The 140,043-nt window shown below is 41.3% G+C and overlaps 1 protein-coding gene across 4 annotated transcripts; it reads right to left on the reverse strand.

Annotated features, from left to right (window-relative positions):
• Window positions 1-15,273: 15,273 nt before the first annotated feature.
• PDZD4 (PDZ domain containing 4) lies at window positions 15,274-106,685 on the reverse strand. 4 transcript variants are annotated; one of them, XM_075184830.1, is made up of 8 exons: window positions 105,963-106,685; window positions 36,693-36,934; window positions 34,571-34,661; window positions 32,350-32,448; window positions 30,302-30,364; window positions 26,149-26,250; window positions 24,723-24,833; window positions 15,274-21,320 (listed from the first exon to the last, which is right to left on the reverse strand). In XM_075184830.1, exons 1-8 carry the CDS (start codon window positions 106,020-106,022, stop codon window positions 19,704-19,706), a joined length of 2,385 nt encoding a protein of 794 aa, XP_075040931.1. In that variant the 5' UTR covers window positions 106,023-106,685; the 3' UTR covers window positions 15,274-19,703. The 4 variants fall into 4 exon arrangements, with proteins under 4 accessions (XP_075040931.1, XP_075040930.1, XP_075040932.1 ...); XM_075184829.1 differs by having other exon boundaries at window positions 36,675-36,934; window positions 105,963-106,682; XM_075184831.1 differs by lacking the exon at window positions 32,350-32,448 and having other exon boundaries at window positions 36,675-36,934; window positions 105,963-106,683.
• Between the last annotated feature and the right edge of the window lie 33,358 nt (window positions 106,686-140,043).

Consider the following 140,043-nt stretch of genomic DNA (forward strand, 5'->3'; position numbering starts at 1 on the left):
TATTGGGGATACAAGAGTTCTGCTTTAACACTGTTGCTGCCTAACAGTCTTGTGGATTTACACAATTTGTAATTACATTGTAAAATTGTTGTGACAGGCTCTATTTTCCTGTTATACTATAATGTCCAATCTTGCTGTAACTCATATTTTGTTTGTCATATACAGGGGCGAACGGAGGACCCCCCGCGATAGCTGCTGCAGCAGCTCCGTTTCTTCAGCGCTGTCCTATACAGCAGCCGCGGCGCTGTCTAAGAAGCGTCCGCGGCGGTGCTGTATACACTACAGCACCGCCGCGGACGCTTCTTTGACAGCGCCGCGGCTGCTGTATAGGACAGTGCAGTTATAGCGGCCACTTAGTTAGCGCATGGGGGGTTTCTGGAGACTCAGAAACCCCCCCTGCGTGCGCCACTGATATACTACGTTCATTGCAGCATAGGTTGTGTGGCACTATTATAAACTTATTTGTATGAATTTCAGATGAATTCAAACAGTGATTATTCAGCTGTTGGTCATGTTTGAAAATCTATAGAACATAAGCTATTGTTGAGATTTAAATATGTGTCGAAGACTAAGCTTTGTAACTTCATAAGTCTGTTGAAATGTTGGCAAGCAAGAAATTACTGGCCTGGGTTCGGTGATAATGGATTCCTTTATCGTTCCAAAATTGAATCATTCCAGTAACGGAACGTCTTACTGTCTGGTTTTTTTTGTGCTATCAAAGCTTCTCTCGACTTATGCCGAAGATACGTAGTGAACCATACAGCTTCCCTCTTTTACATATAATGAATAAATTATGCAAATGATAATCATTGTGTTTTAATCTTCAAAATGGGGTTTCTTGTGCTGAATGCTGTAAGGTCAGAGGTGCTAATCTCTACTGCTTTCCATGATCATTGCTTTATGTTCTATGTGCTTTCTAAAATCAATTAATACTAATGTTCTGGATAATTTTGGCTTGCTAATGAAACACATTAAAAAGAGGTCCTGCTTTTAATGATTGTGTATTCTAGAAATAAACATATGACCAACCGGTCCACCGGATTTGCTTAGTCATATTTTACTCTCCAGATAGATCTGCGAGGAATCAGTAGCAGAAAGAAAGAAGTGATAATGCCACTGTACTGTATAGGCCACTGGTACGGCCTCATCTAGAATACTGTGTTCAGTTCTGGAGGCCATATCTCCAGAAGGATATAAATACATTAGAGAATGTACAACGAGAGGCAACTAAAATAGTGCATGGCCTACAGCACAAAACTTACCTGGAAAGACTAAAAGATCTTAATATGTATAGTTTGGAGCAGAGAAGGGAACGGGGGGGAGGGGGGGCATGATAGAAACTTTCGAATATATCAAGGGTTTTAAGTTAACAAGGTGCAGGAGGGAAATTATTCTTCAAAGGAGGAGAAGTATTAGAACTTGAGGACATGCACTGAGACTGGAGGGAAGTAGGTTCAGAGGAAATTGACTTCACAGAAAGAGTAGTGGATAAGTGGAATAGCCTCCCATCAGAGGTGGTAGAGGCTAATACAGTAGAGCAATTTAAACACGCTTGGGATAGACATAAGGATATCCTTATGAAGAACTAAGGATCAAACAGGGTTTGAGGTTACCATAGGTTAAAATGAGCAGACTAGATGGACCAAGTGATCCTTATCTGCCATCAAATTCTATATTTCTATGTTAAGATACCCATACTTGTTGAAAATATGCAATTTTATACAATGTTGGTTGCAAATTGCAACGTGTAGGGGCTCAAATAAATAAATTCACTAAAAGCAATGCACCAGGAATATAAACCGGGCATTATTCTAGTAAATTTATAGACTACATACTGGCATAGCCCACAATATGGAAGCCTCACTATGCCTAGCGGATAGGTCCACTTTAGAGTATTGACGTTTGTTTTTATCATATAATATTTATGTTAGTTTGTGGTAAGAGAATGGCACTATTTAAGGTAAGACTACAGGCAACAGAATAGCTATACAAGTTCTATATGAATCTACCATTGCTATCTGTGTTTTATAAACAGAATCAAAACTTTGTTATTATTATTTAATTATCCCCCCAAGTATATAGTGAAAGAGCCGCTATCCTTTGCAATGTACTAGAATGCCAGTTGAATCTGTTTCCTCACTGTCCAATGACAGTAGCTCATTTTAAAGGACAATGCAAAAAAAACACGATTTCATACTCTGTGCTTTTGCTTTCAGAGCTGGATTATAGGCTGGGCCCCCACAAACTAATTGGCCCCACTCCAAGCTACGTACCCTCCCATAATGTCTGTGAGACTCCCAAATTTCGGAAAGTAGGACACACTCCTAGACCCCGCATCTCTGAAGTTGCTGGGGCCTTAATGATGCAATTCACATCAACAGGTATCCCTGGGGGAGGGGGGGGGGGTGTACGCTGATGAGTCAAATCAAGTCATCGTGACCCTGCCCCACCGTTGCACAATGACGTGTCATCATGGCCCCAGTGCTTGCCCTTTTGAAGGGCAATTTTGGCCCTACTGCCACGTTGTGCCTGCTACCCTCCCCATGCTATGGCAGAGAGATGTGCGCTGCTTAAAGAGAGCAGTGTTAGCTGACATAAACTACACGCACTGGGCTCCCTACAAATCTTAATCCCTAACTGATTTACATGTGCAAATTGGCTACATGCTACCTACTTACACAAAATATGTCAGTGCTGAAATACTCTGTGCTGTGATTAACATTCTGATTCACAGTTGGTTACATGTTGTTCTATCCTTGCCCTGCTCATCTCTTGCTTGTCCATGTGTACTGGATTTTAAAGAATGAATGTAATAAGTGCTCTGGACCTAGAAAAACTAAAATGTAAAGCTTAGAACTTGTGCAAAGCATTCCATTGTTTGCTGCCACATCATTAGCAATGTCCATGTGTATTTGCAATTGGAGACTATGAGGAAACCATACAAGTGCATACACAGAAACAGGGATCTGCTAGGTTTGGACATACGCGCAGATAGATAAGGCAACCATTGGGTTTGGATAGGGCAGAAAAAACACCTTTTAACAATGTCCCTCTTCTGAACAATGCAAAGTGGCAGTCTGTTCTTGAATTTATGAAATTCCCCAAAGAACCAATTTTCCACAAACCTTGTTTAAATACTTAATGAGTTAAGTTGAATATGTTTCCATTGTTCTGCTCTAAGGAACAATTGAAACAACGGGTGTACGTTTTCTTCTCTGCACTTTGTAAACCTGATGGGGGAGCTGTTAGTCTGTGGAGAGTTAAAATGTGATTCGTTTTTACAAATCTTATGTATTTATGATACGGCTGCTTTAATCAGTGCATATATACATATGTATGAATACAGAGTTTCAGAGATGTCATTTTTTTGCTACTCATAATAAATTATGCTCATATATTATAGTAAATACATTCATATTGACAAGGCTTAGATGACATGTGCATATCTAACTTGCTAGGAATTGTAGTTCAGCAACAGACATTAAGCCACAGATCGTCTGACGCTATGAGGCAAGAGTGCTTCCAATTAGAGTCTGCTATGTAGGGAACCAAGCAATGCCAAAAGTGAAGGGTGGAGGTCATCATCAGCTATTTATATAGCGCTGCTAATTCCGCAGCGCTGTACAGAGAACTCACATCAGTCGCCTGCCCCATTGGGGCTTACAGTCTAAATTCCCTGCCATACACAGACTAAGGTTTAATTTAATAATTGCCAATTAACCTATTAGTATATTTTGGAGTGTGGGAGGAAACCCACGCAAACACGGGGAGAACATACAAACTCCACACAGATAAGGCCATGGTCAGGAATTGAACTCATGACCCCAGAGCTGTGAGGCAGAAGTGCTAACCACTGAGCCACCAGTTATATGCAAGTGTCAAAACCCTGTGAAATAGAGCAAGAATAGCAGAGCAACAGTTTTGGAGCCCTTGGCTGATGTGCAATGATTACAGCACTCCACACCATTTAGAAAATGTTAATGCAGGATATTAAACGCCAAATTCCACCGTAAAGTCAGATAGCAGATAGATGAACATATAGGGCCTGGTGTAGCGTTGGACACAATTTATGTAAAAAATGGAGACGAAAAGTGCATCCAAAAAAAAACAACTCATTTTGCGTCCAGGGGGTAAATGTATGAACGTGTGGGTTCTTCAACACCCGCGTGTTCGGCGATTAAATTTCAAGCGGCGCTGCATTCTAAAGGAAGGTTTCCCTTTACCTTTACAATGCAGCGCCGCTTGAAATTTAATCGCTGAACACGCTGAACACGCGGGTGTTGAAGAACCCGCACGTTCATACATTTACCCCCAGGTCTGAATCAAACACATATGCACCAGTTTATGTCATCATCGTCACCAGTGCGCGTTTTGAACATGCTCTCCAGCGCCTGCAAGAGAAAATCTTCCTGTTGCATATGTGTCTACATTCAAGGCAGACTCGGTTGCATTTATGTGCACACGTCATTAGTGTACATGGTCCATGTTTGCATGCCCCTTTCATCCCCCCGTCCACTGCTCTAATCGCAAGGAGGTAAGGGTAAGATGAGCCTATACACGGGTCTTATACAATTTTTGTGCCCATACCCAGTACCAACATGTCTACTTTATGCAAAAAAGACACATGTCCAATTCTACATCAGGCCCCTTGTTATTACTTTATATGTCATGTGCAGCAAAGGAAAGTAGACATCTTTAACCAGCATTGAACCCTATTATTCTAGCATGTATACATATTATACCCGTAGTACACCATATTAAACAAGCATAGCCCCCGCTTTATACTGATACCAAGAGTGCCCATATAATTGCAGCGGTGACCCATATCCTACCAGTAGTGTCTTATATGATACCAGCAGTGGCCCATACAATTGCCAACCCTTTACCTGAAATAAATCAAGAACCTATAGTGCTTTGTGGGTCATCTAACCCTGCCAGAGAGAGTAGCTATAGCTGGAGCAGCTAATGCAACCAGGGCCATCTTTTCCATTGGGCACGATGGGCAGCTGCCCGGGGGCCCCACGGGCAAGGGGGCCCCATAGGCACGGCTCTTAATGAGAATAAATAATCCTGCAAAAGAAATAAACCTGCAAAAAACACCTTCAAGGGTCACTGAGCAAGTACATCTATCTATCTCTATCTCTATATATCTATATCTATATCTGTATCTGTATACATCTATATATCTATATCTATATCTAGGGGCCCCGGTGCACTGCTTTGCCCGGGGGCCCATAATGTTGTTAAGATGGCCCTGAATGCAACTACTGCAGAGCTGAAGAGCTTAGGTCCTCGAGAGAAACATCTACATTTACTGGACTGTTAGTCTGACAACAATAGTATTCAGCAGCTGCCAATTACAAAATAAATGTATACATAGTTCAGGCATCTGTATTAGATTGATAAATATATAATTAGTATGTTGCAGATTCGGGTAAGGCCACTTCAAAATTTTGCTATGGGACCTAGTCCTTTCTATTTACACCGCTGTTGTGATTAGAGATGGTCAAGCTATTCCAGCCAGTGTGACTTTTGATGGAACTGGCTGTTAACTGAAATTTTAAGCTCCAACTTGGGTGTAGATTTATCAAACCTCTGAAAAAGAAAAAGTGGATGTGTTGCCCATAGCAACCAATCAAATTCTAGGTAGCATTTCCTAGAATGTACTGATCAAGTTACCCCTTGAGGTTCCATCGACAACCCGTAGAAACAAATCTCAGCATCTCTTTGTTTTGTCAATTTAAAAATAACCCACCTTTTCCTTAAAGCCTTCCAGTCTCATGCCTAAACTCCCACCGGTCGGCTACCTCTCTTTCTCATCCCTTCTTCCCTTCTCCCCCTTCCTCCCGTCTCTCCGTCTCATCCATGTGTCTGTCTGTCTTCCCCTCCCTTTAGATTGTTCGCTCCTTTGAGCAGGGCTCTCCTACCTTCTGTTTCCATCACTTTTAACTGCGCTCTCCAGCTACTCAGCTCACCTCCTCTCAGTCCCTCTGCCCTCTGTCTCCTCTTGCTTCTCTCCGCTCCCCTCTGTGACTCTCAACCTGTCATCCGTGCCCACCCTCTTGGGCCATAGTTACCTGCCTATACTCACTTTTCCCCTCCCTCTCTCTCTTTCATGCTGTGCCTGAGCCCCCAGAGTTATAGTGCTTACTGTTACTTGTACTGTGCTGTTTCACCTTGTACTGTGCCATTGTTTGTCCTTGTACGGCGCTACGGATACTTTGTGGCGCCCTATAAATAAAAATTAATAATAATAATAATAACTGAGAAATTTGATAATAAGCAGCATCTAAATTCCTTATTGATTTTAAAGAGGCCGATTCAATTTACCTCCTTATTTTTTTGTAATGCTGCGGTTAAAGTAAAATATATATCCGCATGGGTTTTACTAGGAGGCCGCGGCCGTTTTTTGTTTCTCTGTGTGGTGTTCAATTTAAAACCAGTAAATGCCACCCCTACGCATTAATCCTAGGTGAATGTGAATTTAATGGGAGGGGAGAGGAGGTATAACGCGGTCATCTACACACACACACAAATTAGTATTTTGTAGTTTGCATAGTTAAACAAATTTTTCTTTGCATATTGTAGTTATTAACTACACACACATACACGCATTTATTCAATTTGAAATGATAGATTATTGTTAATACATTTTAGCATTTTTTTACATGCTTTATAATGCTTGTTTTGTCTTCCTTTGCAATTTTTTAATGAAACCATTCAATTATCTGATTTTTAACAATAACATTTTGATTTCAAAACTTTTCTTTGCTGTCTTATTTTTAACCCAGCCTGTAGAGGTGCGAGACAATATTGCCGATGGCAGTAGAATACTGTGTTCAGTTCTAGAAGCCATGGGGTAAATGTATGAACATGCGGGTTCTTCAACACCCGCGTGTTCAGCGATTAAATTTCAAGCGGCGCTGCATTGTAAAGGGAAGTTTCCCTTTAGAATGCAGCGCCACTTGAAATTTAATCGCCGAACACACTGAACACGCGGGTGTTGAAGAACCCGCATGTTCATACATTTACCCCCATATCTCCAGAAGGATATAAATACATTAGCGGATGTACAACGAGAGGCAACTAAAATAGTGCATGGCCTACAGCACAAAACTTACCTGGAAAGACTAAAAGATCTTAATGTGTATAGTTTGGAGCAGAGAAGGGAAAGAAAGAACATGATAGAAACTTTGAAATATATCAAGAGTTTTAACAAGGTACAGGAGGGAAATATTCTTCAAGGGAGGAGAAGTATTAGAACACGAGGACATGTACTGACGCTGGAGGGAAGCAGGTTCAGAGGAAATTTGAGGAAAAATTACTTCACAGAAAGAGTAGTGGATAAGTGGAATACCCTCCCATCAGAGGTGGTAGAGGCTAATACAGTAGAGCAATTTAAACACGCTTGGGATAGACATAAGGATATCCTTACGAAGAACTAAGGATCAAATAGGGTTTGAGGTTATCATAGGTTAAAAATGAGCAAACTCGATGGACCAAGAGATTCTTATCTGCCGTCAAATTCTATATTTCTATGTTTCTAAAGTTTAACTGTAACCTCTGCATACAGCTATGTTTGTGTCTAAGACACCATTATCGGTGTGCAAATTTGCTGAACTACCATTGCGACAGCCCATGCAACTGTACTGGAGCCTGGAGGTGAGGGGGAGCCCTGGGATGTGTGGACTTTTCACTCTGGAGGAATGCGCAGTGGAGCCAGTTTAGGCCCTCTGTTGTACTGTGAAATGCGTCGTCCCCTGAGTATGCTCAGAAGAGCAGTATGGAGGCCACTGGAGCAGTAAATATGTATTGCTGCCTACCTCCACCCAAAATATTGTGTTTTGGGACCTAGTGACTGCTAGCTATGTCTCCGAGTGTACCTGTAGAAAAGCCAGAATTAGGATACCCATACTTGTTGAAACTATGTAATTTCACGTGTTAAAATAGAACTGAATTGCCCCCTAAACCTTTTGTCTATACTTTCATACGGGGCTCAACATCAGCAATTAAATTGCTGGTTAAATAATCGCGTTTCAAAATATGCCAAAAATAGCGTTAAAATCGGGTAACACTATGTTAAAATAAGTCAGGCTGTCAATTGAGTTGGCCCCATAGAAAGATAGTATAACTTACCATCAAAACACTTTCCTTTAAAATAAGTACAATTTTAACAGCGACAGATCAGTGAGTACGTAGGATCTGGTCTATAAAAATGTATCACATACAAATGTTTTTTCTGTTTGATGCAGTGTGAGGAATGACGCAATAAATCATTAAACACAGTATGGTGGTAATTGGCCTGTTGAGGATGTAGACACATGAAACAGGCTGAAAACACACAGCCCTGTTCTTCTAAGTGAACCAAGCTTTGTAGTTGCTGACTTTAGAACCATTCAAATCCCTGCTAATTTGTGAAGAAAATATATGTATGTAAAAACGTTACCGCTGGGAAGTAACATATGAATTTAAATGTATAGTAAGTATAACTTGCAGGAAAGCAATTCAATACTGATTGAAATCTAAATAGGATTTAATTGGATGGAAGGGTTTGAAGCAGCGAGGGATAATGGAGTGGGGTTGCAGAAGGGTCTTTCTGCAACGATGGTTATTTACAGCAATGTGCACCTGTTTTCAGCCTGACTCCCTCGCAAATTACATGAGCTTTGCTGAAATAAAGTGCTATGTGTGTTCTGATCTTTATGCCATCGCACAATGTTCGTCTTTTAGTAAGGATTTTTTTGGAACTGGTTTGATTCTGTTCATTAATTTGCATATATCATAGAATGCATATTTGCTGCGGGGCCCAGAGGCAGTAGTACCGCTACTGCCCACTATTATCCCCCCATTGTCATTCTCATTATTATATTCCCCAATATCATTCTATTATAATGTTACCACAAACACAGTGAAGCTGAAACAGGGTTTGTGAATAAATTCTCCAAACTACACAGTACTTTCTTCAAAGGAAGTTTGCAAGTCTGTCATTCATACTCTTCTGGCTCAGAATGATATAAGATAGAGAAACATCACCCTCCTAAAATGACAACTTGCTTCAAAAGAATGACAGTGAGCATGATGAAGATATTTAGTTATATGGGGTATTTGACATGCCTCTATATAATCAATTAATATATCTGATGTTTTTCTTGTAGAGATGCTCACTGACCCCTGTGAACTGGTTTTGGCTTTGGTTTTGGATCTGGATTAGATTCGTGTTTTGGTTTTGGTTTTGGCAAAACCGCCCTCAAGTGTTTTGGTTTTGGATTTTTTAGAAAAAATCCTAAAACATACTAAAATCACATAATTTTGCTCTTTTTTTGTTCCTACATTATTATTATTATTAACCTCAATAACACTAATTTCAAGTCATTTGCAGTCAATTTTGACCACCTCACAGATCACAATATTATTTTCATACACCTTCAGACAAATACTGCAGCGACCTGGCTGGATGGTAAGCGACAGAGCAATGACACAAACACACGGCAGTTCCTACAACATCTAGGACACATTGGCACACAGCAGTGGCAGAAAAGAAAAATGGGGTCCGCCCTCCCTCCCACCCACCGTTATTTTGGATCGCGAGATCCGATATCCGACAATGTCACGATGACGTTTAGCCTGATTGTCAAATCCGAAAAAGCGCGAAGGTACCGAGCCGGCTTGGCTCGGTACTCAGATCTGCTAAGTTCGGGTATATTCGGTTCTCGGGAAACCGAGCCTGAGCATGTCTAGTTTCTTATAATTAATCTGGGCGTCTGACATGTCTCTTGCACTGTATTTATTTATCCAATGTGTTTCTTAGAACTGGATTGGGTATCTAATGTGCTTCTACAAATAATTGGTGGAATCTGATGTGTCATAAATAGAATTGTGTATCTGATTAAATATTAACGTTGCACTAACCTAATGTTTCTTTAGCTATTTGTGTTGTGTGCAGGAAAATAAATGTAAAAATAGTTCAATGTTCATGTCCTGTCTTTGAGTACACTGATGTAGTAGAGATTAATGGGTAGATTTAATAAAACTTCTAACAAGGAATAGTGGAGGTGTTGCCCATAGCATCCTATCAGATTCTAGCTATCATTTATGTGGAAAATGATAGCTAACATCTGATTGGTTACTATGGGCAACACCTCCACTTTTCCTTTTTAGTAAATCTACCCCTACGATCATTTACAAACTAGTAAAAAAAAAACCAGGTTGTTGTCACAATTGTTCACAGGGGGCCTGATTCACCAAGTGGTGTAAGCGGGGGTGTTGTGCATATCATCCGCAAAATCACTATGCGCATGCCCAGGACCGGACAATACGCCACAGAACGCATCCACGTTCAATTCATCTTCGAACGTAAAGGACATTTACTACAGTTTTCGATTTCAGGGAGGGAACAGGACGGTTAAGGGGCGTTTGGCCGTCGTCAATGCACAGTAAGGGTGTGCCAAACTCGAGCACACTCATCTTATTCTGATTTAAGCTCTGGGCATCTCTCAGCTACTTGTCTTTTAGTCGTATCTCTTGCTCCAGCTACAGGTCTAGTCTAAGGGCCACTTACTAATGATGACAGCTGTGTATCTATGCTATAACAGGTGTATGCAAACAGTAGCAACTGTAAAAATAAATTATCAATCATAATAAAGTTATTTCATGGGGAAGGGCTTTATTTTTTTAAAATATTTTTAGTGTTTTGTCATTAATGCCAATATTATCAACAGGTGACATTAATTATTTTGTTCTCCCTGTGTGTTCTTTTGAGGTATTGGAGGTTTCCTGCAGCGTCCTGTGTAGTAGAGTAGAACTACACCCACATTCATCAGTGCACATATCTTCAGATCCTCTCCTTGTTGAATTTGGACCTGAATTACGTGTGTTCTGAAGCAAACGCACACTGCGCTCTGTGGGCCTGAGTCATTAAGGAAAGTAAGGCAAAAAAAAGAAGTAAATGTTCTCCGGGACAAACCATGTTACAAAGCAAGGGGTGCAAATTAGTTTCTTATTTTGCACATAAGAAAATACTGGGTGTTTTTTTTAATCTAGCACACAAATACTTAATAGCTTTATTTTTACCCTGAAATTTAAAGTTGATCTAGGACATGCCCTACCCCAACTATAAATCTGCAATCACATTTTAAATTTACCACCCCCTCCAATGCAACATGGTTTTGCCCAGGGCCAAAGTTACTCCTTTTTTATGCTTTGCTCTCCTTAATGACTGAAGCCCTGTATGCGCGCCTTGAGGAATCAGGCCCAGCGCGTCTAGAAATGTGCATTCCTGCAAAAGTGCTTCTAGAAACAGTAAAATGTATCTCATTGAAGGTAAACGGATGAGGTGAGTTCCGGGACCTCTGACCAGCTATGCTTTTTAGCAGATAGGAAAAGGCTGTCAAACTACCCAAAAAACTGGTAAGCCTACTCCATCCTCATCAGTTCATTTTAATAATTCGATCCTGCAAAATGAGTGTAATGCCAAAGAAAACCAGCGGTCAGATAGCTGGTAAGGGCAGAAGAATGTATCCAGATGCCCAAGACGGCCAGTGGCACCCTGATGGCCATGTAGCACAATCCCTCACAGGTGAAGGTCAGTCATGGCGACCAGCGGTTTATTGTCTTAAAATGTCTGCAATGACTGAGTTCATCTTTCATGTCTCCACTTCCCACTGTCTCTCCTCATACCAACCTACCACACCATCTGCCAGTGGCTGGCTTATTATTGTTGGCTGATTACGCTTCTGCCGTACAGTACACCCCACACACTCCACAAGCTACAACTGTTATTCCATTGTCTTATGTACCTCTTAGATTGTATGATCATTTGGGCAAGACCATCTTTACCTTCTGTTTCGTATCTTAAATAATGTATTTTTATCATGATTCCCTAAATGTGTAGCGCTGTGTAATATGTCAACACTATAAATAAAGGATAATAATAATAATAATAATAATAACAACAACACCATCTGCTGAACTTCTCCCATCACTCTGTGTATTTTCCTCTCCCACCCACCTTCCTACCCTCTATGTTTAAGAAGAAAGAAAGATGCTTCTGCCTATGTTTGGGAAGTGGCTTGGATCTGACAGGGGGAAGTCCTGGAGAAGGTTTTGGAAAGACAAAAAGAACAACGGTGGTGCTTCAAATGGGCCGTTTAACTGTTGTTTTTATACAAAATGAGCATAAATATGTGTGGCCTTAGTGTGCATTTAATTTTAGTGTTAACAATTTTTAAGGGGACACTATTTTTCCTGGAAGACCCCAAGCTAGAGAAATATAGGTCCTAACTCACTGTTCTACAACTGCCTCCCACCCACTGTATTCTACCCTATGCCACTTTCGAACAACTGCAGACAGCCAGACCCAACTTCAGACAGCCAGACCCAAATGCAGACAGCCAGACCCAAATACAGACAGCCAGACCCAACTGCAGACAGCCAGACCCAACTGCAGACAGCCAGACCCAACTACAGACAGCCAGTCCCAAATACCGACAGCCAGTCCCAACTCCAGACAGCCAGTCCCAACTGCAGACAGCTAGACCCAACTGCAGACAGCCAGTCCCAACTGCAGACAGCTAGACCCAACTGCAGACAGCCAGTCCCAACTGCAGACAGCCAGTCCCAACTGCAGACAGCCAGACCCAACTACAGAAAACCAGACCCAACTACAGAAAACCAGACCCAACTGCAGACAGCCAGACCCAACTACAGACAGCCACCCCCAACTACAGAAAGTCAGACCCAACTGAGACCAACCAGACCCAACTACAGCCAGCCAGTCCCAACTACAGACAGCTAGACCCAACTGCAGACAGCTAGACCCAACTGCAGACAGCCAGTCCCAACTGCAGACAGCCAGTCCCAACTGCAGACAGCCAGACCCAACTACAGAAAACCAGACCCAACTACAGAAAACCAGACCCAACTGCAGACAGCCAGACCCAACTACAGACAGCCACCCCCAACTACAGACAGCCAGTCCCAACTACAGAAAGCCAGTCCCAACTACAGAAAGTCAGACCCAACTGAGACCAACCAGACCCAACTACAGCCAGCCAGTCCCAACTGCAGACAGCTAGACCCAACTGCAGACAGCCAGTCCCAACTGCAGACAGCCAGTCCCAACTGCAGACAGCCAGTCCCAACTGCAGACAGCCAGACCCAACTACAGACAGCCACCCCCAACTACAGACAGCCAGTCCCAACTACAGACAGTCAGACCCAACTGAGACCAACCAGACCCAACTACAGACAGCCAGACCCAACTACAGACAGCCAGACCCAACTACAGAAAACCAGACCCAACTACAGAAAACCAGACCCAACTACAGACAACCAGACCCAACTACTGTCAGACCCAACTACAGACAACCCAAGATGGAAAGCATCTTATTTAGCACCCCCACAAGCTAACATAAAACTCAAACAGAACGCATTAAATATCGATCAGTCTGGGCACATACACACCACATCCAAATAACCAGCGCCTTTTCAATAAATGGTCAAACAAGGATCGCTATTAATCTGTATTAGTGAAAGCGCCAAAAAAATGTGTTTTTGCTGTGTTGTACTATTGTCATGTGCAAACACGTTTCACTAGTTTTGGGATACATTGGTAAGTTACCGCAACTGCGTTACAACGGGATCATGAACTCTCTAAGGGGATCGTTGAAAAGAGCCCACCGATGTCCTAAAGTTATTCTTCACACAAAATTACACAGGATCAAAGCAATCAACAATATCAGAACAACTACCTGTAAGTTAGACATACCCTATGCTCCTCTCGCTCCCTCCCACAATTCCTTCTTTATTCTCAGTTCTTTTCAATTACTTACAATAGATTAGATGTGAGAGTGTGAATACCTTTTGTCATAAGAAGGCGCTTAGTGTATTAATTATAGTGGAGGGCCCTTAGGCTCCTTGCAGTTTACCTCACTATAACCCTTATGGCTGCACGTCCCTCTGGACACAGCCTCACAAGTGGTACATGGTAATAAACAGTCGTGTACAGCGGTGTAGAAGCAGTTTATGGTATCAGAGTAATAACAACTGAACAAAAAAGCAGCCGAGTTTTCCTTAGATGACCCTGATGCTTGAAAGCTAAAAGTATTGTTTGACGCTTGTATTAATTTATTTCTGCTGATTTATGTTGAACTGCTAGCCTTAGCCAGATGACGAGCATTAGAAACCAAAGCCTGCTCTGTACGAGGACTGATTGTTTCAATCTGCATATTTTTCCTCTAATTTAAAATTACATAATGATGATTTTGTGTATTTCCGTCTTTTTAGTGAAATATATATATATATATATATATATATATATATATATATATATATATATATATATATATCTTCTAGTAAATTTGAAATCTATTTGATATATTCCAGAATTGCTCCCTACTGGAGAAATGTGATTGTTGAGGCTTTGTCTTGAACATGTGGCATGCAGTTCCTCTGTTCCACCAGAGGGGATGCTGTTTTGGAATTTGTGTATCTCACCTGTGGACTTTTTACCTGTGTGGGGTTCCTCTCCTTTCTCACCTGATTATCTGCCTCCCTGCTTTATATTCCTGCCCCTTGCTCTGTTCATGGCTGTGGTCACTGTTTGTGCCTATGTGCAGATTGGTGTTCTAATCTCCAGCTTGATCCAGCCTTTTGTTCCAGTGTCCCACTAGTGTATTCCTGTTTTCCTACATCTCCTCAGATTCCTGATCATGGCTGCTTGTTATTTGATTGGATTATTTCCCCATTGCACCTTCTAGCTATTATCCATGTAATCCTGCCACTCTATATTATGAGTTCAAGTTGAGTTTACCTGCACTTCAGCAATTTTTGCTCATACCTCCCAACCGTCCTGATTTTGGCGGGACAGTGCCGAATCGCGGACCTCAAAAGGGGCATGACTTCTGTGGAAATGGGCGGACTTTCATCCAAAAATGGGTGTTTTGGGGGAAATTGGTTGGATCGGGTGCAGGGCTTATTATGTGTCTGCTTCTATGTTATTGTGGCTGTTATTATTTTTAATCCATAACCGGGACTGTTTGCTGTGTACTATGATTTGCTACACTCCAGCCTAAGGGCCCTGCAATATTGCCGTCATGTGTGTTAATTTTATTAAACTTCACTATTATTTCATCTAATTTTGATTCCTGCTTTAACTGCTTCAGTAAACACACAGTGTGATTCATATTGTACCCATAATAATGGTTCATTGATGATAATTTGGAAAAATTTAGTAAACAAACAAATAATAAAAAAAAAGGCATCACACAGTTTCCCTCCTATTAGAAACGTAACAGTTTATTAAGATTCTCGACCCAGTAGCAGAGAAGATGAGACACAGTAACAATGGTGATTTAAAGAATGTCAAACATGTAACCCACAAGAAAAATCAAACACTAGACTTTCAGTCACCATCTACTCACTGAGCCTGAGAGCTGGACCGGGAAGGCCCCACTGCAATGAAGGATGCTGAGCAAGAAGGCCGTCTACGGGAGTGCTGGTTTTTGATAGGACTGTTTGCTATTCCCCAATCCCTTTTTTTTTTTCCGTATTTTGCTGGCTGAATTTACAATTATGGTTTTACCTTATGCAATAGGAGAAACTCATAGTACAATCAATCATAGGAGTAAATTTACTATGCTTGTGTTGTTCGATCTATACCTGCTACTTACCTGTACAACTGGGGACACCTACTTAAATCCGTCTTCTCTCCCTCAGCCAGTTCACCAATTTGCTGTCAGACAACCCAAGCGAACGCGGACAGGCCACTAAAACCGCAAAGGGATCTACTCTTCCAATCTTAAATGGTGTTCAGTAGCGTGTACAGCTAGGGTGATATTATAAAATGTTTAACCAAATATGTCTGCGGTTTAGGTTTATGAATTTCACATAAGATCTGCTCCTGTTAGTTCTAGTATGAGTTCTTGATATTGGGCCTCATTCATTAAAGAAAGTTAAGCAACAAATTGAGTAAGTTTTGTTACTCAAATTTTCTGGACAAAACCATGTTACAATGCAAGTCGTGCAAATTAGTTTATTATTTTGCACATTGATTAACTACTGGCTGTTTTTTCATGTAGCATACAAATACTTGTACACTGAAATTTAAAGTTGATCTAGTACATGACTTACCCCAAATATAAATCTGCCATCACATTTAAAATTAACCTCCCCCTCCAATGCAACATGGTTTTGCCTTACTTACTTATTTTTGCTTAACCTTCCTTAATGAATCAGGCCCTAAGGGACCAATGTATACAAATATCTTTGTTATAGAACGTTATCTAGTTTCTATGGTGGTGCTGCTTAGACTGCTATCAGAGCTCATCAATTAAGAGAGATCCCATTCATTGTAATGTTTTCCCCATATTCCCTTTCTCTTCACGTCCCTCCCTGACCTAGTGGCAAGGCATACTGTTGACACCATTGTGGCATAATCAGCGAGCAGGCAAAGAGATGGCAGATACAACCCCCTGAGTTTATTACCTGTACAGAGAGATTACACAAAACAATGGGGGTATATTTATCAAAGGGAGGAAAGCCCTAAATCCAGCAAGAAACTGGAGCTCTCCATACTTATCAAAGCCCCGGCCGGTGAGTACTAATGCCCGTCCTCCTATCACTAAGGCCATGTCAGGATGGCGATAGCATTCTCTCTACACCCAAGAAAAAATACTTTATTATTGAAATAAAGCATTTTTTATAAACTAAATTTAAGAAAACATTTTTTTTTCTATTTTTTCTAAAAAAAAAATAATTTTTTTAACTTATTTAAATTGTTTTGGAAAAGTGGAGCTGGAAGCCCACCTTCCACTGTGATAAATAGATCCCTAAGTGTTGTATATACTTTCTACAAATAAGGAAATACATTTTTTTTAAGGATATTTGAGATTTTGTCTATTTGAGTCTAATTTTCATAGGTCAGTGCGTCAGCCAATTCTCAAGGTATTTGGGAGAAAATAGACACAGCTCATATTTCAATTCTTTAAAGGAGAACATCAAGCAGAATTCATTTTTTATTCCATTTGACTATTGGTCTCTCCACAAGGCAGTCGTGACCTCTGCTACCTGCAGAGGACGTAGTACAAAACTGCCCCTCAATGTTTGCTATACCTCCGTAGGACCCCGCTCTGCTCTCCTAAACATGCTTGGGGATCATTTGGGCTTTCAGTTCTGGAAATGGGGTTTCACTGGGCATGTGCTGACCCCCGCATATGCTCCGAGCGTGGGCAGGCATATCGGTTGGAAAGGCCGAACCCCCTCACCTCCAGGTCCCATAGCTTCCGCACCCCCTGTGATGGCTACAGTTCCGCTACCTGTATTCTCCTCTCATAATTGCCCAGAGAATTCTGAATGTAAGCATGACTATAGGTAGGTTTTCACAAGCTGTTTAGTGAGCTAACTTGGGTCCTGGAATAAGTGTTGCTGTTAATTATCTTGCAAAAGGCAAGAGTTGCAAGGGAGGGACTCCTAGGCAGCATGGTGGCTCAGAGGTTAACACTTCTGCCTCACAGCACTGGGGTCATGAGTTCGATTTCGGACCCAGGCCTTATCTGTGTGGAGTTTGTATGTTCTCCCTGTGCTTTTTGTGTGGTTTCCTCCAGGTGCTCTGGTTTCCTCCCACAGTCCAAAAACATAATAGTAGGTTAATTGGCTGCTAACAAATTGACCCTAGTCTGTGTGTGGGGTGTAATACGAGTTATCAGTGCTGTAAACACCGATACTGTTTACTCCTACATAATTATTGCGATAATGAACAGAGCGCCATAGAAAAAATTACTACTTACCAGTAAAAAGACACAGAGGAAATCCGATGAGAGGACATCGCAACACTTCCAAATGACGTCAGTTGCGTGCGCAACTTTGTTTTTTGTTTTGTTTTTAAAGCGGCAACGCACGGACTATGGTTATATTAATTTTATTCCTAACCCTAACTCCTAACCCTAACCCGTAATCCTAACTCCTAACCCTCACCCTAACCCCTAACGTAACGGTAATACTCACCTGGGTCAGTGCGTTGCAGCTTTAAAAGCCAAAATTTCCAAGTCGCGCACGCAACTGACGTCATTTGGAAGTGTTGCGATGTCCTGTTATCGGATTACCTCTGTGTCTCTTTACTGGTAAGTAGTAATTTTTTCTATGTCGCTCTGTTCATTATCGGAATAATTATGTAGGAGTAAACAGTGTCGGTGTTTACAGCACCGATAACTTCATTGCCACCGTGTGTGTATGTTAGGGAATTTAGACTGTACGCTCCAATGGGGCAGGGACTGATGTCAATGACAAATACATCTGTACGGCACTGCGGAATTGGTGGCGCTATATAAATAAATGGTTATGATGAGGTTCTACAGTGTTAGTTGTATAAAGGGGATGCCAAGAGTTATCTTTTCAGCAGCCAGATTGAGATTTACTCTTTTTCGGCACTCCCAGCCTGATAGGGTTTGTCTACACCCCTCTGTATCACATTACTAGGGGTTTGTATTTAGTTACTATTTTAATACTTTTTGGATGTCACTAGTCAAGACTGCAGACCTGGGGCACTTGGGCTTAAAACCCATTGTAAACTTTAGACATACAATGATTTGTTCTTGTAATGGGCTTTTAATGTTTTCTTTTCGTGTTTACAGCAATGTCTCATTCAATCGATTCAAGCGCTATAAAGCTTTCCAGCTAGAATGTGACAAGCCCCTTGAGTTTTCATGTCGTGTTTAGTACCAGTGACTTGGAGGACACAAAACTGAAGGTGGTAAAATCAAGGACATATTTTAAGGTTTCTCACACTTCAAGAGCTATCTAGGTTATTCCTGATTTTAAGAAAAAAACCAAAACTAAAATGGACCAAGAAAATCCAGCAAATATACTTCCACCTCATGCTTCTATTGTAACAAATACACGTCTTTCCTTTCTCCCAGGCTCATACATTCAAAGTCAAACAGAATAGTGAAAACCTAACAATAAATAGGATCAAACAGAGGTCACAATCACATTGGAAACAACAGACAGGTTAAATTCTCTAAGACATAAGTCTGCACAAAGCCATCCTTGTAATGTGCAGATATGTCCACAAGATAAAAGGCAGATTCTTTATCCAAATCTCACAACCACCTCTGTGCTATTAGTGTCCTTCAAAATTTTGTACGTTGCTGGTTATTATAGCTGTCCATGTGCTCTTTAGCCACTGGATGGCAGTGTTTAGTTTGTTTTGTATTTCCGCGCCCATATTTCTCAACAAAGCCTTGTGAAAGGACCACACCTTTAGAGAGAAACAGCACAGAAGTTATATCGGCAAAGGCTGTTCCATTCATCCTCAAAGCCAAAAAAAAAACCTTTCCAAGTACAGTAGCTATAGGAAACAAACTTGTGCTCCATTTTTATTCCATCTAGGATAAGTTTGACTGTAGATTGTGACATCCAACAGTCTTTACAGATCAGTCTTGCTTAACAACTGCTACAGTCAAAACCAAGAACTTGAAGCTTGAAGCTGTGAAAACTACAAGCAAGAACTGGTTTGAAAGTTAACCCTGTGTTTTAAATACCTCTCAGATATTCTGAAAGACAGAAGAAAGGAAACAAAAAGCATATGGGAAGTAAGAGAATATTGTAATCAAGTAAAAGAAGGCATATCTAGAAATGGTGTGGCACAAAGACAGAAAATAGATAAGTTTTCATTTGGCAAAGAGATTGGTAGGCATGCCAGCTGCCGCTCAGACTGTGGTAACGGAAAGCAGGGGATTGTAAACCCGTTTGCCATCAGCTGATCGTGTGCCATGGGCCAACATTTCCTGGATGGTGATCCAGTTATCCAAGATCTTCTTGTTGCGCTTCTTCATAGTCTTCCGGTGGCTAAGGGCAATAATGCTCATCTCACCCTTGCCCTCGGCACCTTGCTGTTGTTGTTGCTCTCGCAAGCAGTCTAACCTGCTCTGCATCATGAATTCCCTTCTCTTCCTTTGCTCCCGAGCTCGCATTAGATGCCGCTTTCTATCTTCCTTGCTCCAATAACGCCCCATCTTCATCTCGCTCACAGCGTCGTCATCGGTGGTCATCCCGCTGCGCTCCTCTTTGATTTTCATAGCTCTTGCTTTTAGTAGGCGGTCTCTAACAGGACGTTTAGTCACATAACGTGTGCCATCACTCCTCACTTTTACCTTCCATTCCATTCTTGGTTCTGGTTGAGAGTGGTTGACCTGTGTAGCCCCCATAGCCTTTCCGCATGTAGGGTCTACATCCAGTTCATCAAGACTTCTTGGTTGGGCCAGCTGGAGGCAGCTTCGGTAACGTTCCCCTGCATGGGAATGATGGCGTCTGCTGAGGTATGGGCTATGCTCGCGGCTCCCCCGTTCTAACTCATTCGCATGTTTTGTTGCTCTTCTTAATCTATCCTCTGTCGTATGCCGCCCATCCCGGCATAGAGAGCGAAATTTGGATGGCACAGGCTCTGGACTACCAGGGTATGGAGGCACATTTTTGCAATGCCCTCTGTTCATGTTAGCATTAGAGGAGATCCCTTCTGCTGCTTGGCAAAATGCACCAGAAGGTTCATTAATTCTCCTCAAAGGACTGTCCAGTGGTAAAGGTGGTTCCATCATAAGTGGAGTGCTCCGACAGCTCTCGCCAGTGTTATATGCACTGGTACTGTCTTTGTCTGACCTTTCTGGCAGCTCGGTGATATCTGGAAGTTTTGTGGAGATATCATTGTTTGCACCGCCCCCACCCACAAACTCATAGAGACTGTCCTCTTCTTCCAGAAGCCAAGCTTTCATGCAACGTTCTCGCAATTGCTGCATCTTTTGTGCTCGTAGAACATTGCGGAATTTGAACTCCAGATGCCGCAATTCCTCCTCCAGCACCGCCATCTCCCGTAAGACACTCTCATTGCGATTTACGTCTAGCCCACCTTGTCGTGAAGCATAAAGGAAGGCAGGTCCATTTCCATTCTCCAGATGGCAGGTGATTTCCAGTAGTTCTCGGTACCGCTCGTACTCCTCATCTGTTAGCCCTGCAACTGGTGGGAGAACCTCATTGTAAGGTGCTGACCCATCTGCTGCAAGCAGGGAGTCCAGACTGTGATGGAATTCACGGCACTGGAGAGGATGCTGGGAGTCTGCACGCAAGAAGCGTAGACGACGTTGACTACCTGGTGTATTTGCACTGCTTGTTTGATCATCTCCCAAAATGTCGTGTTCAGAACTTTCATCATTGCGAGTGCTCTCATCTGTCCTTCCAACTCCACTGTCCAGTTCCTGACTACGGCTTAAACCTGCAGGGTGAGGGAAAGGTCGTGGAGACTTGGGGCTGGCTTCAGCTTCCTCATTCTCAACCTAAAAGTAGAAAATAATATAACATAAGAAACATAAAACAGAACATAAGTAAAGGAATTATAAAATTAATAGATTTAAGAGTGGTCTACAGCTGGTTATTATATTGCACAGATCACAGATGATGGAGAGCTAAACATGTTCAAGATTAAACGTCTTTTCTGTTTTGGTCACCCTTCCTCAAAAAACCCTTCTTTCAGTGGTCAGGAAATTACTGGATCAATGTAAAGGAGGAGGTGCCACGATTGTGCCATATTTTTTAGATTATAAAGTGGATGGTTTATCGGATAATCTTTTCAATATTTAGGGAAACTGTACCCATTCCTTCTCAATCAGACAAACTGCAAGTGAAAGCTATCAGGATGAAAATCTCCTAGCGCAGTATAGAGCTATATGAATGTAATCAAAGGATAAAACATACGTACAAGAATCATAAAGTCAAAGTCCAAATGCAGCTCTCCCGATTAACCACTTGTAGCCCATTATGCCCCAAAAGGAAGTTTGTAAGTTCCCTTCGGTAAAACCAGGGAAAGAGGAGAGGTGTCTGGATTAATTCTCAGATTTATCTGAGTTTAGAGTAGATTATGTGAGGCGTCCCATACTCCACGCGTTTCGCCTTTAAGACATTGTCAAAGCCATCCCTTAGGCTGAAGAATTTTCCGACCAACGTGCTATCTACGACTTTCCCTTCAACCGAAGGTCGATCACTCGGACAATTAATGCGTACACACTAGTCACGTTTTAGGCTATTAACGAAAGACCGACAGTCAGGGAAGCGACTTTTCACTGCCATATTGTCATGAACAAAGATTAAAAATTTGTACACACTGAAACGACTATGTAACGACATCCCCAAGGAATTTAAATAAGGGGCAGAGCATGTTCAATAGTAACCACCCCAAACCTCATAAAAAAGGCAACGCGTTTTCTTCATACATTCACTAGCACGTGTACATTGTACGTTCGTTCTCAAACGCACATAGAAAAAATATTTTTACTAATATGGATACTTTGGAAGAACAAAAAGCAACTGCTCTTTTTCTGCTCACTGTGGCAAGAAGACTGCAAGTACAGACCCGAAGGGAAAAAAAGGAGAAAGAATAGATCTTGTTGGACCAAAGAGTACTTCAAGAGGGGAGACTCATTCTCTGCATGTCCCTGCATATTTAACCTTTTTGTTAATGTGTATTGAGTGTACAATCAAGTGACACATAGCTATAATTAAGGATGCAGACATAACATATACACATATATATATAAAACTTTGTTTGTTATAAGACTACACTGACAAAGGCTTATAATTAAACTGACAGACATATGCTATACGCATTAATGTAATAGACACCTGCTATTGCTTTACCGCTAAAAGCACCTAATTACAAAATGAGAGACACGCAGACACTATACCACGTGGGACTGGTACAGCCATCAGAAAATAACATACACATGCCCCCGAAGGAGTCGCGGAACTTGGCACTTGGCATGGATCTATAGGAAATGACACACTACATGATCGGTTGGTGATTGATTGTAAAATTTTAAACAGTACGACCAACCAAATGAGCCGACAATTGGCACTTTGGCATGACTTTAGACCTTTGTGTCACTATACACACTAACCCGGCTTCCGACCGGACAGTCGTATGTCGGCTGATTTGCCCGATTTTTGGACGAAAATGTTTCAGTGTGTACCTAGCCTTAGTTTATATATTGTACCTATTGGATAATCCACTTAATAACCAACATCTGAAAAATACTACACAATCTGGGCGCCTCCTCTTCTTTGTTTTTTCAATATTATCATATTGTCTGATTTCCCTTGGCTTACCTAGCAGTTCTCTTTGACAGTGGCTAATTTTATAAACGGTCCCTGCCTTCGTTGTATTAAAATGTTCCAATTTTTTCCATATATTTCAGTTTTGATCCAAAGAGTAACAAGTCTTCTTCATAGTTTTAGGCATAAAAACATAGGGGTATATTTACTAAACTGCAGGTTTGAAAATGTTGAGATGTTGCTTATAGCAACCAATCAGATGCAAGTTATCGTCTATTTGGTACATTCTACAAAATGACAGCTTCATTCTGATTGGTTGCTATAGGCAACATCTCCACTTTCTCCAACCCGCAGTTTAGTAAATCTAGCCCTTACAGAGATTGATGCCAGATAAAAACCACATAGCACAATTATTTATGTCCTATGGCCTCCAGAACTGAACAGTAGTCTTACTAATGACCCATATAAAGACATCATCTCTCTCTACTACTAATTCCCCTTCCTATGCAACCTAGCATTCAATTGCGTCATTGCCAACCATAAAGTTGCCTAAAATAGTGACTCTGAGATCCTCATCACTAGTTGCCATCTTTGTGCTGTTGTTGTGCATGTTCCCGCTTTGACCAAACAATGCCAAAATCCAATCTTTACTTTGGAGTAATTATGGAGATGTGAGAATCTAGCGTTGTACATATCTACTGGGGTTACAAAAAGTGTGGTATATAAGGTTTGGTATTAGAAGCTTTCATCTGGCTTTTTGGAAGTCCCTGTTTAGAGACCCCAAAATGTAATCCAAAAGATTTTAGTATATGTGTGGTATCTGTGTGGGTCATTTATTAACTTTACAATTTACTAGGCAAGTGCAAATGTGCAGTAACCCATAGCAACCAGGCATCTGCCTTCAACAGGACTCATTTTAACACAGCAACCAATCAGTAATTAGCTGTTATCAGTTTAGTGAAAGTTAGATAATGAAAGCAAGAGTCCAATTGGTTGCTGTGTTCAATGCAAATATTGCACCCACATGCAATGAAAGCAAATGATCTCCACTGTTTGACGTGCACTAGGACTGATCAAAGCTGCTGGGTGACTAGTTGCTATAGTTTATTGCAAATGTGATCTTTAATAAATATTCATTTGCTAACACCTACAGCATATAGAACCAACATTGAACATGTTTAATACATGGCTAAAGGGGACTTTCATTATTGCTGCTAATTATAAATCATTACATATATAAGTGACAGGGCTAGTATAGATGGGCTTGAAAGGAGCAATAATAAAGCACCACTAATTCCGCATCGCTGTACAGAGAACACACTCGATTAGTCCTTGCCCCAATAGAGCTTACAGTCTAAATTCCCTAACACACAGAATAGGGACAATTTTTGATAGCAGTCAATTAACCTACTAGTATGTTTTTAGATGTGGGAAGAAACCAGAGCGCCTGGAGGAAACCCACGCAAACAAGGGGAGAACATACAAACTCCACACAGATAAGGCCATGGTCAGGAATCAAACTCAAGACCCCAGTGCTGTGAGGCAGCAGTGCTAACCACTAGACCACTGTGCTGCCCATGGATAAGTTGGAACGATGGTACCACAATAGTGTTTTGGTGCTAGCGCTGTACCTGTTGCTGTGGTGGGGAGTTCAGCCTCTGTGCTTGCAGTTCCTCCTCATTTTCAGATACTAAATCATCCAAGAAGTCCTCTCTGTCACTATCTTTCCATCTCCTGCCCATCTAGGAGGAACCAGAGGAGAATCCTGTCATGGTTCTCTCACACAGGGTTATGTCAGTATGTATTTAAGTATATGATACTGGTGTCCATCACTTATAGTCAGAGGCTTCATTTAAAGATTATATTAATAGAATTCTTTTTTGGACTGTTAATTTTACTATGGTTTGCAGACCAGCAAGTGGTCCTCAAATTGGAATAACAGCGCAACATCAATGGTTGATATTGGATTGGATTTTAGCTGTGATACCTTTTAAATGAAGCCCATTCTGCATATAAACTGGTTTTACTTAGCGGATACATTTTATATATACTATTATATCAATTATAAGTCCCTTTGAAATATCCTGCAATGTTTGCCAGTATGTGGCGCTACACAAGCAATGTTGTATTTAAACACTAGGAGATATTTATGAAAGCTGGTGAAAGGGAAGAACATGAGTCAGTCTGGATCACATATGAGAAGGAAAAAGCTAGTTTGAAGGCCTATTATGTTTAACTCGCACAAGGCTTGATTTTAGAGTTAAACTTAAAGGTGCCCCATTTGCGTATGAGCAAATATGCATCCGCCAAGTTTGTAAGTCAGTATTTTCAGTTACACGAATCTTAAGGAACCTGCAATCTAACATATAGATGTGTGCAGACCAAAGATGTGACTATCATCATCATCAATTTCAAAACTTGCTCTTGGCTTATAGAGGTGCAAACTTTAGATCTTGTAGAGTGTAACTCAAGATAAAGTGAATCTCAAAGGAGGAAGCGTTTAATTTGCATTTGTGGTCCTCTACTGTGCAGTTCTTGCAGGTTGAGGCCACTGATCCGTCTCTCCAAGCACAAGGGGCCACAAGTGCAAGGTACATGAGACTGTAAAGATGGATGCAAGTTGTGCACACGCACTTTGATGCATCCTCACTGCAATCTCATGTAGGATCCATGCCTGCAATATAACAGATGGATGCAGCAGCTGTGAATCCTGCCCCTTCAGCACTTATTACTCCACCACTGTATCAAATCCTCTATTGAAAGCAATTTCATGCATCCTCTACTGTAAATTATAAGGATATTAGACGTCAGTGAGCAGTTCCTTGGCCATGTACAAGCGCCAATTCCATTTGCTAATTGCTTTGTACATGTCACAGACATCCAAGGTGACTTCTAATCTACATAGTAATAACAATCCATAAATATTTGTTCCTTCTAAGTGTTCCTCACCGTTTATACAGAAATTGTTTACAGCAGTTTATGTATATATAAGCATCACTTGGGTATTATACACATATTATATGTACCTGTATATAGATGAAACAATTATAATCTCACCTCTGTCTCTGGACGAGCAACTAGTAAGGAGATGTTAGTGCTCTCTTCCTGTGTCAAGATTGCCACGGCCTCTTCCCTATTTTGTACATCCATGCCATTAATCTGAAAAACAGGGACAAGATGAGTATATCCATCTCACTAATTACTGTTTGGGAATGCTCATTAAGAGCACCTTCACGTCAGAGTTGGAGTTTCATAACGCTGGTGCAATCAACAAAAATAGACAGGGTACTGCCCCAACTTTACTACTTACTATATTTTGGCAAATGTGTTATTTTATTCTCTACGTTAGGCCAGGGGTGTGATGTCCCAATTCCCATTACACCTGAATGGACGAAGGCAGTTTTCCTGTAGGGTGTGCTGTGTTTGTATACGGCCCTGCACTCTCCGTTGTCTCCCTCTCAGTTCAGAGCTTCTAATTTGAATATAAAACTTTTACTAATTGCTTATTTGCAAGTTTTTGGGATACCAGTGAGGGAAGAACTCTGTCCAATTAGAGTAATTCTGCAACAAGGTAAGCTCAATTAAGGAGCAGGTTTGTAAAATGTGTTTAATGCTTAGTACTTGTGCTGTTTAAGCAAGCACTGCAAATCTGTTATCAGGCCCATATTTATGCAAAAGGCACACTGGCCCAGGCCTAAGGTCACAGACTGGCCCTCGTTTACTCCTTTTATCACATTGTTTTCTTTGCTGGTTCTATGTTTTATTTTGTTATTTTTTTAGTTTGTTTCTTACTTATACCTATATGTATCCCTATCCCAACATTTGCAGTGTACTATTTGGATAAAATGGCATGGCCACTTCAGGCTGAGAACGTGGTCAGGTCATGGTAGGGAGTGTCTTGTCCACCAGGGGGCATACCTATCTATTCTGATGCACCAGGATGCCCCCAGCAACCCCTTCTCTTTACTAGAAACACCTGCAGGACACATTCCCCAGCAGCCCCAAAAATCAGGATGGCAGGGCAGTCCCCTAGAATCATGGCTGTCTCGCCAAATTCAGTACTGTGTGTATCTGTGCTTCTGCCTGTAGATTCATGTTCTATACATATGGCATGTGATCAGGCTAGTGTCATGGAGTAGTGCAGGTGTGTGTGTGTGTGTGTGTGTACTTGCATTCATATGCTTGTGGGGGCCTTGACCTGTTCACACACCAACACTGTGGGGGACTGAGTCGTAGTGGGGACAAAAATTGAGGTTCCCACAAAGCTTCTCACGGCTAATTAATGCAGGGGACCTTGCTGATATGCTCAGCATAAAAATGTCCCTGCGAGTCACATTTGTTGGAACAAAAGTGTGCGTGTGTCCAATGTGGAGGGGAGAAAGTGTGTGTGCATCCCACCGCTAGAGGCCAGTATTCCGTCCAAATGTATAGCAGGAGCAGGAAAAGGAAATGACTGCATCCTGCCGGCACTTTGTACACCAAGCGGGTAAGGACACAGTCGAATCTGTCTGCTGCTGAAGGTAAAGCGGGGACAGTGAAGCATGACAGAGCCCACCGGTAGCTTCGACTATAGCCCAGAGAGCAGTGGAGATGAGTATGCCACTGACACTTCGGAGGAGAGTGGTTCAGACACCAGCGGTGATGCCCTGTTGCCCACCAGCGCAGCAAAGTGCATGTACCAAGAGATGAGTTCTATGTACGACCATTCTCGACCTTCTGCTAGCCGTGCTTTAAACACAGAGGGTCGGAGAGACGACGCGGTGTCTGTCCAAACGATATCCAGAAACTGATGGCTCCGGGGCGTATAACAAAAAGCAGTACTTTCTGTACCGTGAGAAGCCCCACTTAAAAATTGTCCGGCACATGTAGCATGTTCACCGCAATGAGACTGAAGTAGCCTGGGCCCTGAAATTCCCCAAGTACTCAAAAGAAAGGTGCATGCAAATGGCACATCTTCGCAATAGGGGCAACTTTGCACACAACGCTAAGGCAATGAGGGCAGGCCATGGCGTTCTGGTCCCATGCAAACTTGACAAATGCTGAAGGCTTCATGCACTGTGCAGCCTGCCAGGGCTTATTGCAAGGAAATACCTGTGGCGACACATGAAGAGATGTAAGCTATACCGAAGGGGCAACCAACTCACACCTGGCAAGAACAGAGTCCAGTCACTGTGTGCCTTTGCTCAGCCCGTTCACCTGACATCAGTGATGTCTTTTGGAAGCTATTGAGTGACATGGCCCAAGATGAAGTCTTACTCGAGGTCAAAAATGATCGATGCATCACGCAGATGGGACAGCATCTGTTCAACCGGGTCAGATCAGATGTTGGCAGGCACGAGTACATTCGTCAGAAGCTTAGAGAAATGGGCAGGCTACTGCTACAGGTCGGAAGAGCTACCTCTTTGGAGAGGATGGAAGACTTTACCGCCCCATCAAACTTTCTGCACGTAGTAGACACTGTGAAGCTGATAGCTGGCTATGACGAGGAGACAGGTACATTTAAGACACCCTCGCTGGCATGGCCTGCAAAAAGATAGTGAGCATTGTGGAGTGCCGAGCCATGATGGAGGGCTGCACTGCTGCGGTTGGAAACACACAAAATTTCAGGAAGCTATATGAGGTGAGATGGAACAAGTTGATCTCATCGGCTGCCTTGAAAACTCTTAAGGAGTCCAAGTGGAACATGCCTCAGCTCTTACCTTTCACGGAAGAAATGAAAAAGATGCACTTGTACCTTTATGAGAAGCAGCAAACCTACTGAAGTGGGCTATCCACCGAGCCTACGGTTAACCACTGGGAACTACTTGCAAAAGTCACCCTGGCACAGGTGATCTTGTTCAATCGAAGAAGGGAAGGGGAAGTTTCAAAAATGTTGCTGACTACCTTCTCCTCAAGGGATACCTCGGATCTCCACGAAGATGTGCTTAGCGGTTTCCGAGGTTGAGAGGAAGCTCTGCCGGCACTTGATGCGCATTGATATCTGAGGAAACTGAGGGAGAAAAGTCCCCATCCTGCTGACACCAGCCATGCAAGCTGCAATGGAACTTCTCACAGAAAAGTGTGACAAATGTGGATGGATAGCCAAAATGACTAGATGTTCGCCAGACTAGCTGCCTTGTCACACTTCAGAGGCTACGATTGCATAAGACTGTTTCACCGAGAGTGTGTGGCCAAGCATCCCCACACGCTGTCTTCCACGTAGCTTCAAAAGCACATTGCCACTCTCTCGAAGGTCCTCAAACTAAATGACACAGAACTGGATCAGTTGGCAGACTTTCTTGGGTGCGACATCAGGGTGCACCAGCAGTATTACCACCTCCTGAAAGGTACCCTCCAACTCGCCAAGATCAGCAAACTGTTAATGGCTCTTGAGAGTGGCAGACTGGCTGAATTCAAAGGCAAGAATTTGGACGAGATGCACATTGATCCAGATGGTAAGTGGAAAATCTGGTGTCTGATGTGTGCTTTTGACTTTTACCTCAGTCATTTACATATCTGTTTCTTTTCAGAACCGGTCCAGCTACAGAGTGACATGTCGGATGAAGAGCAAATCCCCATGACAGAGGGACAAGTGGCCAAGCGTTTAGTCAACACTTCCACGTCAGAAGAGAGGCGGTGTATGGACTTGGCAACATGGGACCAGTGCCCAGCCATGGTTTCTACAGGTAGGTGTAGCACACAGTTTTTCTAGGCAGAAGCACTTTGCCTTCTCTGTATTTTACGGAGCCTTAATGGACCACTTTATTTCCTTTCAGGTTGCAAAGTAGAGCAGAGGAAATCCTGGGAAAGAGAGGAGGTCCAGGCTGTGATGAGGTTTATGTGTTGCGTGCCTCATGACTAACCGTGTCAAAGTGTAAATCTCATGTGGTAACTCTGGTGACAAACTGCTCCTACACATACCCCTATGATTGTTCTGTCGACAGGGCATTAGGAAAGGGGTGTCCCTACACGCCATTTTCCAGACATGGGTGCTCATGATGCAATAAAAACAAGTATGTGCGTGTTTGTGTGTGTTTGTGTAATAAGCAAGCTATAGGGGACAAAGGCTGAACTGTCTATTGCCATGCTATTGGGATAGACCACATCCTGAAATTAAAGATGGTGTTGGCTGTTATTAAACATTAGCTATAAAACACAAGCTGGCCAACTGCGGTCTCAAATGATAATGCATCATTATACATTATTACTCCTGTTGTAGCTCCCTTATTACCTGTAAAATTCTATCGCCTTCCCTGATGCGCCCATCTATTGCTGCAATGCTGTTTGGGTTCACCTGTTAGAAAGAAAAGGATCATAAATATGTTATCTTATGTTCAACTTCTCACTGTTTTTTAGCCGCATAGCTGCAGTTTTTATCTATTATTATTAGCGTTTAGTTATATGGTGCAACTAGGTTCTACAGCACCATACATGGCAGTAGTACAAACAAGGTAGACATAGTGCATATAAACAAACAACAGATAAGAAAAACGTAGTAGAAATAAGTAGAACTGAAAAAACAGGTAACATAATTCAAGTCATAAGGCAATTCCCAGGCAATTACAAGGATGGTAAGGGTAACGGCAGGTGACAAGACAGGGGTAGGAAGCAAGTGGGGAAGAGAGAGGCTACAAAAGAAAGAAGGAACCTACTTGGGAAAATTATAATCTAGTGGAAGAACGAGGGGGTGACATGTGGAGGGGATGACGGAAGGGGTACGGTGGGGAGGGTTTAGACAGTGGTCTGATAGTCTAAATGGGTGAATCTTGAGGGAATGTTTGAATCATTGGAGGCTAGGGGAGAGTCTGACGGAGTAGGTTCCAGAGATGGGGAGTAGAACGGGAAAAATCTTGGATGCGGGAGTGAGAAGTAATCAGAGGGAGGAGAGGCGGCAGTCATTGGCCGAGCAGAGGGGTTGGGAGTGAGATGGAGTTGGAAATGTATGGGGAAGTGGAGTGGGCAAAAGCTTTCTAGATGAGGGTGAGGAGTTTGAATTGGATTCCAGTGGAGGGATTGGCAGAGGGGGAGGTAGAAACAGAGCAGTGTCAGAAAAAGATCAACCTTGCTGAAGCATTAAGCAGAGATTTAGGAGAAGAGAAGAGGGTGAAGGGGAGGCCAGATAGGAGAAGATTGCAATAATCAAGGCAAGAGATAATGACAGTGGATTCATGTTTTTGGTGACATCTAAGGAGAGGAAGGATCAAGTCCTGGCGATGTTCCAGAGATGGAAGCAACAAGAGTGGGAGAGGGCTTAGATGTGTGTAGTGAATAAGAGAGAGAAATCAAAATTGATGCCCAAGCAGCGGGCTTGAAGAATTGTGGAGATCATGGTGTTGTCAACAGTGAGGAAGGGGTGGTAAATTATGATTGATAGTAGACAATGAGCTTGGTTTTGGTCACATTTGGTTTGAGAAAGCAATGTGACATCCGGGAGAGCTGGTTGAGAGACAGTTGGAAATCCATGAGAGGAGGGAGAGGACAGGTAGAGCTGGGTTTCAATGGCATATAACTAGTACTATAGATGGAAGGAGCTGATTAGTTTGCCAAAAGAAAATGTGTAGAATAAGAACAGCAGAGGGCTAAGGATGGAGCCTTGTGAGACCCCATTTAGAAGTGAAAGAAGGAACTTGAGGTAGAGATGGAGAAGGATTGGTTCAAGAAATAAGGGGTGAACCAAGTGCGGACAGTTTTGTAAAGGCCAAGGGAGAGATAGGTGTGCAGTAGAAGAGGATAGTCCACAGTGCAAAAGTTGCAGAGAGGTCTGGGAGGATAAATGCAGACAAATTGCTCATTGGTACCTGCAGAGATAAAACGGTGTAGACAGTAGAAACTCATAGTAAGTTTAGGAGTAGAGATGAGTGAAAGTTGCAGAACTGTTCCATGAAATATTTGCCTCGTTCCCCATTTGTTTGCAAAATTTTGCATTATTTCAGGCGAAATTTGGTCTCAAGCGTTTGCAACCTGACTTCAGTCACACCACACTGAAGAATGAATTGACTGTTACAGATCTATACATTCTGAAAAACGTGAATTAACAAACATAGTGCATCAAAGATGGAACGGCAAAATTGTATCGCCAGAACTTTGTGCCGATGCGAAACCGCCTCTACCACCGTGAAACTCAATTACAGCAACATTTTGCCAAACAGTAAATTACTAATTGATAATACAGTAAAAAGACTGTACGAAAAAGGTGAGGCAAAAATAACTAGTCCAACAGAGTATATGTGAGATTAGTGTCAATAATAGAACTAGGAGTAGGATTCAAAAGCCTCGTACCTCTCCCACATAAATCCCCAGGTCTTCTTCATCATCAGTGCGGTAACAAACCGTTAGCCCAAGTTTATCTTGATGACTGGATTTACATAGCTCCACTTCCTGAAGGAGAGAGAGGAAAGAGGACAGTCATGAATTATAGTGGGACAGAGATTGTGCTGCAGCATACGTGACGGGGTCCTAAGGATAGTAAGGGGTGATGTAATGGAATGAGGGGTTGGAGAAGCATAGGTAAGAAATAGAGTTCTAATGGGGCTGAAAAATATAAACGTTATTCCAGCATGGTGGCACCTCAGGATTATGTCAGAAAACAAAGTGACATTCAGATTTATGAATTTAAAGCGGCAATGGCAGGACCTGGCGCCTAACACTAATCCTTAGATTTGTCCAGTTGCCGGGTCCTAGTCTGAATGTCACTCTGTTGTCTGACGTAAAACTGAAGTGGCAGCATGCTGTATGTTCGCAATTTGCACCAGTTTGCAGGTGAGTGTGTTTGGAAATCTCGTCTGTTTTAATGTAAGTCAAGATTTAAACATACTTGCCTACTTTCTCATAGCACTTTCCGGGAGAGGGGCGTGATTTGAGGGCGGGAGTGGGCGGGGTGTGGCCAAACGCGTCATTTTGGCCCCGCCCCCGTGACAGAATGCCATTTTGCCGCGGTGGGCGGGGCCAAAATGACGCAATTCACATCATTTTGGCGTGCCAGTAGTGGGATGCGGGAGATTTGCCAGCTCTCTCGGGAGTCCGTGAGACCAACCCGAATTTCGGGAGTCTCCCGGACATTCCGAGAGAGTTGGCAAGTATGGATTAAAATTATGTCACCGATATAGTAATCGCAATTTGTTTGTCTATGTACTCATTGTCGGTTACGTAGTAGTCGGAATCACAAGTACCACCGATATAAATATACACCTTCCTTTAAGCACAACAATAAAATCCAATCAGATGACACGGGCCGGGACCTGGGTTTTATAAAGTGTTAAATAGGGCATTTGCCTTGGGCCTTCCAGGACCGGGGGTAACCATTGCATAAGAGAAGCTATAAATAATATCTATATGAGATAATAATTTTTTCCAAAGAGGTAGTCCCAATAAAAAGCGAGGTGTATGACCAAGTTGATCTAAAAATGTTATGGGTCAATAAACAGATACGTGGTACCAACGGTGGGCTGGCATATTTTAGCCCGGGGGCAAGACTTGACTCTATAGCAGCCTATTAGGAAACTTTTAAAGGAACAAAAATGCAGGTGGCCCAATGATCCAGCCTAAGGAACCTCACTATGGGACCAGCCTGGGGGGCAGATGCCTCCCAGCCCAACCTGCCCTTGTGTGATACAAACAAGAAGTATGAGAGCCCACTAGTAAAATCTTTATCCTGGGCTCATGGGACAAAGAATTCTAGTAAGATCAGTCTTCCCAGTTATGGGAGTCCTATACAGGACAGGTAACAAAAGTAGAATAGTAGAAAAACTTTTATATATTTTATGACATAGTTAAAGCAATCGTTTATTGAAAATACACATATATCTCAAAGAGAACACTTAGGACTAGATTTACTAAACTGCGGGTTTGGAAAAGTGGAGATGTTGCCTATGGCAACCAATCAGATTCTAGCTTTTATTTATTTAGTGCATTGTACAAAATGACAGCTAGAATCTGATTGGTTGCTATAGGCAACATCTCCACTTTTTCAAACCCGCAGTTTAGTAAATATACCGCTTAGAATCTGCAAACAATTATCTGCAGACCATGAAGGCTAAGAGACTGATAAAAGTATAGATTTTTTTAAAATTAAGGTGGACAAAAAATACTATGGTTAGAGATTGGCATTTAAGCATCTGCTGCTGTGCATTTTAAATATAACTTGATTGTATTGTGAATGCACATTGTAACTAACCAAGGATAAAAAAAAGTTTGCAACATTTTGGCTCTCAGTGACGGACAACACCACAAAATAGGAACAATAGAAGCATACCCAGTTGTACGTTTTAAATTACAGCAGATATGAATGTTGGGAACATCACTGAGTTTATTTGGAATGGCCACCAACACTTTTGTGGGGGAAAAGGATTTTTGGGTAGAGTTTAAAGGGAATATGGACAAGAAAGGGAGGCAAAACAAGAGGGAGAGAATAGTAACAATTCTTGAGATAAATATATTGGGCTTTATGACATTGTGCAATGTGCACATATGGGCTGTAAATACAACAGCAACTGCAACACACCTCATACTCCAGTTCATCAGTGCGTTCTCCTTCAGGCTGTACTCCATCCATATACTCAGCTTGCTCATAGAACTCATTCCCAATGGGAGGTCTACAAGGGAGAAAAAAGTCAACATTATAAACATCAGCTGTCTCTTACCCTGCTGCACTCTCAAATAATCCGAAACTGTAAGGGGGTCATGTGTGAGTCTCAAGGACCTTAGAGGTGGGAGAGAATTTAGTCCTTTTGCTGGAAGGAAAAGGCTGTGTCCCCCTCGTAAAACAGGAGCACCACTGTACATGCACCATCTAAACACCTTTATCTTGTTTAAATCCGTCCCACAGAATAAATTCTTGCTTTCGAACTTCAGTGCAAAAATATGGTTCCCTCGTACACCTAATCCGCCCTTAGAAGGGTTGGAAAAATCAAGAGAGCTCCTTATTATCTCCCTAACAAACGTTTGTACTCCCCCCCCACACAACGCTGTCCTTTTTGACCACAAATCCATGCATTCTCAAAAAAGCTAGGTGCATTTATGTAAATGTAACGTCACAAAAGAACATTTCTGCTGCAGTTTTAGAGTTTCGTAAAGGGTTGTGTATGAGATTATATGGGATAGTATACAGGATAACGAATATGCATCCCCATTGACAGCATTGTCACGAGGATGCATCATCATCATCATTTATTTATATTGCGACTGCAAATTCCGTAGCACTTTACAATTGGGAACAAACATTAATAAGACAATACTGGGTAATACATACAAACAGAGAGGTAAGAGGGCCCTGCTCGCAAGCGTACAAATGCATGTACATGGCTGCCTTTGAGTCAATGTTTAAGGCATAATGGGGCGTAAGAGTTAGACATGCCAGTTTACATAGAGTATCTTGCATGGAATTGCTTTGCACATGCCAAGAAACTGTCCACACACACATATGTGCCTATGCAGTTTTGCACGATTTTGATACTTACGCTCGCCTGCGCCGGGGGAGGTTAGATGGGAGCGATGGGTGTTCCAATATAAGCCAAGTACAGTAAAGGGGGTCTCTTTTTGCTATAGGGCAGGTACAAATGTTCACTGATGATGATGACTTGTAAACCAGGTGCATATGCTGCTGATGTGGACCTGTACACACCTCGAGATGTGTACAACTCTGCTATGGGTGGAAAAATGTTATTTTTCCAAGTAATTTACACCCATTTTGCCAACAGATCTACATCAACCTCTATGATATGGGCATGTAGCTAGGTGGCCTGTTTTGGGCTTAGCAGTGTAGGTTACGATTGTAAGTGCTACAGGCGCAACCTCACCAAATTTTTACAGCTCTTCCCATTTCAGTGGGTACAATATCTAGTACTACACAGGCGTTGTGACTTATTATGCAGGCAGCACGTTGCCTTAGTCTCTCTTGGTCTGTGTCTATATTAGGGAATTTAGACTGTAAGCTCCACTGGGGCAGGGACTGATGTGAGTGAGTTCTCTGTACAGTGCTGCGGAATTAGTGGTGCTATATAAAGAGCAGATGATGATTATGCCCAAAAAAAGCAATTTGTATCCCACGTGTTTATGACCCTTTGTCACAACAGCTCCTCTGCTATATTTATTTTTTTAGTAAATAAAATAAACTTAACATGGGGCAGCATGGAGGCTAAGTGGCTAGCACTTCTGCCTTACAGTACTGGGGTCATGAGTTCAATTCCCGACCATGGCCTTATCTGTGAGGAGTTTGTATGTTCTCCCCGTATTTGCGCAGGTTTCTTCCGGGTGCTCCGGTTTCCTCCTACACTCCAAAAACATACTGGTAGGTTAATTGGCTGCTAACAAAATTGACCCTGGTCTGTGTCTGTGTGTGTGTGTGTATGTGTGTGTTAGGGAATTTAGACTGTAAGCTCCAATGGGGGCAGGGACTGATGTGAATGAGTTCTCTGTACAGCGCTGCGGAATCAGTGGTGCTATATAAATAAATGGTAATAATAATAATAATAACACCAATAATGCCCTCAGAATAATCCTGCACTAGACATTTGCCTATTTACCTATATGGTAACTGCAGTTTCTATCATCCTAAATATTCCAGTGCACAGTGTTATTCACTCATTAGTAGTAGAGTCTCTACTCACAGCTCTGAGAGTACATACGGTTCTAGGACAACTATGGCAGGGCTGGGGGGTCTCGGTCTTCCCAAGGTCATGATGTGCTCAAAGGTGATATCCGTCTGCGTTCCACTGTCCACAAATTGAAGGTCATGGGAGGAAATGGCCAGAGCTCCCTTCATACGTGGGCTGCGCCTCAGCACTTGGATCAGGAGAGGGTCTTTAGTGGTGCGTAACGTCTCAAATGTCTGCTCCTGGGAGAGTCGCGAAAGGTCTTTTCCATTCACCTGTGAAACAGCAGAAAATGTACATTTCATGTTCTCTGCGGTCTCAGTGCAAGTTACATAGAAACAGGAATTTTTAACAATTTCAGTCCTCTCTCTAGTCAGATTTTTGTGTCTCAGGCCTTATACCCAATCTAAGTCTAACATGAATGCGTTTAGCTCACAGCGGTTAACAAATGTAAGAACTTGAGGTTCGGGTGACAGATGGAGGCCTCGTGGGATTTGCTTTGAATGTAGAAAAGAAGCAGGCAACGCATGAAAACCGCAAACACAACACTCAAACTAATGTATGAAAACACTAGTCACATGTATTTTTATGCTAGTAGGTAAAAAAAACCAACAACACATATGTCCATTTCGTCCTCCCTTTTTTATGTTATTTTTTTTGGGGGGTGGGGGCATTTGTTTGTTCTGAATATTTTCTACCTAAGTCTTAACAATAGCTGTATTTTTATCCCATGCATTTTTGAATTCTTTTACTATACGAGTCCCCACCCATGGATCGGTCACCCTGTCTCTAGGAAAGGGTGATAGATCATTAATTGTGGATAATTAATTCTGTATTCTACTTAAAGATTCTTGTGTCCCACATCATGTTACATTTTGAGAACTGCTCACTATAGTCCATTCCACTATTTTCTCTAAGTCGGTCTCATATCTTCTGGGATATCAACCCCGTTATAAATCTTTGTTTTATCTGTAATAAGACATACCTTTCCTTATAGACCTTATATAGACCACAAGTATTATCACTAATGAAAACGTACAACAAACCAGGACTCACTACTGGCTCCTGCGGTATTCTACTGGTTACTAGCGGTATTCTACTGGTTATTAGCGGTATTCATCTGGTTACTAGTGGTATTCTACTGGTAACTAGTGGTATTCTACTGGTTATTAGCGGTATTCATCTGGTTACTAGTGGTATTCTACTGGTAACTAGTGGTATTCTACTGGTTATTAGCGGTATTCATCTAGTTACTAGTGGTATTCAACTGGTTACTAGCGGTATTCTACTGGTTACTAGTGGTGTTCTACTGGTTACTAGCGGTATTCTACTGGTTACTAGTGGTGTTCTACTGGTTACTAGCGGTATTCTACTGGTTACTAGCGGTATTCTACTGGTTACTAGTGGTATTCAACTGGTTACTAGTGGTGTTCTACTGGATACTAGCGGTATTCAACTGGTTACTAGTGGTGTTCTACTGGTTACTAGCGGTATTCTACTGGTTACTAGCGGTATTCTACTGGTTACTAGCGGCATTCTACTGGTTACTAGCGGTATTCTACTGGTTACTAGCGGTATTCTACTGGTTACTAGTGGTATTCAACTGGTTACTAGCGGTATTCAACTGTTTACTAGCGGTATTCTACTGGTTACTAGTGGTATTCAACTGGTTACTAGCGGCATTCTACTGGTTACTAGCGGTATTCAACTGGTTACTAGTGGTATTCTACTGGTTACTAGTGGTATTCAACTGGTTGCTAGTGGTATTCAACTGTTTACTAGCGGTATTCAACTGGTTACTAGCGGTATTCTACTGGTTACTAGTGGTATTCAACTGGTTACTAGTGGCATTCTACTGGTTACTAGTGGTATTAAACTGGTTACTAGCGGTATTCTACTGGTTACTAGCGATATTCAACTGGTTACTAGCGGTATTCTACTGGTTACTAGCAGTATTCTACTGGTTACTAGCGGTATTCTACTGGTTACTAGCAATATTCAACTGGTTACTAGCGGTATTCTACTGGTTACTAGCCCTTCTAGGCTTACACCATGGACTACAACACTCTATCTTTAGCCAAACCTTTCTCTATTCTGCTATTTTTGAGTCAAATCCAAGGATTTTCAGTTGCAGAATTCATTTATTGTGGGGTACTGTATCAAATGCTTGGCTGAAATATAAGTAAGCTATATCCACTGATCCACCATGATCTATGACTTTCGTTATCAAGTCGAGTAAATCCACTGGGTTCGTTTGACATGACCTCCCAACAGCAAATCCATGGTGCTTTAGAGCTCATCATTTCTTTGAGTCTCACTATTGATGTGCAACCCCCACGCCTTTTTTGTGCAGTGAAACTATTTTTTGCCATTCTCCAGTCATTTAGAATTATATATGTCAGCAGCATTGATTGGTTAAACAGTTTGCATAATGGTGCTGCACTATTCCTAGTCCTATTCATACACTTGAATGTGTACCATCTAGTTTTCATTTTGAGAGTTCAATTACTACCTCTTCTGCAGTGTGCGTGGCTATTGAACAGTAGAGTATATCTTTTTCCTCTAGTATAGGTGACCGCCATTGAATTTTCAACAGTAAATACAAAGCAAAAAATAGTTGTTTAGGCAGTGTACAATATCTTTATCTCCTTCCTTGTATATCACATCCCTAACTATGTGCTTGAGAGATGCCCCAAGCAAGCTATCCTCAATGTCACTACTCCTGGCTGAACTTTGATTGACATCGCTTCATCTACTCCCTTAATAAACTATCCAATTCCTCATCTTGCCCTAGTGGTCTATACATTTTCAAAAAAAACCTCTCTCTGCCCAGTTTTTAGAGTAACTCAGATACTCTCTGGCCTGAGAAACTCGTGGCTCTCCAATGGTTGTGAGACTACAAGTTCCAGCATACCCTGCCGGTTATCGGCTGGCAAAGCATGCTGGGGCTTGTAGTTTCACAAGACCTGGAGAGCCACAGGTTGTCCAAGTGTGCCCTATCCTATCTGCAGTGCCTTATGTTAAAGAGAGTGACTGTTGAAGACTAATGGGAATCAAACAAATGTAAGTGAACATTCTATTGGGAATGATTGTTGTGATTTTATTTGAAGGGAGAGAGAACAGTAAAACATGGACATAAACAAATGTTCCAGTTTACTAAAGGCCACAATGTTTAAAAAAAAAAGAAAAATCGCTGTTTTACAAAAGGCCACATTAAAAATCGCTTCCCCATTTTGTGCATGTGCAAAACATGAAACTTATCATGCTGCGGTTTATCTGTTTGAAAACCCATCAGAGTAAAGAGGTGGTTGTAAGCGACAAGATAGCGTAAACTGCATAAATAAATACCGAATGTAAAAAAAACAAAACTTTCCTCCCTTTCTGTAACAGCCCGTGCTATGCAGAATCAGCCTGGTCCTCCGACAGCCAGCCCGGTTACCTAGTGATGCCCGGCACAATGCCAAGTAGCACTATGTCCCTTTGTGGTACCCCAGACCTTTGGGTATGAGGGTAAAAATATTAAAATATAGAGCCCGTTCTTGTGGCACTACAAGTGACAGCATGCACTGGAAATGTCTCTGCAAACTAGAAGTGAGGCAGTGCTGGCGGAGAGGTGGAAAAATCTCAAGGGGTGTACTGTGCAAAAGAGTAAAATTTAAACCAAAGTCCTGTTTTGTATGACAGTATCCATCGCCCCAGATGCATTCCACCGCCAGTAACATCTTCTGAACTAAACACGAAGGCATTTATGGAAAAGTTCATGGCATGACAGGTAGGTTCATTTTGATTGATTTTTATTTGGATGCGATCTTCAGAGAAAACTTCCACCACTCTGTAGCCAACACAAAGTCTTGTTGAGAGCAGTGGGGAACTACCATTGGTACAGCAGGTGGGTGCCGCGGAACCCATGCAGATAATGGACCCTACTGCGCGGGGCACTAGCGAGATTTGGGCCCCAGTTCCCTCCTCCCTGCACCAGGGCCCACAGCTCGATAGTTCCGCCTCTGGTTGAGAGAAATGGCTAATCAGTCACAGCTTCTAATGTATTTGAGATTCTATAGTATGAGAAATATTGGTAGCTCAAATGCATGAAAACCACTGTTTCCAATAATATTTATTTTATATATCCGGTAGTAGATAGATAACCATTATCAACTAATGGTAACCATTCTCCACTATCATGAATTGACTTTTTTTCCCCCATTAGTACTTTTCCAGGATTGCATATTACCCAGCTTGTAATTTGTGTTTAGGTTGGGGATATTACTATTATCCAGGGTTCTGCCTCTTGGCTATAAACTACAATCTGCTTCATATTCTGTTAAAATGGTTGTTATTCTTCCCTTCACCCCCTCATCTGTCTCCCATGCACTAGATGCAGATGTTGCTTTACGCCCCCCCCCCCCTCCCATTCCATACACCACCCAGCACTCTGCCATTAGCCTGTGACTCTATCAGACACCGATCAATGGCGTTCTTGCTCACTGTGTCTTATTGATACACAGCAGCCGTTGTCATGGAAACTGGGCCTTTGCTGAAGGAACGAAACACAGTTGGGAGGCAACAGAGAGGATTTTTGTGTGTGTGTGTGTGTGGGGGATGGGGGCATTGGGGATATACGGGACAAGGTTTGTGGCGGACATCGGAATGATGGGGGGGCCAGGGGCATTCTGCTTGTGTAATTATTAGAAGAAACTGTGTAACAGTGACAGCTTCAGGACACTGGGAAGAGAAACAGTGACAGGGAGAGTTAATGAGCGCGCAGGAGAGCAGGGAAGAAAGACAAAAGAGATTGAAAGGCAGACAGCAAGGACACGGGGAGAGAGGAGGCAGAACATTAAGGAAGATGTGAGATTATAATGCAATAATAGGGTTCCTAGAAAGTGACAGCAATCGCATCCACGTCTGCTCTGTCTTTTATATTTCACCTCGGTTTGTCTGGAAGACACTTAGATTTTCTTAGGTCAAGGTTCTGTAACATTAAAGGGCTCACCGTGTATGCTCCGTAAACCTTACATCAACCTTATAATTCTAAACCTTTGCATGCAAATAAACACACGGAGACTTGTATAAGTTATTAAAAATTGCCAGAAATTTTATTATGATTTTAATTTTAACTAGACCTATGGTGGCGGAGAAAGGGCACTGCGAAACAACTCTCAAGCTGACAAACACTATCACGTGTGGACTGGCGCAAACCGCCGTACGTCCACCACCACGGGGAACAAATCCCAACATAACTTTTGCGCTGAGTTGGCGTCAGAGTGACTGCCCCCTTTAAAACTCACTCTGCCCTCCCTCACCGAGTCGAACAGGGACCCTCCTCACCGAAGGGCCAAAAAGGGAGTTACTGGTGCCTCAACGGGGGGCAGTGACCTACGACAACTACCAGTGCGCCCACAAATCAGCCGCTGAACGCAGTGCCTTCCTACCGCAACATAACCGAAAATACTACACAAAGGAGTGGGCGGGTGGGATCTTGTGCTGTGGAATGAACCAGAACAGGAAGTGCAGCCTCCTATATCAATCAAGGTCCCTCCCACTGGATTACACATTGGTCGGGCCAACCCATGTTAACACCTTCAGGTATTTGTACAGCTTACTACAAACCCTGTCGCCCTTTAAGTGCATTCGTCCTATTCAGCCTCATTTGTCATACTTTGCAGTCTGGTCATAGCCGTGCAGGTCTTTGAAAGACGGGGTACAGTGGGGGTCATACGGTCTATATAATGCAGACTCATTCAAGGTTTCCCATTTAAATATTTGGTGTAATGAGGTATATTTGCATACCTCTCAGCATTTCAGGTGGAAACCGGGAGAACCTAAGATTTGCTATAAAAAGATCTTTTTTTCTCCATTCATAGAGAAGCAAGACCTAGTTGCCAACCTATTAAAATAGATTCCAGAGGCAATTAGCTGCTGAGCCTGTACAACTAGGCATATCAAGCTTTATACTGTGGAGGTGACACCACAGTCCCCATCTTGTCCCGTTTACTAAATTTGATAATGACATACTTTTTTGCATTTTAAATAACCCTCTTCTACAAAAGGCAAGAAAATAAAATTAGATGGTAAAAAAAAAAATGCATCTAATGTGATGCAAAAAAGAACATTTAGGGGGAAATTCAATTGTCGGCGATGTGTCATGTGCAGATATCGCACCGCACACAGTACAAATCCCCGCCGCAAAGTGTCTCACAAACGTTCCGGAGACACATTGCGGCTAATTGAATTCCCTCTTCCTCCCTTATCGTACATTTGGTCAGTATTGAAAAATAAGGACAAATCTTTTAATCTTGGGACTTTCCCTGGAGGTAACGGATGTTTGGCAACTATAGCGAAACACTTAGACATTGGATATAGGATAGATAAAACACAGGTTCTTACACAAAGCACTAAAGCACATAATACACAACACATGATAATATACATGGATTATTAATACTATTATATATTGATATTTTGATCATACTTGCCAACTTTTCCTCATTGGCTTCAGGGAGATCCTGGGGGAGGTGGGCGTGCGGCTGGTGGCTTGATGAATCGCATCATTTTGGCCCCGCCCCCTAAACGGTTGTCACAATTTTGGCCAATTACAGCAGGGAGTGGGACTACGATGACTCAATATTTGCGTCATTAAGCCCCGCCTCCCCGTCACTTATCTATTGCAGGGACGAGAACCGGTAGGTTGCCCTGCTCTCCCGGGAGGTCTTCCAGAAATGCGGGAGTCTCCCGGACATTCCAGGAGAGTAGGCAACTATGCGTTAAAGAAAAGCAGCTAATGAATCTCTAGAGACTGAAGTGTCTTTTACATTTCTGTCTCCATTACTGAAGTCATGTTGTCTTACCTGTCAGTCTTTGATTAAATCTTGGTCTCCATGAAAATGGCCACCTCCATAGGCATCAATATATGGACATAGAACACAATTTCTGAACTGTGTCATCATGCCACAGATGGAAAGCCAACAACGTCTTGTACTGGCTCAGCATCAGGGAGAATGCCAGACTCTTCAGGGAGTGAGGGAGATCGCCCCTATTTCAGGGAGTCTCCCTGATATTCAGGGAGAGTTGGCAAGTATCCTTTTGATCCATATAGAACAATATATCAGAACCAAAAAAGAGGGACCATTTGGAAGGAAGGGGCTCAGGTGAATGTGAAGATGGATCGCCATTCCAATAAAAGCTACGTTACTACTACAATTGCTGTTGAACTAGAATCAGTGTGACATAGTAGTACAGTATGTTTCTAGGCTGGCAGAAAATACTGGGATTTACCGTTTACCTAAAGTCACCTTTGAATGGATGACTTAATTACAATGAAAATTTTTATTTACGACCCGCATCTCTTTATGTGTTACAGTCCCATAACTGTACTATGATTCATTTATACAGCACTCCCGTCCCATGTAAAGGGGAGTGTATCAATGACAAATTAAATGCAAATAGCAGTAGAGGGGTTTATTGAAGGTGTAACCACATGGTAAGGAATATAGAAGGACACCATAAGATTACCACTGTTTCAGATCAGACTATAAACACATGCTGTGCGGTATTTACGGTACAGACACTTTTCTGTAAGGGTGGTAACTGAATTGTGTGATTGACAATGTTGAATCCTATAATCTAGGGATAAATGTGGACGTCAACTGAGCAAAATTCACAAGCAGCAAGGACTGGACAATTCTTCCCCTACATTGCAGTGTTCCCAAGACATTTAGATAATATGCTATTTTATAACATTAAGGCTCGATACCCACTAGTGTCAAAATACATGTTTTTACCTGTGTTTTACACATTATTTTACTGACTCAAATAATTAACTACAAGGCATTGCACATATTATACATGGTCCCCTTAATTACCTGTAATGTAAACATCTGTCATATAGCTATACTGCCTTTTCTTAACTAATCTTTCTGCTTTCCTGAAATATAATGCTTATGTGACTTATTTATTTCCTGTACCCCTAGAAAAGGCTGTCTTGCCTGTGTGCATTGACAGAAATCGACCAGTATATGTCCTTGGCTCTATATTGTATATAATTGATGCTTTCACTTTGCTTTGAGCTCATTGTCCGAGTATGGACTGTATATGTTGGAGGGAGGATTTGTTAATTATGTTCCCAAAGAGCTTCCAATCTCAAGGTACTCTAAGGATTTAAAGAGCATCAGGAAAAGATAAGCAGAGAGTAAGTCGGTGTGGTGGGAGGAGCTGCAGTCATTAGTGCTCTTCAGCTATATTAAAGCTTCATTGATAAGAGGCCTAGGGCTGGGGGGAGATAGAGGAAAGCGGAAACACAGATGTCTGCCAGTGATAGAAATGGAGATGCTTGTGATGGAGACTGCTGGGTAAGTAGAAATATATATATATATATATATATATATATATATATATATTTATATTTATTTTTTTGGTTTTTATTTCTTTATATTTTTTTTCAAAGTGGACCATGGACCAACATAGCCCAAAATTCTGTTGCAGATATGTCCATATGAACAAGCCCTTATACTACCCCTCAGTGTCATAGGGTAGTGTCCTATTGCTTGTAAATCGCATTGCCCTATACATGACATAAGCTACCTCCAGCTGTTTTGGTAAAGCTGTCTCAGGATGGTGTTAACAGAACAACACATCAAAAAAAATAAATAATATAATAATTTTTTAATGTATTTAAGTTTTAAAACAAATAAAATCTGTTTTTATACTTTATTTCAGTTTTCTTTTATATTAGTGGAACTAAATGCCCAACCCAAGTGAACTTCTACCACTTGGTTTGGGCAAGTGAGTAAGGTTTCACTGCCTCTGCTATATATTTTTTTGATAAATACAAGAGATAAGTGATTTTTTTATTTTTCTGATTGACCATTCAGAAATCCAACCTATCGCTGTGATGGGGCTGGTAATATATATATATATATAGACCACTTAGGGGGTGAATGTATCAAGTTGAGAGTTCCGTCGGGTTTGAAAAGTGGAGATGTTACCTATAGCAACCAATCAGATTGTAGCTGTCATTTTGTAGAATGTACTAAATAAATGATAACTAGGATCTGATTTACCCTAATAGTCTTAATGGCTGTAGTGTACTAGACAGTGCTGCCTCTTCATAACACCCCCAAAGCTGGCTTAAGCAATAGCAAAAAAATCTACATGACGACGATTTTAAGAGATATATTATCATGATAATGACATAGATAACAATAAATAAAAAAAATGTAGAAAATATATATAGGGCTGGTGGGCCCCATACAGCTGTACTCTCTGTATCCAGCCAGATGGCCATCTCCAGCCAGATGGCGGCTCTGGCTTGAGATATCAGCCCCCGCTCTTTCTCTCTCCTCACTTTTCTCTTTTACCATCCCTGGAGACTGCGAGTACACCCTAAAGCAGCGTTGTGGTGACATTACATCATAGTTACCAACATTGGCAACTTGCGTCCCGGGAGGTCCGGGAGGCAGGTGGGTGTGTGGGGGCGGGGCTTGAAGAATTGTGTCGTTAGCCCTCAAAGCCGGCATAACTTTTTTCGGCCAATAAAAATAGGGGGTGGGGCCACAATGACGCACACACAGTGCCACAAAGCACCGCCCCCCTCCGTTTAAATTTGCAGAGCCGGCCGGGAATCGGGAGAATTGCCAGCTCTCCCGGGAGTCTGGGAGACCGACCCGGATTTCGGGAGTCTTCCTGACATTCCGGGAGAGTTGGCAAGTATGCATTACATGATGGGATAACCCGCAGCTCGGCCCAGTCAATACAGTAATAAAAAATAGCCATATCGCCTTACCACTGTGATATTACTATAATACTAATATATTGCCGATCTGTAACACCGCCATCACTTAAAGCCAAGTATATTTGCTATCTAAAGGATCATGGCAGAAAAAGTCCACAGAGCAACATGTAATGACTGATACAGATAAATAACAGGGACAACTATTAGGAGTTACCCCAGTCCAGGAGGCACGAGGCTGTCCAGAGAAGCAGACAAACTGAATCCAGTGATCAAGCAGAGATCAGGTAAAGCAGAATTATATGTCACCCCCCTTATAACACTAACTCGCTTCAACACCAGTTTTAGGCTGTGTGAGTTGGAGGTATAAAGCAGAAGCACCATAAAAACTACATAACATTAAAATAAGTTGCATGTATGATCTCTACTTCATACACAGGTACATGTGATACTACGGTCTTCCTGCAGAAGTGTGAAATGAGGCTCTATTGACTACACTGTTGCTTTGGGAACTCTGTTGCTTTCATTATCTAACTCTCAGACAGAGCTCCCGAGAGGATTTCTAGGCTCTAATGCAGTTGCATCTTATGCCACCCCCCCCCCCCCAGGCTTCTAGGCCGTGTACGCAGTCCCTTCAAAAGCTTTTCCACTTGTCCAGGCCAAGGAGTGTGACTGCACAGGCCAATAGCTTCTGAGTTACTCTCCCTTGCCCACAATATGGCTCTGAAGGGGCCGGAGCACCAACTGCTCTCACCTTAACACCACTGCCAGGCCCCCTCACCCCTCTTGAAGCCCCTACTCTCATATCTGTGAAGGGGCTATTCCTGTCAAAAATGGGAGTGTGGTCTGACCTTTATAAACTTTATAACTAAAGTGACATATACTTAAAGCTACATACCTCCCAAAAATTCTGATTGGGAAGTGGTGAGCGCGTGACAATGAGGGCATGACCTTATGACCTTGTCACAATTCAGTGCCGCGCACCAGTAGCAGGAGTGGCTCATTCAGTGGCAGTGACCAGGTTACATCTCCCAACATCCTGACCATAGGGGACAAAGTTATGCAACTCAGAGGCATTAACAATATACATATGGAGACAAGCCCATCAGCATGTATTCATTTATTCTGCATTCTAGTTAGGAAAAGAGCTTGAAAACAAAACGAGGTGTGAAAATGATCAGAATGTGCAAAGCTGTTCACAAATTTTACAGACAACACAATAGATAACAATTCCACACTGAACCATTTGCTGCAAGTCTGTTTGCTGTATATTAAAATTGTCTCGGTTATAAATAGTCTTAGGGCTAGATTTACTAAGCTGCGGGTTTGAAAAAGTGGGGATGTTGCCTATAGCAACCAATCAGATTCTAGCTGTCATTTTGTAGAATGTACTAAATAAATGAAAGCTAGAATCTGATTGGTTGCTATAGGCAACATCCCCACTTTTTCAAACCCGCAGCTTAGTAAATCTAGCCCTTAGAAACACAAGCAATCACATCTAATTGGATGTCCACCTTAGGGAGTGTATTACACAACACCCCACCCCCCTTGTATGACTAGCAGGACAGCAGGGGTCCTCAGCTGGAACTCCTGCCCTTACTATATACAGCCCCGTGAACATTGCATTATTAATGCATTGGGTGTTAAAGATTTTGCAATGTGGCAGGCCTGTGTGACAGCATATGTGGATAGCCACTGCACCCAATAGTGGAGGGGGATGTTGTACTTTCTCAAAGTGGACATTTCTTTATTATTATTATTAATAATAATAATAATAATAGCCACTCAACATTATTTCTATGTATTTATGTAGTGATTTGTAATAACATTAGGATTCTAGCAAGCCTTGCTCGCCTCAGGAGTGACCCATTATGTTACTATTTTACTATGCATTCTACATACTTGCCAACTCTCCCGGGTTGGTCTCACGGACTCCCGGGAGAGCAGGCAAGTCTCCCACATCCTGAACCTGCCTAGCCTAAATGACACGATTTGCAGCGAATCAAGGCATTTTGGCCCCGCCCCCGTGACAAAACGGCACCTTCGTCGCGGGGGCAGGGCCAAAATGACGTGTTTTGCCGCCTCATCCCTCTCCCGCCCTCTAGTCACGCCCCTCTCCCGGAATACATTGCCGAAAGTTGGCAAGTATGGCATTCTATGAAATTAGAATGAGTGCCTTTATTTTTCCTTTATGTTTCCGTAGACTCCGTTTCCTTTATGTTTCTGTAGACTTGCTAGACCTTACATAGCTGTCTCTATACATATGCGCATGTATACATACCCTGTTCTTGTCACATGGTGCAATACTTTCAGTCATAGCCATATTGATACGAAGTCAAGATTGGCCATTGCCCTGGTCCCACCTGGTAGACTTTTCAAATATTGGATTCTGCATAGGAGAAGGCCTATAAGAGCTTCTACCTAAGGCCTGAGAATGTTTAGAGACACTTTGTTTTAAAGAAGAATATCTTCCATTTTGTGTAAATTTAATGCATAACAATTAATGATAAGTACAACTATAATCTAGTTAATCTAGTCCTGGTTAGTGTGTATAATGACCCGATGGTTGAAAGTCATTCCAAAGTGTCGATTGTCGGCTCATTTGGTTGGTCGTACTGTTTAATATTTTCCGACCAATCACCGAGCGATCATGCAGTGTGTATGCACTCATGCTCATGATCTCCATAGAGTTTACAGAATTGTGCTCTTTTCAGCCAATGCTAGAAATGAATGTCCTGGTGAATAAATGTAGAGAGTGCTGTAGAATTTGTTTGTTCTAATACAGAATGTTTCGTTTCAGAGTCACAGAAGCGAACGAAATTCGTTAGCACATGTGGATAGCTATAACAAGGCATTTTAATCAGCGATTATTGTGCTGTCATTCTCTGAAGACTAGAGGACCAGATGAAGAGCACAGATCTGAAGGTAAATCGTGTCTGTGTGTACGCATGAATTGCCAGACTGATCGGGACTTCAGTCATAGGTACAATCGTTTGAGATAACAGGTCGGTCGGAAAATTCTTCAGTGTGTAGCCTAAATCTAAAACCTAAAACTATCCAACAATAAGAGAGCTCTTATTTTGCTTACCCTTATGCTACAAATCATTTTATAGTACAATTTGCACCAGTGATAAAGTGAAGTTAATTCATGTTTTGTTTTTTTTTTACTCTTGGGGGTATATTTACTAAACTGCGGGTTTGAAAAAAGTGGAGATGTTGCCTAGAGCAACCAATCAGATTTTAGCTGTCATTTTGCAGAATGTACTAAATAAATGCTACCTAGAATCTGATTGGTCATCAGCCATCTCCACTTTTTCAAACCTGCAGTTTAGTAAATATATCCATTGTGCTTTACATGGGGATTGTCTATATAATATTTACCCAGGGCCAAATATTGTCTTAAACCGCTTTAATTTGCCTCCCCTGACCCCCTTCTCTCTTCTAGAATTTGTGTTGTGGTCCAGAAAAACATCCAACTTTGTGTTTGAGCAGAAGTCTATAGTTTATTCCAGCATTCCTCACAAAATCACTTTTGATTGCCAGGATGTAAAATGTAAACGCCCAACACAGTTTAAGGACACGGCACCCTCAAGCTACATCGTTAATCTTAATATGTTAATTTTTGTCCTCACTGCCACTCAAAATGTCCAGTTGAGTGATAGGCGAGGAAGATGGGCACTGCGTGCCTAAGTGCTTGCTCTTCTGTATTTTCTGCTTCAGTCCTTTTCAAGCCCATATGTATTGCAAAATAGGGTATAATATTTGCAATGCATTGTGGTCCTCACTCTATTTTATGAGGAGCGACCTCTCTAATGATACATTTTGAGGTAATTTGTTCTTTATATAATGACACTGTGCACTATGTAAGTGTTAAAAACAAATGAATCAGTGTTTTCTACGCTTCCTTTGCTCAGGAAACCCAACGCGCCCTGTATGCAAATGAGGTGACTCAACTTGAGAGTCGTGCTTTGTATTTCTCTATGCTCACTCCCAGACAGCCTCATTCCTACGTCATAGCTGCCATGATTCTCTCTTGAATAATGGAGGGAGCATAGAAAATATATATAATTATATATATATTTATTTATTTATTTTTTAAAAAAAAGATGGACCCATTGTGAAGTCGCTATATTTCTGCAACCACGAACTGTCCATGAATGAAACGCTTACCAATTGAAAAGGCGGGGCATAGAGTTTCAAATTCTTACCACTACATGCCTCTCCCAGCACACCAACGGCCCCTAGCCGCAGTCGTTCACAAGATGGCGACACCGCAACAAAAGGTGTTTTGCGTTCCGCAGCTCAACAAAACTGAATCCGTAATTGCTGTGCATGTTGCGTTTCAACGGCATTTTGGCATTGATCTGCCAATGCCAAAGAGCATTCGTCCTTGGATCCGACACTTTGAAGAAACAGGCTGTTTATGTAAGGGGAAGAGCGCAGGGCGACGACGCACTTCACAGAAAAAGGTGAGGAGAATTCAAGTGAGTTTCCTGTATAGCCCGCGCAAGTCCACTCGTCGTGCCGGGCGGGAACTTGTGATCCCTCATACGACTATATGGCGACTGCAGATTGGGCGTTGTTTAAATGACACACTGCCTCAACGTTGGATAGGTCGCACAGGACTCCAAGGGGTAAATGTATCAAGCTGAGAGTTTTCCAGCGGGTTTGAAAAGTGGAGATGTTGCCTATAGCAACCAATCAGATTCTAGCTGTGATTTTGTAGAATGTACTAAATAAATGGTAGCTAGAATCTGATTGGTTTTTCAAACCCGCCGGAAAACTCTCAACTTGATACATTTACCTCCAAGACTTGGCGCTACACACTTGAACCCTAATATCCCCAGACATTACACCCTTCAACTTTTTCTTGTGAGGATACATCAAACACTGTGTTTTCGTGCCACCATCAGCAACTAATCTGAATGACCTCACGGCTGCGGTAAATCACGGCTGCGGTAAATTCAGTGGAAGACACTCTGAGAGGCGTTTGGGACAAATTCAACTGTCGTCTCGGTGTTGTTCATACAGCAGGCGGAGGGCACATAAAGCATTTCTAAAATGGTTAGTAAAATTTGATAACTCATTAAACCGTTTGTAACCTTTTGTGTAATTGTAACATGTTGCCATCAAGAAATATATTGTTTTTAAATTGAGTCCATCTTTTTGAAACACCCTGTATGCAACATATACACTGGTCAGCCACAACATTAAAACCATCTGCCTAATATTGTGCCACCAAAACAGCATTGACCTGGCGAGGCATGGACTCCACGAGACCTCTGAAGGTGTCCTGTGGTATCTGGCACATCCCACAGATGCTCGATCCTATTGAGATCTGAGGAATTCGGAGGCCAAGTTCACACCGTGAACTCTTTATCATGTTCCTCAAACCATTCCTGAACAATCTTTGCAGTGTGGCAGGACGTATCATCGTGCTTAAAGAGGACACTGCTATCAGGGAATACTGTTGTGATGAAATGGTGTACTTGGTTTGCAACAATGTTTAGTTAGGTGGTACGTGTCAATGTAACATCCACATGAATGCCAGGACCCAAGATCTCCCAGCAGAACATTGCCCAGAGCATCACATGGCCTATGCTGGCTTGCCTTATTCCCATAATGCATCCTGGTGACATCTCTTCATACACACGCACCCGGCTGTCCATATGATGTAAAAGAAAATGTGATTCATCAGACCAGGCCACCTTCTTCCATTGCTCTACAGTCCAGGTCTAGCACTCATGTGCCCATTGTAGGCACTTTCAGCGGTGGACGGAGGTTAGCATGGACGCTCTGACCAGTGTACGGCTGCGTTCTGACACTTTTCTATCATAGCCAGCATTAACTTTTTCACCCATGACCCTGTCGCCAGTTCACCACTTGTTCTCCCTTGCACCACTCTTGGTAGGTACTAACTACTACATATCGGGAACACTCCACAACACCTGCCGTTTTAGAGATTGTCTGACCCAGTCGTCTGGCTATCACAATTTGGCCCTTGTTAAAGACGCTCACATCCTTACGCTTGCCCATTTATCCTGCTTCCAACACATCAACTTCAACAACTTTGAAACTTGACTGGGGCCATTGTAATGAAATAATCAAGGTTATTCTCTTTACTTGTCAGTGGTTTTAATGTTGTGGTTGATGGGTGTAAATAACAATTTACCAATACAAACAAGAAAACAGAACCTTCCTAGGATATGATCATCCAAGATATTTCTGGACAAATGCTACATGTTAGGTATAGGGCGGCACTGTCATGTAAGATTGAAGTGCTTTTATTGCTTAACCCCTGCAGTCCTGGCTATTACCTGTAGGACCTGACCTGTTTTCATAGTCTTGTGCCATTGTTTCTGGAATTTACTTTTTCATTCCATAATCCAACCAAGTAAATGTTATATTTATCAGGGGGGAAATATATCAATTTCTTTTGGCAACATGGATAGCTTTTTATTTTCTATTCAATAGCGAAGAAAAAAATTGTTCTAAAGTGATGATAAGCTCAGTCAGCATATGATGATTGTGCAGTGTGGCTTGTGTCATTACAGCTATCAGGTATTCACATGCTGCATGTGGCAATCTAACTGGGGAATTGTTTAAGGGTGATATGGGAGCAGAAATTCCCATTTACTTGCATGATATGATGATTGAACACAGCCTCACTTTAGGATGCCTCAGTTTTCCAGTGAGATATTGCATTTAGGTGCAACATTTAGTTTAACCCATAGCAACCAAACTACCTTGCATAGAAACACAGAAACCTAGAATTTGATGGCAGATAAGAACCACTTGGCCTATCTAGTCTGCCTATTTTTTATTAACCTATGGTAACCTCAAGCGCTATTTGGTCCTTTAATCTTTGTAAGGATATCCTTATGTCTATCCCAAGCATGTTTAAATTTCTCTACTGTATTAGCTCCTACCACCTCTGATGGCGGCTATTCCATGCATCCACTACCCTTTCTGTGAGGTAATTTTTCCTCAGATTTCCTCTGAACCTACTTCCCTTCAGTCTCCGTGCATGTCCTTGTGTTCTAATACTTCTCTTCCTTTGAAGAATGTTTCCATCCTGTACCTTGTTAAAACCCTTGATATATTTGAAAGTTTCTATCATGTCTCCACGTTCCAGTCATGGCACCAAACTATACATATTAAGATCTTTTAGTCTGTCCAGGTTGGACAGTGGTCCCTAACTCCACTTCAAGCCCATAAACTAACCAGGGGGTATATTTACTAAACTGCGGGTTTGGAGAAGTGGAGATGTTGCCTATAGCAACCAATCAGATTCTAGCTGTCATTTTGTAGAATGCACTAAATAAATGAAAGCTAGAATCTGATTGGTTGCTATAGGCAACATCTCCACTTTTCCAAACCCGCAGTTTAGTAAATCTAGCCCCAGGTGTTAAGGATATCTGAGCCTGAGTACAGGTGACTTGATTATTGCCGCAGTCATTTTTGATTTAACTACCTGTGCTTAAACATGGATATCCTTAACATCTGGACTGTTGGAAAAACTTGAGAATTGGAATTGGAAATCAATGCGCTAGACAGGTAAAAAATAATTGCTATGTTTCAGTGCAAATGTCGCACCTTAATGTAATGTAATGTTAGTAAATCAGCCCTACTGAGTCTCCGTCATTGGGGGAATTCAATTTACCGCGGAATCCTTGTGCCGTGTGCTCCTGCGGGGACTTTTGGTTAATACGGTACTAAAATGTTGGCTTATTTTTGCTCACACCTCTATGAGGCAAGATTTCAGGCACTTTACATAAAACTGAATCTCCCCTATTAAAGTTAATTTATGAAAGTGCAAAACATGTGCCTTCTCCATGACAAATGCCATATCCGGGTGCTCAAATGCACCCGATTTTATACAGCACATAGATTTTGCACATGGTAATTTTAAAGGCTCACTAAATTTGACATTTTCAGAGCCATGGGGGGAAACACATGGATCAGTGCACTGCAGCTCTCTTAGAAAGTAAAGCATTAGCTCCCTACTCCACTGCAGTCTGCTGATTCTCTTCCCACATCTTTAGGACAGTTTCCTGATGGGATCACGTAAAGGACAAAAAAGCTGAGAATGCAATCATCCGAGTTACTGTCACATTACTGCCCAGTGTGTAAATTCAAGAAACTAGAAAGTGCATTTCTGCCTAGCAACTCCCAAAAATCTCTCACTCAACTCTGAATGGTTGAGAAGCACCTTTCTGGTAACATGGCCAGCTGCTACAGAGGAGGAAGTACAGCACGGTGGGGGTAGACAAATTTAGTTAAAAATAAGCACACCCTCCTCATCTGGTGGGATTGTCCAATAATTTGTGACTTTTTTCACCCTGGAAGTTGTCCTCCAGGCCACTGGAGTATGGGCCCTTGGGGATCCCCTAACCATCTTACTCAACTAACCAATTCCTGGTCTCAGCAAACCCACCGACTGCCTACTTGCACTCGTATGTCAGGCCTCTAAACTGATCATTGCTCGAGCCTGGAAACAGTTCGCCCCCCCCCCCCTCCCCCGAGCTGCACAATCGTATATGGTATAATGGTATATCTCCTCCATAGAGTACATTACTGCTCTTCTAAGCAACACTTTACCCAAATACCAATTAGTATGGACACCATAGTTCCACACTCACAACACTCTGTCCCTGGTAATGCTTAATTAAGACACTATCCCCCTACCCCAAATCCCTCCCTCACCCACCTTCAACCCAAGACCCCTTCACACAAAACGTAAACCCTTTTTTCAGCTCCATGAATTTTCTCCCCACTCCCACATCTGCTCGTCCCCTCGACCGTTAGAGTGTACATGTTACTGTAACATGTATACCTGTTATGTTTCATAGCTTGTATTTTGTCACTGGATTGCTCTTTTTCTCTTTTTATAATGTTTATGGTACGGTTTGAAAATAAAAAGTAAAAAAAAAAAAAAAAATCATGCCTGTTAGTTAATTTATATTATTCAGCTCGGCAATGCACACATACAGTATATTAATTTCAAATAGTGGCTTTATTTGCTTTTTAACGTAATGAAGGGGTAGTCCTAGGCAGGACTTGAAACGATATTCCACTATTTCCACCATTAGCATGTAACGTCATACTTAGGTCAGCAGAAAGCCGTGCTCCGGAGATACAACCCTAAAGGTCAGGAGGAAGGTAGGAGGTGGCTGAGAACCAAATGGCACAAAGAAACCCACAGAATTGGAGCATAGATATTGGTACCTGCACAGAGATATGTGCTAGCTAAAGGGGAATACCCTCAGGACACCTGTAAGTGAGATTACTAGAGAGTGAGGAGGTGAGATACAGCCAAGAGCTGCTGTGATTGTTTAGCATAGCCCAGAGGTTCCCAAAGTGTGCGCCGCGGCTCCCAGTGGTGCCGCGGCGCTGTGACAGTGGTGCCACGGCCAAGAAAAGAAAGAAAAAACCTCACCAATCCGGCGGCGCCCGGGACCCAGTATCCCAGAGGGGGCAGAGGGAGGATGCAGAAGGGGCAGAGTGAGGAGATGCAGAGGGGGCAGAGTGAGGGGATGCAGAGTGCGTGCATGCAGAGGGGGCAGAGTGTGTGTATGCAGAGGGGGCAGAGTGTGTGCATGCAGAGGGGGCAGAGTGTGTGCATGCAGAGGGGGCAGAGTGTGTGGATGCAGAGGGAGCAGAGTGTGTGGATGCAGAGGGGGCAGAGTGTGTGCATGCGGGGGGGGCAGAGTGTGTGGATGCAGAGGGAGCAGAGTGTGTGGATGCAGAGGGGGCAGAGTGTGTGCATGCGGGGGGGCAGAGTGTGTGGAGATGAAGTAGGGCACAGAGTGTGTGGAGACGAAGGAGGGCACAGAGTGTGGAGACGAAGGGGGGCACAGAGTGTGTGGAGACGAAGGGGGGCACAGAGTGTGTGGAGACGAAGGAGGGCACAGAGTGTGTGGAGATGAAGGAGGGCACAGAGTACGTGGAGATAAAGGAGGGCACAGAGTATGTGGATGCAGGGGCACAGAGTGTGTGGAGACGAAGGAGGGCACAGAGTGTGTGGAGATGAAGGAGGGTACAGAGTGTGTGGTGATGAAGGAAGGCACAGAGTACGTGGAGATGAAGGAGGGCACAGAGTATGTGGATGCAGGGGCACAGAGTGTGTGGAGACGAAGGAGGGTACAGAGTGTGTGGTGATGAAGGAGGGCACAGAGTGCGTGGAGATGAAGGAGGGCACAGAGTACATGGAGATGAAGGAGGGCACAGAGTATGTGGATGCAGGGGCACAGAGTGTGTGGAGATGAAGGAGGGCACAGTGTGTGGATGAAGGAGGGCACAGTGTGAGTTAGCTGTAAATTATTCTTTAACAGAAATATAATTGAAAAATATATGTATAAAAATATTCTTTTCCCTTGGATTTATGTGTATTATTTCTGCATACAACTAAATAAGTATTTCTGTCCTGACCTAAATACTTATTACGTTTTTTTGACCCAACTACTTAAAAAACGGGACTGCTCAGTAATTATTTTGGAGGGGTGCCTTGAAAAAATTATGGAGACTCTAAGGGTGCCGCGAACTGCAAAAGTTTGGGAACCACTGCCATAGCCTGACAGAGAGAAAGAGAGAGAGACAGAGAGAGAGAGCAGGCTGACCACCCAGAGAGCAGGAAAGATGCAGAAATTCTGTGCAATGCTGAGAGGCATCTGGGAGATTAGGGGAATTAAACTTGTTTTATGGTGAACCGCTCTATCTGCGTCTGTCTGGAGCTATGGTCCACTGGAGGAGAGCACAAGGGAGGAGGTGGCTAGTGTCAGAGCACACATCCCCCACAATGCACACAGTGACATTGGTTACAAGCATTTCCAGTACAATCCCACAAAAGTAGGTGCACATTGGTTTTCCAAATGTGGACAGGTGTCTATGAATGCACAAGGCAGGCACGATAAGTGCATTAGTACACAGTGAAAATCTATGGACTCCTGCATGCTTTGAACTTTGGTAAGTGACCCTTATTGATCATAGTCCAGCCTCAGGCTCTGCCTCTTAACATTTTTATGGCTTACTTCAGTTATAGCCCGCTCTCTGGTTGTAAGCCTTCTCTCCCGTTACACTGTCCTGCGGCTGAAGTCTTCTGCTTATCCTGATATCCTCTTCTGTGACTGATCCTGTCTTCACCCACAGGGTAGCATCAAGCAAGCTTAAAAACTCAAGTATTTCAGACTCGATATGCAGCTTGTGGCAGGAATCAGACATGTACATAGATAATAATTGGCAGGTTTATAAGTGGCAGGGGACTTTAGTTGAAATGCTGCATTTGCTTCTGCTAGAAATATGTGGCATAGTTCTGCTTGTGTGACACTAGCCTTATTGTGGATAATAGCCTGTTGGATACAGAGTACCACTCAGGGGCAAACGCAGGATTTGTAGAGGGGGATTTCCAACCCACGCCCCAATGCATGGGGGTGTGGCTATAATTTTAGACAGTGCTTGGCTGCTCTCCAACTCTTCCTATCCCTATAATATACATGGGCAATGCTGCGTGTACTACTGTTAGGTGCAGAACTATGTGAAGCGGGTTCAGGGTCCAGCCACCTCAATTATACAGTGCCCCAGGCTTGGATGGGGGGTTTCCAGGCACTAGGAACCCCCCCCCCCCCTCGCTTTACCTATTCCACTATAGGTAAGCGGAGACCCTCCACAGTTTTTTTATAGGCAGCAAAAGGAAGCAGGCTATATGGACTATGATCCCAAACATGATGGGAAGGTGAATGGTCGGAGGGTACCAAGAGGATTCTACTGAGGTGGTAGCCTTTTGGTATACTATGTGGAGAGTTTCTTAATACTATTCTGTCATATAGTATTAGTGATAAAGTCAAAGCATTAGGTGATGTTATGTCTTACGGATATTAGTGATAGTGGATAATGGGAAGGTAGCTGAATGTCATTATTTTAGTGAAAGAAACAAATTATTGGACTATTAATATACGAATTGTAAGTCAGATAAGTCAATATGAAAGCTTTTAATCCAGTCTTGAAACATATAGGAAATTCCAGCATGTTTTTACAAGGAGGAAGGATGGACGAGGGGTAATTCGTTAACAGATAACTATACTCACAATGGGCCTGATTCATCAAGGAGAGCAAAGCGTAAAAAAAGGAGTAACTTTGCACCTGGGCAAAACCATGTTGCATTGGAGGGGGAGTTAAATTTACAATGTGATGACAGATCTATAGCTGGGGAAGGGCATGTCCTAGATCAGCTTTAAATTTCAGTGTAAAACTAAAGCTATCAAGCAATTGTGTGCTACATGAAAAAACAGCCAGTATTATGCCATCTTATATGCAAAATAATAAGCTAATTTGCAGCCCTTGCATTGTAACATGGTTTTGTCCAGGAGAAAACTTACTCCTTTCTTTGCTTTACTTTCCTTAATAGCTCAGGCCCAATATGTTTTCATTTTTACATTTTGGTAATTATAGAGTATGACGACAAATCACAGTATCTGGTGAATCTACTCAGTTTAAGTACTGTTTGTTCCCAATTGTAAAGCGCTATGGAATCTGCTGCCGCTATATAAATAAATGTTGATGACGATGATGATCTTTTAGATAAATATAATATTGAATAATAAATGAATATAAGAAAAGAAGATAACAGTGCTTAAAGTTTGGGTCAAGTTGCTCTTGTGTCCATTAATAGTGTTACTTTTTAAACAATATGACATTGAAAAGAAAATATACCATCAGTTTTGTTTTAGTTTCAAACATTTCACAAATGGCATTCTTTTATTCTGGCAAAATCTTATATTTAGATATTTTTGCAGAGATTAGCTACCATTCCTCATTACCCCTAAAGCCCTGTATCATTGAGTTGGGTGGTGTTGTGTAGCACTCGCCATCGTGTGACTTGTTATTTTTGAACTCATTCTTTTCATTTAACCGCTAAATAGAATGATAAATCTACTTCAAGGTGAAAGAATATATCAGTGGCATTTTGTAGCTGAGTCAGGTTATATTTATATTAAACGTATAATTTATTTTGTCTATAAATAGCTAGAGGCTGCTCATTAATGAATAACTCACCATTAAGCAGAGATTCAGAGCATTGTTGACTGTCTATTTTCCCCACCACATAGGCCTCTTTTTCTCTTATTCAGTCTTACTAATTTTATCCAGACATTGGATAAATTAACATTTGTAACATTTACATTAACATTTACATGCACAATGGCTGCTGAATGCATGAATTATGATTATAATTCGATGCAGAGCTTTTTTTTTTTATCATAGGTAGTGAAAGGGAGGAAGCCCCTGGGATCATCACCCCAAAAAGGTTATTACAATATGCAGGTATCATTGTTTATTTCTTGATAAGCAACTACTGTCATTCTAGAATGAGAGGGCATCAAATACTTTTACATTTAGAAGCATCACTTTACAATGAATAAAGGAATGTCCTACATATAGACATGGTCACTTAGCATCTCTTTCTACAGTCACTGTGAAGAGCATAAGGTAGCAAAGAAGAAATGTCCTGCACACACACATGAACACTGATGGGTCAACTTTAAATTTCAGCGTACAAATAAAGCTATCAAGTATTTGTGTGCTACATGAAAAACAGCCAGTATTTAACTTATGCGCAAAATAATAAACTAATTTTCACTCCTTGCATTGTAACATGGTTTTGTCCAGGTGAAAACTTACTCAATTTTTTGCCTTACTTTCCTTAATGAATCAGGCCTTTTTTGTCATTTTAGTTAGTTGCCCCTTAAATGTTGCAGCTTAACCTTGTGTTGTAATAGTACATTCATTTCTTGTCCAAGTATCCACGTTATTTATATGGTAGATCACTAATTTAAGGAGGACATGGTTGAATTACATTTGTAATCTCAGTATCTATGTGCTTTTGTACTGTTTCTTCTTCTCTGTGTGGCTAATATCTCAGTTGCCTTCTCTCCCGGAATGTCCGGGAGACTCCCGGGAGAGCAGAGCAGCCTCCCGGATCCCGGACAGTTTGCTAAGCTAAATGGAGGGGGCGGGGCTTAGTGACACGGTTCAGTCTTATTGACACGATTTAGGGGCCAAGCGTAGTTACGAGATTCTCTGAGCTCCGCCCCCACACGCCCACCTGCCCCCTTGGACCTCCCGGCAGACCAATTGACAAAGTAGGCATGGTTAATATTAGTCACATGATGCGAACGTCACGGGGAGGACTGCAACATATCAAATTGAATAGGACTATTATGCAATTGGTGTGTTTTTCCACCTGCAGGACAATATAAACAGAACTGCACTTGTGTAAACTTATTCACAATTCTTAGATTTACTGTAAAACTACCTTTAAGAATCAAAGGTCACAATCAGCACATCCACTTCCTACTACCCACCTCTGCTAAAGCCTTGTCTATACAGTATAATATACGTGACTGCATTTTCCGAGCACACCGTGTCATAACCCCACCATACTAATCTAGCTCAGAGATCTGTTCTCTCACTGACAATCAATTGCTCTATTCAAGACTAACCTTCAGTCTAATGAGCTAGTTCTCCCAGTCACCAAGATACCGGCAGAGTCTTCCTAATTACAAGAGGACCTTCCTTACCCTCAATAAATTAAAATCTACCATCATCAGCATCATTGCTATAGGGTACATATTGGATAATTCCCATTCCACCGTAATAAATAACATACCCAAGTGGTTTATCCGTTCTAGCAAATGCAATGCAATCAACACCTTCCTTGCAAAATAATTTTCAAGAGACGACCTGAATCTTTCTCCCAACAAGCGAGATGCCAGAACAGTCTATCTACTGTACTGTCATTGCTAACTACAATACAGGGACACATTTCTGAACAGCCCCTAATTGCAGAAAAAAAAGCCAATAAGTAATTAAAGAATTACCATACATAACATGTATGGAAAGCCACGTTAGTTACATTTAACAACCACCCTTTATATGAATAAACTGAAAAGGTTGCACACACGCAACTTAAACGCAGAATAGACTTCTTAATAAATTATGTAAGTTATATTACTTGTCCTTCTGTCATTAAGCTGTCAAATTATGGTTTCATTTCTTTCACCAAATAGGCTCACTAAACTGATTCATCAAGCATTGTGTCTTCAGATCGGCTCCTTGTTGAATTCGGATCTGCGAAAACCTGATTTACGTGTGTTCTAAAACAAACATGCATTGTATATGTCAGTATATGTCTCAGTATGTTCTCTGTGTACTGTTTTATTTTCGATAGGAATGACAAAATCTTGCCCACACTATCATATAAAAGATACAACAATGCTTAATCTGTGCTTCTTCTTAGAAAAAAATAATGAATTAACTTGTGGAATGGTATCTGGGTATCAGTTGTTGAAGGAAGGATCCATTTACACATTTTCTGGGAAATTCATTAAGGATTAACATAATATTAGTTTGTTACACAGATCAACCAATCTGTCCTTGAACTGCAGCCAACACATCATTATTCCCTAACAGACATGGAGAGTGAAGAACAGCATTTACCATACAGGGGATCTGTTGGCTGCAACTTCCTAGCCAGGTATAATTCTAAATCCAGGTATATATTCTAAATAATAAATCTGTCTGCCTACCTATCATTATGTCTGTCTAACTATTGACTATAATGAAAATATATTAATATACATTTTATTTTATGTAAATATATTGGGCCTGATTCATTAAGGGAAGTAAAGCAAACAAATTAGTTACTTTGCACATTGGCAACACCATGTTGCATTGGAGGGTGAGGCAAACTTAAAACATGATGGCAGATTTATAGTTGGGGTAGGGCATCTCCTAGATTAACTTAAAATTTCAGTGTACAAATAAAGCTATCAAGTATTTGTGTGCTACGTGAAAAAGCAGCCAGTGTTTAACTTATATGCAAAATAATAAACTAATTTGCACCCCTTGCATTGTAACATGGTTTTATCCAAGAGAAAACGTACAAATTTTTTTGCGTATAATTTTCTTATTAAATCAGGCCCATTATGTTTCTCAATGTTGTCTCATTTTAAGTTATTTAACAACAATACAGGAAGACATTAGAAACTTCTGCCTTACAGCACTGGGGTTATGGGTTCGATTCCCGACCATGGCCTTATCTGTGTGGAGTTTGTATGTTCTCCCGGTGTTTGCGTGGGTTTCCTCCATGTGCTCCAGTTTCCTCCCACACTCCCAAAAAAAAACCATACTGCTAGGTTAATTGGTTGCTTACAAATTGACACTAGTCTGTGTGTCTGTCTGTCTGTGTGTGTGTATTTTAGGGAATTTAGACTATAAGCTCCAATGGGGCAGGGACTGGACTGATGTGAGTGAGTTCTCTGTACAGCGCTGCGAAATTAGTGGCGCTATATAAATAAATGGTGATGATGATGGTGTAGAGAACCTACCAGTGGGTAGCTTAAAAAGTAGATCCAGGGTCACCTTTCTTACTAACCTATTAAAAGCCCCAATATGAAAATAGCTCTCTTCCTTCAATAACAAAGGAGTTTCATCTTCCTCAAACTAGGATAAAAGAAGCATTCAGCGCTGGACTCACCGCTAGGGGATTGGACATACAGCAGGATGAAAGGACAGCACTTTAGAAAGTATCGGTGTAATTTATAAGCCTCTGTGAAATGAAGGGCCTTATATCCAGGGAATAGCCTATCCCACTGTCCTTAGCCCAATTATTTTCTTTTAATTTATAATTTATTAATGGAAATCCCTTCTAGTAAAACATTTCTACTCATATTCTCTGTACACTGAGTTCCTCAGAGACGTAGGCTGAAACGAGAGGAGGACTATTAACTTAACACTTTAAGAAGGCTGCTTGATGCTCAGCCTCTAAACATGATGACCGTGAACTTGCACATATGCTATGTACGCATTGCCCCGTGCATGAAACCAGGGGGTATATTTACTAAGCTGTGGGTTTGAAAAAGTGGAGATGTTGCCTATAGCAACCAATCAGATTCGAGCTGTCATTTTGCAGAATGCACTAAACAAATAATAACTAGAATCTGATTGGTTGCTATAGGCAACATCTCCACTTTTTCAAACCCGCAGCTTAGTAAATCTAGCCCCAGGTGTCTGTCTAAGGTTATAAACAGGAGGGCTGGCAAACTTTAGCCCAGGGGCAAGAGTTCACTCAGCAGCCTAGTAGGAACATTTTAAAGGATAAAAATTGCAGGTGGGCTAGTGACCCAGCCCAAGGTAGCCCACTATGGGACTGGCCCGGGGAGCAATTACCCCCCTGTTCCCCCCCCAGCCCACGGTAACACACAGACAAGGCATACCCCTATGTGGAGGATGGTAAGAAGCTTCAAACCGTGCATACAATACATTATTTAGTATCTCTATACTCAGAACTAGTTAATTTGTGGTTAGATTAGTTGCTTTAATAAACAGAATCACGGAAAGCATGTTTTTTTACAATAATTCTTACTGTTTTTCCTTATACAATATAAAATCATAATATATTTAATTCAATACACTACCGAACTCAAAGTACCCATAGGACTACTCTCCAAATAAAAAAACCAATAGCAATTATATTTTATATTTAACAACACAAAAGTCACAGTAAGAAAAAAAAAAAAAGGGGGTTTTCTAAAGATACTCAAGCAAACCTAAAATTTAAACATGTCATGGAACGGAGGGTATTATCTGTGTGGAGTTTGTATGTTCTCCCCGTGGTTGCGTTGGTTTCCTCCGGGTGCTCCGGTTTCCTCCCACACTCCGAAATAAAAACATACTGGTAGGTTAATTGGCTGCTAACATTTTAACACTAGTCTGTGTGTGTGTGTGTGCGTGCGTGCGTGTGTGTGTGTGTTAGGGAATTTAGACTGTAAGCTCCAATGGGGCAGGGACTGATGTGAACGACAAATAAACTCTGTACAGCGCTGCAGATTTGGTTGCACTATATAAATAAATACTGATGATGATGAAACATCTTAGGTCTCCAAATGGTTAAGCCGTCTTCTCTTAATGCTCTGTCCTGAGTGCTGAATTTACCTACTCTCCATGGTCCTGAACAGAATTACGCTTTATTTGTAAATACATTTGGTTCAATGAATCTTTGAAATCAAGGCATCTAAGATTTTGCCATCAATGTTTTCTTTATATCACAATGAGTTTTCTACCCATAAAATCTATCATCTCTGGCTCGACTGAATTGTTGCATTCTTTGGCGGATGTCAAAGTGTCGCTCATAGTCGAAACATCCGTTGTCTAAATAAAATCAGAACAATTCATTAGCAGGTACTTCCCTCAAACACAGATTTTTTTTCTGACAAATACCAGAAGAGACGCTAAGTTGGTCTCCATTGTCTCCTTGTGCCTGAGGCAACAAAAAATAGATTGTAAATGGTTCATTGTACAAGGAAAAAATGTATTTACAATGCAGAGAACATAGTGACAAAAAACACAACAGAAGAAATATTACTCCAATGTGTCCATCATGCAGACAGAATTGCTTAGATAAGGTGAATAAACATGTTTTATTATCTATCTGTACGGAAGTTAAGATCAATACTCCCAGACCATAACTCCACAGAGGTTATACTTTGTGACCTTTTCCAAGTTATGTCCTTCATTATACAAAATTAGATTTTGGCCCCGTTTTGGGATTAATTACAGCTGGTTTTTACAGGGTTTAACCTACATGATAGATAATATCATGTACTATGTTTAATTCTAGTGGGATTCTTTCCTCAAGCACTGATTAGTTTCAGATGTTTGATGAATTATCCTACAGTAACAGATCATGAAGTCGTGTTATTTCACAAGAGAGAATAGGACAATTTCTTTAATAATTAAGATGTAAGAATGAACAGTCAGTTGTCTTTCCCTGGCAAACAGAATTTGGATTGGGGTGAAGGACAATCAAACATAGGGGACAGAGAGCAACAGCAGTAAATGATAAATGGACAGAGGCAAATGAATGAAGTGATCTGGGCAGTTAGATATTCAAGCCGTAGGTTTGGATGTATGAAGTGTTTCACATACAGGTGCATCTGACACTAAAATCTTCTTGGATCAGTGTGACAGAAGCCTTCTATCCAGACTCTGTGTTGCTTCTTTAAGTCCTGATCACCCAATAGGCTGATCAGGCCGCAGCCTGGGGTGCTGGATCCTGGGAGGGTCGGCACAGATGAAATGTAATAATTTTTTACCACCCCATATCTGATTGCTGTTAGGTGCCTGTTAGTGCGGCTATGGTTCTCAGTTTGGTCCCGTGAGATAAGGACTGAGAACTCCCACACTGATAGACAGATAACAGCAATCAGATTTGCTGCCCGGCTGTCCGTGATGAAGATGAAGACCGCTGTGCTGAAACGTCAGCAGGTAAGTGAATCTGGATAACTGGGGGGGCGGGGGTCAATTAAATGTCTGGGCGGGTTGATTAAATGGCTGGGGGGAAGCAGTGAAATGGTTGAGGGGGAGGTTGATTAAAAAGGCTTAATGGGGCTAATGAAACAGCTGAAGGGGGCAGATAAAGTGCCTGAAGGGGGCTGATAAATTGCCTGAAGGGGGCTGATGAATTGCCTGAAGGGGGCTGATGAATTGCCTGAAGAGGGCTTATAAAGTGTGCCTGAACGGGGCTGATAAATTGCCTGAAGGGGGCTGATAAGGTGCCTGAAAGGGGCTGGTAAAGTGCCTGAATGGTCATAGTAGAGTGTTGTGTTTGAACTAAATAACCTAATAGTTCAGGGTTTGTTAACATTTTGCATAATAATACAACTTTTGCATATTTTCAAAACAGAACTCCAACTTTCTAGAAGCCAGCAAGACGACAAAGCTGTAAGATCAGGTAAGAACGCACTGCACAGGCTGTCAAAATTGGAATGCTGGAGAATACTTTTGAATAATCATGTTCAAGAGCATTATTATATGCCTGAATATTTGCCTTATATGATATGCTGAACATCAACAAATAGCACACAATGTGCATTAATTGCTTGTTGTGCATGTGCATATGATATTTTGGAGGTGGGTGCAATGGGTGTATTTGCCTAGGACGGCTGGACCCCATAACCAGGCCCTGGTCTTCCTGCTTGTCTTCATCCCATCCCCACCACACTTCATGCCTCTAGTATAATCATATGAGGGTAAAGGCATTGGCTCTCACAATACAAGCCTACTCGATTCCTGAAATACTCTGTGCTGCCAGGATAATTATGATGATCTGATCCCCTTCCACTGTAAAACTGTATAAGCAGGAAATAAAATCTGAGAACAAAACCCTTAGTTAAACCCACCAGAACCCTTTAATGACTAGGATTACATGATTATGAAATGTGTCCATTTCAATGGTTATTTCTTAATGTGCCCCAACATTTACTTGGATTTTTCTCAAGAATATATTAATGGTTAATATATGTACTTTACACAAGCTATATGACCAGAAACAAGGACATAATGACATTTTTTTTAAGATACACTGTGACAGATATAGTGGGACTAAAGGGAGATAGATTTGTTGGATTTGAGAAAAAAATGTGGGGGTTGGGACCTCTTTTATGGGTTTGATCAATATTCAACATTTTTGTGTAATATATGATTTGTACAAAATGTGTCCATGACATGCAGAGTGGATAGGGAGTCATTTATTGGGAGACAGGCATATTTTAAACTGTACTTTTAAACTATGTTATTCATTTTTATTTTGATTTGTTTGATTTGTTTTACAAAATATTTTTAGTTGTTTTTTGATGATGATGATGATGGTGAGGTTGTGCTACATACCAGTGCAATAGAACTTAGATCTAAGTTGTTCGGTTATTGGGTTACACAAGGCAATGCCTTAAATATTGTTAAAATGTAACTTTTTAATGGAAATAATTTGACATCTTATATGCCTGAAGTCACTCCTCCTCCTGTGACCTGGCCCTCTGACATAACGGAGGGCTCTGAATGTTCCTGGCAGATAAAGATGAGTGAGCTGTCAGTAGTCCAACACTGTCTGGAAACTACACTTTCCAGCATACCCAAGGAGCAAGCACAAAGGAAATTATAACAGAGAATGCTAAAGGAGAAGTGCCTGATGTCAAAGAGAGAGAAGAAAGAGAGAAGCAAGGGAGTGTATCAGCAAATGAGGTAGATGGACCCATTGCCCAGTCCAGCACCATGAGGAGCTGCAGAAGCTTCAGATGCAGTGCAGACACAGCTATTGAGCCTGCCAGGGGAGAAGCATATATCTTTGAGAGTAAGTAGAGTGTAAGAAATTGCTGCAGAGAAAAGGAAGGTTTTCACTGCAGAGAGAAACTGTAGGACATGAAAACACACAGAGAAAGTTGCACACTTAACAGAGAGAGCTGCCAACCTTGCAGAGCGGGCTTCCTTCCCTGTCCATAGGGCTGTTATTCTATCAGTAAAGAGCTACCGGATTGCTAGACCAAGCTGCCAGGTCATTTGAAGGAACTACCGACTTTTCATTATCAGAGAATAAGCTGCCAGGGGTCCTGTACAAGCTACCAGAGAAACAGAGGAAGTCCAGGTCTAGCCCAGAGAAACAGAGGAAGTCCAGGTCCAGCCTAGAGAAAGAGAGGAAGTCCAGGTCCAGCCTAGAGGAGCAGAGGAAGTCCAGGTCCATAAGGGGCACTCATGAATGGAAATAAACAACATATATATTTGCATTATATTGATATGTTGGTGATGTTAAAATCACTCTTTATTGTGTATAAATTTAGAACGTACTTCTAATAGCGAAATATTTAAAACTTGTAATTGGAAACATACATTGATAGATACATAAATCAGTTAAAATAGACAATATTTTATTGTCTAGCCGCGAAGCTACTCTGATATTTTTGTGTGATAATTAATAAATATTTTCATACAACCGCATTCACGGTATAACATTCAACTCCAATTGGATACTGACACTAAATATGTATCTCCTATATATAATCTGGAAATTAGCACCCCTAATAGTGGGCTATTAATAGGTTAAATCTGACGGGGATTAATTTCCCTCTCATAAATCCTAAAGCCCTTTTAATGAAACGGTATTGCTACAAATAGAAAGTGTGCCTCAATTATCAGATGTAATGCTATTAGGGAGAGTCCAGAGTTTTTCCAGTTGTTTGTCCTGTCTCATTTCCACTGTCCCATGCTCCACACCACAACTATATTGCCATTCAGAGAAGAGAGTCACTGGAGAAACAATTAGGTCTTTGGTATGTGTTTAAAGAGCTCTCCGGGTTTCCAGAACTGTTCAGCATCTGTGTCAAGAATGGGTAACCTTCCAAATACCGCACTGCACCACTCCAGGAGCCTATTACCAGTATTGCAGCCTATTTGAGTCAGAGGTTTAGCTTTGAACTGCTTTACACTGCCGGGACTAGTCCTCCCCTCATCTCTAACATTTAATAGTGCTTATTGTCCAAGTCACTTCTAAGCACCATTTTCCATTGCATTTATTATTCAAAAGACACTATTTCATGGTCTTTGATACATCTGAAGTTGCTACATGCAATGGATATACTACCCACTTCATTGTGTTCCACATAACTACCAGTATTGGGACTACAATTCCCATCCTCACATCTTCATCAAAGTGAGAGTTGTTTTCTTCCACCTTGTTAACTATAAAAAGATTTATAAATATTCGTCAACATTGTTATTTTCTTCATTATTAATATAAAAGGTTACCAATAATACATTTTGCTCCCTATTTTACTAGATTCAGGGCCCTAGCTCAGAAGTTCCCAAACTTTTTCAGTTTGTGGCACCCTTAGAGTCTCCATAATTTTTCAAGGCAACCGTAATAAGTATTTAGGTCAGGACAGAAAAACTTTTTTAGTTGTATGCAAAAATAATACACATAAATCCAAGGGAAAATAATATTTTTATATATTTTTTTGAATTATATTTCTGTCAAAGAATAATTTACAGCTAACTCACACTGTGCCCTCCTTCATCTCCACACACTCTGTGCCCTCCTTCATCTCCACACACTCTGTGCCCACCTTCATCGCCACACACTCTGTGCCTGCCTTCATATCCACACACTCTGTGCCCTTCTTTATCTCCACACACTCTGTGCCCGCCTTCATCTCCACACACTCTGTGCCCGCCTTCATCTCCACACACTCTGTGCCTGCCTTCATCTCCACACACTCTGTGCCCGCCTTCATCTCCACACACTCTGTGCCTGCCTTCATCTCCACACACTCTGTGCCTGCCTTCATATCCACACACTCTGTGCCCCCTCTGCATCCCCTCACACTGCCCCCTATCTCTGCATCCCGGGAGCCTGGAATAGAAGAAACAAACAAAAAAAAAGCAAAAAAACTTACCAATCCGGCGGTGCCCGGGACCTAGCATCCTCCTCTCTCCTGCCGCTTGTCACTTTGGGAACCGCTGCCCTAGCTGTTTCCATTGCATCTGTGTATCCTATATTCAAATTCTTGCATCAGAGTGTGCTCCCGCAGGTGTAAGTATGACCCCTCCATTAAAGCAACATTAGCCCATGACTTTGGTAAAGAGTGTAACTTTGATACAAAGTAGTATTGATACACTGCCCCATTCCAGATGCCTACAGTAGAGCAAAAACCCTGCTTAATTCACAGATATTCTAACAGTGAGCCTGCAAATTCCCACTGTTTACTATTATCCAACTATTTCCCTGTTATTAGTGGGTAAATGTATTAAGTGCCGATTTCTGCAAGTCCCTGGAAATCGGCTACTTTGCAGAGGAAATTTAATGTGGTGATGGCTTGTAAAGGCAAGTTTGTCTTTACAAGCCATCGCCGCTTAAAATTTCCCCTGCAAAGTCGCCGATTTCCGGCTACTTGTAGAAATTGGCACTTAATACATTTACCCCTAGGTGTCAGTTATCTCAATTATCTTCAGATATTGTTATTGTTTTCTTATTGTCATTATTCTTACTGTATATCATTGTTAAGTTAATCTTCATCGCTGGTAGTCATTTACTCTGGCTTCCAGAATGCAGACACACCTTGGTGTCGTAAACATAGCGATGACTATAAGGGTAACCAGCACTATATCTAGACTTACCATATAACAGACAGGCACTATTTCCCCCATGCTTTATCACCGGCACATGTAAAATGCGACTTTCACAAATGTCTCCAGGATGAAATGACGTCACTTCTAATGGCCAGAGTGAAATTGTCATTTTTTTAAAGCATCAGGGGCCGGACCCGCTGCCTGTATAGTGAAGTCTAAGCAGTGGATCCGTCCATTGCCACTCTAAAAATGGCAATTTCACTCTGGCCATGACAACTGACGTCATTTCTTCCTGGAGACATTTCTAAAAGTCGCATTTTACATGTGTTGGTAATTAAGCATGGGGGAAATAGTGCCTGTCTCTTACATGGAAAGTCTAGGTTTAGTTCTCGTCGCTCTTATAGTCATCAATATTTTTACATCACTGTAAGGTGTGTTGGCATTCTGCCAGCCGAAAAAACCTACCACACCCACCTTCATCTACCAATACATTGTACTCATTGAATTTTCTTCATCTTGCGACTACATTAATTTCCATCTTTCCACCTACATTAGAGATTAAACTTGCTATACGTCACCCACTGCTTATCAGGTCACAGGCATCTAGTTAAAATAAACATGCCAATTGGTGTTGTCAACTTTACCAGGAGTGTGAGTGTGAGTTGCCACAAGTCACTTATAGAGTTAGTCAGGAGTTGCTCGAGTCAACCTCTTGCGGACGCTGCCAGGATCTACCTCCCGGAGGGAGTAAATGACTCAGGTGGAGGCGCTGTGTTTGAGAATTTGAGAAAAGCTAAACCCTAACTATCATCATCATCAATTTATATAGTGCCACTGATTCCGCAGCGCTGTTCAGAGAACTCATTCACATCAGTCCCTGCCCCATTGGAGCTTACAGTCTATATTCCCTAACATACACACACACACACACGGAGACCAGGGTCAATTTAATAGCAGAAAATTAATCTACTAGTATGTTTTTGGAGTGTGGGAGAAAACCGGAGCATCCGGAGGAAACCCACGCAAACACGGGGAGAACATACAAACTCCACACAGATAAGGCCATGGTCGGGAATTGAACTCATGACCCCAGTGCTGTGAGGCAGAAGTGCTAACCACTTAGCCACCGTGCTGTCCATGAGGTTTACCACACCTCCCCCTCCAGGTGCATTAATCTAACCGGCGGCACAGGGGCTACAAATGTAATAAATTAAAGTCTGGATAAAAAAGTAAGCAGTTGAGTACAGGGAATCCAAGTGTCAGCCAGTGAAGAATTTGGGACACTCTGGTCACAATATACATCCATTTACTAAAAAAAATTAAAAGCTAGTAAAAGCATCTATATGGGGATGGGAATGGGATGCACTGGTTCCAATGACCACATACCCACCATCATTTGCACTTGCGGCCAGCAGTGTTTGCAATGCAGCACATTTTTTTCCCAACGGTGCCTGCTCCATTTACCGCAAGTGACTGCATTGGAGTCCAAGGACTGTCTTCCGCTGACCCCATGACCTCAAAGGCAAGCTCTGGACACCATATCAAATGTGATCACGTCCACATTCTATGTCACTAGTGTTTATCACAACACCAGTGGGTAAGGGCCCTTAGGGATCTGTTTATCAAGCTGTGGATTCTTGCATGCAGTCACTAATTTCATGTTTCATTGCTGCATACAAACATTCAGGGTTTGCTCATAATTAGTATGCAAAAATACTTAAATATGCAACGATATCCAATGTGTGGTGCTTCTAATTAAATGCAAATGAGTTGCACTTATGTGAAGTATATTAAGCTATAAAGCGTTCATATCATTGAGATCAATTTAGCTGGTAGGAATATACCCATTGAAAATAAAATAACAGCTGCCTTGTTGTGGTCTATGTCTAATTGTGTAGATGGAGACACTGTTTGCTCTCCGTAGTTTCATACATTTCCAAAATGTATCATTTCCTGAATATTTTATATTGTATTTTTAAGAACAATTAGCACTTCAGTTGTTGCTACAAGTATCCCTAAAGCAGAAGTCCATTGTTTGTTTGTTAATTCATATTCTCCTATAATAAAGTGATCTGCAAATAAAATGATTAATGTACCTGCGGTCTTAACCCCCAACATTCACTCTTATCAGTTTCTTTGCAGCGTTAAAGGTTAATTGCTTAGCAGAGTGCATCATCTATGTTGCTTCAAAGTAACAAAAAACAACAGTAGTTGTGGCTACCGGTCCAGGCTCATTTGATAAAAATAAACAAAATTCTCCAGCTCACAAGTAAATACGTTAAAAAAAAATAAAAAAATCTATGCTTACAAAAAGACACAGTTACTGCCTGTGTTTGTCTGTACCAGTGTAAAACTGTATAAATCTATATAATAATGTGAGGTATTTGTCCATATATTGGGCAGCACGGTGGCTAAGTGGTTAGCACTTCTGCCTTACAGCACTGGGGTCATGAGTTCAATTCCCAACCATGGCCTTATTTGTGTGGAGTTTGTGTGTTTGCGTGGGTTTCCTGCGGGTGCTCCGGTTTCCTCCCACACGCCAAAAACATACTAGTAGGTTAATTGGCTGCTATCAAAATTGATCCTAGTCTCTTTGTGTGTGTCTGTTAGGGAATTTAGACTGTAAGCTCCAATGGGGCAGGGACTGATGTGAGTGAGTTCTCTGTACAGTGCTGCGGAATCAGTGATGATGATGATGATACATTGGCTTAACCTGTTCAACTCAATTCCAACGATTCTCAATTCTTATAAGTCCTCCACCTACGTCTACGTGTTAAATAACTTGATTTTGTTCCACTGGAGTATAATCTAAACAAAAAGAAATTATATATGGTGCAGAGATCCCTTGTTCAAAGGATATATTAAAGAGGTGATGCAGGAAATTGGGCAATTTATATGGGAGTGTAAGCACTAAACATGGGGTTTCGAGTGGGGTGGTAGCAAAGAGCAACATACAATGGGGGAGTAGTAACAAAAACAGAATGCATAGCAGGGGATGTACAGCATAGTGTACTAATGGGACCTTTAATACAAACCACGGCAAGATAAACTAAATCATACTTGCAAACTTTTAGGATCTCCAACACAGGTGAGGATCCCAGAGGGGACATCCTGGTGCCACGAGCGTGGACATGGCCGGGTGGGTTACATCGTTAGATCCCTGACCCACCACTGCTCAAATGCTGCAATTTGTGGGATAATGGTGGGATACAGTCGGGAGTGGGGCTAGGATGACCGGATTCATGAATCGCGTTATTTGGCCCCACCCACACCCGCTTCACAAGGGTAGTGGGCTAGATGCGGGAGGTAACACTGACCTCCCTAGAAATTCATGAGCCTCCCAGACATTCCGAGAGAGTAGTCAACTATGAACTAAACATAGTGGGGTAATATAAGAGTGAGCTGGGGAAACAGAACATTTTTTACCCTTTTTTGGATTATTGTCAGTAAATCTACTGACACCAACCATGATAAACAGGAACTCATTGAAGAGACAGGTGGTCATTTAGATAGTTCATAGAGTGTAAGCTGGTCACACAAGGACCTATCTGGATGATCCGCCTGATTGCTTAACAACAGGATCCACTTCCAATGTCGCTAATACATCATAGCCAACATATGGCAGTGACAGGTTACTAATATTCTAATTGAGGAGAAATAAAAATCAAGATATTTATCCTTTTTTTTCTCTTTCTTTTACAGATTTACAGAAGCCCTGGACCTGTACACCAATATCTATTACAGTTATTCTGTAAACACCGATCTCTTGAGACATGAACACAGAGATCATAATGAACACACAAACGTGGATCGGAATGAACACACAAGACACAGAGCGCACATATTATTAACAACACAGACATGCAAATTCCGTTCTCCCACTACTCTTCCCTGACATTACTCTCCTCCGGCAGCTCCAGCTGCAAGCATGTAATCCATTTAGGACACTTTAGGAAACGAAGATAATCTGTAATGAGATTTAATAGCTGTGTTTGATTGTTTGCTTTTCTTTTACAATAAAGAGCTTCCCAACCCCCCACCCTGTGCCTGGCTCGCTCAGATCTGCATGAGCGTGTACAGTGTAACAGAGCAGCGCAGGATGGCAGGTACATGATCGTGTAAGAATGCCACCTTAAAGCGGCAATGCTCCCTAGAACTAAATATTGTCTTTCAAATGTTACTGCATTCAAGGACACATTCTGATGACATTGAATATTGTGTTTTTTTAAACCCCTCCCCCAAGACCGTGCATGTTTGTTGAATCTGCTATCAGATATACAGGTGTATTAATTAAAGCAAACACGAATCTATGAGGACATCTGAAAAACCTGTCCTGTTGGGGGAGAGAGATACCTAAAACTTGCCTTAAAATCTGTTTTAACTAGAGACGCTCAGGCTCGGTTCCTTGAGAACCGAACACACCCAAACTTAGAGGATCCAAGTCGGCTTGGTCCTTTCGCACGCCCTCGGAATTGAAAATGAGGCAAAACGTCATCGTTACATCATCGGATCTCGCAAGTTTTGGATTCCTTTTTAACATCCAACATTACGGTGCGTGGGAGGGAGGGCGGACCCCATTTTTTGTTTTCTGCCACTGCTGTGTGCCAATGTGTCCTAGATGTGCTAGGAACTGACGTGTGTTTGTGCCATTGCTCTGTCGCTTACCATCCAGCCAGGTCGCTGCAGTATTTGCCCAAAAGTGAATGAAAATAATATTGTGACCTGTGAGGTGGTCAAAATTGACTGCAAATGACTTGAAATTAGTGTTATTGAGGTTAATAATAACGAAGGAACAAAAAAAGAGCAAAATTATATGATCTTAGCATATTTTAGGATTTTTTCTAAAAAATACAAAAACGTGAAGCTAATCCAGATCTAAATCCAAAACCAAAACCAGTCCACGGGGGTCAGTGAGCATCTCTAGTTTTAACTGTACAATCATATGTGTTTCTAAAGCTGGCTCTTGTTTCAATTTGAATAATATATGTTGGTTGAGATGCAGAGATGGATTCAGGGGAGAAATATGTGGGGGGGGGGGGGGGGGGGGTTTCCTAGCCACCGAGAGTAGAGTTAGAGTTAAACATGTTGCGGACCTGTGGTTTATGCAGCGGTCATCAAAAAGACCTTTGAATTTTCTGCTTCATTATTCACACTACAGTACAGAGGTTCAAGACACGTGTCACATACTGGGCTTGGAAGAGAAATGAGTATAGGATTTCAGCTTTTTTCAGTGCTATGATATGAATCCCTCTCATAGCCAAGAGGCTTATCCTGTGATATTATTGTCTTAGTAACACTAATATATATATATATATATATATATATATATATATATATATATATATATATATATATATATATATTACACGTATAGATAAACATACATACATACGTACATGAGATGCTGTGGATTTGCCTTGGGATTAACCAGCACCTTCCAGCTGTTTCTCTGAACTACCTTGAAAGACATGCAAAAAAAAAAAAAAAATGTATTTCTCTATTCCCCGGATATTTCTGTATCCTGCAGTGAGACTTATAGCAGCTTCAGTAGACCTGCATAAACAACCGCTCCATGATCGCAGGGGAAGAATAGAGTTGGATGATATGGGAGATTACTGCGCTGCAAGTCAGGAGTATCGAAGAAAGTAATAAAAGTACTCAGTAGGATTATAATACATTTCGATAATGACATCACTGAACAAATATAAATATCTATAGATTGTAAGCTTTCGAGCAGGGTTCTCTTACCTCTCTGTCTGTATGTATTACCCAGTATTGTCTTATTAATGTTCGTTCCCAATTGTAAAGCGCTACGGAATTTGCTGGCGCTATATAAATAAATGTTGATGATGATGATGATGATATCTAGTACTTCCAAAGAGAAAAGCTTAGTGAATGCCACAATAAGGAATCACTAACAGATTGGTGCTGTGACCTCTTTGCTGTATGAGGAATGTTTCTGCTATAATATTATGCCTACAATATGCATGCTATGAGAAACAGTTTAGTGTATAGTAGCTTCATGACATTTCCAGGGACTTAAACCGCTTTTCACCTAGTTCACAAGCACATATCGTTATACCTGACAACGCCTTTATAAAATCCATGCAGCAGCTATTTGCATTTAAATAATCAATGCAGATGTCATTTTCTTGTACCTTTTTTTTGCAATAGTGTTGTACAAGGAGTAAGAGCTAAAACAATGAGCTGAGGCTGAGACAATAGGCAAGGGCTGGGACAATAAGCAGGGGCTGGGACAATAAGCAGGGGCTGGGACAATAAGCAGGGGCTGGGACAATAAGCAGGGGCTGTGACAATAAGCAGAAGCTGGGACAATAGGCAAGGGCTGGGACAATAAGCAGGGGCTGGGACAATAGGCAGGGGCTGGGACAATAAGCAGGGGCTGGGACAATAAGCAGGGGCTGGGACAATAAGCAGAGGCTGTGACAATAAGCAGAAGCTGGGACAATAGGCAAGGGCTGGGACAATAAGCAGGGGCTGGGACAATAGGCAGGGGCTGGGACAACAGGCAGGGGCTGGGATAATAGGCAGGGGCTGGGATAATAGGCAGGGGTTGTGAGAATTGGTCAGCGGTTGAAACAATGACCCGGGGTTGAGACAATAAGCAGGGGCTGGGGCAATAGACATGATTGGGACAATAGGCAGGGGCTGGGACAATAGGCAGGGGCTGGGACAATAGGCAAGGGCTGTGACAATAGGCAAGGGCTGGGACAATAAGCAGGGTCTGGGACAATAAGCAGGGTCTGGGACAACAGGCAGGGGCTGGGACAATAGGCAGGGGCTGGGACAATAGGCAGGGGCTGGGACAATAGGCAGGGGCTGGGATAATAGGCAGGGGCTGGGATAATAGGCAGGGGCTGGGACAATAAGCAGGGGCTGGGACAATAGGCAGGGGTTGAGAGAATTGGTCAGCGGTTGGAACAGTGACCTGGGGTTGAGACAATAAGCAGGGGCTGGGACAATAAGCAGGGGCTGGGACAATAGGCAGGGGCTGGGACAATAGGCAGGGGCTGGGATAATAGACAGGGTTTGAGACAATAGGCAGGGGTTGTGAGAATTGGTCAGCGGTTGGAACAATGACCCGGGGGTTGAGACAATAAGCAGGGGCTGGGACAAAAGACATGGGTTCGGACAATAGAAAGGGCCTGGGACAATAGACATGGGTTGGGACAATAGACAGGGGCTGGGACAATGTGTATCACAAATGAAGATCATAAGATTCAGCTATCAAACTGTTAATTTGAAAAAATAATGGTGCTTGTGTTAGGCTTCTGTGATGTTGCACTGCCTGCACCCGTGGACTGTAAAAACATTTAGACTTTTAGTGTGTAGAGTGAGAGCATCCTGAAGTAATCCAGTGAACTCTTTTGTTCTTAGTTGGTGTGGGGGTTTTGAGAAAGTGAAGGTTATTCATTAACAAAGTGTGAATGTGCAGTAACCCATAACAACCAATCAGACTTTGCTTTATATATGCAAATCAGACTGTGAAAACTGATTGGTCAGTAATTTCTTTCTATGGGTTATTATAAACTGACATGTTTACACTTTGTTTATCTAATAAATAAACCTGAGTATAGAATACACTCTACGGGCAGAAATGGTCCTATTCAGTGTCAAGTTGGTATGAAACATTACAATGATATAGAATTTATTTGCGTCCAGCAGGAAAATGTTAAAACTCTGCCCACGGCTCTGAGATTGGCTTCATGAAGCAAAATTCTCTAATCGCTCTGCTGTTCCAGATATTTTGCAACAGCTGTGCCAGTCTCAGTGGTAGAGAAGTGGAAACAAACATTGGCCCAAATCAATAATGTCTTTTATGCTCCGAGGTTGTCTTAAACCCTTCACTTATAGATAATTGATGGGCTTATGAAAACCATATCATATACCCCTCATCCACACTCCATCTCTTATTTCTTATATCTGTAAATTCCCCCCCCCCCCCCCCCTCCAGTCTTTAGTTTATTAGGACAGAGCTGGCAGGTAGGATGTTTGCCCGTAGAGTGTTGTCTTGCCCTGAAGCTTGCTTTTGCAATGAGCCATGTAGCCTGTGCCGTGCACCAGAGATCAGACAAATAAACAGGAACCTGCAGAACGAAAAACTAATTTACTGCTATCTATTGTTTGAGGAATCCTCTCTCTCCCCAGGAGCCAAGAGCATCTTCCCAGTATTGTCTACTCCAAAATGAATATGGATCTCAATCACCTCTCATTTTAACCTCTATGTTGCCAGAAAGATTCTATTTCTTCCACCTTCTTGTTTCTCCTGTCATTAACTCATCCTGATTGCATCTTGTGTTTCTTTCCCATCTCAGTCTCATTTTTCCCCCTGCAAGCTAAATACCTTACACAGCAAAATCGCTTGCTGAATAGATGTGTAGGTTCAAGGCTTCTGTCAGTCACAACTGTGTGTCTTCAGATTGTGCTTTGCTATTCAGCCGCAGACAAGGTCTTTGCATTTCACAAGTCTCCAAAATTCTTTTGGTGAAAAATGAGGCTTCTTAATCCTGTTTTTTTGTGCAGTGCACACATTCCTATGCGGTGCCCCATCCACAATTATTATTTAATTATTTCCTTCACTATCAAGTTTCCAATTAGAGGGGTAGGATTAGAATGTTTAATTAACAACCATGCAAAAAGGCAACACATATGTCGTTTTGTAATGTCACATAACTATTATTGCACGGAGGCGCCTATTTTTACAGCAGGGGTTACTTTTGATGTTAGGAGCAGGGTAGATTGGGATACTCCTAGTTAAATGAAAGCTGGGCCCAGGAATGTTCCTCGAATTGCTCCCACATGCCCAAAATTTTGTTTTTCAAGACAAATTATTTAAATGAGATTATGGCGGTGGAGATGGCATAATGAGTGGGGTGTTTGCTGGTTAGGAGGTGGTGTATTCACTTGCCACCTGCACATGGGCTGTTTTTTATGGGTGCTCAGAAGGCGCCAGTAATCTGGAGTATTACTATACTTTCAATGAATGATTTACTTTTAAAGGTGCATGGAGAAAGGAAAGTGCTTTAATATGCACAAAAAAACTAATATCACAAAAATATTCAAGCACGCATGCAACAAATGTAACTAAGACAGTCCTGATGGCCACTTACTGTCCTGATGTTTAATGTAAGACAGGGGCAGATTCAATTATATAGGGGCAGATTTAATTCTATAAAACATGTAGTGTCTCGGAACAGCCGCGAGACCTTACGCTGCAATTTTTTTTAGGGGAAATAACCCCATAGAGGTGTGAGCAAAAGTAAGCGTTACTTTTTACCATCTAAACGATGCTCTCAGAAGCATTGTGGCCATTTGAATCTGCCCCATAGAGTGGAATTAACAATATTTTAGGAAAATAATGAAAAAGGATTCTTTTAATAAATGGGGGAGTCCTAAAGTGGTTTTAGGACAGACTCTTCGATGACATTTTCCTCTTTACATCATGTGCATTTCCATCTGACTCACAATCTGGCAAAAGTGGTAGAAGAATGATTTTACAGTGTCCAAAAGCTAATTGTGAGTGAGCACAAAGATGGTACATATAATGAGAGTGATGAGACATCAGACCTGTATTTATTTGTTTAAATAGAAATGTATTGCATGATTGCATTTTGCAGATTCATAAGGCCTTTTAATGGCAGACAAGTGTGTACTACTGAGAGGAACAAACTTCCTGCTATAGGGAATGTAGAGGCTGCCAGCACTGTGACAGATCAGCTATCACGGGCATTGTATGATGTCATCACGTTCAATGCCCTATGACATCATTGTATTCTCTGCATGCTGTTAAGGATAGAGATGCAAGTAGGAGATACAGTAAGCAGCAGTGCACTCACTAGACCCTTCTCCATTACATTCTAGACAGCAACAGGAACATCTAAGCTTATTTGATCAATTATAACTCTGGTGCAGATAGCTAAGACAACAGCTCTATGTCTTTCACTTAGAGCCCCTGGGCCTGAGTCATTAAGGAAAGTAAGGCAAAAAATGGAGTAAATGTTCTCTGGGACAAACCATGTTACAATGCAAGGGGTGCAAATTAGTTTATTATTTTGCACATAAGTTAAATACTGGCTGTTTTTTATTATGTAGAACACAAATACTTGATAGCTCTATTTTTACACTGAAATTTAAACTTGATCTAGGACATGCCCTAACCAACAGGGCCATCTTAACAACATTATGGGCCCCCGGGCAAACCAGTGCACCGGGGCCCCTATAGATATAGATATAGATATATAGATGTATACAGATACAGATATAGATATAGATATAGATATATAGAGATAGATAGATGTACTTGCTCAGTGACCCTTGTAGGGTTTTTTTGCAGGTTTTTTCTTTTGCAGGATTATTTATTCTCATTAAGAGCTGTGCCTATGGGGCCCCCTTGCCCGTGGGGCCCCCGGGCAGCTGCCCATCGTGCCCAATGGAAAAGATGGCCCTGCTAACCAACTATAAATCTGACCCCACATTTGCAATTTACCTCCCCCTCCAATGCAACATGGTTTTGCCAAGGTGCAAAGTTACTCCTTGTTCATGCTTTACTCTACATAATGACCTCCCTTGCTTTGGAAAAAGTCAAGCAGCATTGAAAGTGATCAGCAGAGGACCTGGCCATCTGTGAGTGCCGGGACACTGCTGAATAGAGGGAATGCTGTTTGGGAATTTAGTACAGGGGTTATAAGTGAAAACCCCTTTAATAATGAGAGTGATAAAACATCAGACCTGTATTTATTACATGTGCCACATTTGTGTGCTCAGAAAATACAGTTTCCTGCAGAAGTACGACTGAAAGGGGAATAATATGTCCCATTAAAATATCTTTTATCAATCACTCATCAATTGCTGTATAAGGAATTCAATATCCTGGACACACCGACCAGTGTAATCTTGATCGTTCCAAGCAATTGCAAAAAAATAGGCACATGACATCACAAAAAAACATTTGCACTGTAGTTTGTGTAAACTAGCAATCAGTCTCTGCCTGTCTTGATCGGTAAGAATAAACTATCTCTAGTTATAAAGCTCTGAAGCTTCCCATATACAGTGTTCACCCCCAAGAGACTAGATCAAATCCAATTTGGTCAAACACTTGTGCAGCCAATTTTGACAGCTCTAGCCATTAAACCCTCGGTTAATATGATAATGACGTCCATTTAGTGGATTCGGATGATGGTCACGTCCAACTGGATTGTGGTCATTATCCGACCACATTTTATTTCACTCCTGAGCAATATTTGTTATACCAGTCAGCTATTGATCAGTATTCATCATCATCATCATGATCTATTTATTTATATAGTGCCACTATTTCCACATCGCTGTACAGAGAACTCACTCACATCAGTCCCTGCCCCATTGGAGCTTACAGTCTAAATCCTCTAACATACACACACAGACAGACAGACAGAGACTAGGGTCAGTTTTGATAGCAGTATTTCCACAAGCACAGCAATGTATTGCCAGTTTCTTATAAAATGACCCAACAGATTATCCAAAACCACTGTGCTTAAGAGAAGTATAAATACTGAAGTTTATCTGTCAAATATGTAACTACGTTTTCTGAACAAAAGTTGCAACAATCTATTCAATGCACAAATACACAATCACAATAAAAAAGTAAGTTCAAATAACCATATGAAACTATATTATATACATGGTATCAATACTCAATATGCCTTTGCATACAATGCTAACTGTCTATTTTTTGAGCATATGGAACATACAAAAACTTTGGGTTTCTTTGACACACAAATACTGAGCAAGGCCTTATGTACAAATGATTTTACTCAAAAATGACAGGTTCTCTTTAAGGAACGCAGGGAAAGCAAATGTACACTTGTTCTGTGTTTGAAAAACTATTATAATTATATATAGACACATACGAACCTTAGGAATCTATTTGGTGGGCACAAAGATGTCTTGAAGTTAGTGATGGTATTCAACAATACAGATCTATATAATAGCCACAAAAGATGTACAATAGGGAAGGAAAAATGAACAGGGACATGGAAATTTGAGTCTAAAAGAGTGACTGATGGAAATACATTGCTACAATGTAATATGCTGCAGAATATAATATTGTATAGCACACTACTATGACTTTCTTGTGAGAGTATTTACATGAATTATTTTTGCACTGAGCACTATAGACAGTGTCCTAATGGTGATATAGAGTATCAGCCATAGCCAGTGCTGGACAGGATTATAAAGTGCTCACTTATAAACTGAGTCATAGGGACAACTACTGATTTTAAAAGAATATGTGTAGCATAGTACTTTTATATATTTAACACAGAACAATATAGTAATGATATAATTGATTATGAAGTGGTCTTGGGACTTTAAAATCAAATATGGTTTTCCCTCTCCTTCATCATTAGGAGTTATAGCAGGTGTGACTGAAACACAATTCCATGCAGAAGCTGGGTTGTGAGTCACAGTCTGAGCCAGTGGAAGTGAAAGTTTGGGCTGCCCTGGATGTCTCTCTGACACTATACCTCAGGTGCTGCACCACCTACCATCTGCAGGGAGAGGGGAGGGGAGGGGAGGCAGAGGAGGGGGACGTCATACCAGTGACAGGCTGGAAGTGTGGCACTGCGCTGTAACATCTTACCAGCCTATCACTAGCACAGGGGAGCAACAGCAGGAAACAGAGAACAACCTGTAGCCAATAAGATCATTGGAATGTTTACAGTAGACAAGAGAATTTCAGTAGATGAAGATGCTCATCTTGAGGGAAGCAGTGACCTGTCCACTGGTGTGTTTGTGTTACTGAGGGCATTGCTGTGTCTGTCCTAATTGTAGGAGGGACATTCATCTAAGCAGAAAGTCACAGACTGAAAGATAGATAGTGTAAAGTGTCATGGGCCAAGGGACTACCTCAACCTAGATGTTTGGACCAGAAAGGTAGATCACTAATCCATCATATACCATTAAATATTATGGCAAGTACTGATATATTTAAGGGGCTCTTCTTACCCCCATGCACAAGCATGGAGGGTCCTAGCTTATTACCAGGATACCCTCCATTACAGGGCCTTTACATAAGAGGGCTTATAGACAATTGTTTCCACTGTCCTCTGGCAACCATTCTATGCAAAACACAATTATACACCTAGGCAGGATGTTTATAAACATAATATTAATTTAAATACACAGTTGCCTCACTACAATTATTAATCTATTATGGGCAATTAAAGAGTTTTCACTACTACAAGATAAGGAGGAGACCCTTATCAGAGCCTCAGAAGCTCCTGGGTCACTTGCATGCGTCAGCTTCTGCATTTCCTCAGCAAACTCTGCAACACTGCCCGCGAGTCCTCAGATGCCCTTCTGACACAAAGTGGTGACCTTGCCAGTGTTTGTCCATATTGACAGCTGCGCATCATGAGACAGTCACATGATCAGCGCTCTAGAGCTGCTACTAACCATGTGCTGGGTCTCATTCCTTATTGCAGGCTGGAAGGAGTAGAATCCCATTCCCGGACCTGATTCCCACTAGACTCACTGGCTCTGTGTGTTGCTTGGTCTTTTCTACACTCCTTGCTGGGATGACCAGGTCCTTCCCATTTGGCACCTTGCTCCAGGAAAAAGGAGGCGATGAGGTAGTGACCTTCTTGGGAGCATGAGGCCGTGGTCATCTGGCATTGTCGCTGCTGTTGATGCATATGAGGTCGCGGATATGAATCTTGTGGCCCTTTTACAACAATAAAAGGGTTTTGTGGACACCTGGGGTTTGAGAAGTATGCCCAAATCTAGTGGGAAGTGGTTCCATGTGGGCTTAAGCTTTATTAGATATGTCTTGTAACCCCACCCTGCACATAAGGAGAATGGTCCCCAAAACACAGAGTAGGGCAGCACGGTGGCTCAGTGGTTAGTACTTCTGCTGCACAGCACTGGGGTCATGAGTTCAATTCCCAACCATGCCCTTATCTGTGTGGAGTTTGTATGTTCTCCCCATGTTTACGTGGGATTCCTCCGGGTGCTCTGGTTTCCTCATACACTCCAAAAACAGACTAGTAGGTTAATTGGCTGCTATCAAATTGACCCTAGTCTCTCTTGGTCTGTGTGTGTATGATAGTGAACTTAGGCTGTAAGCTCCAATGGGGCAGTGACGTGATGTGAGGGAGTTCTCTGTATAGCGCTGCAGATCTAGTGGCGCTATATAAATAGATGATGACGTGAGGCTCCTTATACGGGAAGATTATGGTGTGAAATGGACCTCTATATTAGACAAAAGACATGCATGGAACTTTTAGTATAACTACAGTGGACTTGTGTTAATTTACATCCCACAAACAGTAACTCTTGCACCATATAAACTACTTAGATCTTAATGTATTCTGTTGTCTAAATGCTTTGGCAGCCTCCTGTCTCTACTTGCCAACATCCCTGGAGAGAATATCAGCAGGGCTCCTTGCAATCCAACACCTTCCAGCTACGTGCTACATCAGTTACATCTATTTCAACTTCCTTTTCTGTTATTTCTGAATGTTCTCCACCACCAGCCTGTCTTCAGTAACAACAGACACCCGGCGTTGCCTTTACCTCTGGCTACACTTTAGATTGGAAGATTTCCAGGACAGGGATTCCCTGTCATGTTGCTGCCATTCATTCACATTTACGCTTATTACCTTTGCAATTCTTTTGAATTTTGTCGAGATTATATCTGTATGTTCCTGGCACAAGAAGACTGATGCTTCCAACTTGTTACTGGGAAGTAAAGAGGTTTTGTCAGAAGCAATTACGGAAGCTAAAGCTTGAACTTTATGGTATAGATCAATGTTGGCTAACCTGTGACACTCCAGGTGTTGTGAAACTACAAGTCCCAGCACACCCTCCCAGCAATAAGCTGCTATATATTGGCAAAGCATGCTGGGACTTGTAGTTTCACAACACCTGGAGTGTCACAGGTTAGCCAACACTGGTATAGATGCTATTAAAGTCTAGACTACCTCAACTTTGTTGTTTGGGCCGCAAAGGGAGATCACTTGCTGAACATATGCTATTAAATCTTATATGGCAGTTTCAGGATGGCCAGGTATTGTGGATTTGCATGTATACACCTCCTAACATTTAGAAAAAGCAGAAGAAGATGAGGCCCACTCACAAAGCTGCCCAAACCACTCCCTTGATATGTCAAACCACACCCGCATGAGTGTACGCTCCATCTCGGTAAACGATGTTGTTGCAATTCTGCAGTGTGGATATACTAGAGATGCTCAGGCTCGGTTACCCAAGAACCGAACATACCTGAACTTAGCAGATCCGAGTACCGAGCTGAGTTGGCTCGGTACTTTGGCGCTTTTTCGGATTTGAGAACGAGGCAAAATGTAATCGTTACGTCGTCGGATCTTGCGAATTTTGGATTCCTTTTTAAGATCCAACATAACGGTGAGTGGGAGGGCCCAAGGAGAATTCCGTCTTGCACCAATTTTCTTTTCTGCCACTGCTGTGTGCCAATATGTCCTAGATGTGCTAGGAACTGCCGTGTGTTCGTGTCATTGCTCTGTCACTTACCATCCACCCAGGTCGCTGAAGTATTTGTCCGAAAGTGTATGAAAATAATATTGTGACCTGTGAGGTGGTCAAAACTGAATACAAATGACTTGAAATTAGTGTTATTGAGGCTAATAAAAATGTAGGAACAAAAAAAAGAGCAAAATTATGTGAATTTAGCACATCTTTTTTCTAAAAAAAATCCAAAACCAAAACCAAGTCACAATCTTTTCAGCCGATGGTTATGACAGATGAAGAGCACAGATCTAGAAGCTAAATCATGTGAAACAAGTGTAATGTGTACACCTAGATCAGCATGTTGATCGGGACTTTCAGTCGTTGGTAAAATTGCTAACGATATCACATTGGAAGAAATTTTCTGTAGTGCGAACCCAGCCTTATACATAGCTAAAAAGCACAGATCGGCGTTGTAATTAAAAAGCAATGTATTTAGTACATGTTAAAGGAAGGCACATACTAGACAAACCCAAAAAAGTTCATTGACCTGAAGGTGGAATAAATTATATCAAATCTCCAGTGATATTTTAAAATATTTAACTTATAACAACAGTTTTGGAGGGATAAAGAATCCATAGATACAATGTATACTTTGCTTTGTTTTATGTTTAATTGGTTCCCATTGCTACAGTAAATTCACTGCATGAGTTATCTAATTTAGACTATTCCCATAATGCTCAGGCCCACTATTTGGGACAATGAATCCCGTGAGCTTTAGGACATTAGCCTCAGAACATGTGGGATAATTACTGGCAACATTAAAATACAATGCCTTGTAATATTTCATATGACATCCATGCTGTTTCCATCATCATCTGTAACCACTGATTCTCCAGGCATAAGAGCCTGGAGAAAGTTGCTGGTTAGTGTACGGCTGTGAACAGAGCAGACTGTATGGCTGCAGTAACTTGTCCAACCAGCAGTGCTAGCAAAGAAAAGTCAAGCAGTTCTTATACCTAAAATATCAGCAGCTACTGAATAAGATGTAAGTGCGCCCTGCGTGCAAGCTGACAATCTATGGGATGGTTAAGAAGATCTTTCACACTTAGAGCCTGATTCATTAAGAGATGCATACTGAGCACAATGGGCGTGATTCATTAAGGAAAATAAAGCCAAAAAAAACACTGGGCAAAACCATGTTGCATTGGAGGGGGAGGTAAATTTAAAATATGATGGCAGATTTATAGTTGGGGTAGGGCATGTCCTAGCTCAACTTTACATTTCAGGGTAAAAATGAAGCTATCAAGTATTTGTGTGCTACATAAAAAAACAGCCAGTATTTAAGTGCAAAATAGTAAACTAATTGGCACCCCTTGCATTGTAACATGGTTTTGTCCAGCAGAAAACTTACTCTTTTTGACCTACTTTGAATCAGGCCCTATGTGCGTTTGTTTTAAAATGCACATAAATCGGGTGTGCATATGCCCAAATTCGACAAGGAGCGGATCTGAAGATACGTGTGGTGTTGAATACAGGTCTAGGGGGTAAGTTTATCAAGCAGCTGGTTTGAAGAAGTGGAGATGTTGCCTATAGCAACCGATCAGAGTCTAGCTGTCATTTTGTAGAATGTACTAAATAAATGATAACTTGAATCTGATTGGTTGCTATAGGCAACATCTCCACTTTTTCAAACCCGCAGTTTAGTAAATATACCCCTAAGTGTTGATTGTATTGTGTAGAGGGGTAGTAAACGGCAAAAAGCCTAAAAAATTTAAGAGGGTGATTCAGGAATTTGATAAATTTGCTTTAAGAGTTGAGCTTATAGGAACACTTGAAGGTTTGGAGGTTGGGGGAAGTCATGTTGCACAAGGAAAGAGATTCCACAGAGTGGGGGCAGCTCAAGAAAAGTCCTGTAACTGGGAATGAGAGCTAATAATGAGCAGGACTGGATTGTCCAATAGGCTTACTAAGCTGCAGCCTAGGGTGCAAGACATTTTGGGGGCACACATTTTTTGGGGGTGCAAAATTTTAACAGGGAGAGGGAGATGTATAAATGGAAATAAATTGTAAAATTTAAGATAATAGTCCCTCTCCAAAGTAAAAAGAAAACATGAAAGAAAAATGTAGTAAGGTTTTAATCTTGACGTATTCCCATTATAAAGGCTGAAGACAATAAGTCATCCTTGGGCAGGCACTTGAGGATAAGAGAATAAGAGAGACAAGGCTGGGGACAGGCGCAGACATGACAGCCCCCCCCCCCCCACCTTACCGCACTCATTCATGTCTCCGTTCTGCTGTACACTTCTGACTTTAATGAAAATGAAACGAGTGACCCTTTTAAAGAGCCAAGTACAGCCGAGTTTTGAAAACACGGGGAACATAAACATTGGTGTGTGTGGTGGGTCTGAAGGTTTGATGGCTTTTAAATTATTAGTTTTATCTACCACGTATTAGCCTGGCGTAGTAGGCGAGGAGACAGGCCCTGGTAATGAGGGAGGATGCAAGGCGCAGATTGTGGGCAAAGCAAAAAGGTCAAATTGGGAGATATTTTGAGACGAGTCAAGAGGTGCAATTTTGTTAATGGCCTTGTAGGCTAGTAGAAGTGTTTTATAATGGTTTCGGTAAAGTACCAGCGACCAATGTAGATGGTGACAGAGAGGTGCAGCGGTAGAAAAACGTTTTACAAGGAAAATTAATCTATTTCCCCTTCAGCTCTCCTTTGCATTATTCCCAACCTACATATGGTACCTATAAATTAAATGTATATCTATTAAACACTCAGCAACGCTTGGGCTGGGCAGCTAGATTATTACCAGCATGACTTGGCTTGTTAGTAGATGACCGCACGCAGACAGACCCGATTAGTGGTCATCTACAGTCTTCTATGCTCAGATTATTTTTTCGGGAATTTCAGTCATTAACAGGCCACACATGCTGAAAATGAACAACCAGGCAGAGTAATGGAACGGTCTGTATTTATATGGTAGATTGCTGTCACATGTGAACCGCTGAAGACTCTAATATTTTGCACCATCCGCATAGTCTTTAGCACATCAAAGTGTTCCCTCAACGTATTTTGGGCTCTGCAGGCAATCTCTCTCTCCCCCCTCATCTTCTATCCTGGTTGTTCTCTTCACCAAGTCACAGTGACTAATGAGTTCAATATCCTTGGCTCAGCAGCTGTCACCCTCCACCCTATTACCATGGTAGAAATGCATCATGTGATGACTGGGGTCAGGTGTTAAGTCCTCTCCTGTGGGTCTCTGGATGCCTTCACATACAATACTCCCGCTCATAGCTCCACACACACTATACCAAAGCACAGACATCAGCAAAAATGAGAAGCACAACATAACCTTACTGTTCCATACACTGAGGCTGCTGAGCAGGTGTCTCACAATTTGTGAGCAGTATAGAAAATGATCCACAGCTGTGGATCTATTCCATGTTTTCTATATGCTATACTGTCATGAAGCTCGCCATTTGTGAGTACCTGATCGCTATGCGCATTTAGGGAGCTAAAATAAACATAATTACGCTACGCCGTACTGAACTTTTGAGAAACTTGCATTCATTCAATAGAGATTTCAATAGTATGTTATGTGATTTATCTGGGGGGGGTTTCAAATATAGTATCTATGTAATTATAAATGAGGTGAATGAGGTGTATGAATTATTTAATGTTTCAGTTTAGTACAGCCCACAAAATGGCTTTCTATTCTGTGCTATGTAATAAGTTTGCACTAAAAGTAATGTAAACTGGATCACACACAGGGGTATAATTACTAAACTGCAGTGGAGATGTTGCCTATAGCAACCAATCAGATTCTAGCTGTCATTTTGTATAATGTACTAAATAAATGCTAGCTAGAATCTGATTGGTTGCTATAGGCAACATCTCCACTTTTTTAAACCCGCAATTAACTAAATATACCCCACAGACTATAGGCACACACAAATTACCATAAAACACAATTTAGTATAAAAATATTGCAAAGCTGCGACTATACTAACAGTATTTGTTGCTCTACAAATTGCAATTAAGTTCTGCTAATTACATTTACATGCAGATTCATGCAGCTAAATGTAATGTTGCCACATGTATTTCGTTTAGGTTAGGGCTGCAGTACCAGACGCTACACATAACAAAATGTGACAATTTCATGTAAATTCATGTGATTTGTCACACGTGACAGATCCCACACTGAAATTGGCATCATGGTACGGCTTTGTCAGACTGGCGCACGGCCGTCTAATAGTTGCATGTGTGGTGGATCTCACAGGGGACCCTACTTGACAGGTGATGTAACCTGACAGAAGTAATTTGTTGCTTTGCAAACATCATCAGTGCAGCTCCGTACTATCCTTTGGAAATCAATCAAGGAATGTGTCCATACAAATCTATATTTAGATCCTAAAAACGGACAGTAAGGAAATAATTTACAGCATTTTTTTCCTGCTGACTCCATAGAACCGTAGCAGTGGCCCAAAATCAGGAACATGATGTCACAAAGCAGGAACTAATGTCTTTTCTCTTCGCCACTTAAATGATCTCCAATGGATTGTGTCTGTGCTAAATTAAATAATTGATGTTGAAAATATATTATACATTAATTAACATTAATGTGTGTACTGCAACTGAAAAATAAGTAGGAGGTATGCATAGTGTACAAAGGGGGATAGGTCATGTTTACAAAATGGACAGTATAGCGTTAGCCCAGGAAACACATTTGCCAGAATCTCTAATGTGCCTGAAAATTTTAGTGGTCCGGACTGGGCTCCCACACTCTTATTAACAAGGGATGCTCATCGTTAATCAGCCTCTCTTTAAAATAATTACAGGCTGCACCCATCGTGGACTGCGTACCTGGCACCAAGCGCTGTGCTTGGTCAGCGCCAACATATAAACCATACTTGCCAACTTTTTCTGGTGCCCTTCCAGGAGTTCCCAGAGGGGTAAGGGCGGAGGGGGCAAGGCTTAGAAAAGGCATCATTTTAGCCCCCATGACGTAATTTCGCAAACGTGTCATTTTACAGTGGACCAAAATGTCGCCATTCCCTAAGAATCACGTCATTGTGGCACTAATTCTGTCCACTTCACTAGGAAGTGAGCAGAGGCGGGAGGTTGCCCTACTCTCCCCGCAGCCCGGGAGACCTACCTGGACTTCGGGAGTCTCCCAGACATTCTGCAAGAGTTGGCAAATATAAAAACACAACCACAAGCTGGCCAGTGAATAATTGAGGCCTGTGTGACATCACTAGGCTGGATATTGGCTTCTGAAATAAAAACCTTTTGCAGTGTGTTAATCTGCTTTGTGTACCAGGCACAGAGCTGTCTAGTACTTTTACTATAATTATCTGGACCCTCACTTTCCTAACCAGATCAAAAAAAAAAAAACATTGTGGCTTTTCTATTCATCATACTGTAGTTATGCTTGCTCTCTGCTTCTATTTGGGGAATGCCCTCTCTCTCTCTCTGGAAGGTGATCAGTCTTTGGATAACCTTTAAAAGAACTCTACAAGATTCAACACACTCCAAGCTCCCAAGATATTGCTCAGAACCATTTCCTACTGTTTGGTTCACACAGAACTATTTTCACCTTGCCAAAATTGCGGGAGAAAAATCTCATTAGCATTTTTGCTGTTTTTAAAGTGTTTATTACATGTTTAAATGTATTTAAACTCCCTGCATTCCATTCTGTTTCCGTTGCAAAAGGAAAAAAAAAATGAGATGATCACGCTACCTTATTAAATGATCCCTCGAGGTTAATTGCTTTTTACAGTCAATAACATACAGGGCAACGTATTAAAACCATAAATCACATCTGTAAATTGCATACGTGAACAAAAACCTTCCAACATATACAGTCACCAATAATCCATAATCAAATCCACACTAAAGGGCGCTGGGGTAATTAGCTTAGTAACATAAGTGATTGTATAATCTAGAGCAAGATATTTATTGCAAATATAAAGTTCAGCTTTGCAAATAAAGCTGACTCTGCTTGCAATAAATGAAAATAAATACAATTTTATTCAAACTCGCCGAAATAATTTTAAGGTCACTATCTAAACTGACAAGATGTTGTAATTTGACTCGATACAGAGAATTGTTGATTTTGTAGCCATTAGGCTATGGTATTGATTTTTAATATTATTTATTGATTTCCATATAGAATGTACAATGCACACGGAATTGTTCAGCAACAGTTTATCTTCCCAATTGAGCTTACAATATAATTGTTGGTGCCTGGGACAAAGGGAGAATTAGAGGTGGTTTGCACCACGGTCTCCCAATACATTTTGTAGTGACAGGCAATCAGTCAGTATCCTTACATGCTGATGTTTCATTTTTCCTCTCTCGCCACTGTAGTCTGCTTTGCAACAGGACCAGTGGAACTCGGAATGTTCGTTGTATCTGAGCTGTCGCTAGAGTACGGGACTACTTGACTTAGGATGGCAAGGGTGGTGAGTTCTATGGATACAGCATACTCATAGATTCATCCTAGTGTGTTGTATATGTGTTGGTACGTGGGCTGATTTTTATTTTAAACTCATCTGATAAAGGAAACACTCCACTAGTGAGGGCCAGAAGGCAGACTCAATAATTCATGACAGATATTTCTATTTGTGAGGATCTCCCAGACATAACATCTTGGCTGGCAGGAGATATCTGGCAGTCCGTTACTTGCTACAATCTTCAGCAGAAGCTCATAAAAAAATAAAAAGCCATATTACGAAGCACAAACAAGAGGTGGCTCTCATTATTAAGAAGGGTGAAGAGGAGGATACCCCAGGCCTCCCATATGTGTTCAGCCTGCAGTTTCACAATCAAAATAATAAAAGTATGGCCAAGTTGAAGTCAATAGATTAATAAAATAGTTTGCCTCGGGAGGATATCAGGTTCTGTTACTCATATCCTCTCTATATTGCACCGATCAGCAATAAAAACAGTTCTGAAAATAGACCTGGATATGTATTACACAAACTTATCTCTTTAAATGCATCACCACTATGACAAAGATATAACAATCACAGTGTGGTAGTTATACAGATGCTTAAAGGAGTTTTTTTATCCCACACCTGAGAACTTAAATATTGACATTAATTAATTTATTTTCTAATTTATTGTATTTTTTTTACATTAGTGCCCATTACCCCACCACCTCTAAACCTAATTTTCAACATATTAGCCAAAGCTCTCAGCTTCCTGTGAATGGGAGTGACTGAAAAGCAATCTGTCTCTCTCACAGTTGTTGTGTCGCATGATCTACCACCCACAATGTAACATTTGTAGGGACAGGATAGTTGTCAAAACAAAATAAGGGAGCAGTAGATAGCAAAGGTCCACACATCAGCCTCTGAACAGTGAGCCACAGGCTCAGTTAAAAATCTACTGGACTATTTTCTTTAACGCTTCATCTGTGCAGACCTTCTTCAGGGAATGGTCTAATGACCAGCTGCCATTCATGAGTTGCCAGCAACTAAGGCTTGTTTCAGGACTAGCTTCCTGTGAACAGCACATTGCCAGTTTATAAAACTTGACTCTGAACCAGCACCCTATAACCAGAACCTTTGTGGCTGCATTCCGTAGTCTAACTGTTGGCTTGCAGATGGCTACCTCTCTAGCTCTTGATCCCTTACTCTCAGATGGCTACCTCTCTGGCTCCTGTACCTTGGCTCTTCGATGACTATCTTCTCTGGCTATGGACCCCTAGCTATTGTTTGGAGGGTGGGGGGCAGCACAGTGGCCTAGTGGTTAGTACTTCTGCCTTCGATTCCCGACCATGGCCTTATCTGTGTGAAGTTTGTATGTTCTCCCTGTGTTTACATGGGTTTCCTCTGGGTGCTCTGGTTTCCTCCCACACTTCAAAAAACAAACTGGTAGGTTAATTGACTGCTAACAAAATTGACCTAGTCTCTCTCTCTCTCTCTGTCTTTCTGTGTTTGTCTTTGTATGTTAGGAAATTTAGACTGTAAGCTCCAATGGGGCAGGGACTGATGTGAGTGAGTTCTCTGCACAGCGCTGCGGAATTAGTGGCGCTATATAAATAACTGATGATGATGATGATGATAACTTGCTATTAATTGAGTCCTGAGACTGACAATCTATACTTGAAGATACCATACACCTTTTCTCACTTAGGTGGGGGAACTCAATTCAGCGGGAGGTCCCATAGGAACGTTACTCACTGTGTGGCTGCGCACACTACCAATTGTTACAGTAGAGAAAATTCCACTCATTTTTGCTCACTGCGCTATAAAATACGATCAAAAGTGAGCAGAGATTTCAACCTGTACAACTCCGTGGAGTGTTATCGCGCAAGGCTCCTGCAGGACTTGGTGCTGAATTCAATTCCCCCCTAAGACTGTTCCTGCCATTGGAACCCACCCATCAGTATTTGCCATACAAAGACCATCATTTCTGACAGATCTATTTAAGACCTAGTAATTAGGATGGGGAAAATAAAATCATCTACAAAGCTTTAAATGTATAAAGACAATGAGGCAGTTGAAAAGATGTCAAAAATCAGTCTGATATACATTGTAATCCAAAAGCAGGGTTAAATGTAAAATTAGTAGAGGATGGCTCAGAGGTAGGTACCTATAGGTAGGTATAGGTAAGAAACTTTGGGAAACAAATATGGACTTGAGCGGGAAACAATACTATAGCAAAGGTGACAACAATGAAAGATATTCAAATGTGGACTAAAGTTTAAAGCCATAACAGGTAAGACATACAAAGGATCAGATACATGAGCCTATGAATTTAAGGGAGAATGAAAGAGAAGGTCCAGGGCTAAAATGCAGAGTTAAAGTCATACACTGGAGCAGGACATACAGGTAAAACAGAAGGCCAATGACACACATAAAACAATTAAACAGGCAGAGAAAAGGCAAAACCCAAATATGCAAAATAGGGCTACAGGTAGAGCCTGGGGGCCTAATACTAGGGATTATGCCCCAATGAACCAAATAATGATGGTTTAAATAAAGATCGTGTCATGGGGATTGGCTTGGAGTGAGCAACAGCTGGAGATGATTAAAGGCCAGACTCCCAGCTGTAAAACCGTAAAAGCAAAAAAACAAAATAATCACAGAAGCAGCCCAAATGGCACCAATGCTAAACTGGAGAGGGCAGAATTTAAAAGTCCTGATTTTAAATACCAGTAGACTGCGACACAAGTAGAGTGTGCGGACTCCAACCAGTTCTCCCAAAAAATGTATTATTATTTTAAGCAAGTTTATTCCATGCAGATGTCATCAAAGGACAGGTCTCAATACCATGATCATCATTTATTTATATAGCGCCCCTGATTCCGCAGCGCTGTACAGAGAACTCATTCACATCAGTCCCTGCCCCATTGGGGCTTACAGTCTAATTCCCTAACATACACACAGACACAGACAGAGAGACAGACAGACAGACAGACTAGGATCAATTTAATAGCAGCCAATTAACCTACCCGTATATTTTTGGAGTGTTGGAGGAAACCGGAGCACCCGGAGGAAACCCATGCAAACACAGGGAGAACATACAAACTCCTCACAGTTAAAGCCATGGTCGGGAATTCAACTCATGGCCCCTGTGCTGTGAGGCAGAAGTGCTAACCACTGAGCCACCGTGCTGCCCATCAATAGAAGTACATGTCCTTTGTCTTTATTTTGCCCTTCAGCATTGCACTATTGCTGCAATAACTTCATCTGCAAAATAAATTCACTCAACCACACTTAATGCCTACCCAATCTACCTCTCACCCAAGCCATGGTGTATGTTACATATCACACTATGGGGCATATTCAATTAGCTTTTTGATTCACGGTAACGCGCGTTGCCGCGAAAAGTGCGCGTTCTTGCGGGTATTACGGTACCGCATTAACGCGGATTTTCGTTCGCAACCCTATGGGCTGCGAACGAAAATCCACGTTATTGCGGTACCGTGTATTACGTTTCGCGGCTGTTCCGGCGCGTTACCGCGAATCCAAAAGCTAATTGAATATGCCCCTATATGTTACCATCACTAACACACTACAGTAGACGTACATATATTTATAGTTCCTCTTGTGGTGAATGAAGCCTACCGTTAACCCATGGGCTGCCAAATGACATCTTCCTATGAATGATTCATCCCCCAGATCATTTATGACATGAAAAACTGCTCTGAATCACATAATGAATTGGTTGTCAAGGTGTTGATGTAGAGATGGTTGTTTTTAGCTGAAACCTGTTTTCTCTGCCACTGCATTTTGTTGAAAGGAAATTGCTTGGACTTTCTGTGATTTGCTGCCCCTGATTTTTCCATAAGGCGCCTGCTATTTCTGGCAAAATGAGTTAGAATACATAAAAACAGATATTAACCTGCAAAGGGCAGCGGGTGTGCGGCAGTTGTGTAGCTTAGAATGCAGAGCTCTGTGTCACTGTAGAGAGGGAGGGAATGGTGGGAAGACAGAAGAGTCGGAGGAGAGGAGAGGAAAGAAATGGATGGGGTAAGGCACTAGCTGGTTTGTAACCAAATAATGGAGACGTTATGGGGAAAGAGTGCAAAGAGTACGGGAGGGGTGGGAGTGAGTGGGTAGTGGAAAAACAGTGACAAAGAGATTTTTACTGCTAATGAAGACACCTCGACAAACAAAAGCATTGTATATTCTGTGATTTAACGCTGCTTTATTGGCCACAGTTAATTACTGAAACAATTAACCTCGGAATAGCATGATCACACTGAAGTTAGCTTGAATAATAAGCCCATACCAAGAACACAGACTTCAGGAGGGGACAGAGTAGTGCTTTGTAGCATGCTTAGTTTATGTAAGTTAATTAAGCTTTCTAATCTAAGGTATAGGAGCTGAATTCCCTATATTGTGTTCTTTTCATGTAAAACTGAAAATCATATGACAACAATGCATGAACAACAGGCTGGCAAGTTAGACTCTTATGGGGTATATTTACTAAACTGTGGGTCTGAAAAAGTGGAGATGTTGCCTATAGCAACCAGCAAAATACAATTATACCCAATCCAACGATGGCGCAACAATGGTACAATCAGATTCTAGCTGTCGTTTTGTAGAATGAAATAAATAAATGACAGCTAGAATCTGATTGGTTGTTATAGGCAACATCTCCACTTTTTTAAACCCGCAGTTTAGTAAATATACCCCTAAGAGAGAATTTTTTCACAAATGTCCACTTGTAAGCTTAATTTCTAAAATGTACTCTTTAAAGCTGCAGGAGAAGCTAGGAAAATTTTCTCGTAAAATGCCCCCGGCCCTAGCTGGAGGTCCGGACCTGCATCATGTAGCCCTTTTTTCCCAGGTCTCCACCATTTCTCTCACAGCCTGACCTAAAACCAAGGTGATGGGGTGAGGATGCAAGTAGGAGTGCAAATCAGGGGCCACATCAAGAGATTGCGGTTGCGATTGGTCCTCCTGCTCACACCTCTCCTCCACCTCCCAGGAAAAATGGCAGCTCACAGGGCTCTGGCTAGGGGGTGGCATGTAGGAAAAACCTGCATTGTAGTATAGTTTTAAGCCCTTCATGATATTTATCCTGTCACGTGAGAGGCAGAATAAACTCACATATGAATATCACATTGCTGTTATTTTTAATTAGGCCATGTAAAGCTTCCTTTAAGTAGTATATTAGGACAATTATATATTTATGGCCATTATATAGGGGACATGGCAATAATTGACATTTTAAAGGTTTGTCCCATGTTTACCTTCATACAATTAACATGGCTATGATAATTTACCCCAAAAGTTAATAACTAGTTCTCTCTCTTATTGATCTGTCAGTCATTTTTAGATAAAGACTTTAAATGCATGAGAACAAAATTCTGCTAGTTGCCTATTTTGTTGCATAGACTGTGGTAGAGTGTTGCTGTTTTTTTAGGTGTCACATTTCTTCTTGGTTGATATTGTTGAGAATTGCATTGTAACAGTTTCTCGAACTCGAGGGTAGGACTGTTTATCATATCCAGGGTATACTCAGCCTGTGGACATTGCTTTAACGACATTTCTATTCTGCACGGGAGCCTTGAGGCCCTATAGGTTGCGGCTCAGGTATCATGTGATAATTCAGAGCCTATCAGTGAGCTAGCAGACTTTCCTCCAGTTTGAAAGTTTTTCAGGTGCACGGTGAACATGCTCCGGCCAGTAGAGGGGATGTTTACTCTCTCACTAATACTCATGAATATTTCATATCTGCCGAGAAGATGGATGACGTGCAGAAAACTGACTTTAGAAGAAAATTTACAGCAGTACCTCATTGTAACTATAACATGTTTATTTTATTTATATTTATTTGTGATCATTTATCTGTTTAATATGTCGTCCATATTAATGGCATCATCACAATACAATAAATATCATCAAATAAATGTGTCTTAATGAAATAAAATTACACACCCTATATACATTTTGCTTGCCACTGAAACATATTTGTAATATATCGCTGGCGTCGATCCCTTCTGAACACTGCATTGAAATGTTGATCTGTCGTGAAAACATCTGTTTAAAAGTATCGAGGCATGAGCCCAAATGACTCCATCAAATGACCCGACCCTCTGGTTGACCTACGATTGACGCACGTGTGATCAATTTGAGATATCAATACGTTTTGGCCTGTTGGGGGTCATTGAGAAGTGATTTGGAATTCACTGCTTTTCAAAGACATTTTAATTGATTTCTGAGAATGAGTTACTGGTGTTTCCAAGTGGGAATCATTTAATACTGTACTTGGTTGATGATTATTCAGTTAATTGAGTGATTATTTTCTTATTAATATGGTGATCAGCTGTAATAAATATGTTTATTAGCAGCTGTCGGAAAAGGAAGGGAGCAGTGTTGTGGGAAATGGTTTTATTTCTTTGTTTTGATTGACACTGTTTATGTGTATTAAACATTGCATGTGCCTTTCCGACTGAGCCTTTTACTTTTATATGTTTTCCATTTCTACAGTAAATACTGTATGTTAATTTGTAAATAAAGATATTAGTTTGTTAGTTAATCATCATCATCATTTATTTATATAGCACCATCAATTCCGCAGCGCTGTACAGAGAATATGTGTCACTCACATCAGTCCCTGTCCCACTGGAGCTTACAGTCTAAATTCGCTAACACATGCACACTAGTGTTAATTTTGTCAGCAGACAAGTAACCTACTAATATGTTTTTGGAGTGTGGGAGGAAACTCACGCAAACACGGGGAGAACATACAAACTCCACACAGATAAGGCCATGGTTGGGAATCACACTCATGACCCCATTGCTGTGAGGCAGAAGTGCTAACCATTGAGCCACCATGACTCCTTTGTCTGTTTGTGATACCACATAAACCATAAAACACCCTTAGGGATTAAAGGGCTAACCCCACTCTGCCAATTATCCAATCCTCTCACTTGTGTCTGCTGACCTGTTCCACTGGAGTCTCTAGTTGGAAATTAATTTCACCTTAGTTGAGTAATGGAACTGTCCCACTCAAGCTAAAGGATAGATGCTTGAACTCACCTAACTCCTTCCAAAACAAAATTTTCTACTGGAGATCGATAAGATCAATGACATCATAAAATCTTGCACTAAGCAGTGGAGAGGATCTCCTGCTAGGACTGTCACAGGATGTCTCTCTGACCATTAGAGCACGCCCCTCCGACCGTTAGAGCACGCCCCTCCGACCATTAGAGCACGCCCCTCCGACCGTTAGAGACATTGTAGGATCTAACCCCTTATCCTTTTGTAAATAAGTCTATCTACAAGTTTGGGCAGTGTTTATTTTAATTCATGGCAATATTTATTGCTGAATTTTTGGATGACATAAAATAAATCAACCCTAGGAGTATATGTTCACTGGATTGATACGAAAAAAGATAATTTCCTTTTACATTCTTAATTTACAAGGCAGAAAACACAGAGTTACTAAGCCAAACCGCATGGCAATAGTTTCATAACACTCGTCGCATGCTGAACCCCCCCCTAGGCCCACCACGCACAACTACACACAGTATGTAAGGTGGAGGAACCAATACAGCTCCACAGAAGCCCATTTTCTCATTGTCCTAATAAGCCATGTTGCTTCATTTGTCTTAAATAAACTCAGTCGATCCTTATTTTTTATTGCAAAGGATATTTTAATTTTTTTAGGTGAATGTGAGGCTTGATGCACTTGCCTATGAGGATTGATATTTCTAGAACCCAGAGCAGAGAACTTCTTTAAAATTTAATATTCCACTTTTATATCAACACGTGTTATTCACAAAAAATAATTCATATATTTTATCCTTTGCACAGAACCACAAAAAATAAATATCATACATTGCTGCCATACCCCCATGAGAGAAAAATAATTATCACAAATTTTGCATGCTAGACTCAGAGCTGGCTCCAGGTAGAGATAATTGTGGCAGTTGCCTAAAGTCCCGAAGTGTGAAATGCCTCAGTTGGCAAATCAATGAGTTAGAAAAATGATCTCCTTAATAGTTCTCTGTGAGTCAACAAGTAATATTTAATTTACAACTTCTTCCCACCCAACATATTATAACAAGCACAAGCAAGGTGGCCCTATACATCTGGTCTTTCCTTCTATTTTATTATGTTTTTAAATAAATTTATTTTAGTGTATTTCTGTTTACATTCTTAACATAAGGGTGTATATTTACTAAACTGCAGGTTTGAAAAAAAGTGGAGATGTTGCCTATAGCAACCAATCAGATTCTAGTTATTATTTATTTAGTACATTCTACAAAATGACAGCTAAAATCTGATTGGTTGCTGTAGGCAACATCTCCACTTTTTCAAACCCGCACTTTAGTAAATATACCTGAAGGATTCTCTAGGATTTGCATCCACTAGAATTAGATAATTAGAACAACCTTTTAACTTGTATGATAACTCACTTGCACATTTTATTCTGTTCAGGTTATATATATATATATATATATATATATATATATATATATATATATATATATATATAATTATATTTTTTTTAATTTATGTATATATAATTATAGACATTGATAGGAGTGCTTTTAATTTTATGCTTTTATTGCGTTTAATGTCTCACGATGTTGCTACCTGTATATTTCACACCTCGTGATTTGTGACTTGTGTACACAACACTGATTGTGCTGTTATCTGTGCAGGCTCTCTCTTTGTCATTTACTACCAGGAATCCTCACTCACATCATGTCACCTCTGACAGTCAGTTATATGTAAGTGTTCTATCAGCACTTAACCCGGCCTGTCAAAACAATGCCTTCCGTGTTCAGATGGGGGGAGAGTTCTCTCTGTGTTGTGTGTGTGTGTGTATACCGTTGTAACAGAATGTATGTGTAACCCGCTGGTCCATGGCCAAAGGATTCCCTGTGTGCTCTAAAATCTAGTAACAAATATCTGTTAAAAAACAATGTTCAATAAATAGCTGTTACTGAACATTTCTGAAGAATTAAACTAATAAGTGGTCCGACTGTGTTCAGATTACACCAAGAAGGCAGATTATCTAGAAAAACCACCTTAAAATATCACACAGCCGGCAGTGATTTAGGGGTAATACAATTAACAGCCAGAGCACACCTCTTAATTAAAGAATTAAGTTATTGTTTTACAGATAAAACAGCAACAGCAGTGTGTTCCCAGCAGTCTATTTGGTGGGTTAACCTTTTATGTTCTACAGGATTTTTAGGTGTTGCTAAGCAAAATATTAGTGGAGAGTTTGGATAGCAGATCTATTGTTGAAGCATTTCAGCACTGCGGACAGCTCCCTGGATACTGCACTGTGATTTTCTCTTAAGGCTGTAGAAAAAAACTGCTGAAAGCTTAGGAGCTGAAATGTGTATAAGATCAATAAACACAGTATAGCATCCACACAGCCATGAATTATTAGTCATACATACATGCCTAATCTTTTCATTAGAGGTCTTCCATTGCTTGATTAAAACCTGAGATAAACATTTCTCAGTGGTTTACGCTGCACAATGAAATCACCACAATACTTTTACTTATCAATAACAATGTATTTTTAAAGACTTCAACTTGCATTGCATTTTGCATTGATTCTATTTATATGGTCGTTATTTTGCAATAATATATGTAGAGTATTCAAACAGCCATTAATTATAGTGTTCCTTAGGCCTTTTGTTTGATTGTTATTGCTGAAATGATCTATCAAACAAGGACTATGATATGTTTCTAATATACTGTAACTTATATGCAAGGTAAATGTCCCATTTCTAAGATCTTTCTGCACAATGACAACAGTGCAAATGTTTGTTTCATTCTATAAATGTTAAGAAAAAAAAAAGATCTTGTCCCTTGATATATTTATATGCAATGAATGGAGAGATGTGAAATGGGAAATATTTTTGAGCTTCTTATATAAAGGGGCTGAGAATATAATATGTGACTGAGGAATACAATAGGAATGGCTTAGGGTTATTCCTATAGCCCATGTTTTTGTCTACTAAAAGTTATGCCACATAGGTGTTTTATTGAGGTGATGAAATTTCACCTGTTTCGTGTTTGTATATATTTCAAACATGAAAAAGTGGAGATGTTGCCTATAGCAACCAATCAGAATCTAGTTATCATTTACTTAGTACATTCTACAAAATGACAGCTAGAATCTGATTGGTTGCTATAGGCAACATCTCCACTTTTCCAAACCCGCAGTTTAGTAAATTTACCCCTGGGACTCCCTTCATATGTGGAATTTGGTGAGACCTTTAAAATCATCTCTTTCTTCATTTTAGTTGAAAATTAAAGTAAATTCGATGTAGAACATTTCCTTTAAATCTAGACTCTAAAGAAAATAACCGTTAAATGTTGTAAATTTCCAGTGGTAAAATCAGAATTAGAGTGAGCAATTTAGAATGCTACAGAGTGTTCCCCTGTGGCCCAGGTCATTACAGTCACCTATCTCTCACGGAGCAGTAAACAGGAAACACTGGCATAACTTCCTGTTTGCACCCTGCTGGGACAGAAACCTCTGTGTGACATGTGCTTAACACAACTAAATTCCATGCAAAATATGTAATTAACATATTATTTCACATTGCTAATAAATCTGTTTACAATGTAGGAGGATCCCATGAGAGAGGCTCCAAGGGCACAAACTGCGTGTTTATCACTTAGACCTTGATTCTAACACATTGTTTCCAACTCATATGCTTAAGGACAGTTTATTGGTTATGGCTTATGAATGTAGCAAAATATCAATTAAAAGCAGTTTATTGATTGGAAGTAAAAGTTATGTCATATCTATCTATCTCCTATCTATATATCACATATCTATCTCATATCTATGTCATATCTATCTATGCCATATCTATCTATCTATGTCATATCTATCTATCTATGTCATATCTATCTATCTATCTCATATATATCGTTCTATCTATCTCCTATCTATGTCCTATCTATATATCACATATCTATCTCCTATCTATGTCATATCTATCTATCTATGTCATATCTCTCTATCTATGTCATATCTATCTATCGATGTCATATCTATCTATCTATCTCATATCTATCTATCTATCTCCTATCTATGTCCTATCTATATATCACATATCTATCTCCTATCTATGTCATATCTATCTATCTATCTCATATCTACCTATCTATCTATCTATCTATCTATCAATCTATCTATCAATCAATCATCTATCCATCCATCCAGAGGCGGAACTAGCGGGCTGTGGGCCCTGGTGCAGGGAAGCATGGAGGAGGGATCCGGGGCCCACAGCCCGCTAGTTCATAGTGCAGTGGGCCCCATTATCTCCATGGACCCTGGTCCACCTGCTGCATCAATGGTAGTTCCACCACTGTATCTATCTATCTATCTATCTATCTATCTTGTCTATCTATCTATCTTGTCTATCTCATATCTATCCATCTATCTATCTATCTTGTCTATCTGGTTATTTTATTGTTGTTAGAATGGTGTGTATGAAGCAGGGCATTAGTAATCCAGCAAGGTAACCATACTCTGTCACACTTCATACATGCTCTCCAGTTTCCCTCTCATCTTCCTCACAAGTTCCCTGATCCAGCTTTCTATTCCAGTCACACAGTGCTCCGGGACTGGAATCACAAGATTCATTATTATGGGCTGTTACCAGAGGAATCTCAGAGAAGATTTAAGGTGGCTTTAACTGGATAATAAAATCCTTTCCTTACTGACACTAAAAACCTCCCCAGCAGGAGCAGGGACAGACAGAGAAAGGGAAAGGAAACAACAGAACAGAAAGGGCAAACCAACGCAAACACACACAAAGGGGTATATATACTAAACTGCGGGATAGAAAGTGGAGATGTTGCCTATAGCAACCAATCAGATTCTAGTTATTATTTATTCAGTACATTCTACAAAATGACAACTAGAATCTGATTGGTTGCCATAGGCAACATCTCCACTTTTCCAAACCTGCACTTTAGTAAATATACCCCAAAGAGTATAAATATAGTCAAAGAGGAACAATGAAGAAAATAAAATAAAAAAATCAACGAGGTGTTGTAAATTAAGAAGGCAGGGGATGGAAAGTGGATGGAGGAACTATCAACAAAATGGTTATATTGTCAAACAATGGCTAATTGAGCAATTGGGTGTGGGATAAGGCTGAAGTGAAAGGAACACACAGTGAATAGATACTTGACATATTTGGGGCATGGAGAAGAAAGGTCAGATAAAGAAAATGAGAATTGAGGGACAATAGATAGTGGATATCTCTGAGTTCCCTGCAGAGGATGGCAGTCCACTGACACTCGTTTAATGCCAGATAAACAGTAAGTCCACCTCTACTTAAATAGGCAGGATCCAATACAGCATTTAGGTATAGACATTACATTGTGATCTACAGACAGATGCAAAAGGTGTTTGTGATGTGTTGCAAATAGGAGGTCAAGATCTCAGGTGAATGAAAAACATTCACTCATTGTTAGCAGATGAATAAGGGAGTTGGGTGGAATTAAAATAATATTAGCTAAAACACCTGAACTTAAACCAAAGTGTATATATTGAGTACTGGGTATACTAGAGTATATCTTTATTTGGTTAAGTCTGTGTAAATAACAGCCTTATCAAAGCAGGGATATAGCCTCATAGAGACAGAAGATATTATTGCAGTTTCTATTCCAATCTCAGACCACCCACTAAATTAATTAACCAATCATTTACCCTCTCTCCCCCATCCTTTAATAATACCACCACATTCATACCCAATCATTAATACACCCATGCACACATACTTACGCCTACATAGATAGATTCTAACGAAACATACAAACATGCGTGAACATGTGCCAAGGCTGCATTTACCATAATATATATTTAGTCATAATATAGATCGATTTTATACCAGAATAAGTATTGAAGAGGTTAAAACATTTTCACACGGGGAGCATGGAGCACACAGAGCTATATGAATGTCAGCTAGGGCTATATAGACGTATATATATAATGTCTGTGAGAACACGGATACATGTCTAAGATAAAAAAAAATATGCGTGTTTGGCAAAACCAAAACACACATCTGTACGAGAGTCCAACAGTGTGGGAAGGTGAGTGGTTGTGTGTGACACGTGAGTGTTTTTTTGTCGCACGTGTATGTATGTTTGCATGTGTAAGGATGTATGTGGGTACATGCAAGTGAAAATAAAGACTTAGACACTAAAGGTCTGTGACATTATCTACACATGTTCATAGGCTAGAATTTGAGGTGCATGTTGTTGATTTCCAATGTATGCTACCTACACTCATCTTACACCTCTTTATTAACTTCATCACATTGATAGGGATATACTAGGCATGCATCTAATGTCCCCAATTAACACTCTTCATGCTGTTGTTACCACACCCATCTACCAACACCTGTTTATTTGTATATTTTTTAATTTTTATATATTTTTTATTTGTTTTTATTTCCTTTCAATTTTTTTCTACTTAATCCCAGTGTTCTTTCTTCTTCCCTTCACCATGCTCACATTCCTCCTGCACACCCTTTACCTCTACCACCCGCATTCCTTTCCCTCTAATGCTTCTACCATCCTTGTTCGTGACCCTCTCCTCTCCACCAATGCTGCATCCATCGCTCCCCCCTTCTACATTAACCCTTCTCATGCTTTTTCTGTTAAAAGGTATTTCTTACCTGCAGCATTACTTTGTAATGCTCCTCTGGTTTCCGAACCACACACATATTACATCCCATGTTAGCTTGGAGAAGGTGCAGGTCTGTGATGGAAGGGGGCTGGTCACCCCCAATCTTGTCTGGTTTCCAGTCAGAGGTGTGCAGTCAATTCCCCTTCTATTGGGTCCAAATCTAATAGCAGTATAGAAGGGGACTCAGATCAAAAGTATAAAAAAGCTTTAATTATCCATCCAGAGGGGCCAGGTAATCCATGGGGGCAGAGAATGACAAAGAGGGGGGAGGCTTAACATTGGGAGGATGAGACCAGCAGCTGCCCCCCACATCTTCCAAAAATGGGGTGCCACTTCTCCTCCCCTCCCCCCCTATGAAGTAGACCTTTCTCCAGGGCTGCCTTCCACTGCTACCCAGGATAATGGGGTACCAGGACATATATACTTATAGGAAATCAGACTCCTTCTTAAATGGTTAGAGTGCTGATCCTCAGTGAGGTCGGCAAATGTTGGATCCTCATTCTCCTCCAAAGCATACACGAATGGCACTGAAGGTACCTGTGCTTAATCAGACTGCTGCAGAACGCACACACTGTGTGTATCTCTGAGCATCAGCATTGCTGGAAAGGAGGGAGGGAGAGCTGAGTAGGGAAGGTGGGGGGGAGAGTGAGAGGGAGGGAGAGCGGGAAAGGTAGCTAATAAATATGGATGGTCTTTGGTGTAACACTCAGAGCCAATCTGTTAGACAGGCACGAAAACTGCTGAGAGTATTTCATCAGCAGCGCAGAGCTCTGGGTATGTAAGACATGGAGGGAGGGGGGGCAGAGTGAACAGCAGGAGCTACAGGATGAAGGAATGTAGGGGGGAGAGGTAGGGAAGAGTTAGTCTTAATGATAACCAGGGACAAAAGTTAGACTTGTTTCTTTTATTTATACAATGCATTAGGAAGGGGAGAAAAGGAAACACCACAGAGCAAACATCAAAACCTCTCTGTAATCAGATGAGCAAGGTTTTCCTGATAAACCTACATTTGGCATTTAACTCTTTGTCATCTAAACACGCCTACATTCTGCTCTGATAATTGCTTATTCAGAAAGGTCAAAATTGGTGCATTAATGGGGCCTATTGTGTATCTAGCCATTACCAGCACTTGTTCAATCTGTTTACTGTAACCCTTCCAGTCTGTATATTAATGTGGCCTCTCAGTCAGTGAGACAATCAATGACCTTGACAGACTATCACATAGGGGTAAATGTACCAAGAAGAGAGTTTTTCAGCAGGTTTGAAAAACCAATCAGATTCTAGTTATCATTTATTTAGCACATTCTACGAAATGATAGGTAGAATCTGATTGGTTGCTATAGGCAACATCTCCACTTTTCAATCCTGCTGGAAAACTCTTAACTTGATACATTTACCCCATAGTGTCAAACCATCCTGGTCAGCGTATGGCAGCATCCTGCAAGTGACACTGTGACTTTACCAAGGTCTATTAGGGAACCATGTACCTACCGTACTTGTATAGAACTGCAAATAGAGACATGTGGACTATGCAGAGCCAGTTTGCACAGGGTAAGGGGAAGATCTAGGCCAGGCTTGTCCAACCTGCGGCCCTCCAGATGTTGTGAAACTACAAGTCCCAGCATGCTTTGCCAGTAGACAACCAGTTGATAGCTGGAAGGGCATGCTGGGACTTGTAGTTTCACAACATCTGGAGGGCCGCAGGTTGGACAGGCCTGATCTAGGCCATTCCAGTGCCTTTATCACTGCTGTGGGATAGGTGGGATTAGGCACCTAAAACAAGGTTTTATTTTGTAGGAGGTGCTATTTCATCTAGCTGTCAGGGGTGAAGATGGCACAAGGCTTTCCAGATTTTGCATACACCGCAGGGGATTTAAGGAAGGCTGAATGACCTGAAAATTACACCACCTCAAAGGTGGCAGAAATCAGTACATTTCAATAACTGCTAACTAAGGGCCTGATTCATTAAGGGAAGTTAAGAAAAAAAAAATAATGGGTAAGTAGTCTCCTGGACAAAACCATGTTACAATGCAAGGGGTGAAAATTATTTTTTTATTTTGCACATAAGTGAAATACTGACTGTTTTTTCATGTAGCACACAAATACTTGATAGCTTATTTGTACACTGACATTTAAAGTTGATATTTGTGTGCTACATGAAAAAAAGACAGTATTTAACTTATGTGCAAAACAGAAAACTAATTTGCACCCCTTGCATTGTAACATGGTTTTGTCCAGGAGACTACTTACCCATTTTTTTTTCTTAACTTCCCTTAATGAATCAGACCCTATGTCCTTTGCTGCAAGTTGGTGTATTGGACCAGGTTATACACAGCCATAGAAGTGCACATAGGTTCAGAGATATACAGGTGTAGGCAATCAGTTGTGACTGAACCAGCTGGCAGGATGACATTCTAATTACTGATAGATTTCAGCTGGTGTCTTGGCTTTCCATGCCTTTTTGCACCTCCCTTTCTTCATGTGTTCAATACTTTTTCCCTGTGTCATTTCACATTATTACACAAAACTTAATTTATGGACATCTATGGTTTGATTTCTTTGCATGTGTGGATTGCAAGAGTTGTTGCTGACATTTGGTGTAAATTTCATTACAATAGCCACATTAAATATATATTTACTGAGAAAAATGTTCATGTGCTCAATAGTTATTTCACCTGCATATATAGCGCATTTCACACAATTTCTTCCCCAACAGAATGCAGTTGCAGTTTTATTATTTTTCTAACCAGAAAAATAAACACCTAGTGGTAGGTTTAGCAAACCTTCTAAAAAGTAAATGTGAAGGTGTTGCCCATAGCAACCAATCAGATTCTAGCTATCATTTTCTGGAATGTACTACATAAATGGTACCTAGAATCTGATAGGTTGTTACGATTTTGATAGATTTTCAGTGTTCTCTGTGATGATTGGTGGAACAATATATGCAGCAAATCCTGAGTACCATGGCAAAATTGGCTAATAAAAAATGTCATGTGTGAGTGATCAGCTGTATTTGGTAAACTGGTTGACAAGTTGAATCCATACTGTTGCACATGTCTGTGGTTATAATGTGATATATGGTAATATCAAATCATACTGTTAGTGAGGTTTGAGAAAACAATGAATTGTGATCTCACTAACCAGAGGCATATTTGACCCTTTCTCTTGTAAATAAATTAACCTTTACAATAAAATAACATTATGATTAATAATAGACTAATATGGACTTAGTCTATGACAGGGTCAGTTAGACCTTTTCTCTTGATCCTTTTGCATTATTTAGTAACACTCTGCAGGATGCTCCAAGTTAAATGATGTCCTGCGGATCTCTTCTCTGGATGGATGTCTGTATTTGCCTTTCTGTATGGGGGCTGTGCTGTGATGTTTAGTTAATGTACCGTGCAAACATCTTTATTCTGTACAATGAAGTGTGGAATGTCTCATTCTCCTACACTCCTTTCTTTAAAATCATCATTACCATAACTCGCCATCCTTTCTGTAAACGTCTTTCCACCTCTGGTTTGTTGGTAGTGACCGGGCTTAACCGTATTTTAAGCCCGGCTTGTTCGTGCTGATCTCTGCTTTCTGAAATTATTCAACAACCAGCAGCTACATGCAATTCACTTTGATTTATTTAGTGCAGTGTTTGCTAACCTGTGACACTCCAGGTGTTGTGAAACTACAAGTCACAGCATGCTTTGCTAATATATGGCAGCTTATTGCTGGAATTTTATGCTGGGACTTGTAGTTTCACAACACCTGGAGTGTCACAGGTTAGCCAACACTGATCTAGTGCTATTTAGCTATGAAAGCAAAATGTTTTGCTGGTTGCTATGCGCTAATGCAAATTTGCCTTTCGTTAAAAACCCCTCACTGTCTCTTTAAACTACTACCCCCATCATGTTATGTCCTGCTAAACTGATATGCTCTAAACATGTTCCAGTTGGTTGACTACAGTCTTAAAATGAAGCTGTTTCAAGACATAAGACCGGCCAAGAGTTTGACTCTAACCTGGCCAAGTGCCAGCTCTGTTCTCTGTCGTAATCTTCCCTTGTGGCCTCTAAGTGCCTATGTGTAGCATGGCATGCCTGGCACAGAGGAATCTGTTGCTGCCTGTGATGTCGGCATGGTGCATAGAGCAGCTGGTACGAAGATGTTTATGCTCAATGCTGTATGAGCCGATTAATCTCTCATTTAATATCACATTGTGCATTTCAGGAACACAGTTTATTTCATATATATAGGTAATGATGTTAGATTAATCAATAAAAAAATATAAACAGTTGCATGCAGCGACTGTAATCAGATAGATGCATAAGAGGTTCTGTTTTAATCTATAGACAGTGATTGTTCTTGTAACCTTTTGACATTTTACAGAACTTGTCAATATGAATGATTATGTCCCCCCCGCACTAGAGATAGAGTATGTATTACTGGTACATGTTTCGTAAACTCCAAACATGATTATGTGCTTTACCTGATCCTGATCCTGACACCTGATCCTAGTGTGACGTGGTTATGTTCAAATGACATGATCACACCCCCCCTCCCCCCCGATGGCAGCCAATCGATTGTGTTGTTTATCTAAAAAATACGTATTCTGTTTGTAACTCATATAAATGTGCTGTTTTCAATTTTGTACAACTCCTGTTTGTCTACAGATATGTAAATAAAGTTTTTTGGTTTTTTTTAGTAATTATTCCATATTATTACCATTTTTAACTATTATATGTGTAGTACTAGCCTGTGACTTATGTATTTTTTAACTTTTCTACACAGAGTGACTGCTCTTTATATATGTCTCCCATTATTACGTAATCTAATTACTACCAACCCCCACAGCTCATTTTTTATATACGCAATCTCAGTACCTCTTGTTGCTTCTTACTTCCCAATAATTATTTCTTGTAGACAGTACCCTTGTAGAGCTAGAGGTCTCTACAGAGTCAACCTACAGGCATTTGAAAGCTTGGGAAAAACTCCAGGCGTCTGTATTGCCGTTGGCGCAATCAATAACTTGAAGGCAGTGAGTACAGGAAACGTGAGGGGTGATGCGATTAATGAGATGGATCCGATACACTCAAAGTCTGGGTCAAGCATCTCACTCTCGCAGACTTAACCAGGATTTGTGGGGTTTAAGCCAAGTAACACTGTATGGTCAGTTCTGAGCCATTGGGAACTATGAAGGAAGTGTTGTTGCATTTGCTAAAAACAAAGATATCTGCCTACTCTATCAACTTAATTAAAAGAGCACATCTATACATAATTTTAATGCATTCTGTTATCCGGGCGCAACACATTTCTGAGAATAGTATGATTCATAGTTTAGGGAATAGTAAGATTCATTTCTGAATATGCAAAAGCTCAATGCAAATGCTGTTTAGTGACACTACCACATATGTTTACCCTTAGTACAATCCAGGAAGAATGAGTGTCTGAGGGCACTGTAAGCTCCTTTTATAAGAATGTGTGACATTTGTTGATGCTTGCGGATTGGCTTCTGTACATTCTGTGGTCTGTGATTGGCCTGATTCTCCAGTGGGCGTTATTTATTAAGCAAAACTGAGCAGTGCTGAAGACAGCTCCCTCCACCAGTTCTACCCTGGTCCTGGACTGATAATTTAAATAAAAAGATTAATACAATTTGCTTGACTTATTTTAGTCACAGTGGAGTATAAAAAAGCAAAGTTACCATTCTAAATACATGGCCTAGCTTTGCTAACTCTTTAACTCAGCATTTGATTTTTAGAAATGTACAATATTGTTCAGTGTGAGGTGAGGACTCCACAGGATAAAGGGTACTGCAAATCTAGTCATGGGCAGCAGGTGGCTCTAGGGCAGGCTTGGCTAACCTGTGGCACTCCAGGTGTTGTGAAACCACAAGTCCCAGCATGCTTTGCCAACATATAGCAGCTTATTGCTGGAAGGTGTTATGTGCGTATTGTCGCTAACCAATAACGATTGTCGAACCTCGATTTGTGTTTCCAACGCACAAAGATTTATTCGCAAATAGTAGAATAATATGCTCAAGCGAAGTGATAATAAATACAGCCGTTACTTATCACAGGCGCTCTGGATCCAGTGTGCAGCATTCAATCCTGAAGTCTGGGGACAAGATGTCTGAACACTAGATGTGAAGCTGCTGCTTATATACACATAAAAATACAGTAACACAATGAAGATGGTATAGCTTGCATCTATTGGTCCAGGTCTCAGGAAGGTCCAAGGGGTTGTCAATCATTGGCTAGTTCATCCTAAGGAATCCAAAGGAGGTGGTCACCTCTCCAGGGGGTATGCTCGGCTCTTCCCGCCAAGATTCCTTAGTCTTAAGTAGTTCATAATTCCCTATCATTCATAACTTGTGTATGCACTCTGCGATTCCCTCGCAGAGTGAACCAAACATTAGGATATGTAAAGAGGTTTATTATGATACCACTCATGATATGATTCCTTCAACCTGTTCCGTGTATTTCACTAATATGCATGTAACTCTAATATAACATATAAATACTACTATATCTCGACATTACTGACTATGTGTTGCAACTACCATTAATGTGTACTATTTTATTAGTATGCGTGTTTGTGCGAATGTATGGTAAAAGACCAATTACTGTTGCTGCCACGTGTTGTGGATGCGTACGCCCTTTCACGCCGTAGCGTGCCCTTGTAAGTCGTAGCGTACCGTACGCATCTTTTTAGACAAAGACAACCATGTTTGCTCGACTTTAATTGAAATGACTTTATCCAATTTGCTGACTTCGACAGCGGGTATGCTGGGACTTGTAGTTTCACAACACCTGGAGTGCCACAGATTAGCCAAGCCTGCTCTAGGGTCTCATGCGGCCCTCCGCGCCTTCACCTACTGCCCCCAGTTAATTCCTGTTTTATCGTCAGATTTGTTTGTTGCAGCTTGTAGCACTTGTTTGAAATGTCTGCTCTAGAATGTAAGCTTTTGCGGACAGGGTCCTCTTTACCTATTGTCCCACGTCTGTCTATTGTCTGACTCCCTCGTACGTCCCGTCACATCTTTTGCCGTGTGAGTACCCCTAGTATTACATACACTCATCTGTGCTACTTATATCTACTACCTCATCTATATGTTGCTTGCTTCTGTATCTGGCCCTTCGGAATCTGTGGCACCTTATAAATAAGTAAATAATAATATGTTATTGCAGATAAGTGTTAAATGCATTGTTTTAACTTATTACTGAGATTAAGGGTAATGTACGGCTCTTTTGAAGATCACAAACAGTTTATGAAATATTTTATTACTAAAAATGCACATGGCTTGCATGACAATCGACATCCAATATTTTTCTTTACTTTGTTGAGTTGACTGTGTTACTTTTAGCAAATGTTAACCAGGATATACCTTTAAGTGTGCTTGTTAACGAATATGTGATTCCATGCAAAACTTTATACTATTGTAGTGAAGAAGGTCAGGCTGGTCTTTTTTCGTTATTGTGTATGTAATATATTTAGTTACATCTATATTTTTCAATAGTCAGTAAGAGCAAACAAAGCAAGCTGTTCCGTTGTTCTGGAAATAGCTTTGCATTCATCGTATACTCATGGAGACTCTTATTAACATGATGCAATGATAGCAACTCAGTGAATGCTATAAAGTGTCAGTGATTAACTCCATGAGGTTTCATTTCCTTTTTATTATACTCCTTTTGAAATAACTTTGTTATATACAGTAGGCAATGAAAAGAGAAAACAGTGAGAGAAAAACATTTTAAGAGTGCATACCGTTTTCTTGGCTTGCTGTTTAGTTGGTGGACAAGGGCATTCATTTGCTGTTAAGCTGGTGGACAAGGGCATTCATAGGCTCACTGTGTTACAAAAGTGTTACATGTAATAAAGTCAGACTGATACACGTACCTTAGATAGAGGTCCCCATAGCTTGAAGGGGACACTACTGTGTGCACTCCAGCTTGGCGTGCCTTTACTGTAGCTTAATTGCATGCATACGTCTGTCCCCCCCTCAATTCTGCCAAGGATTTTGTAGCCTGTCGTAAGTGTCCTTTGCGTTCGAGGATGAATTGCATGTATTTGCATTCTCTGGCATATAAGGCCTGATTCATTAAGGAAAGTTAAGCAAAAGTAAGTAAGTAAGGCAAGACCATGTTGCATTGGAGGGGACGTAAATTTAGGATGTGATGGCAGATTTATAGTTTGGGTAGGGCATGTCCTAGATCAACTTAAAATTTCAGTGCACAAGTAAGCTATCAAGTATTTGTGTGCTACATGAAAAAACAGACAGTATTTAACTAATGTGTAAAATAATAAACTTATTTCCACCCCTTGCATTGTAACATGGTTTTGTCCAGAAAACTTGAGTAAGAAAACTTAACTCAATTTTTTTGCTTACCTTTCCTTAATGAATTAGGCCCATAGTCCGTTTCTGGGCATGCTCAGAGTGGTTTAATGCAAAATACAGCACTTATCGGCATTTACGTTCCTTAATGAATCCGACCCAATATGGCCATTGCTCTCTCAGATTTAGCATTTTGATATGTGTTTTTTTTCTTGTGCTTTTACTAGTGTTTTAGAGATGATTGTATGTATTCAAGCACATTGAAAAGTGGCTGGCGCAAGGAAATGGCACAAGTAGCATTACCAAAGCTCACTGCAGCGCAAGTTCAATGTATGTAAGGAAGGGATGGAACAGATATAAGGGTCAGTTATTTAGTACAGGGAGGATTTTACATTTAAATATATTATTTTAGTTTATTTTTATTATTTTCATCTATAGTGGTCTTAAACAAAGCTACTGTTGTAAATCAGTGGAAGACTCACTTTTGAGGATGAACTATCCTATCTGGCATAACTGTCAAAGTATTTACATGAAGAGAGCTGCAGATAGGTTCAACTATATGCTCACAGGTTGATAACTGTTAAAGAAATGTCATACAACAGAGTCTATAGAGGAATGGTGGGGACCAAAGCTTCAGAGGCACTTAGACACCCGTGAGACAGTCCTTCTATATGGGATCTTAAAGGAATGAACTAGATGTTTATTCGTCCAACCAGCTAACCAATCATGTGCTACATGCCCTAAGCTGGGACCCACCCCATCCCTTTCACATCTCTCATAGCCCAGTTGCTGTCAAATAAATAGGTATTTTAACCCTTTAAATGAAATGCCCAAATTTAGACAGCCTCTAACTTTAAGTATTGTCCCCTCCACATAGTAGTCAGGTGTATATGTCTCAACAGGGTCCAAACCCAGTCCTCAGGGCTCCCCAACAGTGCAGGTTTTCCATATCTCCTTGCTGGAGCACAGGTGTATTCATTACTGACTGACACATGTAACAGATCCACAGGTGGTCCTAATTATGTCAGATGGGATCCAGAAAACCTGCACTGTTGGGGAGCCCTGAGGCCTGGGTTTGGGAAACCCTGGTCTATCTTTTCTGACTGTAATATGCATGACTGACAGTTTAGAATGGTGGGAATTTCAAGCAGTGTTTTGGAATGTGGAAGTGATCATCCTTGTTAGTTGTCAGATGTAGTTCGGTGAGTTGTGTTTGAAATCACAGGTAGAAAACGTCAAGAGACAGCGGAACCCACACATGGCTAATATATGGGGAGGGCAGGGGGCAATACTCAAGGTATATCAATGTCCAAAGCTATAAATAACCTTTTAATCCAACATCTAGGGGTAAATGTATCAGGCTGAGAGTTTTCCGGCAGGTTTGAAAAAAAAATCAGATTCTAGCTATCATTTATTTAGTACATTCTACAAAATCATAGATAGAATCTGACTGTGGGCAGCATGGTGGCTCAGTGGTTAGCACTTCTGCCTCACAACACTGGGGTCATGAGTTCAATTCTCGACCATGATCTTATCTTTGTGGAGTTTGTATGTTCTCCCTGTGTTTGCGTGGGTTTCCTCCGGGTGCTTCGGTTTCCTCCCACACTCCAAAAAACAGACTGATAGGTTAATTGGCTGCTATTAAATTGCCTTTAGTCTCTCTTGGTCTGTGTGTGTGTGTATGTTAGGGGATTTAGATTGTAAGCTCCAATGGGGCAGGGACTGATGTGAGTGAGTTCTCTGTATAGCGCTGCGGAATTAGTGGCGCTATATAAATAAATATAAGATGATGATTGGTTGCTATTGGCAACATCTCCACTTTTCATAGCCGATACATTTACCCCCTAGTGTTCTTAGATCTGACCATTAGAAAGAATTGCAACCACCAAGGAAAAAATAGACTGTAAGATTGACTGAGCAGGAAACTATGCTGAAAATGTACGTGTACAGCCAAGCCTAAGAAATAATGTTTGTACTGTTTAAAATATTAGTTAATAATGTGACCCCAAACATTAAAGTAAGAATATGTGAGCTGATCATTCGCAATATTACATATTAACTTATCTGTTAGACTTTAAGAAAATCAGCTTGTTTGTTAAGCATTTGTACATGTGGCTTGAAAGTGTTGTTCTGTCAGAGCCAGGGGCTGAATTAGACAGTGGTACCTTTTTAGTATGGATTATGAGCATCTTGAATGTGTTTTAGCTCTTTGTAAAATAAGCATTACCATTGGGCGGCTAGATGACTCTTTTCCATAGCAACTCCATTGTGACATCACAGAGCTTTCGTCTACCCAGAGGGGAGGTGGGAGTAAGAAATGTGTATAGTACTAGAATAGATGGTACGTTAGACACTGACCTGCTCTAGCTAGTGACACACAGCTCCTAGACACAGCAAGGTATCTTTGGGAAAAGATTTCCAGTCTATAGTTTATTGTATTTTCAGCTCTTATCCAACTACAACTCTGTGCTTCTAAAGGAACTGCAAAAACAGAAATGGTTATTATTATTTATAAGATATTTCACTTGTGGATTCAAAACACTTCTTTTAAATACTCACTTTTCTGGGCGTCTATGCATACATGTGATAGTGATAAACCAGTAATATACATCGGTATGCGTCAGTTGTACAATCTCATCTGTTGCTGGCCGGTGGCTCCAATAGCGTCGCTAACAAAAGTGCCAATGTGCCTATTTGTTTGCCTAGTGCATACATGGGTTCACGTCCTCATCCCGGTTTTGGGGAACAGCCCCAGAAAAGGAAAACTGCTTGATTTTGCCTTAGTCGTGTCTTTAATTAATCATGTCTATGTTAACTGAGGTTTCCTTTGCCACTTAGAGTCTTCTATGCACCACAATGCTTCCCACTGTGGGAAATTGCCCCTATTTGTCCAAGCCACTTACCCACCCACACACTTCCTTGGAACTTTTCCCTGGAAAAACAATCTGTGCCGAGCTTTTTGGGCATTGCAGTTACGCATGGTTGAAAGAGTGAAGCAAAATTGCACCTTCAGATGGATTTACTCTTAAATCTAAATGAGGTCAATAGTCTTTAATAGGGGTATAAGTCATCCTTTTCCTCCCTCGCTTCAAAGTTTCAGGATTCAGGTAGGTAATGGGGATATGGCCAGGGCTTGATGATACAATCGGCATCATTAAATGGGTTGGGCAATTGCATAATCAAGCTGTCACCTCGTTAAAATCTGACACTCACTGTTTACTGAGGTGGGTGGGGCTTGATATAGCAATTTGCATCATGTTCCCGCCCATATTAGGGCAAGTAAGTGCTCTCTGGGAGGATTGCCTGCTCACACGGGTGAATGGGAGGGCTTCCCCTAATTTGACACTCTCCTGGACAATCATAGAGAGGGAGGGAACTATGAGACAAGTAAATAAATCAAATATTAGATTCAGCGCTGGGTATTTTTATCTTCAACACCTTTAGATTTATAATCTGGCTTTCCTGTCCAGGCACCAAGGAAACAGCAATATCCCTGTTTGTTACAGAGGATTGTTAGCAGCCATTCTCCCATGTACTCCCAAATAAATAATATGCACACATCTTTTAGCTACTACATTTTATTTCAACAAAAGATACTCACTTTACACCGGTTCCTTCAGAAAATCTTTATGAAAAAAAAAGTCCATTAAAATGTTGTCTTTTATTCATCTGATGTAGTGTAGCACCCCAAGGAAATACAGCCAATTAAACACAAGCAAGGGGTAAATGTATCAAGCTGAGAGTTTTACGGCGGGTTTGAAAAGTGGAGATGTTGCCTATAGCAGCCAATCAGATTCTAGTTTTCATTTTGTAGAATGTACTAAATAAATGACAGCTAGAATCTGATTGGTTTTTCAAACCCGCCGGAAAACTCTCAGCTTGATACATTTACCCCCAAGTGTCATTAATGCCATTCTATGCTGAATGAGTGTAACTGAGATGTCCCTCCTATATTGGTGAACTGGCCAACCATTCTAAAGCCTGGGAAAACCTCTCACGGATGTCCTTGTATTCAGAACTACTGGAAGGCGCTAATTCCTTTAATAAATATTATATGTGTGTCCTTTTTTTCTAAATACATCTTAACAAGCTAACGGTAGGTTCCCATTTCTGTCTAAGAAAGGTACTGTAACGATTATTTATTGCATTGTTGTAAATTAGGATGGATCCCTATATCTCTTTCAGCGCACTGTAAACTGCCATAACCTAGAATAGCCATACCACACAATTCACTAATTTAGGTTGAGAATACAAACTTCCCTGATAGCAGCTTCATTGTATGGTTTAACAGATTGGATCTGTTTGCAACCATCACGTTCTCTTAATAAATCGCTGTTGTCAGCATACGCAGCCCAGTGCAGATACATGGACGTCACCACTGTAGCAAGTGAGATTGTAGAATTGATGTAAGCCAATACACAGTACCAATATGTTTTGACTGACATCAGTTTGAAAAGTACAAATCGATAACTGGTTAAAGTTTTTTTGGCAGAAGAGACCGAAGATTCAGAGATTCTCCGAGTTCCGCGTTTATTTCACCGTTCCACACTGACTTTGTCAATGTGCATTTTGTGGAATTTCTAACCTATGAATAGAGCTGTGATGACGATGGTTAATTTTTAATTTCTGCTGCGTGGGGTTGTTGGGTCAGAATTGGAAATACCTAAGGACAAATTCTATCTGTGCAACTTGCACAATGTTGCATCATAGAACAGTTTGGAGCATTTAACTAATCTTGAATAAATTAATAATATATGATGTGTGTAGTCTCAGAATTTACTATTTCTTGTATTTATATTGCATTGTATTGTACTGCCTGCACAAGTTGACTGGATGACTGGTCGTCATAGGAAAGGGTTAAGGCAGTCTCAGTCACTTTGGCAGTGATAATTTAATTGTGAGGTAGATGAAGTAATGCTTGAAGCTGTTGTTCTAATTCACCTCCAGTATCACAGGCAAGCCCCCCTCCACTTCTCAATCAATCGATATCTCATCAAAGCCATGTTCTCTGCCTTTATTTATGGGAACTCCCTCCCTCCTCTCCCCTCTTCCCTGCACACTGCTCTTTGTAGAATAATTGGGAAACAGAGTCTTGGAAAAGGCACAGCCAAGGTGAAGATCTCTTTTCACACCGAAACACCTTAATAGGGCCCAAAGCAGCTGATAAAACAGAAATGTATTAACTCTTGGTATTGATGGTGTGTCCTATGGGTAGGTGGGTGCTTGTGATGTTAGCAATGCACCCTGTTGCCTGTGTGACATTGTCATCTGTGTTTAGATCAGTGTTACATTTGTTGGTGTAGTGTGTGGTATTTGAACCCGTTTGGCTGATTATCATGGGACATGTAGTTCTTAGCCATCTAGAGTCCCAGGGGTCAGCACTGTGTCTGGACACGGACATCTCTGTCCTCCAAGAGACCTTATATGAAGTCATATTTCCCAGACACATTTATTTTATTACTTGCCCTACCTCTATGTTGGGGAAAGTTTAGAAAATTGAGGTGAAATCCAAGGGAAGGTTTGAGGTCCAGGTCAATTGTACAGTCCCATTGGCACACTTTGCCATACCTCACAGAGGGCATGTGTTGGCACCACCAGCTTCCATTTGGGCACCACATGTTCCCAATTATAAGCTGGGGTGCTCTCATGTTGCTTCCTATGATTAACTAAATGTGGTGGTGTGCTTGCAGAAGAAGCCGAGAATAAAAAGCAGGAGGTGCAGTTGGAGTAATTGTAAGTGATTGCTGGGTGCGCCCATGGCATTATGCTGGGTCACTTAATGTGATCTTACTAGGCAGATCATGGACATCTTGCTGGACGCATCACACACCTCGTGCTGGGCACCTCCATGACACATTACTGGGCACATCCAGAATATCCTGCTGGGCACATCCTGGGGATCTTGCTGGGCACCTCCATGACACATTGCTGGGCATATCCAGAATATCCTGCTGGGCACATCCTGGAATGTTGCTGGGCACCTCCATGACACATTACTGGGCACATCCAGAATATCCTACTAGGAACATCCTGGGGATCTTGCTGGGCACCTCCATAACACATTACTGGGCACATCCAGAATATCCTGCTAGGAACATCCTGGGGATCTTGCTGGGCACCTCCATGACACATTACTGGGCACATCCAGAATATCCTGCTAGGAACATCCTGGGGATCTTGCTGGGCACCTCCATGACACATTACTGGGCACATCCAGAATATCATGCTGGACACATCCTGGGGATCTTGCTGGGCACCTCCAAGACACATTACTGGGCACATCCAGAATATCCTGCTAGGAACATCCTGGGGATCTTGCTGGGCACCTCCATGACACATTACTGGGCACATCCAGAATATCATGCTAGACACATCCTGGGGATCTTGCTGGGCACCTCCATGACACATTACTGGGCTAATCCAGAATATCCTGCTGGGCACATCCTGGGATGTTGCTGGGCACCTCCATGACACATTACTGGGCTAATCCAGAATATCCTGCTGGGCACATCCTGGGATGTTGCTGGGCACCTCCATGACACATTACTGGGCACATCCAGAATATCCTGCTGGACACATCCTGGGGATCTTGCTGGGCAACTCCATGACACATTACTGGGCACATCCAGAATATCCTGCTAGGAACATCCTGGGGATCTTGCTGGGCACCTCCATGACACATTACTGGGCACATCCAGAATATCCTGCTAGGAACATCCTGGGGATCTTGCTGGGCACCTCCATGACACATTACTGGGCACATCCAGAATATCATGCTGGACACATCCTGGGGATCTTGCTGGGCACCTCCATGACACATTACTGGGCTAATCCAGAATATCCTGCTGGGCACATCCTGGGATGTTGCTGGGCACCTCCATGACACATTACTGGGCTAATCCAGAATATCCTGCTGGGCACATCCTGGGATGTTGCTGGGCACCTCCATGACACATTACTGGGCACATCCAGAATATCCTGCTGGACACATCCTGGGGATCTTGCTGGGCAACTCCATGACACATTACTGGGCACATCCAGAATATCCTGCTAGGCACATCCTGGGATGTTGCTGGGCACCTCCATGACACATTACTGGTCACATCCAGAATATCCTGCTGGGTATATCCTGGGATGTTGCTGGGCACCTCCATGACACATTACTGGGCACATCCAGAATATCCTGCTGGACACATCCTGGGGATCTTGCTGGGCAACTCCATGACACATTACTGGGCACATCCAGAATATCCTGCTGGGCACATCCTGGGATGTTGCTGGGCACCTCCATGACACATTACTGGGCACATCCAGAATATCCTGCTGGGTATATCCTGGGTATCTTGCTGGGCACCTCCATGACACATTACTGGGCACATCCAGAATATCCTGCTAGGAACATCCTGGGGATCTTGCTGGGCACCTCCATGACACATTACTGGGCACATCCAGAATATCCTGCTAGGAACATCCTGGGGAATCTTGCTGGGCAACTCCATGACACATTACTGGGCACATCCAGAATATCATGCTGGACACATCCTGGGGATCTTGCTGGGCACCTCCATGAGACATTACTGGGCACATCCACATTATGTTGCTGGACACATCCTGGGGATCTTGCTGGACATTTCCATGACACATTACTGGGCACATCCAGGGCATCTTTCTCAGCACTGCATGCTGAGTAAATCATATGGTTTGGTATAGCACAGATCTTCTTGCTTGGTATATAACATATTATTTCAAGCCTTTTATTTGTCACCTTAATTCTTGCTGGTCTTATTATGGTCCTCTTACTTTGCATATTACCTTTTGTAGAAATGAATACATTTGTGCTGAGCTTATAGTGTTCTTCACATTACCATACCTGTCCCTGTTGGCAACCTGCATAGTTAGGACCTTCCCAGCAGCAGATTTTGGGAGTGTATTACACTGGCTAAATGTAGGTAGCGATTAAGATTAAAGTACTGTTCAGCACACAATGGGGTTGGGAAATATAATGACCTGTTTCAATATTTTCAACCTCAGCCAATGTAATTCACTTCCAAAATCTTCAGAAGTTGAGAAGTTTGCGCCTGGGCCAATCTGTAAATGTACCTTGAACACTATTTGTAAGTTGCTTGCTACATGCTGCCACATATCAGTGAACACTTCTCACAGAATTTAAATAGCACTGCTGGTAAGAACTTTATTTCGCTCTTGAGGAAAACATTTGTGCGATAAAGCTCCACCTCTGAAAACTGCTTTAGTGCAAGCCTTTTAGTGTGCCTGCTGCCTGCACAGTGCAGGAACGGTTATTACACAAGTTTCATTAGGCGTGGAGAAGTTTTCTGTTATATATATTAAACAGTGATAATATGCTTTTAAAGGGGTTGTATTCTCTGCCTTTTAGATGCTGCTTTTTGGAGACAGGTTTAGAAAGAAAAGAGTGTGTGTTCACAGATATAGCTGGCATGATGTGGGGCAGCACGGTTGGCGAAGTGGTTAGCACTTCTGCCTTAAAGCACTGGGGTCATGAGTTCAATTCCCGACCATGGTCTTATCTGTGTGAGTTTGTATGTTCTCCCCATGTTTGCGTGGGTTTCCTCCAGGTACTCCAGTTTCATCCCACACTCCTAAAACATACCGATAGGTTAATTGACTGCTATCAAAATTGACCCTAGTCTCTGTCTGTGTGTATGTTAGGAAATTTAGATTGTAAGCTCCAATGGGGCAGGGACTGATGTGAATGAGTTCTCTGTACAGCGCTGCGGAATAAGTGGCACTATATAAATAGCTGATGATGATGATTTGATTGATTGTGAGCCTGTCAAGCACGGATTAACAGATTTTGCCTCTCTAGGCCTGTTGTTCTGTGCCCCTATGTGCATCAGTGCTAGCATAAACCCCTCTATTGAATCAATTAATTCCTAGTGATGGTCCAATTTTCGGCAGCTGAATATGGCTTGGGATGATCTGAGAATAGTCTGGGTAGATTGGGTAGTGACCTGTTTTGTTCCAATTTGCAAGTACAGTCGTGTTTCAGGTTGAATGAGTTTCTTTTGGTTTCAAAGAGTTAATGACTCATGACTGCATTTTATTTTTAAAATGAACATAATATAAAAGTGAAATTAAATGAATACTTAGCTTCCAATATTGAATTTTACATGTTCAAGTAACAGTCAATTTCCAGTACACCCGCCTTTCACATGAAATCTGGGAAACACATTAGGCCCCTTTCTGCACCAAGGTCCAGTCTTGAGGCAAGGGTCTCCCTGGCTGCATTCCAGATTTTATACTCAGAGAACAAATGGTCTTAGAATCATCTTACATTTAAGGGTATGAACATGATTTTCAGCCTCTCTATTGGTTCACTACTGATAAGAATGTTACATTCTGCACATATGCAGAAATCATCTGAGACACCGCCCTGGCAAATTATGTGCAGACATCTCGGCCCAGCCTTTGATCAGCTAAGCATTCTACAATACACACAAAAAAGTATTAAAACAACAAAATAGAGCTCAGTGGCCATTTTGAAAGGCCTGTAACAAGTCGGAACAATCACAACTGATAGGAGTGATAGTGTAACACCTGCAGGGAACGTCAGACGCAAGCAAAGTTCTTACCTTCTTCGCGATCGCACCACCTGCCATCTGTACCGACTCCTCAGCATGACTTCCCACACCGCTTCATTCTATAGAAGAAACCACAAGAATTTCTGGAATGCAATTAATTCAGAGTGGAAGGAAAGGGGATGTCCGAGGTGACGACCAGAAGTAGACATCCTGTACTCTCTCTCCGCACCCAGGGGCACCAGCTCACATTAGCACAAATCTACTATTTGGAGACAATCTGTGATATATGGGTAGCACGGTGACTTAGTGGTTAGCACTTCTGTCTCACAGTACTGAGGCCATGAGTTCGAGTTTGTATGTTCTCCCCGTGTTTGCGTGGGTTTCCTCCCACATTCCAAAAGCATACTAGTAGCTTAATTGGCTGCTATCAAATTGACACTAGTATATGTTAGGGAATTTAGACTGTAAGCCCCAATGGGGTAGGGACTGATGTGAGTGAGTTCTCTGTACAACGCTGCGGAATTAGTGGCGCTATATAAATAGATGATGATGATATAAATGCCAGGTCCAAATTTTAAATTCACTGACTGGGGCTGCACCATTGGACGTCGGTTTTGAATAAAATAAAATCAGAGCTGCTTACTGACAAACTTTCAATTGCCTCAGCCCTAAGTCTTATGATCCCTGAGATCACAAAATTCCTTTTGGTGATATACACAGTGCCTACAAAATGCAAGACTAGATGTATGCAATCAGAATCACTTTAATCAAAACGTGTTTCTGCATTATCCATCAATGTTTTCAAATGTCTGCAAGCTGGACCTTCAGTTACATTTTCAGTATAATTTTGTGCTTTTAAGGCTCATTTTACATGCTCTTAATTAGTGTAATATTACATTGATGCCACATTTTAAGGGTCAGATCAATGTTTTGTAGCTTTCTCCATTAATTTCTTTGGGGTATATTTACTAAACTGCGGGTTTGAAAAAGTGGAGATGTTGCCTATAGCAACCAATCCGATTCTAGTTATCATTCATTTAGTACATTCTACAAAATGACAGCTAGAATCTGATTGGTTGCTATAGGCAACATCTCTACTTTTTCAAACCCGCAGTTTAGTAAATATACCCTTTGTCTTTAAATTTGTTCCTATTTTACTCTAAATTATTGGGGCTAATGATTCAGTAGCTGGGAATTTGAAATGATTGTGTAGATATTACATTTGAGAGAATTTGGGGATTCTGATCAGTCATCCATATAGATAAAGAATTCTCATTCAATCAAGTTAGTGTAAATGCACTGTACATTCTTCTGCGATTAGCGTAACAGCAGATAACAGTCTCTGATGAGGTCCCATCGGGATAATAGATACTTGTATTTCCGTTAGATATTACGTGCATTCTCTCCCTCCACATTCTAAAATACAATTTACCCAAACTAAGCGAATCTCTTAATTTGTGCAAACATATTACTACACAGAGATTGCCCTAGCTTAGCTTTGTACTGTTGGGTGTTAATCACGTACCCTTCCTTGTGCCTCTTAACTACTTGAGCAAGGAAATGGCTTGTTGTACTGTAAATAAATGATCATCTGCCACTAAACTGGAAGATGAGCAAGTCATGGCAGTACTGCCCCAGCTGCTATACGATGCATTAACTCACTGTAGACAGCGGGAGGGGGAAGGGGGATGGAGTTTGTTGTAGCCCTTCTTCCTTGCAACATTACTGTTGATTTAATGCATCAGCCTGCCAGGATTTATGGCTGCTTCTCTCTGAGAGCTACAGAGGTATAAACACTTCACATAATTTACATGAGAACGGTACAAGTTAAACATGGGACTATTTCCTAATGGATAACTAGATCCCATCAATCAAGACATATGGGCTAGATTTACTAAGGTGCGGGTTTGAAAAAGTGGGGATGTTGCCTATAGCAACCAATCAGATTCTAGCTGTCATTTTGTAGAAGGTACTAAATAAATGAAAGCTAGAATCTGATTGGTTGCTATAGGCAACATCCCCACTTTTTCAAACCCGCAGCTTAGTAAATCTAGCCCTTAGACTTAGCTGCTACCGTGGTTTGGTTTTTGCACTCGTTTTTTTTTTATTTTATTTTAAATGATGCAACACAATAAGGTATTGAAATGAGCTATGTTACAAATACTTGTGAACTAATACATAATATAACACAAAGTGGTAACAATGGTACTATTCCCCATTGCATTGTACCAATACGTGTAACCACCATGACATGAAACCATTTATTTTCATCAAAGATCTACAGCACCCACCTTATGAATATTAAAATGATAGCTGATAACCAGCCAGGGGCGCATGCAGGGGGGGTTTCTGGTTCTCCAGAAACCCCTCCCCTCCGCGAACTAACGGGCACTAAACATTGCCCTGTACTGTACAGCACTGCCGCGGACGCTTCTTTGACAGCGCCACGGCTGCTGTACAGTACAGCATCGCTAAAATGGAGCTGCTGCACATGCGCAGCAGCTCTCTCTCTCTTTATCCCCCCTTAAAAATCCCGCATTTGCCCCTGCCAGCTATCACTAATTAAAAATTAGCAATGTGTACTGTGGTTCTATCCTTGTTCAATCACTCTAGGCATTGATGTGAGTGGGATGTGAGGTCATTAATGGACACCCATCACTTTAATGCATTTGTCAATGTCTATGTTGATATACAACTTTTTCATAAGCTTGTGGGTCATTTAAACTCTGTTTCCATTGGGAAGTTAAAGGAGGACCAAGAGATAGCCAATATCCCCGGAAATACATCTCCGGGCAACAAATAAAGATCCACTGTAAAAGAATGCAAAAATGACATTGTCCCTCTACTTCATTAATGATGCCAAACACGCATATGTACAGCAGACAGGGGCCTGGGGGAGACGGGGCACGATGGAAGTCACATCTGTTTTACATTTTGCCTTAGAATTAGTGATTTTGAGGAAAATTGTAATGAAATAAAAAATGTAATTAGGATAAGAAGGAGAGTGACAATATAAAATAGTACATTTTAACAATACTGAAAGAGACAGTTATCTATTAATAATTATAAAAGCAATAGCTTCAAAGTTAAACAATCAGAATCATCAGGTTTCCTCTCGGTAACAAAAGACTACTGTGCTACACATTGGGGCTGTCCAACTGAAAATGGGACAGTTGTATGTCTATGTCTGCTCTTTTACCTTTAGACTATTTATATATATATATATATATATATATATATATATATATATATAAAGGGCATGGCAGCACGGGGGCTTAGTGGTTAGCACTTCTGCCTCACAGCACTGGGATCATGAGTTCAATTCCCGACCATGGCCTTATCTGTGGAGTTTGTATGTTCTCCCCATGTTGGCGTGGGTTTCCTCCGGGTGCTCCGTCCAAAAACATACTGGTAGGTTAATTGGCTACTAACAAATTGACCCTAGTCTGTGTGTGTGTGTGTGTGTGTGTGTGTGTGTGTGTGTGTGTATGTTAGGGAATTTAGACTGTAAGCTTCAATGGGGCAGGGACTGATGTGAGTGAGTTCTCTGTACAGAGCTGCGGAATTATTGGCGCTATATAAATAGCTGATGATGATGATTATATATAATGGTTTATTGTATTCTGGTATGGGTCTGTATCATAATTGTTGTCCTCCAAGGGACTGGGACACTTGGTGTTCTCCAACACCGGTGGGAACATCCTATTATTTCTTCTTCTTGAAAACGCTCTAACTTTTTAGTAATTTTCATACCATCGCAAAAAAAGGGGCTAAACTTCCCCAGCAGCCCTTCACAACTCCAGCACACTGTGAATCATGCATCATGAATTGCTTCTGTCACTTCAGTGCCCAGAAAAAGTTACAACATTCCTTCATTGTCAAGTGCTACGTACTGTGCACTCATTCCAGCTTGGTCTCTGTGCCCAATGAAACAGTCTTTTTCTGCCTATTTCAGGTTTTCATACCATGACTCAGGTCTGCAGTGAAGTTTTTTGTGATACAAACCTTCTCATGGGTGAATCTTGTGAGTTAATTTAGCCTAATTGAGGAGCCAAGTTGGAAAAATAAAGACAAAAATGATAAAGCAAACAACAATCTTCCACCAGGTAGGCTACACATTTAACAATCAGAGCCAAATTAAGGGTCACATGGGCCTAGAGCTGAAATGTATAAAGGGCCTATTGTGAAAAGTACCATCCCACTAGAGGTGTGGCCGGTGATGAGTGGGCGTGGCCAGCTGTGTGTGGGCGTGGCCAGCACCATGGAGGGCATAGCTTGCACTTCTCTCCAACCACCAAACTTCCCTTCCACTGTAAACATGTATTTTATGTACAGTAGACATTAATAACATCCTAATAAATGTATTTTATGGAGAGAAAACATTTCATTTTTTTATTTTTTAATATTTTGTCATTAATAATTATAACAGTGACATTAATAGAATTTTTTTTTCTGTGCGTGACTTTATATCCTTAGTGAAGTGGGCAGAATTAAAACCAAAATGATGCGATTCTCAGGAAATTGCTGCATTTTGGCCCCGCCCCCATGTAATAACACGGATGACACGATTCGTGGAGCCCTGCCCCCCACACGCCCACCTTTCACTGGCATCTCACACCTGCCAACTTCCTGAAGTTGGAAAGTATGGGTTATACTAACTGGACAGCTGGGGTTAAATGTATCAAGCTGCTAGTTTCCGTCGGGTTTAAAAAGTGGAGATCACCAGTTTTTTATATAGCGCCACAAATTCCGCAGCGCTGTACAGAGAGCTCATTCACATCGGCCCCTGCCCCATTGGAGCTTACAATCTAAATTCCCTAACATACACATAACAGACAGAGAGAGAGAGAGAGAGAGACTATGGTCAATTTGAAAGCAGCCATTTAAACTACCAGTATGTTTTTGGCGTGTGGGAGGAAACCGGAGCACCCGGAGGAAACCCACGCAAACACAGGGAGAACATACAAACTCCACACAGATAAGGCCATGGTCGTGAATCAAACTCATGATCCCAGTTCTGTGAGGCAGAAGTGCTAACCACTAAGCCAATCAGATTCTAGCTATCATTTTTTAGAATGTACTAAATAAGTGATAACTAGATTGGCTGCTATAGGCAACATCTCCACTTTTCAAACCCGACGGAAACTCGCGGCTTGATACATTTATTTTTTATATCATTGCACCAAACGAAAATGGTTAATGGAACACAATATGTTGTAAGGGTTACAACAACTGACAGCAAAATATTGCGTGATATGTCACCCCAGATGGCTCACCAAGCCCTGCCACATATGTATCTAAAATTCACCCTCCTTTTATACAATCTGTTTCAATTGGAATAAAGACTACAAGACACTATAACATAGAAGACATCTGCACATAGCCTCTCAGCTCTTAGTTCTATTAAACCAATCCCTTTCGCTAGGATGCAACACACTGAGCTGCCTATCTGCAGGCTCTCCAATCACCGGAGTATAAATATAATATCTGTAAACACTGGTAAGTAAACCTACTGGGGAGAGCTGCACATAGCTAATATTTTCAGGAATACTTGGACGATAGCAATTACTTCACAGGATTATCAATTCAAACAGTCTCACTCGTCTTTGGCACACACAAAAGAACAGCACGGAGCCCTTGTACTGGAATGCTTTCTGCCAGTTATTAATAGACTTGGGGGTTTATTTAAAGATCGCTTCCTGCGCCTGCAAAAATCAGCCTGAAAATAAACCTTAGCTTTTTATAAACAACTGAAATACATTCATTACATACACAGAATAGGCTATATTTAGTATTCTCTGATGCATGCAGATCGACAAATTTAGAAGTCTATTTATTAACGGTGAAAATTCCTATCTCCTGCAAAACCAGCAGCTAGGGCTTTGCTCTATAGATAAAGGTATCACCACTGGCCATAGCAGAACCTGAGATGCGAGACGGGAGCTACTGCCAACGGTAAGATTAGCCAGGTCTCCCATCGCGGGGTGGTAATAAGAGAAAAAGAAAGAAAAAAAAGCTTTATTATTTGAAAAAAAAAGTATATTATCATTCAGCAATAGTTTTTAAATAAATATATACATATATATATATATATATATATATATATATATGACAGTGCTTTTATTTGCAAGAAAAAAGGGTGCCGGAACTCACCTCTTTCTGCCCCCTCATTTTTGTGTAGGCCTCTCCTTCTGCCCCCCTCATTTTTCTGTAGCCCCCTCTTTTTGCCCCCCTTGTTTTTCTGTAGCCCTATCTTTCTGCCCCCCCTCCCTCGTTTTTCTGTAGCCTTCTTTTTCTGCCCGCCCCCCTTGTTTTTCTGCAGCTCTCTCTTTCTGCTCCCTCGTTTTTCTGCAGCCGTCTCTTTCTGCCCCCCCTTGTTTTTCTGTAGTCCTCTCTTTCCCCCCCCCGCCACTAGTTTTACTGCAGCCCTCTCTTTCTGCCCCCCCTTGTTTTTCTGTAGCCCTATCTTTCTGCCCCCCCTCATTTTTCTGTAGCCCTCTATTTCTGCCCCCCTTGTTTTTCTGCAGCCCTCTCTTTCTGTCCCCCTCGTTTTTCTGTAGCCCTCTCTTTCTGCCCCCTCATTTTTCTGTAGCCCTCTCTTTCTGCCCTCCCCTCGTTTTTCTGTAGCCCTCTCTTTCTGCCCCCCCTCGTTTTTCTGTAGCCCTCTCTTTCTGCCCCCCTCATTTTTCTGTAGCCCACTCTTTCTGCCCCCTCATTTTTCAGTAGCTCTCTCTGTCTGCCCCCGTTGTTTTTCAGTAGCCCTCTCTTCTGCCCCCTTTTTTTTCTGTAGCCCACTCTTTCTGCGCCCCCTCCCCCGCTTTTTGTAGTCTGTACTTACCTTGTATGCTTCTTTTCTCGCTTCCATGCTTGATCGCGGCTCCTCTCACTGGCAGCGTCGTGACGTAACGACGCTGCCGGAGCCAGAAGCAGGACACACACTAAGATGTGATGCTGTAGCAGCACCGCAGAGGAAAAAAAAAAAAAAGTTAAAAAGTTAATCTTTGAAAACCCTTGGAAAAAAGGTGCCGGAACGCAGTTCTGAGCGTTTTGTGACAAAAAAAAGCCCTGTATATATATATATATATATATTTATATTTACATAATTCATATATTTTTAAATATTTATTTATGTTTTATTCCGGACTTTCAGTTCTACTGCACATGCGTAAATGGGCTAGCGAGCGTGTATCCTCTGGGACTAGACCTATGATGCGGTAATTTAACCCTTACCACTCTGGGCCAGTATCATCAAAGCAGCTGAGTGCCCTGGCGATATTTTTTTGATAGATTGCATCGATAGGTGATTTTCTCTCGCCCGATAAGCGGCAATAGAGAATCAGCCTTATCGCCACGTTTTAATAAATATCTAAGAAGCTGCGGGTTTGAAAAACTGGAGATGTTACCCATAGCAGCCAATCAGACTCTAGCTGGCATTTTGTAGAATGTACTAAATGAATGATAACTAGAATCTAATTTGTTGCTATAGGCAACATCTCCAATTTTTAAAACCCGCAGTTTAGTAAATATACCCCTTAGTCCCATATTTGCAACATATGGAAAAAAAATTCAGGGATACTGTTGTGGCACGTTATATAAGTTTATAGGCTTGATCACAATACCATTCTTTTACACTCTATACAGACATAGAAAACCTATCTGACATAACCGGATCCCTGGATAGGATTATAAGACATTTCCGTTATTCTTGATGTTGTCAAGTTTTCTTAAATGCATTTTTTGCATTGGGCTGGTGGAGTTCAACAAAATGTCATTTAACACTGGTGTTAAAATATTCTACAGTGATTATGTGTCGACTTTGGTCTATCCATATGCCTTATAGATTGTCATTATTCAGTGGCAAAAAGAACCTTGACATGTATTTTTGAATAACTAAGCACTTGTAAACCTTATGCCGCATATTAGCAATTTGTTTTCAGATATTTTAACTCATACCAGGTTATCAGGAGCTAATTATTCTTGTATTGAATTATACATGTATTTGGAGTGAGAACTGTCTGCTATTTATTAGTGTAACTTGGGTAATACCCAAAGATTATGATTTACCCAAAGGTATAATCCTGCCCACGCCAAAGGTCTTCATAACAACTAAAGGTACTCACCCTTGGCACCGTGGAATGCAACAGTCGTACTTTTGAATTCACTGATGAAAGACACAATATGGCTCTGCTTGTTATCGCTGCCTGAATCAGTTTTTGTTGAACTGGACTCTGATTTTAAATGTACGTTGGCAGCAGAAAAAGTTAAATGGAGAACCTTCCTAGGATTTGACATCTCACATGGTGCCACCATTACTGCTGTGACTAGGAGGAGGGACTGTTAGCACACTTGTCCACTCTCCTGGAATGTCCGAGAGATTCCCGAATTCCAGGTAGGTCTCCCTGACTCCCGGGGGAGCAGGCAATTCTCCCGCATTCTGCCCACTTCCTAGTGGAGTGGGCAGGATGGGAGCCACAATGACGCAATTCGCATGAATCAGTTCATTTTGGCCCTGTCCCGTGACTAAATGTCACTTTCGTCATGGGGGCATAGCCAAAATGACACAATTTACTGCAACCCGCCCCCTCCCTCCACGCCCCCCTCACGAAGAACAATAAATGTGGGTAAGTATGCTATTAGTCACATGACCGCATAGGAATAAACACACAGATATGTGACAAGCTATCTTTCTACTTTCTTTACTACTGAACTAATGTGTCACACTTTCTGGAGCATGAGACACGATCCTACCTATGGGCAGACTACCGGTTGTTTGCTAATATTCTCAAAGGTGTAAATCTGCAGTAAAACCATAGCAACCAATCAGCTGCAGCACTTGAAAGATCAGAAATGTTATCTGTGCAGAGTATTTGGATGCACAACCCGTAAATGATGCCTCAATCATGGTGATTTGAATCAGGGCTGATCCACAAATTAATTTGCCAGAGGTGAATCTGTGAAATCGACTCACCTATCTCTACCAAGCAGATATTTGCATTCATTAACTAGGGCGACAAAAGCTTTAGTTTAAGTGCAGATTTGCACCTTTGAGTAATGTTAATATATAACCCTCAGTAGCTTTAATTGATCACCATATAAACGTCCAATCCCAGTGTGAATGCTCTTTTGGGACATCACTTGCCTACATTTGCGCAACGGTAATTACAGGATTTGCAAGCGAAATGACACTGTCTATGGGGGAGCAATATTTCACCATCCAGTGGGAGGAGTTAGCACATTGAGACGCTTATTGCTGAGTTTGGATTAGGTGCATGAGAGTATCTACTTTTGCACCCACATGTCCAAATTTCATTTAATTCAAAATAATTTAAATGAGCTCAACTAGATGAGAAGTTACATATAAATAGGAGGTCCCTGTTGCAGTGGATTGAGTGTGAATTTGAAGTAATATTTCACTTTCCACCATGCACATTTTCAGTTGGATCTGTAAACCTGCACAGCTAGGAGTATATTGATTTTACAGGAGTGAACTAGGAAATGGACGTGCACCTTGAAATGGACTTGACAGCTAATAGGTGCACTTGTGCAAACAGAGAAGTAATGCTGTTCTGCATTTTTGTAGTTCATAAATAAGACTATGAAGTTTCTTAAAACTCATTGGGCCTGTGTCACATTTCAATGCTGAAAGCTGAAAATGACAGCTATGGAGCCCGGAATATGGTGAAAGCACATGATATTTATTGAACAGATATGATCCAGATAATGCAGAATGGTAGAAACAGAGTATTGCAGATATTGAACAAGGATTGAGAGATGCTAAACGCAAATAACAAGGAACACGGCTGGTGCAGGTGAACAGTCTGTGGAGAGAAATCAGGTAAACAGATGTCGGCAAGCAGCTTGTAGAAGTCCCAGGGAACAGGAGAAACAAATGAACACAACAATGTCAGGCACAGCAACATAACAACAGTGACCAGCAAAGGTAACTGGGAGAGGCAGGTATAAATAAAGAGACAACAGGTGCAGATGATTAGGTAGTGCAGCAGGTAACCCATGGTAGTGAGACAAAACAAGTCATAACAGCAGCACCTCTGGTGGATTAGAGGTACTACAGGATACATTTAAAGTAACAAGTCCAGAGTAGCCCAAAGACAGGAGCCGCCAAAAGAAGCAGCATGCCCAGGAAGCTACAGTGGAAGCACAGACAGATCCTGTCAGCCTGATGATGGGAAAATGTGTGTAAGTGACTCTAAAATAGAGCACGGATTTCCAGTCATCGTCATCATCAGCGTGTAATTGCACCTGCCCTGTAGCTAGTGGAAAAGATACGTCTCCTGACAGGTGCGTGTTTGTGCAAGTCTACATGAGTCCCATTTGTGTAAACACACCTTTACTGTACTTAACCCTGCCCCATCCCGCCTCTAGAGACAAGATACGCTCCCACACTGCATCATTTCCATGAAGTTAGATACATAGCAATTTACATACTGAGCACAAGTCTGTAGCCTACACTGAAGAGTGAGAAATGGTCTAATCACCTGTAAGTAGGATCCTGTCTCAGCTCTCTTCTGTATTATGGTCTGACTGACTCGTGGGCAAGAACATTAATGCTACCATGTAAATAACATACAAAACATATATGACAGTGCGAAGATGAGGCATCCAAGAGGTAAGATATAACAAGGGATATCCAAACGGGTCCTCAGATGAACATATAATTCACACCGATTGCAAAAAGAAACAAGTATGACAATTTCGTAAAGCCAATATAGTTTAATATAATACAAAAAGTATAAAATAACATATAGTCCCTATCAACACATAATGTATAATAATAATAATAAATTGTGGGTAATCTACCCTATCACATAGGATAAAGCGAGTGTTTCTTCATAGGATAATATTGTTTCCAAATATAAGTCTCTCAGACCGTGAAATATAACAGAATAAATTAGAATCAATTAGGGAAGTGACACTATCCCTTGACTAGCAGCGTTTTTGAGACACCTTATTTGAGGGTTATATTTACTGTTAGTGCCAGGTATTTATTATTGTATTTTTTTGTTTTACCATGTAAATATCATACTCTTTTTATTTATCCACCGATGAGGTATTTGTCATGATAAATATATGGTATAAGCCAGTTATAGAATGGACTCACTCCTTCACTGGCTCCAAAAATGATTTTATGGCTCCTAATATTAAATTATCAACCTTGGTTATTGTTGTGAGTTTTAATATATTATAGTATTTGTGGCTGTAATTCCTCTGCCTACTGCCCGTTACTTTCCCAGTATACAATAGAAACTCAGCCTTGTTCACGTGTCATATCATATCCGACAACTCCATCTGGATTATGTTGTGACATGTGAACAAGGTCGGAGCTTCTCCTGTATACAGAGAAAGGAAGGGGCAGGAGGCAGAGGAAAGGAATATTACTACAAGGATTGTGGTGTAATCCCAAAATCCCACAGCACCATCACACACCAACAGATGAGCCTGGTGTCATTTATTTCTGGTACGTGCAATAGTTTATCTGTATAAAGTTCACTGTCTTGAGGTTCCTCACCTATTGGGTGCCCACTAATCTGTTGTATTACTACAGACCATGTACTTGGAGGAACAGCAGGTACCCTGTGAGACGGGTGCCAGCCTGTGATAGAGGGAATTAGTATTTACAGAAATGCTGCATGAAATCTTGAACAATTTTATTATTCACTGGATATTGAATATCTATAAGGACTGGAACTCATCCCTCTGACATCGGTCTTGTACAACCAAGCCCTGGTATATGTTCGTCCAAAAGTAGAGATGCATCATCACATAATAAGTATTAGTGTAATCTTTTGGAGCTGACTTGGCTGAGGGCACCCTGTATGGTACGATCCAGCAACTTGCTGAATACCGCTCAGACCTCCGTAGAGGGTGTTCAGCCTTATTTCGGAGCTGCGTTTAGCAAGTGGCTCAACCAGGGGAGGGCTGGCATATTTTAGCCCGGGGGGCAAGGCTGGACTCAGCAGCCTATTAGAAACATTTTAAAGGGAAAAAAAATGCAGGTGGCCCAGTGACCCAGCCCAAGGTAGCCCACTATGGGACCAGCCTGGGGGGCAGATGCTCCCCTGCCCCCAGCCCAGCCAGCTCCTTGGCTCAATGCAACTTATCCTAAATGTTCTGTGGGTTACTCACCCTAAGGAACAGCACATACTAGGTAATGCTATAAGTCACCTCACAATGGCCGCTGCTAGAAGGAGTGCTAACCACTGAGCATGGTGGCTCAGTGGTTAGCACTTCTGCCTCAAAGCACTGGGGTCATAAGTTCAATTCCCGACCATGGCCTTATCTGTGTGGAGTTTGTATGTTCTCCCTGTGTTTGCGTGGGTTTCCTCCGGGTGCTCCGGTTTCCTCCCACACTCTAAAAACATACTAGTAGGTTAATTGCTATCAAATTGACCCTAGTCTGTGTGTGTGTGTGTGTGTGTGTGTGTGTGTGTGTGTTAGGAAATTTAGACTGTAAGTTCCAATGGGGGCAGGGACTGATGTGAATGAGTTCTCTGTACAGCGCTGCGGAATAAGTGGCGCTATATAAATAAATGATGATGATGATGATGATACTTGATATTTATAATAAATGCAGTTTCTGTAACCATTTACACCATACCTAAATGTAGGATGCACCAAACACAGGACATGCTTCTTCACGGGTGCATCTTGCATTTTAGTATGGTATAAGTATATATAGAATACAGATTTACTAGCAAGGAACAGTGATCTCTATAATTGCACACGTTCTAGCTGCAGCCATTGTGTGCTGGATGGAGAGAACTACAGAAGAGGTAGAACGCTCTGGTTTTAGCCAGACAGTACGTAGCCTCAGGGTAAAGGAACAGGTGTGTTTTGCAGAGAAGACCTGACCAGTCAATTCCATAAACCTCTACTGTGACTAACAGCAGTCGTGGGTTCTTCAATATTTATTATACCCTTATATGGAGAAGAATTCCGATTAATTTGCAGTAAGAGCTATAAACAATTCATTGCAGACAAAGATGGGTTAATACAAAATCTTTCAGCGAAAAAAAAAGAAGCGGTCTACCCATTCAGATGTACAGTAAAATGACACTGAGTATCTTAATCCATTTCCAGCCTCTAACCCTAATTATCAGGCAGACGATGTCCAGACTGGGATTTTATTGCGCACAGAGTAGGGTTTCATGCACAGCTTTTCAAGCATCTGAAATCAATCTGAGTACAGCCGATTATTCATCACTCTCCAGCACAACTAATTGTTATTGGAAAATCATTTGTGTGTGCTGGACCATGTCCTGACCCCACACGTCTCTATCTGACGGGAATCTCTGCTTGATCCAGGGTGGACAATCACTGGTATGACCCAATGACACCGCGGGGGAGGGGGGGGGACACCAGTAGACCTGAGTGGATCCAGGGTTTTAAATGATATTGCTTCTTCAGGCTTCAGTTACTTTGGGTTCAGACTATGCATTAACCAAGGTGACACTATATTTCATTTAAAAATGCTTATGAAAAATATATATTCTATAGGGCTGAATTTGCAAATGTGCTGCACATACCAACATCATTTTCAGAAGCGTTCAGCTTGGAAATGAAGACTTGTTTTTTGCAGAAAAGGCGTCAATAAAAATTGTGAACCAGTTGCTGATTGTGGGTAAATTGAGCTCCGCTTCTTTCCATGATGTTATCAGCCTGTTACTGTTTGCAAATGAACTGCTGGAATTTAAATGTTGTGGGTGTGATTGTGAGAGGCACAAACATGCAGAGCCAGACACAAGCCCATTAAGCTTTTACTTATTCAACAAAAAATGTTTTTGCTGTTTATCCTGGTAGACTTTCAGATGTATATTTGCATAAAACAGCTTAATCTAGAAAGCCAAAACTAATAAACACAAAGTACATTGTATATGAAAATGTAATCCTCCACCCTATAAATAGAAATTAATGAGCGATTAGGAAAGTTTTATAATAAACAAAAAATATTAAAAGGGATATTTACACAATAATTTCAACATGTGAAGCCCCAGTGTTAGAAAAATTAAATCAACATGAATACACAAAACATAACAAGGCTAAAACAATAACAAATACTGTATGTATTAAGGGAATAAGGCTTTCTGTGTAATATATGCCAACTATGTTTTTGCCAGGGACCTGTATTGTTTGCGGTCTTGCAGATGGCTCCCGCAAGCAGGACACTTGATAGATGTAGCAAAGGGTACTCACCTCTCTTGACAAAGGAGCTTGTCTTGGGAGGATGAGTGGTGGTGGATGATTTCATGGTCAAAGTGTTGGCAAAAGTAGGATAGTGGGAGACGTGAGACATAGGGCTAGATTTACTAAACTGCGGGTTTGAAAAAGTGGAGATGTTGCCTATAGCAACCAATCAGATTCTAGCTGTCATTTATTTAGTACATTCTACAAAATGACAGCTAGAATCTGATTGGTTGCTATAGGCAACATCTCCACTTTTTCAAACCCGCAGATTAGTAAATATACCCCGTAGGCTTTAAGAGAGGAGACTATAGAGTAGTTGGAAGACAGGCAGAAGTGACCAACAATTCAAAACAGTATTTAGATCTAAACATTGCAACTCTGAGATTGAAACTTTGCTTGTGCAATGTTTGGCTATGAGTGGAGGTTATATAAGGGCTACATTTAGGTACTGCTCGTCAGCCCTGAGTACTGTTGCCAGTAAAAATGTTAAGATGTGCTTTGTAGTTTTGCAATGTGTCGTGTTACCCCAGTATGCCAGAAGCTGGTGATGCTGATGCTTATGGTGTGTAGTAGGGCCGTCTGTCAAGAAGCCTTGCTTTGGAATATATTACATTAATCATCATCATCATTTATAGCACCAGCAAATTCCGTAGCGCTTTACAATTGGGAACAAATACAGTAATGAAACAATACTGGTAATACAAACAGAGAGAGAGGGCCCTGCTCGCAAGCTTACAGTCTATAGAACAATAGGAGTCTGTTACAGGAGGTCGAGTTCCATACATTTGCATATTTGTTCAGCCAGAATACAGAGTTAAAGAGTGCCTAGTGGCCCATATGATCCAATCACACAGCAATGTTGGTCAGGGGCTCAGAGGGTTGTGGTATTGTGTGAACTGTGTAAGAGGGTGGGTGAGGAATATTATAAGCTTGCCTGAAGAGGTGAGTTTTCAGAGAACGCTTGAAAGTTTGAATACTAGAGGAAAGTGTTATTGTGTGAGGGAGGGTATTTCACATGGTGGGTGCAGCCCGAAAAAAGTCCTGTAACCGTGAATGGGAGCAGGTAATGTGAGTGGATGAGAAACGCAGATCTTGTGCAGAATGGAGGTGTCGAGTTGGGAGATAGTGTCACGACTTACCCTTCCTCGCTCCAGCTCTGTATTGCGGCACCGCTGCCCGGTACTTCTTTTTTAAAGCTTACCTTATCCCTGATGATATTATTCACACTAATACACCCTCACAGCTGTCCCAATCTCCACTCTAAGCCACACTTGTTCCTCTTGTTTCAGCTGTGCCCTCTTCCATTTAGCATGTAAGCTTACTAATGAGCAGGGTCCTCCGTACCCTTTATTTTCACGTCTGCATTTATTTTGTCTGCCTTGTTTGCCCTTGTTTTATGTATATCTGTGGCGCCTTACAAATCTACAATAATAATAAAAATAATAGTAAAGGAAAATCAATCTAGTCGCTGCGTGTAAACTAGATTGTAGGGGGTATATTTACTAAACTGCGGGTTTGAAAAAGTGGAGATGTTGCCTATAGCAACCAATCAGATTCTAGCTGTCATTTTGTAGAATGTACTAAATAATTGATAACTAGAATCGGATTGGTTGCTATAGGCAACATCTCCACATTTTCAAACCCGCAGTTTAGTAAATATACCCCTAGGAGTGAGAGTCTGATTCGGACAAGACCAGTAAGGAGGGAATTGCAATAGTTGATGCGGGAGATGATGAGTGCATGAATTAAAGTTTTTGCAGTGTCTTGTGTGAGATATGTGCGTATTCTGGAAATGTTTTTTAGATGTATGTAACATGATGTGGGAAACAAAGGATTGTTGTGAGTCAAGGATCACACCTTGGCAGTGAGTTTGCGGGGTGGGATTTATGGTCATGTTGTCAACGGAAATAGAAATGTCAGATTGGTAACTTCTGTTGGTGGGTGGGAATATTAATAACTCTGTTTTTGAAAGATTGAGTTTGAGT

This window comes from Mixophyes fleayi, chromosome 9 (assembly GCF_038048845.1).
Source record: "Mixophyes fleayi isolate aMixFle1 chromosome 9, aMixFle1.hap1, whole genome shotgun sequence".
Taxonomy (NCBI): domain Eukaryota; kingdom Metazoa; phylum Chordata; class Amphibia; order Anura; family Limnodynastidae; genus Mixophyes; species Mixophyes fleayi.

Coding starts and splice junctions, on each gene's coding strand:
- PDZD4 (XM_075184829.1), bottom strand. CDS start 106,022: ATGGGATGTAATATGTGTGTGGTTCGGAAACCAGAGGAGCATTACAAA. Junction 26,251..30,301: donor AAGGCGATAGAATTTTACAG/GTAATAAGGGAG, acceptor CCTGTTTTTCAG/ATTAATGGCATGGATGTACA. Junction 21,321..24,722: donor ACTCCCCACCACAGCAACAG/GTACAGCGCTAG, acceptor TTCTACTTTTAG/GTTGAGAATGAGGAAGCTGA.